The 101,312-nt window shown below is 41.2% G+C and overlaps 5 protein-coding genes across 12 annotated transcripts; all 5 read right to left on the reverse strand.

The window, feature by feature from the left end:
- Positions 1–677: 677 nt before the first annotated feature.
- On the reverse strand, positions 678–7,610 carry LOC101173271 (angiopoietin-4-like). The gene is made up of 7 exons (XM_004082985.5): positions 6,236–7,610; positions 5,980–6,054; positions 5,868–5,886; positions 5,693–5,790; positions 2,011–2,128; positions 1,655–1,840; positions 678–1,072 (listed from the first exon to the last, which is right to left on the reverse strand). Exons 2-7 carry the CDS (start codon positions 6,046–6,048, stop codon positions 774–776), a joined length of 789 nt encoding a protein of 262 aa, XP_004083033.1. The 5' UTR covers positions 6,049–6,054; positions 6,236–7,610; the 3' UTR covers positions 678–773.
- Positions 7,611–17,895: 10,285 nt separating this feature from the next.
- Positions 17,896–24,378, reverse strand: LOC101160208 (angiopoietin-4). Of its 2 annotated transcripts, none has more exons than XM_078941659.1 (7): positions 24,279–24,378; positions 24,003–24,077; positions 23,889–23,907; positions 23,703–23,800; positions 19,496–19,613; positions 19,150–19,335; positions 17,896–18,270 (listed from the first exon to the last, which is right to left on the reverse strand). In XM_078941659.1, the coding sequence occupies exons 2-7, from the start codon at positions 24,069–24,071 to the stop codon at positions 17,972–17,974; spliced, it is 789 nt and encodes a 262-aa protein (XP_078797785.1). In that variant the 5' UTR covers positions 24,072–24,077; positions 24,279–24,378; the 3' UTR covers positions 17,896–17,971. The 2 variants fall into 2 exon arrangements, with proteins under 2 accessions (XP_078797785.1, XP_078797786.1); XM_078941660.1 differs by having other exon boundaries at positions 24,003–24,098; positions 24,279–24,305.
- Positions 24,379–49,828: 25,450 nt separating this feature from the next.
- LOC144989361 (angiopoietin-related protein 5-like) lies at positions 49,829–52,761 on the reverse strand. 2 transcript variants are annotated; one of them, XM_078941663.1, is made up of 7 exons: positions 52,630–52,761; positions 52,365–52,439; positions 52,256–52,277; positions 52,078–52,175; positions 51,135–51,252; positions 50,346–50,531; positions 49,829–50,207 (listed from the first exon to the last, which is right to left on the reverse strand). In XM_078941663.1, the coding sequence occupies exons 2-7, from the start codon at positions 52,431–52,433 to the stop codon at positions 49,888–49,890; spliced, it is 813 nt and encodes a 270-aa protein (XP_078797789.1). In that variant the 5' UTR covers positions 52,434–52,439; positions 52,630–52,761; the 3' UTR covers positions 49,829–49,887. The 2 variants fall into 2 exon arrangements, with proteins under 2 accessions (XP_078797789.1, XP_078797788.1); XM_078941662.1 differs by lacking the exon at positions 52,630–52,761 and having other exon boundaries at positions 52,365–52,510.
- Positions 52,762–59,559: 6,798 nt separating this feature from the next.
- On the reverse strand, positions 59,560–70,846 carry LOC101173515 (angiopoietin-4). 2 transcript variants are annotated; one of them, XM_004082986.5, is made up of 7 exons: positions 70,737–70,846; positions 70,503–70,577; positions 70,389–70,407; positions 70,215–70,312; positions 60,450–60,567; positions 60,144–60,329; positions 59,560–60,005 (listed from the first exon to the last, which is right to left on the reverse strand). In XM_004082986.5, exons 2-7 carry the CDS (start codon positions 70,572–70,574, stop codon positions 59,701–59,703), a joined length of 798 nt encoding a protein of 265 aa, XP_004083034.1. In that variant the 5' UTR covers positions 70,575–70,577; positions 70,737–70,846; the 3' UTR covers positions 59,560–59,700. The 2 variants fall into 2 exon arrangements, with proteins under 2 accessions (XP_004083034.1, XP_011489314.1); XM_011491012.4 differs by lacking the exon at positions 70,737–70,846 and having other exon boundaries at positions 70,503–70,716.
- Positions 70,847–83,454: 12,608 nt separating this feature from the next.
- Positions 83,455–99,628, reverse strand: LOC101160452 (uncharacterized). Of its 5 annotated transcripts, none has more exons than XM_011491015.4 (3): positions 99,313–99,596; positions 85,270–85,574; positions 83,455–84,419 (listed from the first exon to the last, which is right to left on the reverse strand). In XM_011491015.4, the coding sequence occupies exons 1-3, from the start codon at positions 99,485–99,487 to the stop codon at positions 84,261–84,263; spliced, it is 639 nt and encodes a 212-aa protein (XP_011489317.1). In that variant the 5' UTR covers positions 99,488–99,596; the 3' UTR covers positions 83,455–84,260. The 5 variants fall into 5 exon arrangements, with proteins under 5 accessions (XP_011489317.1, XP_020569673.1, XP_078798268.1 ...); XM_020714014.3 differs by having other exon boundaries at positions 83,455–84,321; positions 85,258–85,574; XM_078942142.1 differs by having other exon boundaries at positions 85,258–85,574.
- Between the last annotated feature and the right edge of the window lie 1,684 nt (positions 99,629–101,312).

Raw genomic sequence — 101,312 nt, forward strand, 5'->3', positions numbered from 1 at the left:
AGAGAGACTGCCTGGTCGTCCCCAAACCAAGACCCCCGCTGAAGCAGCAGTGGTAGCCAGGATCCCCTAACACCTATATGGTATGGCACAGAGAGGCACAGTAACGGGAAACTACAGCCCCAGCGCAGGGCCCCGCCCCCGTAGAGCACCCCGAGCCCCAGACAAACAGCCTACCACCACCCAGTAGTTCTGAGCATCACCCACCCCAACCCCAGGCATGAGCCAGGGCCCCCACGGATGAAGCCATTTTGAGAAATTGTGGTTGGTGATTTTACAGAGGAGCTGTGGATCCAACAGTTCCACATGACATGCTCAACTTCTGATGAGCCCTCTGACGCTGTGGGACCTCTAGTGGCACCCTCTGTGCACTGCCCAAGGCAGCCAGTTCCTACCAAGAAGTGCATTGCCATCTGGTTGTTGCACACGTGACTCATTCAATTTGAAAAAAGTGTTTCCATTGTAGTTTGGCAAAACATTTGACTTTTAGACATATTGGGAGCAGAGAAGGACATTTCAACATGATTCTTAAGAAACTCATTACAACTAGAAAGGTGTTATGACTTTGTATTGTTGTATTTAAATTTATAAGAAAACTGCAAATTTAAAAATGTGTCTGATGGCATATAAGCGAAGAGCTTTCATCAAATAAAAAAACTCTCAAAGATTGAGGCACACAGTTATTCAGAAGTTTCAACTCGTTTATTGTTTTTCTGAAATATAACCATGTTTTAGAATAACAAAGTGTCTGGAAATACAGAAATACTTTAAAACCGTTACATGGGAGTGATCATCATTCTGGTAGCTTTGGCTGAGTAGGGGGCAGGTCCTTTCCAGGTGAGCCAGTGAAGACCTGAAGACCAACCAATGTTATCCCCCTTTGGATGCCAGTCACCATTCAGACTGGCAGAGCCGCACTTGCTGTACCACCAGCCGCCACTGTCAAAATCAGTGCATGCATTTATAGCAATATCACCAAAGATGCAAGGGTCGCAGCCGTCACTGTCATGGTCAGAGGTGCTGAAGCCATAGCCATTTTGGTCGACGCCGGGATAGGCTCCTCGGATAGCATCACCTTAAGACAGAAACATTGATCAGTGTTTAGTGTTCAAAAAACAGACAGACTTTGCTGCTGACCCACAGCAAACATGATCAATCAATCAATGGACTGGCGAAAAATAACCCCAACAAAACTCTAAAACTGGATCAAACTGCACAACAACTGTAGATCTTTTTTGCATTGTTCTCTTTTTTTCTGGTCACACAGCAAAAAAGAAATCTGAATAAATGATGTTTGTTTTTCTGGCTGCTCTCTTGCAGTTGTACAAACACAACAGTACCAAAAATACATGAAGAAAGCAAGTCAATTAATACAAAGAACCCTTTTTTTAACAGAACATGGCTTTACTCATTTGTCTCTGCAGCTTTACTCAAATCTTATAATGTTTTATTGGTGTAACACAAGGTGTGTAGCATTTCATAGACTGTAACCAAAAAAGACATCTAAGAGGCATGGAGAAGAACATGATGGTAGAGGCTATAAATAAAGTGTGGGAATGGCAAGAATTTAAATTTTGAGGCTTGAAATGTATGTGAGATAATGTTATTACATCAGAATATGTTTTTCTATGATCTTCATGTAAGATTGCATCAGTACCTGCGGTTCCACTGTATCTGCCAACACTCAGTCTGTAGTTTGTGCTCTCATCTCCCACCCTGAAGTCTTCATACTCAGCATAAGCACTGCCACCTTCAAAGTCCCACAGGTCCACTCTCAGTTTCCACCTCTTGGATTTGTCTTTGGTCATAGCAGAAATCTTCTCCAGACCGAGCCATTGATCCCCTGAAGGAATCAGGACAAGCAAAGTTTATGCTGATTATTTTAAACTTTTTACTGAGAGATGAATGATGAATGAACCCTGTTGTTCACTTTACACAACACCCAATTAGTTCTGAATTTAAAACATTGTAGCTGAGATAGTTTGAGAACCAAAGATCCCTTTTTTTACATACATGAAGGAAATCCAAATCCATTCTTATATGCTGCCCATTCCCTGTCGAAGGCCACTGCCCCTCCAGTACGCTTCTGGATCACTGTCCAGATTCCATTTTCACCAATCTCACAGTAAGCCTGTACAGGAACAGATGAAGAGATTTAAAGTTAGTTCCCATTTGTTTTCATGCACCTTGGTGTGTGAAATGTGTTTTCCACATTTGATCCTTCCCAAGGAGCGGTGAGCAACAGACACACTATTCCAAAGCTCACAGCTATAGATATGCATAATGCATCTGATATACATCAATTCATAGAGGTCTAATCCTCTTTAGATCTCTTGCAGACACAGCTGATTGCGTCACAGTCTAATCATGCTTTGTGCGTTGTTTACAAATTCAAATTAATTTATTTACTTATAAATATACAACGCACAAGGCTTGTGTCACACTGGACACAAGATGTCTGTTTGATAACATCTACAACAGATGTATTAGTTATCTAATGGACATGGATGTCTATTCTCAATTATGTTCCTCTATTAGAATTCTACCATTAGTGTTCTGCATTTAGGGGTTTCATACGTATCTACTTCTAAACTTCTATTTTTTAAATATTTTTATATGTCTATTAGAAAACTTTTTAAAACATTCAATAGATATAAAATACAAAAGCCAAGTCAAACATGTTCCTATCGTTGTAATCCTGGTACACTGTCATCCTTTTTCTCCTTTTACTATCAAAAATAAACATGACAACATTAGTGTAAAATCCACCTCTTTCCTCATCTTTACATGTAAATGCAGGTCTTTGGTTTAAGAATTTCACATTTGAACTGCAACTAAACTCTGTTGTTCAGCAGAAGGTAAGAAATGTTTTTTAAACTCATTCTGATAACAATCCACTCTGACTATAGATTAAACTTTTAACCATTATTTTTTTCAACTGTATGACAAGTTAAAAATCTAAGCAGAATTAGAAATGTTGGAATGTTGTTTTGATAGAGGTTTCTGTGACCTTCAACCCCGGATACATTTCAATAGAAATGTCTGCTGCTTCTTGGAATGTAGAACTTTGTGAAGACTAGTTGTCTGTCAACAAAAAGGCTGCACAGTGACATAATGGTTAGCTGTCATAGTTAACTGATGTCTGCTAATTGCCTGTGTGTGTTTCTGTGGCCCTGTGACAAACTGGTGACCTGTGTACTGTGTACTCCACCTTCAACAGAAGCTGTGTTGGAACCAACAAACTTGTGACCCCAAAAGTGATTCAGTGGGGTCTGAAGATGAATGAATGGTAGTAAAGTTGCAGTAAATATTCTTTAATTAGTCAATGTTTAAACAAGTTATATAGACATCTCAAAATATCCCAAGATGAAATTTCTACAGGTAAATGTGTAGGATTCCTCCATGTGCAGAGATCTGTTAGAACACTATCTAATAGATTAACAAAATAGAGTAGTCAGAGATGTTCTGTAAACATCAACAGTAGATGTACATTAGACATCCTGTGCCTAGTTGGCAGCTGCGCTCGATAACCATTTGGTGGTTTAACACCCAAATCCAACCACTTTATGTTGAGTGTCAAGCAGGGAGGCACTGGGTCCCAATTTGAGTATTTGGTATGACTCGGCCTGGATTTAAACTCACGACCTTCCAGTCTCAGGATAGATACTCTACCAGAAGGCCACTGAGATGGATTTATTCAAGCTTTTATCAAAAGATATCTTACAACAGGAATGAAGCTGGTTTTAAATGTGACTTCAACATTTACTGTTGACAGGATCTCAGTTTTCCACATATGTAAACCAACTCTTTTTTTTTTTAACTAAGTCTGTCCAACAACTGAGCAAACAGATTAGAGATGTGGGCCTTTTGTGTTGGACAGATTTTACTATCACAAAAAGAGGTTATCGAACTTCGAAAAACCAGAGTGTAAATTTGTATGAACCCCTTTTTGTTCTTTTTATTATTTTTTTATGTATTTGTTACATTTAGTGTGTGTGGGGAGGGACAGGGGAAGAATGTAAGGGGGGGGGGGGGGGGGGGGGTGGAAGAGAATAAAACGAAGAGAGCTGGAGAATGAGGGGGATACAAGCGCTGATTCGAATAAGTTATTATTTTAAACTGTTTAACAATTATACCAGATCTGCTGTAAAGACAAATATAACATCCAAAGGTGATATTCTGATATGAAGATGAGCGGAAGACATCTGTCCATTTATTCAATGTAGGTTAGGAGGAGGGATGAAGCAGACAGGGAGCAGTGTGGCAGTGTGCACGTGCACATGGGGGTGGAGATACATGCACGCTGCCGAAGTGAACCGTGTGTTCATATGGGGATCCAGAGCCTTCCCAGCCAGACCAGGAGAGGGGGGGGGGACCCCCCAGGCCAGGAACGCCCCAGGCGACGGAACCCAAGCAGCCCGGGAGGGGGGGAGGAGGGGACTGCCCACCCACCCAGCCAGGCGCAGAGGGGGCCCCCCTAAGGGGGACCCCCCAGCGCCGAGAGGCATAGGCAACCCGGTCTGGAACCCCAGGCCACAGGACAGGCGTGCTTGGCCGTACCAGGCAGCAGCCATGGGGACCACCGGGTGCAGAACACGGTGAAGCGGGCCAAGGACGAAGCCAGGGCCCCCGAGAACCCATGAGCCGCCCACCACCCAGCCGGCGCCCCGTCTCCGCAAGCCAGCCCAGGCACCAGACCCAAGCAACCCAGAGATCACCGCGCAACCACAACTCCACCCCCCCTCTACCCTCTACAGCCCTCCTCACCCCCCATATTATCCGACCTCTCCTCCCATACCCCCCCTTGATGCCCTCCCCACTCTGCGATGGGGAGAGAGAGCCCCAGAGGATCCCGGTGAGCCAGCCCCCAGGTCTGCCCCACCCATGCACTCTCGCACAAATGCTCACAATCTTCTGGATGCCCACCTACCCCCGTCGCCATGCAGTAACCCCTTCTAGCCAATCCAACCCCCAGCGCCGCATGCCCGACCACCACTGCAGCTGACAGGATACCCACAAGCCTGGCCGCTCTGAGAGGACCAGGCAGGTGAAGATTTGTTAACCAACTTCTAATTAGCAAACTAGAATGAGCCTCAGATGGAGAAAACTAATGTATGCCAGAAGAAAAAGTTAAGAACTATGCCGTTTCATTGCTGCCATAAAGTGAAAGAGCGTAAAGACAACTGAGCGGGCGTATTCAGGAACTGAGTGAGCGAACATTACAAACGCGCAGCCGCAATTCTAACCGAGCAACCCTGCATTTTACAACTGCACGCCTGCAATCCTAACTAAGCGGTTAGGAGGGGGGTTTTCAAAATTCAGGGATGAAAAAAACCCAGTTCCATAAATATGATGCATCTTCCTTGATGGTCTTTAAAGACTCAGCAGTTAACTTTTAATACACTGCACTGCTGAATATGAGGCATAACATGTTTTTTTTTATCTGAAACAGGAACCAGATTAAAAGTGGGCTGTGAGATTTTTTTTCTTCTTAAAACCAATTTACTTCTGCATTTACAAACTGATTTAGTTGGCATATCCATGACAGACTTATTATTTTAAAAGTTTGACACTGTTGCCTCATTATCATTTCATTTTGTCTTGTCTCTAAACTCTAAAATATTTCATACATTATTTTAGCAGATTATTGGAAAAGAAAAAATCACAAACTGCAATAAGAAGTCATGTTTGATACCTTAAAGCTGTACCCGAATCCTACAGGTTGGATGCTGTAAACCCCACTGGCTCCATTTGGTGAAACAGTCCGAATGTTTGAACAATCAGTTGGTCCAACTAACAAGGGAAAAAGAAACTATATTTACAGTTTCTGGGTGTTAAAGTTAAAAATTCCTTAACAACATGTTCTTTACCTGCATTTACTGATCCACTCTGTATTATTAGAAATAAAAAAACAAGACAGGATGAGACTTAATCTATGCATCAACAGTTATTTACACAACATAAGTTTTTAGCTTTCTTTACCCCAGTCTGCATGGAGAAGATCAAGAGGAGAGCTAACATGAGTTCAGACCAGCCGAGGAGACCTCCCATCTTGACCTGAGTTCAGGAGAAACACATCTGTCTCACATGTTGCAGAGCAAACTTTTGCTCAGAGAACGTTTAAAACAGTTATAATGAAATTGGAAAATTTGAACATTATGGAAACCCATGCATTTTACTAAGTTGTCTAATGAAAACCTGTTGGCTATAACCTCACAGTTTCACAGTCAACACATACCTGTTTGCTGTGTGAAGCTCGAGTCGCAGCTGAAAGTCTTGGAACAAACAGCGTCTTTTAAACTCTATCTGGACTGCCACACCTCCTTCTTCATCACTGTGAATGTCCTCATTCCCGTTAGGTTAGGGTGAGTGTGAGGCAAGTGTGAGCATATGAAGCCTCCACCTATCCTCTGAGGAAACACTGACTTTTTTTAGCCTGTGGCAAAAAGATAAGTTTCTCCATGTTTGGGTCATGACTGCCCAGGAGGACATTTCTGCTTCTCGGACATCGCCCACCTGGCTACACCTGCCTGACTAAACAACATTCCAGGAAAAACCAAAAGAAAGACTCATGTTTTGTTTTCAGTCTAACTCTGAAGTTTTGGGTTGACGGCCAACAGAGGGTCAAATTAACCCTTTAACAGTGGCGCTTTATCTCTGGTGTTGATGCTCTTTGAATCATTATGATTGATCAACTGTTTACGCAATTATTGTAACTGCAACGGACTCTGAAGCAGAGAAAAACAGCTTTTCACTGCTCTGAATCCAATAGAATTTAAATAAATGCACAAATGATCAATTAATGTTGCTCAAAGAGAGACTGTTATTTCCTGTCGTTGGCTATAGCTCCTGTATTAATGGGCTGCTTGACTGCCTTTATTTTAAACAACCTAGGCAGTTTCCTGAGATTCTAGTTTCGAGCTGTGTTTGCTCTCAAGCCCTTGTGAGTCTTCTGAATTGACCAAGAGAAACAACAAGTTCATCCAACACAACTCGATGGTGCGTGCATCTTTAGCATACGTTATTGCATTGAGTCTATATATCCATAAGGGTTCTTCAGGAATGGAAGGAAAACACCTTCAACTTGCAGCGTCTTTTTTGTGAGCTCTTGCTGTGAAGGACTAGGGTTGTCAGGAAATGACATTATTTGGCATTGGACCTACAAAGTTGGATTTGAACATAGAAACACATGCAAAGCTAACCTTATGAGTTGCACAAGAGTGTGTACACATTTGTTAGAGTGCATATACAGTGAAGGAAATCAGTATTTGATTCCCCCGGAAGCCCTACGATTTCTGGTTAACAGACTCCCCTGATCAACCTATCACCTGACATCTGTTTGAACAAATCCCCTATAGAAAAGACACCTGTTCACAGAATCAATCCATTAGTCAGATTCCAAACTTTCCAACATAGGAAAGACTAAAGAACGTTCAGTGGATTTAAGGGAGACAATTGTAGACCTGAACAAGACCAGAATGGACTACTTGGAAAACTTGGAGTTCTTTGGCATCAACTCCACCTGTCGTTTTTGGACGAAGAGAAAATGTTGTCTATGACCCAAAGAACATCATCCACACTGTCAAGCATGGAAGTGGAAGCATTCCACTTCCTTGCTTTGGTGTTTTTCTACACAGGGCTGCTTCACGTGTGGATGGGAGGATAGGCGGAGCCATGTACCGTCAAATGCTGAGTGATAACCTCCTTCCCTCCTTAAGCCCGGAGGCTTGAAACAAATAATGGATGAGTCTTCCAACAGGATAGTGACCTACAACATAAAGCTAAGGAATGCGATTAAGAAGATGCATATCAAGGTCATTGAGTGTTCCTGCCAGTATCTGGTAATCCTTATTCGAACCTATGGAAAGAGCTGAAGATACAGCCACCAAACCTGAATGATTTAGAAGTTATTTGTAAAGAAGAGTCGACCAACATTCCTCCTGATATGTAAAGAAACCTGCTCATCAACTACGAGAAACATCTGACCTCTGGTGCTAATAAGGGTTTTGACACAAATTACTAAGATTAACTGACAAGAGGATTCAAACACTTATGTTCCTCAATGTAATGCAGACAAATTTATACCCAAAAAATACAGAGCAATGTTGAAACTATGCAATCGTACATGGGTCTACGGCAGGGGTGCTCACACCTTTTTGGCATGTGAGCTACTTTTAAAGATCTACCTATATATATATATATATATATATGTATATATATATATGTGTATATATATATGTGTATATATATATATATGTATATATATATATATGTGTATATATGTATATATATACATATATATGTATATATATATGTATATATATATATGTGTGTGTATATATATGTGTATATATATATATGTGTGTGTATATATATGTGTATATATATATATGTATATATATATATATATATGTGTATATATGTATATATATATATATATATATATGTATATATATATGTATATATATATGTATATATATATGTGTGTGTATACATATATATATATATATATATATATATATATATATATATATATATATATATATATATATATATATATATGTATGTGTGTGCATATATACATATATGTGTATATATCTATATATATATACCTTATTGTGTACCTTATTGTGTTTTTCATGGAACTTACTATTAATGAGAACAGAATATGTACACAGGAAGTACTATTTATTGTATGTGAATTTTACATGTTAAGTTATAGGGTGTTTTGTGGCACTTACCATTTAAGAGGAGATAGTAGTTACACAGAAACTACCCCTTAAGTACAATGAAACTGGACTGTAAAAGAAAGTCAATCCTATTTCCACTCTATTACATGGTACTTTTAGGAATAAATGCTGGGTATGTTCACATATTACCTTCCCGTGCAGTGTACATACACATTTGGACTTCAGACCTTACCAAATGAGACAATGCAAACTTTTTGGTAAGGGTGAAGTAACTGCAATGTAAAAACATACAAAGTGTCATCATAGTAAAAATTTGTTTTAGAAAATTTCTCAACAAAACAGTAAGAAGGAGCATTCCAAAGAACAGATATTTTTCCATAAATGTATCTTTACTTGCAGAGTTTTGTGTTGATCCCAGAATGATTTGCACTCTTTTGCATAGCTCACGAGTTTGTCACCCACCATGAAAACAGGAAATGGCCCCAGATCACCTTTTCCAGCCAAGGTAATTTCTGCAATAATTGCAGTCAAAGCTATTGTATTTCTGTCTATGGGACTAAATGTGCCCCTGTTTTTATTTAAGGAGAAGTGGTCGTTTGACAACATCAAACTCCTGGGCATTTACATTTCCTCTGACCTTTCCTAGACAGTAAACATCTCACACCTGGTAAAAAAAATAAAAAGGCTCAGGAAGTTGAAATTGACTCGACCGTCTTTTCAGATTCTTGCAAACCTTTACAAAGCCTCAATTCAGAGCGTCTCATGTCTTAGTATGAAAGTGAGTTATGGAAGCTCCACAACCCAGAACAGGAGATCCGGGTGGTGAAGACGGCACAGGGGATAGTGGGATGTTGACTACCTGATCTGGACTCACTTCATACCACAAAAATCCAGAAAAAGCTTCGACCCAGGCAATGCACTTTTTATCCCATTACCATCAGGAAGATAGTTCAGGAGCATCAGGTGTAAAACAAGCAGACTGAGGAACCCACAAACATTGACAGGTCAGTTCTGCCTAGTGTTGTCCCTGTAGCCTGCCACTTTATTTTTTATTTCATACCAAAGATTTATTTTCCTTACATCTAAACCATGAGTCAGTCCTCAGCTGTTGTGTATCCTGCCCAAAGTAGAAGAGAGTTACTATAGTTCAATTACTGTTTATTGTGTAACTTGTTCACAATGTGTTATTGTGGGAAAGAAAGGAAAAGTATTGTACAGTTTTTTTGAACCAAAGTGGTTCTGGATCATAAGTGGGCCTAATTTAACACACAGCTCATCAACAAGTTTGTATAACTACAGGACAACAATCACTATGAGTAAAATGGGAAAAAGGGGCGTTCAAGGATTGTCATAGATCAGGGGTGTCAAACTAATTTCTTCCGAGGGCCACATCAGCATAGTGGTTGTCCTCAAAGGGCCAGATATAACTTACACATGTAACTAAATGTAATGAAAAATAAACGTAACTACTCCTTAATGTTAAATAACTCATTATTTATTTATTATAACCTTTTAATTTGACAATTAAAGTTGCATAGAAAACATATGTTTGCTTGTTACTCTAGCATAAATCCTCTTAAATTTGATTCTGTCAGGTTAGTCCATATGGACAGTGTTTAAGTCCTAATGTCTAGTTTCCCAATCCGATATTTCAAGTCCAATTCCCCCTAGATATGAATAAATACACACCAACTTTTATTTTTTATTTTAAGAAATTAAAAACTTTTATGCTCTTGCGGGCCACATAAATTGATATGGCGGTCCACATTTGGCCCGCGGGCCTTGAGTTTGACACATGTGTCATAGATGGTGTAATTCATGGTTGATTGACAACAAAGTCCCAAATACATAAAGTTGCATGAAAGCGGCAACTCCAAGTAAAACATGCTAACAAAATGTTAATTGAATTCAGTTCTTACTGTTCCAGACCAGTTTATCTTTTTGTATACATAAACTCTCATTGAAATCTATGTTTTGATGCAGGATTTTCAAGGACAGTTAAACTGGTAATCTCACTTCTAAACGTCTTCTAAACAGTATCCACTAGATAAATTACGTCAAAGAAGGTCAAATAATACCTTTTGAAAGATTTTAAGGTTTATGCGTTTTTATTTTGACAGTATAGGTCACATAACGTGCAACAAATCTGTCATTTTTAATGATGTTTGACGAGGGATTTCATTTTCAGACAGATGAATAATAAGAAAAACCAAATTCTTCACATTATGCTTCAGCGGCTTTGGTCAAAAACGAAAAGTGCTTTAAACAAGCTCCATTAGGTGACCCTATACTATTTGGAACTGTTAGTTACATTGATTTCAAATGTTAAGGGGATTTCCAATACGTGTTTGTTTTCAATTGTTTTGCTTTTTCTATTTGCCTCACCACCCCTCAGATCTGAACGTTTCTAAACCAGAAACCCTGGTTCAGCTCCTCCCTGCCCTGGTGCCGTACAGAGGAGCTTCCAGACATGCTGGAGGAAACTAGAACAGAGACATGAAAACAGCAAATTCTCACTGGAATTCTCCACTCAAAAGGCTTCCACAGTCAAAGGGCTGCATGATTTGAGGCCTAACTCAACATTTACTTATGACACGACCTATGTGGGGCTACATAGCCATACATTTCTGAATGCTGAGGACCACGCTAAGGCTGGGACAGCTATGGAGAAAGGATTGATTTCGAGGAGATGTACTCCTGCTGATGTCTACAAAAAGCCAGAAAAAATTTCCTCCGCTAAAAACCTGGGCCACAGCTTCTCTCCCATAGTCACAAGATAGTTGCTGTGAGAACAATGACCACTAACCAAGTTTTTTATTTTTTATTTTTATTTTTCTATAACTTGTCCTGTCCAACAGGTGGGCAAACAGATGAGACCTGAAGGCCTCTTGTGTTGGCCATAATTTATTTTAACAACAGGCGTTATGAATATTCTTACAAACCACAGGTATGTCTGAATAAACCCCTTTTTGTATTCGAGGCCAAACTTTATTAATTTTATTCATATTTAAAAATCTTTTGTGTTGGATCGGACGGAAAGGAAAGGAGGGAAGAAGAGAGAGGGATATGAGAGAGGGGGGGGATAGGAGGGTGATTATAGAAAGGGGGGGGGGGGTGTAAAACCAGGAAGCAACACAAAACAACAATGCTTGATGGTTATACTCATTACGGTGATGTTCAGATGTAATACATGTCTATAAGGGCAGGGCCTGTCCACACACACTCACTCAAATGTTATAAACATACCTGTTGGCTCCAAAAATGTTCACATGTCAACATGTACACAATACAAATAATGTTCACACACGCATATCTATGCCTTCAAACCAACTAGTGTGAAACATTTCATTCAATCACGCAAACTATTTGTGCAAAGGTGAGCTAACACCTGTGCTCAAGTGAGTGTTTATGTTCCTCTAAAATGGATAATGGAATGTAAAAAGAAGGAGGGAAAGTTCCCAGTCATCCCCACACCAAGACCCCCGCCGCAGCAGCAGCAGCTAGAACCCCCCAACATCCGCACGGTAGCAGATAGAGAACAACCGTCCCCCGGGTGATCCCAACCGCCACCCAGGCCAAGGCCAGAGAACATCGAGGCATGGGGGGACAAAGAGTGCAGCTCCATCCCAACAAGAAGAGCAGCCCCCCCCGCCGTGCAGGGATGGCCTAATGCGAGTACCCGCCCCAGAAGACCGCCCACAGCTGAAGACAAGCACTCCACCACCACCCTGGACTTCCGGGCACCCCCCACCCCAACCCCAGGTACGAGCCAGGGACCCCCGAGGGAGACCCTCCCCGGATCTGCCCAGAGCAGATCAGAGCAGAAGTGAGGCACTTTTTCTGCGGACTACCTGGCGCTCCCTTTTTCAAAAGGTTTGAAAATTCATACTGACTTTTGATTTTTCCTTTTTCCCATTTGCACATCTTGGTTTTGATATCGTTAACCATCTAAACTTGGGAGGGCCGCAATAACTTGAAGGCCCCACTGGGATGGAAAGGGCTGATTGGCGGAGGAGTTCGGCCTGGTTGAAGGGTTTCTCACTAGTGGACTAACGATATCGGTACACCCAAGTGAGAGGTAAACAGAAACCTGTTGAATCGAATTCGGCATTGGACGTAACCAAATCAAGTGACTGATGTCCACGAAGTGAGTAATTAAGTAAATTGTAGAATTGTGCATTTGGGAACATTACTACAGTGAAGTTTAAGTTTACAGAATAAAAGTGAAGTTAAAGTTTTATGGACTGAAATAAAGAAATCAGTGACTAATTGTTCTAGAGGTGGTGCTCCAACGGGAGGCTGGTTTACTGGGTTCGAACGATTCCCGGGGAGGTCAGACCCCCCGATTCAGTCCTTGAGGTATTGGCTCCAACAGTTCTCTGACGGGAGGGAGGTTTACTGGGTTCGTTTCCCAGGCAGGTGAAGACCCCCGAAGTACAAAATTGGATAGTCTCAATAAACAAAGAAAGGTGAGAGACCAAAATCTCAAGAAATCAGAAGATTGAGTGAAAAAATAAATTGGCCAGTCCCGAGACACTACAGAAAAAGTTGAGGGACCAAACTCACAAGAAATAAAAAAATTGAGCACTTTAGGTTAACCATGGTGTATTAAATAATCTGTTACCATAGAACAGGCTCTGCAGTGTTGTACATTTTGTTTTGGTGTGGATGAAGTGCATGGCTGTATATGTGTGTGTCGACGGCAGAGGTCTGTTGAAGTAGGAGCACTGTTATGTACCACTTATGTGTGTTTCTCTTTAAGAAGACATGTTGTCATTGTTAATGAAGTTAGTTCAAGTTAGTGAGGTCACTTCCTGTAGAAGTCAGAAAGGGAAAGAAAAGAAAGCCTCAGGGATCACAGTCTCTCTTCAACCAATGCCATCTGCAGTTAAGATTGACATACAAATGGTGTGATTTATTTATTTATTTATTTTTAACTTCCTGTCCAACAGCTGGGCAAACTGATGAAAGCTGAAGGCCTCTTGTGTGGAAATATTTTAATTTAACAACAGGGGTTAAGAATCTTCAGACAAACCAGAGTTATGTTTGAATAAACCCCTTTTGGAATCAAGGCTAAACTTTATTCATTTTAATCGTATTTGAAGATCTTTTGTGTTGGATCGGATGGAAAAGGAAAGGAGGGAAGAAGAGGGGAGGATAGAAGGGTGATTATAAGGGGGGGGGGGGTGTAAAACCATGAAGCAGCATAAGACAACAAGTTTCTGGATGGCTATACTCATTACGGTGAGGTTCAGATGTTTTACAAGTCTATAAGGGCGGGGCCTGTCCACACACACACTCAAATGGTATGAACACGCCTGTTGGCTCCAAAAAATGTTCACATGTCAACATGTACACAATACAAATAATGTTCACACACGCATATCTATGCCTTCAAACCAACTAGTGTGAAATATTTAATTCAATCACGCAAAATGTGATTAAATGAAAAGTGTGATTTATTGTTTAATTACATGTTAATTTGAAGTATTGTTCATTATTTCAAGGAAGTCTGAATCTGTACATTGAATTGTGTTGTTTCCTTTGTACGGTATTTTAGTTTTTACTTCCTGTTCACTGAAAGAGTTCAGTAAAATGTCGAAACATTACTACAACGACTCATCTGATTCTTTGAAAGGAGTTAAGCTTGGTGTTAAGTCTACGGATTTGCATGTCCTGACGAGAGCACTACAATCACAAACCTCTGGATTAGGATATAGTATTAATTAACACATAAATATTTTAGTTTAATAATAAATCTTAGACCATATTGGCATTTTAAGCTTGTCATACTAGATATAGATTACATAAAATGGAGGGATGACAATAGGAAGGGCCCTGGGGGGCAATGGAGATGCATAAGGGTGCGCTTGTATAATAGACAATAATAATAGATGTTTAGTTAAAGTTTGGTATTATCTATTGAATTCTATGCATTTATGATTACTTTTGATTGTATGTTTACCTTACAAGTACCGGTAAAAAGCACATTGAGATGACTGTTGTTGTGAATTTGGGCTATACAAATAAAATTGAATTGAATTAATTCCTCATTACATATTAAGCATACTGGTAATGTTGCTGAAAGAAAACAAATCTGCCCAGTTGCCATTAAACATACTGTTTTCTTCAGGAACTTCAATGTCCTCAAAATTATCCATCGTTGTCCTACCTGGGTCAGAACATTGTTGGGATTACACACCCGCGGGAGTCGTGTCTGTGACGCAGGTTGATAGTCACAAAGCTTTACTTAGAAAATGTCTAAATGTAGATTTATTTATAACCTAATATTCAGCCTGTGGGTTTAGCATACACATGAAAAACAACACAGTTATGCAGGGTTACTGCATGGCGACGGGGGGTGGGGGCAATCAGAAGATTGTGAGTATGTGAGCGAGAGTGCATGGGTGGGACGGACCTGGCGGCTGGCTCGGTGGGATCCTCTGGGGCTCTCCCTCCCTATCACAGAGTGGGGAGGGCAGTGGTTTGGGAGGAGGGGCTAGATAATTTGGCGCGGGAGGAGGGTTGTAGACGATAGGGTTATGGGAGGGGCTGTGGGTGCGGGGCATTCTCTGGGTTGCTCGGGTCGGGTGCCGGGCCTGGCTTGCAGAGACAGGGCGCCGGTTGGGTGGTGAGCGGCTCATGGGTTCTCTCGGGGCCCTGGCCTCGTCCTTGGCCCTTGTCTCGGCGTCTGGCGCCCGGTGGCCCCCATGGCTGCCGCCTGGTACGGCTAAGAGCTCCTCCCCTCTGGGCCCGGACGCCAGGTTCGCCTATGCCTCTGGGCGCCGGGGGAGCCCCTGTAGGGGGGCCTTCCCTGCACCTGGATGGGGGGGTGGGCGGTCCCCTCCTCCCCCTCTCCCTCTCCAAACAGACTTTTGTGTAACATTGCTGAAATCAGTCATTTTAGTCTTTGAAAAACAATGCCTACCAGTATTTTAGCTCAGTCTGTTTAGTTCTGTTTAGTTATTAACCTATTGAATTATATGACTTCATGCTTTTCATGATTTCATGTTTATTAAAAAGCCCATTGAGATAACTATTGTTGTGATATTGGGCTATTTACATTTTTTTAATTGAATTATTGCGATTCATGCATTGCCCAGGTTTGAAGGACATCCAACTTCCTTTCCCAGTCCTTGTTAATAAAAATGCACTGTGAACGTCACGTAGGACTCTGTGGCCCTGGGGGTTCAGCCGTCATACGTGAGCCCCACTTTTTCTCCTGTAACCATAGCTCTGGTCTGGGCGTACAGTGCAGGGATAATTCTTTCAGTATTTCCGAGAGGGAATGTCAAAGCGTGGCTCTAATGCCATCAATAAAAACCCGAGTCTCCACCTCGCTGCAGGGAGCAATCCTGTTTGTTATTGCCTCTGCTCTCGCAGAAGACGGTGGTAGCTTCGCCTGGAAAAAGGTATCCACGCCGGGCTGTGTCGGCTTCAGGCCAGCTACAACCACGGCTTTCTCACACAATTCCAGGTGATGCAGCTTAAATGCTCCAGGCGCGTCTTTTAACTTACTGCTCTTGGTGTTTTCCTTGTTTTTCCCCTCTGCCATTTTTGTTTGAACGTGTATTCTTCTTCGTCCGCCCACGACAGCCAATCTCCCAACGAGCGCCCCCTATCTAGCCTCCGAAGAATCGTCTCACCAAAGGATGATTAATATAACATTTTACGAGGTTTTCAAACGTAAATAAAAGATTGATACTTGATTAAAACGCATCGAGAATCAATTACAGGACTGAATATTGAGGTATATTACCAAATCGATATTTTAGCACATCCCTTTTGTGAACGTGGCCAGGCTGATCGCAGTAGAGGCAGAAATCCTCCCGGAATCGACTCCCATGGAGATAGCTGGGTGGAGCCGAGCTGCATGGGCTCGTGATCTGAGCCAGCAGCCCCAGGGGAAAGCAATGCGACGGACGTGATGTTCGCTGAGGCTGGATTGCGTGACCGCCTGGTTCTCAGCAGATTACCCAGTTTGATGGTAAGAGCTATGAGTTGATCCAAGGATAATTTCTCCTCGTGGCACGCCAGTTCCTGTTGCAGCTTTGCGGTGAGTCCCTCACGAAAAGCTGTCATCGGCGAGCTGACTGTCCAGTCTGTGCATGCCACTAGAACTGCGTCCAGAACTGCGTCAAGTAAGTGGCTGTGGTCTGCTTGATCCCATATAACTGTTCGCTTGGGTCTTTGCCGTCCGCGCAATGGTTAAACACCACCCAAAGCTGCTTTGTGAGTGTGGCTTATGAGTGGAAGGGTAACGCACCTCCAGTCCAGAGGATAGCTATCCACTCACACTTTTCCAGTCAGGAGATACCACACCAGCGACACTTTAGCGTCTTCCGTGGGATAGAGGCTTCATTGTTGGCGCAGAAACAGATCAAACTGCATGATGAAGCCCACGCATTTCTCGGAGTCCCCGTTGAATTTGTCCGAAAGCACCATTCTCGTTGCGTGTGCGAGCCTTGCTCCAAGCGCTGCTCCGATGGTCGCTGATGACTGAGTGCACGGAGGAGTCACGACAGATGTGTCCCTGACAAGTGGGTTGATTTGTAGCCGTGACATTATGGCTTCGGTCACACAGGTTAGACGATGGAGCTGGCGGCCGTGCCCCAAAAACAAAGACGCATACCCCGCCGGGTTCGGCTGCTGGATCCATGTTTGGCGAAGTAGTCTGTCACAAGAACAGGCAGACGGCTGGATCTCAATTTCTGATGAGCTGTGGCACCCTCTGTGCAGAGCCCAAGCCAGTCAGTTCCTACCAAGAAGTGCATTGCCATCCAGTTGTTGGTCACGAAACTCATTTAATTTGAAAAAAGTGTTTCCATTGCAGTTTACCCTTCTCTACCTCTGTGCCGGTCCCAAGCCCGGTTTGAGAAGGTTGCGTCAGGAAGGGCATCCGGCGTAAAAACATTGCCAAATTTACCATGCGACTTGTTCGCTGTGGCGACCCCTGATGGGAGAAGCCGAAAGAGGAAGGAAGGTTTCCATTGCAGTTTAGCAATACATTTTGAATTTTAGACATATTGGGAGCTGAGAAGGACAGGTCAACATAATGCTCAAGAAATGCATTACAACTAGAAAGGTATTATGACTTTTGAATTGTTGTATTTTCATTTATCAGGAATTTAAAAATGGGTCTGACAGCATTTAAGTAAAGAGCTTTCATCAATATAAAAAAAACTCAAAGATTGAGGCACACACTTAATTAGAAGTTTCACATTGTTTATCACCATGTCTGAAAATAACAAAGCATCTGAAAATACAGAAACACTTTGAAACCGTTACATGGGAGTGATCATCATTCTGGTGGCTTTGGCTGAGTAGGGGGCAGGTCCTTTCCAGGTGAGCCAGTGAAGACCTGAAGACCAACCAATGTTATCCCCCTTTGGATGCCAGTTACCATTCAGATTGGCAGAGCCGCACTTGCTGTACCACCAGCCACCACTGTTGAAATCAGTGCATCTATTTGTAGCAATATCACCAAAGAGGCAAGGGTTGCAGCCGTCACTGTCATGGTCAAAGGTGCTGAAGCCATAGCCATTTTGGTCGACGCCGGGATAGGCTCCTCGGATAGCATCACCTTAAGACAGAAACATTGATCAGTGTTCAGTGTTCAAAAAACAGACTGACTGTGCTGCTGACCCAAAGCAAACATGGTCAGTTAATGGTGCCATTCCAGTTGTGAAAAAATGGGCAACTAGGATCTGTCTTTGCTCCTACAATGGACTGCACCATGAAATCCCACCCTTTTGTAACCATACTTTAGTTGGCTATTCCATAGCAAAGCCGCAGTGTACATGTTCTTACCTGTTTACATAGTCACCAAGGACAAAAAGTTGTAATATATCTTCTCTTCCGTAACACTTTTTCAATTATTAGTTGTGTGGTATACTTGAAAGAAGAGACGAAGGACTAGGAAAATTGACACTTTACAGACCTAAACATAAGATGTGTGTCTAGGCTTGTTGTGGCAAAAAACAAAACCAACAAAATTCTAAAACTGGATGAAACTACATGCACCACAAGACAACGTCTGTAGATCTTTTTCGCATTGTTCTTTGTTTTTTTGGTCACACAGTAGAAAAAACTGCTGAATAAATTATATTTGTTTTTCTAACCTGCTCTCTTGCACAAACACAACAGTAACAAAACTGCATAAAGAAATATGCTAAATTCAACGAAAGAACCCTTTTTTTACCGAACAAGGCTTTACTCTTCTTTCTCTGCAGTTTTACTTACAATGATACCCTTTCATGGGTGAGATGGAGCAACGTAACAAAAGTGTGTTATGTTTTTTAGAGTATAAACAAAAAAGACGGCTAAAAAGCGTAAAGAAGACCATCATGGTCTACACATGTGGTGTGTGTGAATGGCAAGAATTTTAATTTTGAGGTTTTTGTATTCAAAAAATATATCAGAATATTTTTTCTATGATCTTCATGTAAGGATGCATCCGTACCTGCGGTTCCACTGTATCTGCCAACACTCAGTCTGTAGTTTGTGCTCTCATCTCCCACCCTGAAGTCTTCATACTCAGCATAAGCACTACCCCCTTCAAAGTCCCACAGGTCCACTCTCAGTTTCCACCTCTTGGATTTGTCTTTGGTCATAGCAGAAATCTTCTCCAGACCGAGCCAGTGATCCCCTGAAGGAATCAGGACAAGCAAAGTTTATGTAGATTATTTTACACTTTACTGAGAAATGATCGTACCCTGTTGTTCATTTTACACAACATCCAATTAGATCTGAATTTGACACATTGTAGCTGAGATAGTTTAACATAATAAAGTTTTTTTTTTACATACATGAAGCAAATCCAAATCCATTTTTATATGCTGCCCATTCCCTGTCGAAAGTCACAGCTCCTCCAGTACGCTTCTGGATCACTGTCCAGATTCCATTTGTACCCATCTCACAGTAAGCCTGTACAGGAACAGATGAAGAGATTTAAAATTGGTGTCCCATTTGTTTTCATGGACCTGTGTGTGTGAAATGTGTTTTCCACATTTGATCTTTCCCAAGGAGCGGTGTGCAACACACACACCCACTAGGCACAGACACATCTATTACATATCTAAATCATGGCTATTTCAAAGCTCACAGCTATAGATATGCATCATGCATCTGATAGACATCAATTCATAGAGGTCTAATGCATGTCGCTGTTTAGAACTCTAGCAACTTTGCCACAGCTGATTGCTTCTATCATGCCTTGTGCGTTGCTTGTGTCCCACTGGACAGAAGATGTCTGTTTGATAACTAGACATTTACAAAATATGTCTACTAGTTATCTAATAGACATGAATGGCGATTCTTGATTATATTACTCTATTAGAATTCTACCATTAGTGTTCAGCATATAGAGGTCTCCTACATATCTACTTGTAAACTTCTATTTTTAAAATATTTTTATATGTCTAGTAGAAAACTCTTTAAAAATACAATAGATATAAATACAAAAGCGAAGTCAATAATGTTTTTATCATTGTGATTTTAGTCCACCTTCATCCTTTTTCTCCTTTTACTATCAAACATAGACATGTCAGAGAAGTCCTGTAGACAATCAACAGTAGATGTTCATTAGACATCCTGTGCCTAGCGGGCAGCTGCGCTCGATAACCATTTGGTGGTTGAACCCCCCCAATCCAACCACTTTATGTTGAGTGTCAAGCAGGGAGGCACTGGGTCCCATTTTGAGTCTTTGGTATGACTCGACCTGGATTTAAACTCACGACCTTCCAGTCTCAGGATGGACACTCTACCAGCAGGCCACTGAGATGGATTTATTCAAGCTTTTATCAAAAGATATCTTACAACAGGAATGAAGCTGATTTTAACTGTAGCTTCAACATTTACTGTTGACAGGATCTCAGTTTTCCTCATTTTGATTTGTTAAGCAACTTCTAATTAGCAAACTAGATGGAGCCATAGATGGAGAAAACCAATGCAGAAGAAGAAGTTAAGAACCTTCAGCTTTTTTGTTTTCTGCTGGGTTTTCAAAATCCAGGAATGAAAAAAAAACCAGTCCTATAAATATGAAGCATCTTCCTTGATGGTCTTTAAGGACTTAGCAGTTAACTTTTACTACACTGCATTGCTGAATAGGAGGCATAACGTGTTTTACCTGAAACAGGAACCAGATTAAAGGTGGCTGAGAGATTTTTTCCTTTTTAAAATCAATTACCTTCTGCATTTACAAACTGATTTAGCTGGTATATCCATGACAGACTTACTATTTTAAATGTTTGACACTGTTAGTGGGGCAGGTTATCTCAGTATTTCATAAGAATCTTTCACTTGGTGATACAAGCACCAAACTTGGCACAAATGACATTCAGAACATACATTTTGAGAAAAGAACGTTAGCCATCAGAAAATTCGAGATGGCTGCCAGTTTTCAAGATGGCTGCTGAAGCAAACCTGACAAATCTCAATTTTTGAAGAGGACTCTGATTAACACAATTTCTTTATGGTCCAAAAATGAAATGAATGTTTTCTCATATTATAAAGCCAATTATGCCTTGAAAATGTCAATGTGGCCAACATTTTTCAAAATGGCGGCTCATAGATTACTGTATATAGTGATGTTTTTAAATATGACCTTGCATGTTTCTATGCTCTGTGGTGAAAAAGTTTACATGTCCACTGCCAATTATTTGTTACATCAATTTAGTTTAAAATTAAAGCTTTTGGCTTTTGATACCTTAAGAGAGTGATGTCAAAGCACGACCAGGGCACACTGGTGACATCACTGCTGTGAAACTCAGCATGGGGTTCAGCGTCAGCTTGTAGTGTACTAACTGTAGATGTAGTTACTAACTGTTGCAGTGGTAAACTAACTTAAGACAGTAGTATCCATAAGAGTCCCAAATGCTATCTAATTAGCCACTTATGCATCTCAACTAGAATTGTAGTTAATTGTAGTGTAGTTGTTAGATAGCCGCACTTGAATTGACAGGGTGTGCCAGCGCGGGAGAGCTGAGCCAAGGGTAACGGGGCTTTAGTTACCTGGAAGGTGTACAGATCGCACAGGATCTAAATGGCGTTGGATGAACAATCTGGCTAGGTGTAGAGCAACAAAGGCCTGAATCTAGTTGTATCCTATACTTCAATGTGCTTTTATTTTTTTTACAGTTAAGCGGTAAAAGGATAGCCCCTTGGCCTTCAACTGTATAAGCAAGATGTCTGCGAATGACCCATTGAGTAGTGGAGCCAAGACTGCCTGGGGGAAGTTTTGCCTTTGTCAGACAGACACAAAAGAGGAGTTGAAGTCTCCTCCAACACGATATAAGTGTAGTTCTTCAGAGCTTCAGAACTGCGGCAAGCCATGACCATGCAACTGAATGAGAGGCTCAATGAATGTGCCCGTAACCTCAATGATGGTAGACGACTGGCTCTGTTGAGTGGTGGAGACGTGGTGGCCTTAGAACTGAAATACCATTGCTCTTGCTTGACTGCTCTGTATAACAGAGAGAGGGCATTGCTCAAAAGAACAAAGAAACACTCGAGTCATCCCAAGAAAAAGATGTTTTTCCTTTGGTCCTTTCTGAACTCCTGACCTATGTCATTGAGAAAAGATACAGCACTAGAGCGACTAGAGCAGTTTGGGACAGACATACCTGATGTGAACTCTACCAGGCAGAAAGAAAGGCTGAAGTCAGAGATACCTGGACTTGTAGCATACAAGAAGATGTACTCCTAGCATTTGACAAAGACATTGGCCCAGTGTTGTCAGAAGCATCTCCCTACACTGATGCAATCATCCTCGCCAAAGCTGCTAAGATATTGCGTAAGCACATGGTGGAACACAAGTGTATGAGAATTCAGTGTACAATTCCTTTCCCTCAGCTTTGTTTCAGTTCGTCTGTATGATTGAGCATGGGGCTGACATAAAGTCTCAGATCAGATTTGGGGCAACTACAACTGATCTGGCAATGGCTTAACTCCTTCAGTACAACTGCTTTGCCAAGTACAAAGAAGGTGCTACCACACAAAGGTATTCTAATGAAAGGGAGACTCCACTTCCAGTCTACATTGGGATGTCTGTTCATGCTAAGACCAGAAAAAGACATCTCGTGGAAATGCTGCATACCCATGGTCTAAGTATCCCATATGATCGAGTGCTCGACATATCAGCCCAGCTAGGAGATGCAGTTGTAAGTAAATATGTTGAGGAAGGTGTGGTTTGTCCCCTCAAGTTGAGGAAAGACCCTATGACTCACTTCCACCAACTAGTGCATCTCTGGGTCAGTATGTGAGACGATCTGCATTCCAAGCTGCTTGCATATGGGACCACTCAACACTATGTACAATGTAATCTGAAAGCCCTGGCAACTGAGTCTGGCAAAAAAAAAGGTGAAGCCTGGGAAGTTCTTCGGTCAACCCTCCCACCCATTGCTCAGTCCTGCCAGCAGCTGACAAAATGTCGTTGCACAGGTGAATGTCAGGGACCATGCAAATGTTATCGCTACACCCTGAAGTGCACACAACTGTGTAGCTGTAAATGCAAAGAGTAAAACAATGATTCAGGCTACATTCAAGCAAGTCAGTTAAGTTTGTCATAGTAACTTGTGCTTCTGTCACGACAATTTGAGATACCACATCGGTAACATCACTGAGACAGTGCTAGTTCAAATAATTGTCATCATATCACTGAAACGGTTAATGATATTGAAATTTTGATTGCAGAACTTGATTCTTCGTGTCAAAAAACATATATTTTGATGTATTGTCAGTGCAAATACTGTTTCATACTGGTACGAATGGCGGCCATCTTGAAAAATAGTGGCCATTTTATTTTTGAAGTTGGCTAACGTGCTTTTCTGAAAGAGGAGGTTCTGAAGCACCTGTGTACCAATTTTGGTGCTTGTATCACCAAGTGAAATATTGTTTCAGCAATCTGCCCCACTATGTTGCCTCATTAACATTTCATCTTCTCTTGTCTCTAAACTCTGAAATCTGTCATACAAGGAAAAAAAATCACAAACTGCAATAAGAAGTCATATTTGTTACCTCAAAGCTGAACCTGAATCCTTCAGGTTGGATGCTGTAAACCCCACTGGCTCCATTTGATGAAAAGGTCCGAATGTAGGAACAATCGGGTGGTCCAACTAACAAGAGAAAAAGAAACGATATCATGAACAGTTACAGTTCATGATATCGTTACAGTTAAAAATTCTTTAACAACTTGTTCTTTACCTGCATTTACTGATCCACTCTTTATTGATATAAATGAAGAAAAACAAGAAAGGATTAGTGTTAATCTATGGATCAACAGTTATTTACACAACATACGTATTTAGCTTTCTTTACCCCAGTCTGCATGGAGAAGATCAAGAGGAGAGCTAACATGAGTTCAGACCAGCCGAGGAGACCTCCCATCTTGACCTGGGTTCAGGAGAAACACGTCTGTCTCACATGTTACAGAGCAAACTTTTCTCAGACGTTTAAAACAGTTATAATGAGATTGGAAAAGTCAAACTTATTTAAAAACACAACTTTTGAACATTATGGAAACCCATGCATTTTACTAAGTTGTCTCCTGAAAACCTGTTGGTTATAACCTCACAGTTCACAGTCAACACATACCTGTTTGCTGTGTAAAGCTTGAGTCGCAGCTCAAAGTCTCAGGACAAACAATGTCTTTTAAACTGTCTGGAGTGCCACACCTCCTTCCTCATCACTGTGAATGTCCTCATTCCTGTTAGGTCAGGCTGAGTTTGAGGGAAGTGTGAGCATCTGAAGCCTCCACCTATCCTCTGAGCAAAACACTGACTTTTCTTGACCTGTGGTGTGCAGATGAGTTTCTCCACGTTTAGGTTATGACTGCCCAGAAGGACATTTCTGCTTCTTGGACATCGCTTTCCTAGCTGCACCTGCCTGACTGAACGACATTCCAGGACAAACCCAAAGAAAGACTCATGTTTTGTTTTCAGTCTAACCCTGAAGTCAGACATTTTGGGGTGACGGCTAACAGAAAGTCAAATTAACCCTTTAACAGTGGCGCTTTATCTCTGGTGTTGATGCTCTTTGAATCATCATGATTAATCAACTGTTTACGCAATTATTGTAACTCCAATGGACTCTGAAGCAGTCACTTTTCACTGATATACAACACTTCTCACAACTTTCGACCAACTGGCCTGAGGTGGAGTCTTTAAAACAACAGAAAACAGGAATTTTCACAAAGCAGCCAAAGAAAGAATACTCCTGGCCTGGCTGTGGGGTAATCATCAGGCTTCACCTGCACCAAAAATGGGGGGGTTTAGGACTGACCAGCCAAACCCAACGCTGAACCAGAAAGACAAAAGAGACTGATTCATTCTTTAGACTCTATTGCCTGGAAGAAGAATCTCAACAGTTATTTGTCCTGAAGATTTTGTGTTACAAGAGAAAGGTTGGGCAAAGATGATTGTCTCTCAACAGGTCAAGCACCTGCTTCATCTAGAATGGTATGGCCTGGATCTCTTACCAACTGACCACATTAACATTACAAACCAACAGCATTCTGGCTGGAAGGCAGCTGACTTAAAAGCTTTAATATAACAATTTAGGAAACCTTTAAACACAATTAAATCCAGGAGAAGAACACCAACTAGCAAATGTTCATCTATACTGAAGCCAGTTCCTCCACTTTCAGTTTGCACAGAAAAGTGAGAAAGTTTTGACGCCCCCTGTAGAAAACCATGGCCATTGTGTTAAATACTTTAGAGCTACAAAATCTACAAAATGCAATCATGATCTAAAAAGGGATTCTCAGAAAGGCGTGTTACGCTTTGGGGACACGTTGTTCTTTAGTATATTTAACATATAAGATAATTTACATTTTTTATAGTTCTAAGTCTTTTTCTATAAAACATTTTTTCTAAAATCCCTTCATTACGTGAATTTTGTATGAAGTACCATTTCCCACTTTTTTTTGTACCCAAATGCCAGACTTTATTTCTACCAACTTGAATCTCCAACAGTGAAGTCACAATTTCTTTATCTGCAGAAATGTGAATCGACAACAACTTTAAGAAAAAAAATGTGGTAACGCTTTATAATAAGAGTCCTCAATAAACTATTTATAAGACATTAACAAGCACTAGAAATGTTTTAGTAAGCTGCTTATAAGTACAGTAATTTGCATTTGTGTATGTCTTACAACTGACTTACAAATTTAAATAAGCTGTTTATAGATGCATTAACATATTCCTTAATAAACTACTTATAAGACATTAACAAGCATGAGTAATGTGGTATTAAGCTGCTTATAAAGACATTTATTAGCATTTGTTAATCCTATTCACAAGCTATTTATAAATTGCTTGTATGGGATTAATAAATATATTAACAGTGTTCTTATTAACAGTTTATTTGAGTGTTTTGCAGCCCCTCAATCTAAAGAGTGACCAAATAGGGGGTGATCTTTACCATCCATTTATAAATTTCTTACAGAATTTACACAGCTAAAATATTTCTTTAAAATAGATTTAGATTAAACATTGATACACTCTGTAGTTTGTTTAGTTTAATTTGTTTAGTTCAAAAGGTTATGAGGCACTAAGGCACAATCTGTACAGGACTGTACGTGTGTCTCTTCTTTCACAATGTTGTTGTGCTGTGTTGAAGAGTTGTTATAATTTTGGGTAACTATATTTCGTCCTTCAAAAACTTCCCAAACTTCTACTATTTATTTTTCTTTTCTGAATGTTTCTACACTGCCAATCCTTATTAATTTTAATGTTATTTTAGCTCCAAATACTTTTTGACTCTCTGAAAAACCCTCCAAATTGCCTCCATGCATGAAATACACTTCACAGATAAAGCTGCATTGTTCCGGTTAGAGGTTTCATAGCCACAAAAAAAAATATGTCTTGTAAACGTAGATCAGTAGAAAAAGGTTTGTCCGACACAGTCAGAAAGGTAAAGGCTATGGATTACAGAGCCTCAATTGAGCCTCTGTTGAGAGCTTCTCATGTCTTAGTATGAAGGTGAGTTATTGAGCCAAGAACAGGAGATGCAGGTGGTAAGGACGGCAAAGGGGATAGTGGGATGTTGACTACCTGATCTGGACTCAGTTTATACCACAAGAGTCCAGAAAAAGCTTCGACCCAGGCAATGCACTTTTTATCCCATTACCATCAGGAAGATAGTTCAGGAGCATCAGGTGTAAAACAAGCAGACTGAGGAACCCACACCCATTGACATGTCAGTTCTAGCGTTGTCCCTGTAGCTTGCCTCTTTATTTCTTCTTTACCAAAGATCTTTTGATAAGAAATCTATTTCTTTTTCTTACATCTAAAGCATAAATCAGTCTTCAGATGTATTCTGAGCAAAGTAGAAGAGAGTTACTATAAGTACAGTTCAATTACTATTTATTGTGTAACTTGTTCACAATGTGTTAATGTGGGATACAAAGGAAAAGTATTGTACAGTTTTTTTTTGTCTGTACCAGAACAAAAGTGATTCTGGATCATAAGTGGATCTACTTTAACACACAGCTGATCAAAAAGTTTGTATAACTACAGGACAACAATCACTATGAGTAAAATGGGGAAAAGGGGCGTTCAAGGATTGTCATAGATGGTGTATTTCATGGCTGACATACAACAAAGTCCCAAATACATAAAAAAAGTTACATGAAAGCGGTAATGCCAAGTAAAACATGCTAACAAAATGTTAATTGAATTCAGTTCTTACTGTTCCAGACCAGTTTATCTTTTTGTATACATAAACTCTCATTGAAATCTATGTTTTGATGCAGGATTTCAAGGACAGTTACACTGGTAATCTCACTTCTAAACTTCTGGATCACAGTAACCACTAGATAAATTACGTTCAAGAACTTCTCCCACCAAAGAAAACTTTTTGAAAGATTTTAAGGTGTTAGTATTTTAATTTTGACAGTATAGGTCACATAACTTGATTTCACTTTCAGACAGATGAATTATAAAAATAAAAATAAAAAGTCTTAACATTATGTTTCAGCAGCAATGGCCAAAAACGAAAAGTGCTGTAATCCTTTTGCTATTCTAGGCAGTTTAACATTGGGAGTTGGGTCATCTAGACCAGTGTTTTTCAACCAGTGTGCCGTGGGAGATGGTCAAGTGTGCCGTGGAAAATTGCCCTCATTCACTGATCTAAAAACATTTCCCATCTCCAGGTAATCAGCTCTTTGTTCATCCAAACAGGTCCTGATAAAACACTGAGTAGTTAGGAATATGAAAGATCATAAAATACTTTTTTCTTTGTGTTTATTTGATTCTATTAAAGACATTTTTATAAGAATGACGGTAACGCGATTTAGCTGCAGCTATAACTGTTTTCTGAAAATAAGATCAAGTCAAATGAATTACACATTCACAAATCACAGATGTAGAAAGGGGATATTACTCGACTGGCTTTTTCACAGCTACCTGTCCAGTCTAAAAGCTCAATCATATCTATCTATCTATCTATCTATCTATCTATCTATCTATCTATCTATCTATCTATCTATCTATCTATCTATCTATCTATCTATCTATCTATCTATCTATCTATCTATCTATCTATCTATCTATCTATCTATCTATCTATCTATCTATCTATCTATCTATCTATCTATCTATCTATCTATCTATCTATTTATCTATCTATCTATCTATCCATCTATCTATCTATGGACTGATTAAGTACCCAATGCGGTGATTTTTCAAAATAAAACATTTCTCAAAATCAAAGATAGTTCAGACTATTAATAAAAGGAGTACAGTATTGAATATTTCTTCAGTGGACCGGCCTTCTTCCATTCATTTTCTTAACCCGCTATAACCTATGTATAACCTCTTCCATCCTCGTGCTGCGCTTGCGCCAAAGCGCCCCAACTACTACCGTGTCAACCTGCTGCTATGATGACCGTATTTAGCGCTCTCTGTGTTGGACACACTGGAGGAGCGCGGGGGAAAACAACTCTGAGCTACAGGGGATATGAACAGGTGAACAGGTAGAGAGGAAAAGCAGGTAGAGAGGCGGGGGAGGGGCTTTGGCTTTAAACTGTCAGAGAGATGGAAACACGGGCGTCAGATTCAGACGCAGCTTTCACTGCAGGAGTTGAAGCAGAGACTTTCCCTGGGATGATTTTATGAACCCAAACATGCAAACATGATTACCAAGTAGAACTCTTCAAAATAATAAACCTGATCTCTCCACATTCTCCGTGTCTACCATGCACTGATAAACACAGACATGCAGCGATCAGACCATAACGTTAGCTCGTAGCTCCGCCCACACGCGACCGCGGTGTCAGCTTTAAAGAACGCAACTTCTAAGAGGAGGGGCGGGGCGGCAAACCCCCAACAACAGGTTAGATGAAAGAACCCATTAAGCGTCTCTACCTGGTGCGTTCACGGAGCTTCAGAACATAAGACTTCAACAGCCACCCAGCCTAACGTAGTCCACTATTATATATTCATGAGGGGGAAAACCCGCCGAACAGACCCTAAAACCGCCCAAATTATGCATACCCGCCCAAAGCCATTTTTACCCGCAAATTTAGAACCAAAACCGCCCAATTGGGCGGAAAACCGCCCAATCTGGCAACACTGGCCTTTACCACTTGGCAAAGAAACTTTCCTAAGACGTTTGTTTTTTTTCTTTTCATTTTGCTAGTTCCTAGGTTTTATTTTAGCGGTATCATATCACGTGACCGAGACGAGCGAATTGGCCTGCGTCAAGAGTAACATAGACGGATGTAACAGAGAATCTGGCAATTTTTCAAAATAAAACATCTTTCGGATTAAATAAATAAAACAGAATTCATGTAAGTTATTTTATTTTTTCTGTGCGGCCCGGTACCAAATGACCCACGGACCGGTACCGGTCCCAGGGGTTTGGGACCACTGATCTAGACCCCACAAGACAAGTTGGACCTTTTATCTTCAATGATTTGTGATTTTCACTGGTGTCCATGGATTACATAAAATCCTCTTCACCTTTTTGTCTTCGTAGGTATAACAATTCAATGTAAGGGTGGGGTCATAGGATAGCACAAGGGTTAAACAAGCTCCATTAAGTGACCCTATACTGTATTTGGAACTGTTAGTTACCCTGATTTAGAATGTTAAATGGAATTCCAATACATGTTTGTTTTCAGTTGTTTTGCTTTTTCTATTTGCCTCACCACCCCTCCGATCTGAACATTTCTAAACCAGAAACCCTGGTTCAGCTCCTCCCTGCCCTGGAGCCGTACAGAGGAGCTTCCAGACATGCTGGAGGAAACTAGAATAGAGACATCAAAACAACAAATTCTCACTGGAATTCTCCACTCAAAAAGCTTCCACAGTCAAAGGCTGCATGATTTCAGGCCTAACTCAACATTTACTTATGACATGACCTTTGTGAGGCTGATCAGTAACAATAGCAAGGTGCCATACCAAGAGGAATGGTGCAACAACCACAACATTTACCTAAACACTGGGAATACCAAAAACATCGCCATACATTTCTGAATGCTGTGGACCACGCCAAGATGTACTTCAACTGATGTCTTCAAAAAGCCAGACAGATTATCCTCTGCTTAAAGCCTGGGCCACAGCTTCTCTCCCACAGTCACAAAAGAGCTGCTGTGAGAACAATAACCACTAACCAATTATAAAGTTTTCTTGTTTTCTCAGAAATCCCAATATTGTATAAACTAAGGAATAATGGATCCTTAGTTTAATGAAGTTAATTTTAGACGAATTACACTGATTTACAATCAAAGCTGTCTCAAGACAGTACAGAAAAAAGAAATCAATTTGAGCCAAGTTCAGTATTGTTATTATAATTCATCATTTTATTAGTTTTAGTCATTTAATTTATTCTTATCAGTCTTAGGAAAGCGCAGAACAGATTATGAGGTGTACTATTACTGGTCACTTGATAAACTCTCCTCAGTATAAGCCTGACATTTCTGATAAACCCTAAATTGGAATAGAAATGTTGTTTTGTTTTGGAATGTTACGTCATAACCCTTGTGCTATCCTAGCCAATTTGACATTGGGAGTGGGGTCAACTAGGCCCCACAAGACAGTGCGCTGGACCTTTTTTCTTCAATGATATGGGATCTTCACTGGTGTCCATGGATTACATGAAATCCTCTTCACCTTTATCATGGTAGGGATAACACGTCAATGTAAGGAACGGGTCATCTGGACCCCATAGGATAGCACAATGGTTAAAGGAGGACGAAGGAGGAGAAGTTAGGTGGCTGTCCTTGCCCGAGCAGAACTCTGCTGCCGGCACGCCAATGGAGACTGTGGGGGTGATTATGAGGGAGCGAAAGAGAGAAAAGAGAAGGAAAAAAGGAGGGTGAAACATGAAAGTTAATACTAGTTATATAGTAAAAGATTCATTTCAGTGAAATGGTTTATTTTGTTACGTGTTGAGGTACCTAAGTTGTTGTGTTATGTATTTTGGTTATGAGAAAACTGTTGAAAGTTATTGTCTGTGTTATCTTTCGATTTGTCTGTGTTTTAACAAACCTGTTGTGGTTCGGTGTGTGAATTGTGTTATTGTTTGAATAGGGCAAAGTGAAATGACTAAGGCAGAACAGGATGAAGAGAAGCAGGGCCTCTGGGGACTGCTTATCGAACAGGATAATAGACGTACAGCAAAAAAAAACAACCCACTATTTTGGATGAAAGGAAAGCTGCAGTTTTCAAAGCTCCTAAATCTCAAACTACAAAACGGGTGATGTAATTTCTGTAAAGCATGTATACCTGTCAGGAAACTTTTTTTGGAATCGGACTGTAAAGAAATGCTGTCAGTCCGCGCCCAGCTTTTCCAGACATAAAAAATAGTTTCGATAAGACTCAAGCAGAAATAAAAAAAGGACAACGTTTTTGAGGTTTTGCTTGCATGTAATGAATGGAGAGACAGTGTTAAATTAATTCTGTCCACTGAAGGTGCATTCGAAAATTGTGATCAGTTATACTGTTTGGACACACTTATGACAGTTCCAGGTCTCCTCACAGCTGCAGGTCTGCAGCCTCGAGTTTCCCAGGGAGATGAGGTCAGGGCGGTTTGTTTTGAAGTTGTTGCAAGTGGTGCAGAGGAGTGTCTATGCATGCCGGTGTCATTCAATAAAAACAGAGGATTTGGTGTATATTGCCAAAAGAATAGACCACAACTAGAAAATCAGTATGATATTTCCACTGTTTTATTTCGATTGTTAGGGAAAAGTGTCACATGGGAGTGAACATCATTCTAGTGGCCCTGGCTGAGTAAGACACAGGTCTTTTCCAGGTGAGCCAGTGAAGACCTGAAAGCCAGCCAGTGTTGGCTCCCTTTGGATGCCATTCTCCATTTAGACTGGCTGAGCCGCACTTGCTGTACCTCCAGCCACCTTGGTCAAAATCAGTGCATGACCTCGCAGCAATGTCACAGAAAAAGATGCAAGGGTCACAGCCATCATTATCACGGTCAAAGGTGCTGAAACCAAAGCCGTTTTGGTCTATGCCATGATAAGCTCCCTGGATAGCATCACCTTTAGACAGAAAACAGGTTTTCCTTCACTGCAAACATGGGCACCTTTGAAATAAAGGTGCAACTAAGATCCGTCTTTGATACTTGCTGTCACATTTGAACATTTATCAGAAGAGTTATTGTGAATCCTGCACTCTGATTGGTTTACTCCCCCCTCCTCTAACCCTAACTCCCCCCTAGTTCCATTATTGGACATAGATCAGTTTTGACACAAGTTTCTCGCAAGGAATTTGTCAGAATTCAGAGCGCCCTTGTAACGCATTTGTGATTTGCGCCAGCAAATTCGAGCACACGCAGAAGCACATTTGAGCAGTTGTAATCACAGATTTGAAGTTGTAACTCTAAATGAACACATGCAAATGGGAATTTGTCAGTTGTAATTTAGTTTGTCAAACTTTACAGCAGAAGATTTTTACACACAGATGCAGATTTAGTGTGCAAGTTCTCACATTCTATATTACAAGTTCTCACATCAAATCTACAAGTGCATTCTTTTTGGAACATATTTTACTTCATATAAAGCTGCAAAGTCATCAATGGCATCATTATATACTCATACATTATTTACTGCGTATCTTGTAATTAACACTGATTGCAGCCAAACCACTGGGAGGTTTTTGAGGCGCATCTGAATTATTATAATAATTTAAAAAAAATATTTAATGCTCCTACAGAACCATATAAATGATCCAAATAAAATAATGAATTTCCCAAGTCACTGACATCATCAGCACATGCACAGATAATTGACTTGAATCTTTGTAGTTTGGGAGTTGCAGAAATGTTTCATTATGATAATAATAGCAAACATTGTTTTTCCATTAAATAAAAAAAATCAAATTTGAACTCCACTCCTCAAGGTGACTTATAAAAAAGAGAATGAACTATCTGCAACCCATTACCTGATACTTACTTACTATTTAGCTTACTTCGCTGTTTTAAATATCAATACATAGTAACACATAGATGGTTTAGGGGGAAATTAAGATAACTGGAACACTTAACCACCTTTGTTCTGTTTGCATCTCTCTCTTTTTCTTCCTTTTGCCTTTTTTGGCTACACGTTTCTATACTAATACATACAGTGGGGCAAAAAAGTATTTGTCAGTCACAAATTCTGCATGTTGTTCCACTTTTAAAGGTGTGAGAAAACTCACATGTTTATCAGAGATTAACTTCAACTGTGGGAGACAGAATATAAAGAAAAAATATACATATTTTATATATTTTTTTATAATGGGGCAGAAAATACATATTTAGCACAATCCAGAATTTTCAGAGAGTTTCTGCTTCTTTAAGAAGCTCTTCTTTCCTCTACTCGTTACCTGTATTATTGTCACGTGAGACCAAAATGGAACTCGGTATAAACTCTACTCAGCACGTTTTAAGGGGCAAACAATGCTTAGTTTCATCCTAAGAACATAGTGAAAAAAATGGGTAAACATTTTAATATAAAGACTTACTTTTAGTTAAAAAATTAAACATTTTATAAACTCTTTTAATCATTTATAGAATCTACATGTAAGGATGCATCCGTACCTGCGGTTCCACTCTCCACTCTCAGTTTCCACCTCTTGGATCTGTCTTTGGTCATAGCAGAAATCTTCTCCAGACCGAGCCAGTGATCCCCTGAAGGAATCAGGACAAGCAAAGTTTATTTAGAATATTTTACACTCTTTACTGAGAGTGTATCGAACAATGTTGTTCACTTTATGCAACATCCAATTAGGTTGGAGTTTGACACATTGTAGCTGAGATAGTTTAACATGATAAAGTCTAATTTTTACATACATGAAACAAATCCAAATCCATTTTTATATGCTGCCCATTCCCTGTCGAAGGCCACAGCTCCTCCAGTACGCTTCTGGATCACTGTCCAGATTCCATTTGTACCCATCTCACAGTAAGCCTGAGCAGAAACAGATGAAGAGATTTATTTAAGCTTTTAGCAAAATATATCTCAAAACAGTTTAAATTGTGACTACAACATTCACTGTTGATGGAATCCCAGTTTTCCCATTTTGATTTGTTAAACTTGTATTCTGAGTTTCAGATTAGGCAATGAGAGGGAGCTGCTGGTAGCTAAAGGCTTAGTCACATGCACCTGTACGGGTCAACCACTGTATGGCTGCTGTGGGTTTTTGGGTCCTTAGAGGGTTGTGGCAAGAAGGGGCTGCATCTCAAAGGAGAGGTGCTGGTGTGTCTTTCAGTTGCCTTGAGGCTAATAAGACCACCTCATGAAGTTGCACGAAGGATTGTCGTGTGTGTGGTAAGTGTATTGTGAAACATTTGTCTAGATAATGTAAATTACACGCACTTGACGTACACCTACAGTCAGGACCATAAACATTTGGACAGAGACACTCTCTTTCTCATTTTGTTTCTGTACATTACCACAGTTAATTTTCTGTACATTACCACAGTGAATTTTAAATAAAACAACTCAGATTGTCATGGCTACAGAACATGTCATGGCTACCCATATCCTGGAACCCAGACGAAAACACAGGTGAGAACTGGCGTGGTGAGTAAGCGGATTTAATAATCATGTAAGTTAGAGAGTGAACAGGTTCCGTGAGGTCCACAACACGGGAGACTGGTTTCTGTGGCGTCACTGGTGGAATCGTTCGTAGGGTTTGGAGCCAGCAGCGTCGGTGGGGGTCCATGAGATTGGAAGATCGGCAAAGGCTCGTGGTGAGACCGGAGCAGACAGAGTGAGGTTTCCAGATAATGGCTGATTCAGGCGACCACTCGTGGCATGGGGTTTCCTGGAGACAAGTAAGACAGGATAAATTAGGCGCAGGCTTGGAACAAGGTAGCGTAACATGAACTAGACGTGAGGACCAAATAAGCACCATCAGGGGCAACGGACTGGCGAAGAATGCTGGTGCTGATGATGTACGTGGTCGCAGCTGGGTTGAATCAGGAAGCAAGCAGAGAGGTAATGGGGAAGAGTCTGACAGAGGCACCATGACACAGATGCCATTGAAGTGCAGACTTTCAGCTTTTATTCCATGGGTTGAACAAAAAGATTGCATAAAAATGTGAAAAACGAAAGCATTTTTTAAACACAATCCCTTCATTTCATGGGCTCGTAAGTAATTGGACAAATGAAATAACTGAATACAAAATGGTTATTACTAATTTTTGGTTGAAAACCCTTTGTTGGCAGTGACAGCCTGAATGCTCTGCCAGACCTTTACTGCAGCGGCTTTCAGTTGCTGTTTGTTTGTGGGCCTTTCTGTCTGAAGTTTAGTCTTCAACAAGTGAAATGCATGCTCAATTGTGTTAAGATCAGGTGACTGACTTGGCCATTCAAAAATATTCCACTTCTTTGCTTTAACAAACTCCTGAGTTTCTGTAGCTGTATGTTTTGGGTCGTTATCTATCTGTATTAGGAAACGCCGCCCAATCAGTTTGGCTGCATTCACCTGGATCTGCGCAGACAGTATGCCTCTGAACACCTCAGAATTCATTGGGCTGCTTCTGTCCTGTATCACGTCATCAATAAACACTAGTGTCCCAGTGCCACTAGCAGCCATGCACACCTAGGCCATCACACTGCCTCCACAGTGTTTTACTAATGATGTAGTGTGCTTTGGATCATGAGCTTCTCCACGCCTTTTCCATACTTTTCTCACGGCATCATTCTGGTAGAGGTTGATTTTGGTTTCATCTGTCCAAAGAATGTTTTTCTAGAACTTTGCTGGCTTTTTTAGATGCTTTTTAGCATCGTTCACCGTTGCGATCATCCAACACTGTTGTCTTCCGTGGACATCCAGGTCTTTTTGCGTTCCTGAGTTCACCAGTGCTTTCTTTCTTTCTCAGGATGTACCACACTGTTGATTTTGCCACTCCGAATACTGTAGCAATTTCCGGCATGGTTTTTTACTGTTTTCTCAGCTAAATGATGGTTCCTTTCACCTGCATGGAGAGGTCCTTTGACCGCATGTTGTATGTTCACAGCAAAATCTTCAAAATGCAAGCACGAGTCCTCTAATCAACTCCAGGCCTTTTATCTGCTTCACTCATAATGACATTACAAGGGAATTGCCCACACCTGCCCGTGCAATAGCATGGTAGTCAATTGTCCAATTACTTAGGAGCCCATGAAATGAAGGGATTGTGTTTCACATTTTTATGCTATCTTTTTGTTCAACCCATGGAATAAAAGCTGAAAGTCTGCACTTCAATGGCATCTGAGTTGTTTAATTTAAAATTCACTGTGGTAATGTCCAGAAAGAAAATTAGAAAGAATGTGTCTCTGTCCAAATATTTATGGTCCTGACTGTATGTCACCCTTACTGGTCCTTACGTGTATCTTAGGTATGCACTTCAACCATTGCCTGCAGCATGCCCGTAGAAACAAATGAGCAAGAACATTTTTGATTTACGAGCTCACCGGGTTGTCTATGATCTTATGAGTTCCTACTTCCTCTCTCCATACAGGGAGAGAAATACCTGAGTTCTCTGGCAAGACCAAGAGCCGGGGATCACATTACATCTGAGCCTAGGGGTGCCCGTGTCCCTGTGGTGTGGGTTCTGGTCCTTGCCCCTGAGCGCTGGGCCTCGTCATAATTCCAACTGTGGGCGATGGTTGGGCCATGTTTACAAAACTTCTTGTGGACCCCTCTCTTCTCCTGGGTGTCCTCCTCCTGGGCAGGGGTGGCTGATGTTCGTCTTGTTTAGTCAAAAGCCAAACTTACACCATTGGATCAGAAAGGAGACGCAACCAAAGCTGAACTCTGTGGGGCAGTTTTTGCAAGCAGACTAAGAAAATACTTTGAGAACCATGGAGGGGTGGAAGTTCAGCGATGGATTCATCTGATGGACAGTCAAACAGTCCTTGGAGCCATTAAAAGAGAAAGTTATGGATATCGAACATTTTTTGCTAGCCGTGTCGGTGAGATTCAGAAGGCTGTGCCAGTGGAGGACTGGTGGTGGATTCCTGGAGCATTAAATATTGCTGACATCATTACAAGAGGAGCATCTTCTGAGGGATTGAAAGAAAACTCTGCATGGCAAGATGGACCAGCGTTCCTAAAACGGCCTATAGAAGAGTGGCCCATGAAATCTGCTAATGAGGTTGCAGCTTCTGCCAGAGAAAGTGTGAACAAACTTCAGAGAAAAGTCTTCACAGCAGTGGTAACCAGAGTACAAGCAAGTCGAGATGACAGTAACCCAATTCCACAAGCAAATTTAAACGTGGCTCAAAAAGCTCTAGGCACAACTACCAGTTCATTAAAGCCATATACTAATTGGAGAATTAGGAGTGTTGTAACTGTAGAAAACTTTAGTGATCTTGGCAAGTTAGTTAGTGTTGTTGCCTGGGTGCGACGAGCTGTTGAAAAATGGCTTCGGGTGAAACAACAATGCAGACAGCCAGTGGTGTGTAAAGGAGTTGTTTTGACACCACAGAAGCGCAAAGATGCACTCATGAACCTTTTTCTTGATGCCCAAGGGAGCATAACTTTCCAGAGACTACTCTAAATAGATTAGTTGTGTATAAAGAAGCAGATTCTGGGCTTCTAATGTGTGGAGGAAGGATCCAGAGGTTTAACGAAGACAAAGCAGGTGTACCAGTTTTACCTTATAATGCATGGTTATCCACATTGGTAGCTCGGGATGCCCACCAAATGAACCATGACTACCAGGAACATTACTTAGGATGAGGGAAAAGGCTTGGGTGATAAGGGGTCAGAGGCTTGCAAAGAAATTTGCGGATGCCCTTTATCATTTGTCGGAAAGCTACAGCAAAGAAATGTCAGCAGATTATGAGTGATCTTCCCCCTTATAGAACACGTCAAGCCAAACCCTTTGAATTTACAACTTTGGACTTATTTGGGCCATTTAAAGTAAAAGATGATGTGAGGAAAAGAGTCACACTAAAAGTTTGGGGTAATGTATTCTGTTGCATGGCATCCAGAGCCATACATGCTGATATAGTCAGTGATGCGTCATCTGAGGGCTTTCTGCTTGCATATCAGAGATTTACGTCCCTTAGCACTAGAACGCCCAGGATTTTACACTCCCCCTGCAGCGTCCAGAGCACAGCCAAATGGCTGGGTGGCTCGAAATGACTAATTCAACAGCCTTCAATTAGCCACCTTTCATTTGTAAATGCAGCACCAACTACCTGATCATCTGGATGAAGACATGTCCTAACTAACCACATTCTTTACTCAGATCAGGGTGGGGGAGGTTTTTCTCCTTCAAAAGAGCCTCCAAGCTCTGACAAACTTTGACTCCCAGTTTGTCAACTGAAAAACCAAGATGCCTTATTTTTACTACCCTGAGCAGACATTGAAAATTATCCTGGAGCAATTCAACCCATTTGACTCTGAAGGAAAAGAGTCCTTTAGCTGGACTCAGACTGATATTTCTTTTGATAAGATTTCATGAACATCTTGTTCTCATTTGCTGATTCTAGCAGTTGTCTATCCATTTATTTTCTGTGCCTGCTCATCTTGGTCAGGATCACAGGGGTCTGCTGGAGCACATCCCAGCTAGTCACAAGCAACTGGGGAGGGGTACACCCTGGATGGGTCACCAGTCCATTTCAGGGCCACATAGATAAATAACCAGGCACACTCACATACACACCTATGAGAAATTTAGTCATTTAATTTAACCACATGTTTCTTGGACTGGGGAGGCAAAGGAGGCCCATTTGACATGTTTTGGAAGTTATAGTTTCAACTAGAATTCAACAAAAAACAAAAAAAATTAAAATAAACAAGTGAAACAACATATATCTTTACATTGCTGAAGGTTTTCATTGCTCAGATCTCAGAAATCAGATCACAGATGAGGAGATTTCATTGCCATCAGAAAAGAGAGGACGACAGAGAGGAGACGCACTGTGCCAACAGAAAAAGCAAAAGATGGCACGATGTGGCATTCAGAAAAGGTTGGGAGGCCTCTCCATCACAGCACAATTGAATGTTACACTGCTGAGGAAGAGCCTACTGCTCTGGTCAGAAGTACGGTGTCGACTCGCTTACAGAGTTTCCTGTGTTTCCTCACTCTGAACATGATTCAGACTATTCGGGACTGTGTTGTTCAGCATGAACGTCAGACAGAAGATGACAGCTGGTTCATGGCCCTCCCTGAACTAATGGGGTTCATTGCCATCCTCCTTGTGAGGGGGGGATAAAACTTCCATCCATGCAAAACGCAAGATGCAAGATGGTTGGCGAAAATGGGAAATCCACTGATCTAAAAAAAACTATGGTCAGAAACCACTTCAAAGATATCATGCGGCATTTACACTTTGATGTCAAGGGCACGCGCATGGAACGAGTTGGGACTGACAGGTTTCCTGCAATCTCCAATGTTTGTGGGTTTGTTGTTGCCAACTGCATCAAACTTTCAACCCAGGCAAAATTCACTGGGAGCTTCCAGAATCAGTAAAAAAACTTGCACAGGTACATGCGGGAGCTGAGAAGGCGAAAAAGGAATACTATGTTTGGTGACAAGCTCCCATACCTGGCAAAGGGAAACGGGCAATATGCCAGGTGAATAGTCAGTACAAGAACAATAATGCCAGAGTGCACTTTGTTGATTGCTACAAGTATAACATGTGGCAAATGCAGAAAGGAGATTTTGGGGCAGTACCAAGTATGCGCAGACAAGTAGTGGGTTGAAGATATGACTTTGACCACATGATTTCTTTGCTTGAACATTTCAGTATTATGTCGGTAAAGAGGTGTCTCTTGTGCATGAACGATAAATCTCAGCCAAAAAAGAAAAACCAAACTGTGGTGACCTCTCACTAGAAGTGACAGAGGTGAGGGGAAATAGTGAAAACTTGCGCAGCCACTTGGCTTGTCCTTTTTGCATGCCAAAAGAACAACCTAATGGCTGTGCTGTTCATGTGCAAAATATGTTGAAGGCTGCTCTTTGGGCATGCAAATTGTAACTAATCCAGCCACTTGGCTGTCCCTTGGACATTGTAGGTAGAAAAGCCAAATGGCTGCCCTACGGACGTTCTAGTGTTAGAGGGCATCCTACAAAACTGTAGTCAGACCCAGGGACAAATTTTGTTGGAGCAAAACCTTCACTTGAGGAGCTCCATAAATTCTTGAGTAAGTTAAAGAAGGATGAGATAGAAGAAACAGCCTCTAAAAGGGGAACAGAGAGGTCATGGAAGTTTCATCCTGCAGACTCTCCCCACAGAAATGTGTTAGAATAGATTTATACATAAGTTATCCCATATTTACTCTGTACTTTCTAGCTGTAAAAGTGTATTACCTTTCTGAGGAAAACAGCCCTGAGGAAGCGGGACAAATCTTTTGTCTGCATTGATCTGGGAACCAGGAGTTCCCTTCTAACCTTTGACCTACCAGCATGACCCTGAGGTCAGGAGAGCTGACCTTTTATCTGCAGAAGTCATCCTGATCTCCTGGGGTTAACTAAGGAATTTCCTGAGAATGGACGTTTCTTTGTGTTCTCATCATTATGAGCTGTGTGTGTATGTGTGTTTACAACCACCTCCTTGTATGCTGTATGTTAAGTAACGCCCTGATTTTGAATAAAAGAGAGGAGGCAGACCTTTGTAAACTCAGAGCACACGGAGAATGGCTTGAGTATGTTCTGTCTGCTCTCCTCGAGAAAAGATAAAATGAGTCTGTGTCCTTTCTTCCAGCTCAAATATAGTTGAGAAGTGTTGGTTTAGTTTTAGATCCAACAAAATGGATCAGCCGAAGCAGGAGTGAAGGTAGTCAAAAGAGCCCTTATCAACCGTGGTGGTAGTGGAATCTTTACATGAAGTGAATTTCAAACATTCCTCTTTATGGCAGCAAATCTGGTGAATGAGAGACCTATAGATGCTAGAGTGCAAAGCCAAGAGTAATGTGTTGAATACATCAGCCCCAATTCTCTTTTGCTAGGGAGAGTCAGCCCAAGAGGGGACATAGGAGATTTTCAGTTTGAAGGTTACCCTTACAAGAGACTCAAGATCATCCAAATCGAAGTAAATAAGTTTTGGAAAAACTGGTGCCAATTAGCTGGCCCTAACTTATTCATCAGGAACAAGTGGCATACTAAGCATAGAAATGTGAGTGTTGGAGATGTGATTTGGCTTGCTGACCAAAATGCATTGAGGAGTCATTATAAATTGGGCAGAGTAATCTAGGTTAATGCTGATGAAAAGGGAATTGTAAGAGATGTACTTGTGAAAACCTTCCCTAGCTATCCAGCCCCGCATAAGAAGCCAGTTTCAAATCAGCTGTCAAATACATCCAAAAAAGCTTCTTTCCCTGCTACAGTCTTGCATAGAGATGTTAGACGGGTGATAGTGTTGCTTCCTGTTGAAGAGCAGAAAGAGTTTGTAACCAGGACCTGAGATAGTTGTGACCTCCTTTGAGTTTAATAACTAGGAGGTCAAGTGGGAGTGTGGGGTGTTAAGATTTGTCCATTCTGCCTTTTTGTCTTCTATTTTATTTATTTTTGCTCCTGAACATTGATTTGGAGGATTGTTCCAGGTAGGATCAACTCCGTAGCTCCAGGGGGCAGTATAAGGAAAGTGTGAATCCTAATCTACCAGGTAGGTAGATGGGAAGAGGTATTTAACTAGGTGACAGTGGGTAGTAGGAGTCCTGATGCTGTAGTATCGCGAGACTCGACGAGACCGGTGTGGCAACTCAGCTTAGCGGTGCGTAAGTAGCAGAACAAACATTTCGGTATTATATCATTTTACCGCCATATCAAATTAGCTGTAAAACTAACATCTGTAAAAGTTGAATAAGCCTTTTGACAGCCTGGAGGACCTGGAGAATTATATAGACGGCTGCTACAATTCCGTCGTTATGGGGAAGACCAACACCACCACTCCTTCCTCCAAACGCGTCCGATCAGGAAGTTCTCCCAGAGCTGCCTCGTCTCCAGGCAGTGGAATCAGTGACGCTTTAGATTCCATCGATAAAAAGCTCTCCAGCCTTGATTGCCGCTTGAATCTGCTAGAAATCCTCCATAGAGAGTTCCAAGGCCTGCGAGAGTCTCTGGAGTTCAGCCAGCAGCAGGTGCGGGAGCTCGCAGCGGAGAATCAGGCCCTCAGAGAAAGTGTCAAGACCTTGAGCAGTGACACCGCTCACCTTTCTGAGGAAAACCGCTCGATCAAAGAAACCCTCCTAGATCTTCAGTCGAGGAGCATGAGGGACAATCTGGTGATCGCGGGGATTCCAGAGGAGGCATGAGAAGACCCGGAGGCGACGGTGAAGTCCTTCTTGGAAGCCCACCTGAAGCTCCCAAAGGAGGAGGTGCAGAAGATCGCGTTCCAGAGGGTGCACCGGCTCGGAGGAAGAAGGTCCGATAATCAGCGTCCGAGACCGATTGTAGCCAAGTTTGACCATCATAAGCAGAAGGAGCTGGTGAAGAGCCGCGGCCGGGAACTGAAGGGGACACATTTTAGTGTCAATGACCAGTTTCCGGTTGAGATCCTGCGGCGCCGAAAGATCCTTTTTCCTCTGAGGAAAAAACACCTTGCCAACGGGTCCAGAGCCGTGGTTTCTGTGGATAAACTCTTTGTGGATGGAAGGCTCTTCCGAGACCCGGAGATCATCCCCTGGCTCTGCTGAAGATCTGACATCCGTGCTGCGCTAAAAACAGCAAGGCTAAACGTGTTGAATGAATGAAACCGGCTCATCAATCATCCCACCTCCATCTCGTCGAAGCAGTTTAATTTTTCTCCCCTCTCATGTTTCTGTTGTTTTTCTTGTTATGTTTGTTTCTTTCTGTTTTTCTTTACCTCTTTCTTCTTTTTAGTTTCCCTGTCTCTCCCTCCCTCCTCATATGTAAATTATCCAAAGGCAACACGTCCCCCTTTTTTTTTCCCCGGGGTTCCCCCCTCCTGGGCGGGGGCGGCGGGCCCCTGCCTTGCTCCTCCCTGGACCAACCGTGGGCCGGTTGGGTGGCTGCCTGGAGTGCGGAGCGGGTCTCCCTTGGGGGGTCCTGGCTCGTACCTGGGGTTGGGGCGGGGGGATGCCCGGAACTCCTGGGTTGTGATGGGGTGCTCGTCTGGGGCTGTGGGCATCCTTCTCCGGTGGGGCCCTGCGTTGGGCTCTCCCGGCGCGGCGGGGGGCTGCTCTCCTGGTTGGGCTGGGGCGGCGCTCTCTTTCCCTCCGCGCCTCCCTGCTCTCTGGTTCTGGGGGCCTCGTGGCGGTCCTGCTTGCCCTGGCCTGGGTGGCGGTCTTGGTCGCCCGGGGGGCGGTTGTTCCCTGCCTGTTCCCGTGTGGCGTTGGGGGGATTCCGGCTGCCGCTGCTGCTGCGGCGGGAGTCTTGGGGTGGGGATGGCTGGGCACTCTCCCTCCTTCTTGTCACGTTCCACCATCCATTTTAGAAGAACATAAACACTCACCTGAGCACAGGTGTTAGCTCACCTTTGCACTAACAGTTTGCATGATTGAATGACTGAAATATTTCACACTAGTTGGTTTTAAGGCATAAGTATGCGTGTGAACACTATCTGTTTTGTGTGCATGTCGACATGTGGACATTTTTGCAGCTAACAGGTGTGTTGATAACATTCGAGTGTGTGTGTTGACAGGCCCCGCCCTTTTTGTACTACATTTGAACCTTACCGTAATGATAAACAACCAGTAAACTTGTTGCTTTATGCTGCTTCATGGTCTTATCCCCCCTCCCCTCCCATTATCACCCTCCTACCCCCATCTCTCTCTAACATCCCTCCCTTTTTCTTCCCTTCTTTCCTTTTCCGTCCGGTCCAACACCCAAAATTTTCAAACATGGTTGAAATTAATAAAGTTTGGCCTCAATTACAAAAGGGGTTTATTCAGACATACCTCTGGTTTGTCTGAAGATTAATAACCCCTATTGTTAAAGTAAAATATGTCCAACACAAGAAGCCCTCAGCTCTCATCTGCCTGCCCAGCTGTTGGACAGGACAACTTAAAAAAAAAAAGAAACTAGGTGACAGTGTGCAGGTGGGGGTTTTGTCTGGCAGTCATGGTTATCTGAACAACAAACATTTTAATGCTTGGATGACATCGGTGATGCCATCAGTATGTTTATTTCAATTTCATTTATATTCTGATATTTGTGGGAACATTATTCAACAAGTGAAATAGTTAAATGGCACAATATTTTCAAAAGTTTAAAATAACAGTACATTTCTGTTTTATTTCAAGGTTATCAAGCTCTCATCCATTCTTTGTTGAAAATAAAAAGAAGTTAAAATGAGTGGAGTTGTCCAGCGTCCTCCGTTGTCTCCTGAGCCATTCGAGTTGGGCAGCATTGGAAATGAAAAGAAATAACTCACCAGTGATGCTGTAATTTCGCATTGCCTCAGCCTCTCATTCATTTCCTCTCTCATTCCCCTTAGTTCTTCTGTTGATTGTTCTTCTGTGTTAGCATTTGTGCTAAGAAGTCTGTCCGGAGGGTCTGGTAATATGTTACCCCGCTGGGAGTGGCGTGTGTTTCAGCCTTTGCGGACGTATCAGCTGGAGGTTCTGGATCATTAGTTTGAAGAGCTTGGCTTATTTGGTCATTCAAAACTAATCTTTTCCAACTCACCTATTCCCCCGATAACTTCCTATTTCTGGCCTATTTATATGTATATTTTATTGTGCATTCGATTGCTTTTATTTTATCTTCACTTTTATGTACGGCAACCTTGGGTTCCTTGAAAGGCGCCTAACAAATAAAATTTATTATTATTATTATTCAACATGAGCAGGTGGGTCATCCCCTCATCCTCAAGGTCCAACAGAGTGTCTGATTGTACATAAGAGGTGATATAGTCCATGCAGCCTTCCTTGTCATGCTGACTGATTTGTGTGGAGTCACTATTGTCTGTAGCGCTGCTTCTTGCCAGTTCACAGAGATTTGTGGTAAAGAGTGTGAATAAGCGTCCTCTAATTTCCCACACCAGTTCTTTGCGTACTGTTGTCAATGTAGGGTTCTGTATTCTTCTTTGGTGCGCTCTGTTATAGTTTTCTGTGACTTATGTGCTTTACTTCCTTTCAGCAGTGCAGTTCCTTTCTGAGGTGAAGATCCTTTGCTCCCTGATCCCCCTCCTTGGACACTCACCGACTGACTTGACTTGAATGGTGTTCCGGTCTCGTAAGTCTCTTGGTTCAGTTTTCACTGGATCTGCTCCTCAATGACTGAAGAGGAGAGCTCCCGGACGAGCCCCCAGTTTGTTACGGCTCCCGGGTGCTGAACGAGTCTCAGAGCAGAAACGACACGAACACTCTCTTTCATTCTCCAAATTGCTTCTATTTAAATGTTTCAACTCATTTACAATTTCAATTCAGTGCATGTTGTCCAATATACAATTTGACAACCAAATTAAGTCTAAATTAAATATCTGACGAATATCTCACATCAGTAATTACTCTCTATATTTCAATACATTACATTTCAATTTCAAAACTAAACAAAAGAATCACATAAGTTTAATTTGCTTTAACTTCTGTAGTCAGCACAAACAAAGGAAATACTTCTTTGTGTTGTTACTTTGGCATATTGTTTTAGCTTATAAATGCTGGACATTCACATTGCACTTTTAGAAATATAATATAATAATAAAAGAAAAATAAATCTGTAAACTTTCATCCCTTTTACAACTGTTACGAAAATCATTGTTTCTGTTGCTTTTAAACATGTTTAAAGTCACGTCAGGAATCTTACAAAACTATTAAAACACGAACAGTCATGGATCCAACTAGTTAACATAGTTGCTATGGCAATACAGGCTCATTTAGCGTGAGCTAACAACATCCTGTCTTGTGAACACAAACTAACGCGATTATACCTGCTACTTCCGGTCCGGCTTTTCCCGCCGAAAATAAATTCAACTTCCCCAATTTACATCAAAATTACAAATCAAACAACACTGGCAATCATCTGGGAAGTAAACCAAAGCTTAGGGCTTTCATCAGTTAGGTTTAAACCACATACTAACCCGTGGAAATATAAAACAAGACGAAGAAACGACACGAACACTCTTTCATTCTCCAAATTACTTCTAACGGGAACAGGAAGTTGATCCGTCTTCAGCCACTTGGAGGCGCTGCCAGAGTGCCTAAAGTTCCGCCCACGAGACTGATAATATAGTTCCTTTTTATTTTCTTTTTTTCCACAGACTACTTTTAATAAATGCATTCAAAAATAAAAGGGGTTTATTCAGACAAACCTCTGGTTTGTCAGAAGATTCATAACCCCTGTTGTTAAAATAAAATATGTCCAAAAAATATGGCCTTCATCTCTCATCTGTTTGTTCAGCTGTTGGACAGGAGAAATTAAAAAAAATAAGTTCCTACATGCACAATACAGGTTTGGCCATTTTTCACCAGCAGACAGCCCGTATCCACCCATAAGGGCAGGTGTGACTGGTGTATGTAATCAGAAGTTAGGAAGCTTCAGCATATTTACCATCTTCAGTTTAACAACGGATTTCAAAATCCAGGGATTAAAAACTAAATCTGATCTATTAAAGTGACGCATCTTCCTTGGTGGTCTCCAAGGACTCAGCAGTTGACTTTTACGACACTGCACTGCTGAACAGGAGGCACTTCAGTACAAGACTCCAGACATGTTTTACCAGGAACAGGAACCAGATCAAAGGTGGGCCACGAGCATATTTTATTCTGTTATGGTCTGTTAGAGGGAATTGATAAAGTACTTAAGATGAAAAATAGATATAAAAATATTTTTTGAACAGTATTGAAACTCAACTGAATTAAAAAAAGCATTGTAACCCTTGTGCTATCCCACCCCTACATTGACGTGTTATCCCTACCATGACAAAGGTGGATAGAGGTGAAGAGGATTTCATGTAATCCATGGACACCAGTGAAGATCACAAATCATGAAGAAAAAAGGACCAGCGCACTGTCTAGTGGGTCTAGATGACCCAACTCCCAATGTTAAAGTGCCTAGGATAGCACAAGGGCTAACGGTGACAGCTGATGATACTTTAACTTTATTTGAGGCCAACGTGATTTTATTTCTGCAGAAATCTCTTCCATTCCACTTTGACTTTCATGGTGCTTGGTGCCAGCTCAGCTTCACAATCAAAGAGTTCAGGAACAGACACTGAGTAAGTTAGTGAGTAAAATCACTTTTGGTACACAGGTTGCAGACAGTCTTCCGGTGCAAGGCTGATCTGTAGGGTGGTGGCTCCTCCATCAGGAGGCAGAGGAAGCTGCTGCAGTCTTAAGCCTTGCAAGCACCTGAAGATACTCATGGAGCAAGAATGTAGAGCCATGAGTCAGCAGAAGAAAACTGTCAGAGATGACGTGGAGCAGCTGCTGGAAGCAGAAGACACCAGTGAAGAGGATTTGTTGGCTCTGCTCATGCAGAGTGCCAGAGCTGCCAGCTGTGATCCCCATCAGCATCCTGGCTGTCAGCAGAGGAAAAGCTGTGGCCTACAACACGATGTGCAGAGTTCTGCTTCTCTGTGAAGGTTGTGTCCTTATCTGGCCACAGACAATTTTCTTCTGATTGTGAGGAATGGTAGGTCTGCAGACACAACACAATAGTACAATTGTCACTTCCATCAGTTTTCTTCAAAGACAAAGTTCAAAGACTCCATAAAAGTGTTGTCTCTTACTTGTAAAAGTGGATAAATCTTTCTTTTCCTCGTGTTGGGAGAAAAGGTGCTCCTTTGTGCACACAGTGAGGAAGGTGGAGATGAAGCTGAGCTTTTCTGCTCCAACATGGAAGTCGGTGTCCTGCAGTCATAACATGTGCAAACGAAGGACTAGTTAGAAAAGGAAATGTCCTCCCTGTTTTGGTGTGGAGGTTTCAAGTGGAAACCAGCAAACATTCCTAAAATGTCCTAATATGAATGACAAGTAAAAAGGTGCTGTCTCCCTCTTGTGGCTTGTGTCGGTTGAGTGTTGGTTGAAAAGAAACAGAGAATTGCACTTTAAAGAGATGTGGGTTTTTTCTAATCTTAGTTTGTATTATATTGCTTCTTGTGTTGGAAAATATTTCATAACACTTGGTAGATTTTTTTGACTAAAATTGCCTTTCAATCAGAATAAATATTGTTATAAATATCCTGGTATCTGTTCAGCAAAAGTAGGGTACAGCCTTGACAGGTCGCCGGTCTGTTGCAGTTGCAGGGACAAATTGCAGCCAATCCGATGACAGGGCCATAGAAATAAGAGCAGAATCACGGAATGCCACTTAGTGAATGAACGCCCAGCTCAACATGCTGAGAAAGAGGCAGTTTGCAATCCAGATTTATAAAAGTTATAAACATATGTGTTTCAGTCATAAATATGATCATATTTATTTGCTCTTCTTTTTAACCCCCTTTGAGGTCAGTGTGGCTTTTCCCAGTATGCATTTTGAGGAAATTAGTGCAACATTATAAGTTGAATGTTCATCCAGCAGAGACCCACTGACCTTCGCTTCATTTCCACCAAATATCCTCCTGTGATGAAAATTGCATTTTTTTTCTTGAAACGATAAATTGTACAGCAGTAATTTTTACAAATTGTGTTCAAAAAGCCGATGTGAAGTTCTCTGTATGCCAATTTTAGTTGTAGCTGCTAAGTTGAACCACAACCAATTTCTTTGTCAAAGAAAAAGATTTGGACTTTTTTTTACCCAGCATGCAGCAGATATTTTTTGTTTCAGAACAACCTGGAAAAAAAAACAAATTAGTTTAGAAGTTTTTTAAATTTTTTATCATTTTTATTCATTTCCATTTTTACATTTTTGCAAAAAAAAAAAAAAAAAGTTTGAAAGATAATCATGTTCTTGGTTGTTTACTTATTTTTATTTCGTAACCAAGCATACCAATTGTCGCAATGTTGCAGGAGCACACTGGTTAAAGACTGCATTTCTTTTGATCTGCACTCTGTATATGAACATTTGGATGAAGGCAATCTCAAGCAAGGATCCTTGTTTTATAGACTATAGTTCTGTTTTTAACCTTTTTAGTTCCTGTGAAACAGATTCACAATTTGAAAACCTTTAGACTTGGTGATGCAATTTGCAAAGAGTTTTAATGTCCCACTCTGAACTGATCTTTTGATCTGTTATAAAAGCATACCCAGTGGTCTTTTCATTATGATTATACAGTTTTTTCCCCAAAATCAATAAACCTGTGTCGTTTTCGATGACATAGTTTCCGCAGAGCAGCAGTAGCTCATTGGAAATTTCACCTCTGGCATCTAATTTCATTTACGGAGGGGCCAACCGTTAAAAAGTTGATCATGCAGCAGTTTGTGCCCGGCTGGAATTACAAGACACAAAGTCTCACATATATCAAATTGGAGCTGTGAAAGAAAAAGCCTGGAGCGAGAATCACAAGATTTTTATCGTTTTGCAATTTCACACCAAGCCTCTTCCAACTGTAGGTGGTAGGCATGGGAAAGTAAACAGTAGCAACAGTTAAAAAAAGCTCCTCCCTGCTGTGTGTGTGTGTGGGTGTGGGTGTGTGTGTGTGTGTGTGCATGTGTGTGTGTGTGTGTGTGTTGGAATGACTACTGTTGTGGGGTAAGGGATGTTTGTAGTATAATGTTTAGTTAAAATAGGCAGGTAGGGCACTGGGGGGGACGCCTCCTGCTTGCTGGCAGTAAAGTCCATGAACAGTTCATTGATAACAGTCTATCTAGTCTCAGCATTTATAGACCTGATAAATCTCAAAGATTGATGCACACAACCAAGTAGGAGTTTTAAATAGTTTTTTATTGAGAATTCTTGACTGAAAAAAGATACTAAAAATCTTTCAAATCTTTTGATAAGGCAGCATGGGAGTGATCATCATTCTGGTGGCCCTGGCTGAGTAGGGCGCACGCCCTTTCCAGGTCGGCCAGTGAAGACCTGAAAACCAACCAATGTTATCCCCCTCTGGATGCCAGTCCCCATTTAGATTGGCAGAGGTGCACGTGTTGTACCACCAACCACCACGGTCATAATCAGTGCATGATGCCACATAAATGTCACCAAATAGAATGCAAGGGTCGCAGCCGTCATTGTCATGGTCGAGGGTGCTAAAGCCAAAGCCATTTTGGTCAATGCCGGGATACGCTCCTCTGATAGCATCACCTTTAGTCAGAAACAGAAAACAAAAGTAAACCTGATTATTCAATGACAAACAGTAGTGTGTATAATTATAATTATATTATCACACTGTATTATTTTTTGTTATTTTTCTATGATCTTCATGTAAGGATGCATCAGTACCTGCAGTTCCACTGTATCTGCCAACACTTAGTCTGTAGTTTGTGCTCTCATCTCCCACCCTGAAGTCTTCATACTCAGCATAAGCACTGCCACCTTCAAAGTCCCACAGGTCCACTCTCAGTTTCCACCTCTTGGATTTGTCTTTGGTCATAGCAGAAATCTTCTCCAGACCGAGCCAGTGATCCCCTGAAGGAATCAGAACAAGCAAAGTTTATTTAGAATATTTTACACTCTTTACTGACAGATAATTGAACCCATTTGTTCACTTTATGCAACATCCAATCAAATCTGAATTTCACACGCTGTTGTGAGGTCAGACATGAACATTTGTGAACTGCAGTTTGGTTTCATGCTGAGGAAGAGATCTGCTGATGCAATATTTGCTTTAAAGATGTTTCTGGAGAAGAACAGAGACAGTCAAAAAGAGCTTCATCTAGAGAAAATCTAGGACAGGATCCAGAGAGAGAAGCTGTGGTTTAGATGGAACTCAAAGAGCTTGTGCTGAATGTTTTGAAGATTAACCCGTTAACAATTGAGTTTTACTACCATTGTTGACTACATTGGTAAGAGGGTGCTGAGGTTGAAGCTACCAGGAAAACAGGATTGAAGAAGGCCAAAGGGAGGCTGATAGGGGTAGAGAAGTAGGAGATGAGGATAAGGATGCAGGGTATAGAGTTAAATGGAGGAAGGTGATTCATTGTTGAGGCCTCTAAATGGAGTAGCTAAAATGCTACACACTGTAGTTTAGACAGTTTAAGACAGGACACAAAGAACTAATTATTCACATACATGAAGCAAATCCAAATCCATTCTTATATGCTGCCCATTCCCTGTCAAAGGCCACTGCTCCTCCAGTACGCTTCTGGATCACTGTCCAGATTCCATTTCCACCCATCTCACAGTAAGCCTGAGCAGAAACAGATGAAGAGATTTATTCATGTTGATAAAGCTTTGATTACAATATATCTCAAAACAGAAATTAAGTTGTTTACACTGGTGTTATTTTTTACCGAATTCAATGGTTTCACACTGAGAAAAAGCTTGATTTAGTAAAACAAAGGAATCTGCTGATTAGAAAGTTGCATCCTCATTTTTGTTATCAACATTTTGATGTGTCCTTGGACCCAAGGTCTTTGCTTTGGTGTTCCATGCAGCAGTAGAATGTCTCACCTATAGTTGCATCAAACAACTCTAGTCTTTGAACAACTTCTAGCTCAGTGATCGGATTCTGAAACAGTCCATGGAAGACGTGAGACTAAAACTGAACAGGTGAAGAAGAGGATCAAACCTCATGTTCTGTTGAAGGGATCTCTGTTTTCTCCATGCTGCTTAATGATGCAACAGCTCACAGATGAAGACTTATTTATGCGAAGGAGCTTAGCCCAGGTCAGCTTAGCTTCTGGTAATGACTTCTTCTCAACAATCAAGTCAAGAAGCTCTAGATTATTTCAGCTCCTCTTCTGTATCTACTGGATTTACCCAAATCTCCATTAAACACACCGATGACCTTTTTCTACATTCTGCTGCTGAATAGGAGGCATTTTTCTAAAGTACTTTTGGATTCCACACTCAACAATATATATCACTTTTTATTGTTGATAAATATGTCAACAGAATTGATAGTTCATAGGAGTTTCAAACTGCTTCCTTCCTGAGATAACGGACTGATTATTTTGTCTAAATTCAAAGAAGAGAAAAAAGCACAAACTCCACAAAAATTCATGTTTGATACCTGAAAGCTGTACGTGAATCCTTCAGGTTGGATGTTGTAAACCCCACTGGCTCCAGTTGGTGAAAAAGTTCGAATGTATGAACAATCAGGTGGTCCACCTGACATGAGAAGAAGAAATGATGTTAAAAAACAATTTCTGGGTGTTAAAGGGACGAAGAATTACCAAAATATTTCCTACCTGTGTGTACTGGTCCACTCTTCTATCAGGAATAAAGAAAAACAAGACATGAGACTTCATATATGGATCAACAGTTATTTACAGAGCATAAGTATTTAGCTTTCTTTACCTGAGTCTGGACAGAGCAGATCAAGAGGAGAGCTAACATGAGTTCAGACCAGCCGGGGAGACCTTCCATCTTGACCTGAGTTTAGGAGAAACACGTCTGTCTCCCAAGTTACAGATCAAACTTATCTCAGAGAAAAAAACATCAGAACTCTTTTAGAGAAATTGAGTGAAAACATCTTTAAAAACACAAGAAACTGCTGCATATAAACTAAGTTCTTTCTAAAAAGCAAATGGTTATAACCTAACAGTTCACAGTGAAGACATACCTGTTTGCTGTGTGAACCTTGAGTTGTATCTCAAAGTCACACAGGAATCAGCGTCTTTTAAACTCTGTCTGGGCTGCCACACCTCCTTCCTCGTCACTGTGAATCTCCTCATTCCTTTTAGGTCAGGCTGAGTGTGAGCATTATTGAAATGTGCACTGCATGTTTTAGATTGGTCCCTAAAGCACAAAAATAGGAGTGGGAGGTGACTTTGCATTTTCTTGTCTGCAAGTTTTTTATTTTGCCAGAGACATACACACTGGGTTGGTAATTTCTGACAGCTCCCAGAAGGTTCTGCAATGAACAAATACATTTCATGTTGGAAAGTGAAGCTGACGGGAAATTTCTCCCTTTTGAAACCAGCCTCCAGTGGTCATTTCAGGCAAGGAAACTTTAGATTTTGTTGAGTTTGTCCATCTCAGGAACACTGTTTTGGGGCTTCCTTTTTTGATAAAAGATAACTCACTAGTGGGTAAACTAGCTTTTCCTTTAGGCAGTTTGTTGAGTTTGGGACATTTGAGAGCCACTAAAATATTCCAGACTTTGAACTGCTTGGCAATTTCTTTCACATCACATTTGTGAGTTCTGTTTCTTTCACAACTACACTAAGAATGTGTCTGGAAAACCCTTGAATGTACAGTTTCATAAGCAATCAAATTATCTAGAATTTGTTTTTCAAAAAGGTACTAACACAACAAGATTTAGAATATAGCTGAACGACATTTCAAATAGTGGTCATTTTAGACCACCTGTTTTCATTGAAGGAGAATAAATGCCTTCTATCATGGATTGGTGATGTAAATGAACCCATTGCAGAAACCAGCTCAAACATGGCAGCCTTTGACAATGAGACAAGTGGGACATGACAACCTGACATTAAATCAGAAAAAAACCCATTACAATTGGCGATGTGTCACCAATCATTCAGATAACCCTGATGCAGCGTTGTCAAAATGAAATTACATCACTCTGGACTTACAAATACAAAACATTATAAAAGAAAACCATGAAAACAGCAGCAGATTTGTTCAAAAGGAATGAATCTAAATAAACTGTTCTAGAAAAAACGTCTTAATTTATATTTTGGAAGAACATTATCTAGAAAGTTTTCAAGATACAGTGTCATGTTGATTTAAGAAGGCGATTCTTTCCAATGAGATTTTCTTTGCTATTATCTGACAAAAATAAACTTCATTATTAGTACAGATTATTGACTACAAAATCAGTGAGATGATGAAAAAAGGCTCCAAATGTCTTACAAGAGAAAGAATATCCCCACACTTAAAAATAAAACAGTGTTTGCATGATACATGCAGTGTAACAAATGAAATTAAAACTCTATTTTTTCAATTATAAATAAAGATTTTTGTAAAACAGGAATGACGCCTTTTTGCCAATGTAAAAAAATTGGTCCTGATGACATTTGGGTCTGTAATGTGAACAGAACCTGTCTTCTGCTTCTTTTTAATGTCGCTGAGAAACGATTTATTGTTTAAAACTGTTGTTTGGAGAAATGGGGTCATGGCAGGTCTGAACTATATCAGCTTGCTAGGGAAACTGCAACAACTTAACCCATAACATGTAATAATTCACAAATCAGCAAAGATTTCAGGCCACCAACTATGTTACATGCGTGTGTGGTCACAAACTAAGATAAGGTAGAATAAACAAAGCATGACAAGCCTCAGAAGAACAGGGAGATCATTTTATTATCATCAAATTATTACAGATATGATCTTTACTGAGAAGAAATCTTTATTTTCTTTCACTGTTGACTTTAAAAAAAAATAATGCTCAAATAGCAGACAAACTTTTTTAAAGTAATGCAATCAAATGCCACCATATTACGAAGTTTAATGGATATACGTAATTTAACTTTTGAGAATAAGAGGGAATAGGAAAATTATACAAAAATAACAACTGTTATACCATCATCAGCTGACCATGTTTCACGTTTTTTTACAAATTTAATCTCCTGGTACCAAACAGCAACATAACAGAGTTGTTTGTGTTCCTATTTAACAAATACATGGAAAAAGTTTTCCCAATTTAAACAGTTTGTGACAGAGAGTTTTGTTCAAGTGTGCCCAAAACCCTAAAAGAATGAAAGAAAACAATGTCAGTCCCTGTCAAGATCAGCAAAGCAAAAAATATCAAAAACAAGGCTGATGAGCCGTAAATTTGATGGGTCATCTGCAAATACACAAGATACCAGTGAGAAAAACCATCAGAAAGCAAGCTGTGATGGTAAGTAATGTAAACCTGGGGTGAAAATGATGAGGCCAAGAACAAAAGGTTAGATAAGTAAATATAAACTAAACTATATGCAAAACCAACCAAGTGAATAAAAGAACAAATAAATGAGATTACAGAAAACTGGAGTCTTGGATTAATCTTTTATATTTAGTGGCAGGAAAGCCCATAAAAAAGCAGCACCTTGATGACAGAAAAAATGCATACCTATTCCCTTTGTAAAAACGACTAAAACAGATCCCCACATGTGCATTTTTTTCTAGTTTTAGCCCCCAGTTTGATTTCAGTCGTCACCTGATTAATGGTTCAAATCCCAGCCCGGACAGTTTTCATTTTAAAAAATTTTCTAAGCTGCATTCACACCGGATGAGATTCGCGAGTCAAATTTGTACGGACACCTATGTTTTGACGCACATCAAATTCGCTGCTCTACACCTTTCCAAAACTGGGCTTGATGCCTTGATGCCCCAGACACGTGTGGGAGGAGCTACCGCCACTTGTTTTGGCTACATAGAGCGGCATCTGTAATATGTCATTACAATGACATTACGAAAAAAGAGGATGATTAGAGATCTGGTTTATTTATGTTAAAAAGGCCTACAAAAATATCGACAATCAGCTCTGCATGTCTGGGTTCATGAGATCATTCAGAGACTTTCCTAGTGCGGTCAGCTTCACTCCTGCAGCAGAAGCTAGGTCTGAATGACGCTTCACACCGCTACTTCTGTGTCTATGTGACCCAGTTTGAATGCTTGCTGTCCTGCATTTGTTTAAGAGGGAAAAAAGTAAAAACAGGAATCAGACTAGAGGATCTTTTTATTATTGTTTTGATAAAAAAAATAAGAAAAATATCATAAGGTTCAGATAACATGAGCAGGCTGTCAGATGCTGGAACCAGGAAGTAAAACACAGGTAAGTTGAGAGGTAAGTAAAGAATTTATTATCCGGTGTGGTTGGTGGTCTTCGCGAGAGATAGATCCAGGCTTTGAATGAGGCTCGAAGGTCTTGACGTGGACAGGTACGTGGTGTGGCTGGAGGTCTCAGCGCGATTTAGGATTTTCAGGATTCCTTCTGGAACGCCGAGGCTGCTCGTGGTAACATCCAACTTGGGTGACACTCGTGGAATGAAGTCCTGAGGCAGAAGAACAAGATAGGGAAGCACAAAACAACAAGAGAGCTAAACATGAGCTACATCGACCAGGCTTAGTCACCATAAGGGGTAACGAACTGGCGTTGAATGCTGGAGCTGGGTCTCCTTAAGAAGAGCAGAGGCTTGATGATGTGAGTGGTCACAGCTGGTGGAGTCAGGAGCAGAGAAAAGAGGGGAGGGGGAGGAAAACTGACAGAGGCACCATGACACAGGCTGCTTGCCAATGCCACAGCGGCTACTTGTTTGTCAGCTAGCTAGCCACCTGGAGGCCCAGGGCTCCACCCCTGCGACTGACTGGCGAGGCTGTCCAGGGTGTATCACGCCTTTTCCCAAGAGTAGCTGGGACCGTCCTGGCAACCCCACGGCCCCAGCGGGTTGAGAAAATGGATGGAAGTTTAGGACGAGAACCCTCACATCGATCAACCGTATTGGATTTGTATTCTACCTGCAGATGAAGTCACTGAAAACGTCATATGCCCAAAGCTCAGTCCATGATTCATGCTAACGTCACCTCACCAAAATTTAAGTCTTGACGAGTCGTGTCTGATGCTCAAATCAATCCGTGACGCTAAACATGCTTAATTTGCTTTAGTATCTAAGCTGACTAAAGGTACTACTAATGGGATGCAGAGCTGAAACTTGATGAAATTTGATGAACTCCTTCCATAGTATTTTATTTAATAGGTTCTGCAAATTCCCTTCACTAAATATGGTGGTTTTTTAAGTAAAAACAGGCAGGGGTGGACAAAAGGTGTTGCAGGTGTAGTGGCTCCAAGCTCTTTCTGTTAGATAGAGATCTTCATCCTCTAAAGGACTGCCCAGGCATCCTGTGGAATAAACTAAATTCAGTGTCCTTGTCGTACCTCCACCTTTCGGCTGACCCAGAGCCCATGAGCATATCCAATAGTGGGAACATATAGGCTGACCAATAAATCTAGAGCTTTGCCTTCTGGCTCACCTCCTTCTTCTCTACAAGAGATCACGACATCAGTCGCATTATGGCGGATAAAATCACAAGTTATTAAAATACCTTTACCTGATGCAGGACCGCTCCACATAGCCGGAAAAGGCAAAACCCCTTTTTCCAGTTGAGAACCACGGCCACCAACTTGGAGGTATTAATTTTCATTCCAAACTCTTTACAAATGGCTACAAACCACTCATTGAAGGACAACATCCTAAACTGTATCATCTACAAAGAGCAGAGGTTCAATGTCCTGTCCTCTTTCTTGAAGGGAGGGGTCACCACCCCAGTCCAGAGGCACTACCCCAAACTACCACGTGATGTCACAAAGGTGTGTCACCTGATACAGCCCTACACATGGTCTGGCTGTGAACGAGGTACTCAGGGGGTACCTCATACACAGCGGATGGACTGGCATCCAGCACTCAGCCTGTCTGCCTCCGAACTCCATCTACACAGCCCATCTAATTTTATTTTTTCACTGTGAGGGGCTGTGAGCTAGTGGGAGATTGTGCTGCTACAGCCTAACATTGACTTGGAGCCCAATGTCAAGTGCTCAAAGCCATCTAAACTCTTCCTCAAAATCAAACTCCTGGGACAGACAGTCTGTCCCAACTGAACATTTAATAAAGGGAAGTATTAAACTAAAAACAGAAACATAAATAAAGGGAAGTATTAAACTACAAACAGAAACATAAATAAAATAATTATTATTCCTCAGATATATCATCATATGTCATTTAGATATATCAGATAAATCATTTAGAGCTTAAACAAAAACAAGAGCAAAAGTTTCTCAATTTCCAAAGTCCGAATTCTCACCCTAACCCCTATAGAGTGCATTTGCCATTTTTTTAGTGGTGTTTGAATCTACAATTCCAAAATCCACTGACCTAGAAATTTCCCAGAAGTCTCTGCAAAAACCAGTGTGCATCGATGCTCGCTAGATCATCAAATATAGACCACAAAGCAAGTGGCGGTTCTACACTAACCTGGGCGAGTAACCCCACAAGCCCCGCACATATACAATTTGGCATTTCCCTAATTTTGTGCAACACCAACAGTAGGAATCCTCCAAAAACCTCAATACCTTCATAAACAAATGATCTATTGTTTATTTATCATCTCATAAAGTGCAGCTGTTTTACTGCATTACCTGCTGACTTTTTGTCAAATACTGACACCAACTAAACTACAGGAAAGACACACAATAAACATATCTACAATAGTTATTAAATAATGACATTATTAAAATGAGCTGCTTAGTGATCCAACAGCACGCAATGATCCAGGTGTTGCGTAATCGCTGCTGCACTCCACCACCCCTCCCCTTTTCCCTTTTCACACTGTGCGCTCCTTCTCTCAGACAGGACCGCCCGGCTGTGGCCTAGAGTCGATTGTTAGACTGAAAAATACTCCTAATTACCTGTGTTAGTGTGATTCACCCAGCCACCGGTGAGCCTACCGCAAAGAGGTGTGGGGGCAAGTGTCTTGCAGCAGAGGGCGCCTTGTAACATTCAAAATGAAACCTTCAGATGTAGTGGTGGTCACGTGCACGTTGGGTCTGCTATGTCGGAGCGGGAAATTGTGGGAAATAATCCCCTTTTACTGGTCGAAATTGGGTTGAGCACAGGTTTTTCTTCTGCCTTAGTGCCTTTTCATGTAGCCACAAGTCTTATGTTGTTTCACTATTAGTTATTTCATCCCGTTGTGTTTACTTCTTTTTTTTTTTTTGCACCATAAGTGTGAAGAGGGGAGAGGAGGAAGAGGTGGGTGCGATGTACAGTGTTAGGTGTGTCTAAGTAAAAGCTTAAAGCGCCTTTTCTGTCACTTACTTGTTTCCTTGAGTAGTCTCTGAGAATTCTATAGAAAGAGCGCCTCCTAAAGAATGCCGCCCCCTTGAAATTGCCGCCCTGGGCGACCTCCCACCTCGCCCATATCAAAAACTGCCTCTGCACAAGGCATTGTGTCAGAACAACCAATACTCATTTTGCAACAAAAATAATTGTCAATATAAACCAACTCATAACATTCCTAAAATGTACACAACCTACAGAAGCAGAATACTCACTAGCATTGCACCTGTCTGTGGTCAGGACATGAGAGGATGGTGGATGGCACATCCACATGTGGGAATGCCATGCTAAATATGCACTTTGAGTCACATCCTTTGCTGATGTCACACGGTGATATTAATCAGTGCCACTAGGGGGACAGTGGCTCAGGGCGTTGAGCAGGTCGTTCAATGATCGAAGGGTCGGCTGTTCAATACCCACTCCCCCCAGACACTTCACCTTCCCTGCCTCCAAGTGTGGCTGGTGTGTGAATGTACATCAATGTCCCGGTGCCTTGCACACCCATGTGTCAAAGTGTCCTTGCGCAAGACACTGAACCCCACCTTGCCTCTGGTGGAAGGTTGGCGCCAGTGTTTGGCAGCAGAGCCGCCAACAGTGTGTGACCGTGTGTGAGACTGGGTGAATGGGACTGTGACTGTAAAGCACTTTGGGCTTTGAAGAAGGTAGAAAAGTGCTATATAAGTATACGTCATTTACCATATAACTCCAAATTGCAGTTCATTGATAACAGACCTTTTATTCTCAGCATTTATAAACTTGATGAATTTAAGAGAATAAGTAGGAGTTTCAGATAGTTTCATGTTTATCAAATCAAATGAAAATACAGAATTAGACCTAATTTGAAACCATTCCTAAGGCAGCATGGGAGTGATCATCATTCTGGTGGCTCTGGCTGAGTAGGGGGCAGGTCCTTTCCAGGTGTGCCAGTGAAGACCTGAAGACCAACCAATGTTATCCCCCTCTGGCTGCCAGTTACCATTCAGATTGGCACAGCCACACTTGCTGTACCACCAGCCGCCACGCTCAAACCCAGTGCATGACACCACATAAATGTCACCAAAGAGGCAAGGGTCGCAGCCGTCATTGTCATGGTCGAGGGTGCTGAAGCCATAGCCATTTTGGTCAAAGGCAGGATACGGTCCTGTAATAGCATCACCTTTAGACAGAAACAGAAAACAAAAGCAAACTTGATTAATCAATGACAAACAGTAGTGTGTATAACTATAATTATATTATACCACTGTATTATTTTTTGTTATTTTTCTATGATCTTCCTATGAGGATGCATCCGTACCTGCGGTTCCACTATATCTGCCAACACTAAGTCTGTAGTTTGTACTCTCATTTCCCACCCTGAAGTCTTCATACTCAGCATAAGCACTGCCACCTTCAAAATCCCACAGATCCACTCTCAGTTTCCACCTCTTGGATTTGTCCTTGGTCAAAGCAGAAATCTTCTCCAGACCGAGCCAGTGATCCCCTGAAGGAATCGGGACAAGCAAAGTTTATTTAGATTTTTTACACTCTTCGCTGAGAGATGATTGAACCCTGTTGTTCAGACAGTTTAAGGCATGTCATAAAGATTTCATTTTTTACATACATGAAGCAAATCCAAATCCATTCTTATATGCTTTCCATTCCCTGTCGAATGCCACTGCTCCTCCGGTACGCCTCTGGATCACTGTCCAGATTCCATTTTCCCCCATCTCACAGTAAGCCTGCACAGGAACAGATGAAGAGATTTATTCAACCTTTTAGCAAAATATATCTTAAAACAGGAATGTCTTTATCCTATCTAAAGTAGTACAGTTTTTCTTTTCTTGCAGCAAGTCACTTTTATTTTTAACAGTGGAAGTGTATTGCATTCAATGAAAAAAAAGGGTAATCTTCATTCTAATTTTTTTCGTGTATTAAAATAAAAAAACAGTTGTTGTTTTTTAATTTTTTCAGTGATTTTTTCCCGGTTGTTTTCAAGAACTCAAAACAGACTGAGCATTAATCTCATCTGTTTATTAAAACTATAAGAGGAGCTGCAGTTAAAAGTTGAAAATATGTGTCCATGTCATAGACATGATCTGTTATGTTTGTGATCGTCACAAAAGTCTCTTTTGTTCTTCCTACATACTTTATCCACATTACAGGGCGAAATGCAATGGAAGTACCAATTAGTTATTAGTATAAACTGTTTGTGTTTGTTTGTGAGTTAATCCCACCGACAACATTTAGCAAAAAGCATCAAAATCTATGAGTGACCAGGACTTTTTTTAGCTTTTTCAATTCAATTCAATTCAATTTTATTTGTATAGCCCAAAATCACAACAACAGTCGTCTCGATGAGCTTTTAAGTGTGGGGGGGGGGGGGGGGGGGGGGCTGGGGGGGGGCTGTTTGACCACCGGGGGACAGTCTACCAGCTGTCTACCCCTTCCTCATATAACCTCATATTAGGGTGAGGGGTTGGGGGGTTTAGCCTGCGATCGCCTTGGGGGGGGGGGGGGGGGGTACTTGGCAGTGGCCCCCCTCCTATGGTTGCCGTATGGAGTGGGCCCCACCTCTTTCGGTTTCATTTGCACCTTAGACATGTAGGGTCCTTGGTAGGGGGGGTGCTTGGACGTCACTGCCAGCAAGCAGCAGATGTCCTCCTGGCACCCTACCCGCCAATTTTAACCGCACCTTAGACATTTAGGGCCCCTTGGTGGGGAGGGTGAGGGGACATCACTGTGAGTAATCAGGAAATGTCCCCTTAGTGCCCTACTCGCCAATTTTAACTGCACCCCCCTTAGTACACACACCCCTCCCCCTTCAATATATACATTCCAACATAAACACACACACATGCACACACACACCCTTTCAAACACACATACACGCACACACATTTTGCAAGGAAGGTGGGACCTGGGTCCATCTGTCCCCTACCCCTTCCCTGGTGGGGGGTGCGGGCCCCTTGGCGATGGCGGCCGTGTCCCTTGGGTGCTGGCTCCCTGGGCCCGGTGGTGCTCTCTCCGCACGGTGGGGGGGTTCATATTACACCTGAGCCGGGGGTGTTCGTGTCCCTGGGGGGTGGGTCCTGGTCCTTGCCCCTGAGCGCTGGGCCCAGCCAAACTTCCAACATGGCCGAGCCTGGTCGGGCCATATTTATAACACCCCTTGTGGGCCGCCCTTTTTTCCCCGGGGTTCCCCCTCCTGGGCGGGGGCGGCGGGCCCCTGCCTTGCTCCTCCCTGGACCAACCGTGGGCCGGGCGGATGGCTGCCTGGAGTGCGGAGCGGGTCCCCCTTGGGGGGTCCTGGCTCGTACCTGGAGTGGGGGCGGGGGGATGCCCGGAACTCCTGGGTGGTGGTGGGGTGCTCGTCTGGGGCTGTGGGTGTCCTTCTCCGGTGGGGCCCTGCGTTGGGCGCTCCCGGCGCGGCGGGGGGGCTGCTCTCCTGGTTGGGCTGGGGCGGCGCTCTCTTTCCCTCCGTGCCTCCCTGCTCTCTGGCTCTGGGGGCCTTGCGGCGGTCCTGCTGGCCCTGGCCTGGGTGGCGGGCTTGGTCGCCCGGGCGGCGGTTGTTCCCTGCCTGTTCCCGTATGGCGTTGGGGGGATTTCGGCTGCCGCTGCTGCTGCGGTGGGGGTCTTGGGGTGGGGATGGCTGGGCACTCTCCCTCCTTCTTGTCACGTTCCACCATCCATTTTAGAAGAACATAAACACTCACCTGAGCACAGGTGTTAGCTCACCTTTGCACTAACAGTTTGCATGATTGAATGACTGAAATATTTCACACTAGTTGGTTTTAAGGCATAAGTATGCGTGTGAACACTATCTGTTTTGTGTACATGTCGTCAGGTGGACATTTTTGCAGCTAGCAGGTGTGTTTATAACATTTGAGTGTGTGTGTGGATAGGCCCCGCCCTTTTTGTACTACATTTGAACCTTACCATAATGATAAACAACCAGTAAACTTGTTGCTTTTTGCTGCTTCATGGTCTTACCCCCCTTCCCCTCCTATTATCACCCTCCTACCCCCCCCCCCCCCCCCTCTCTCTAACGTCCCTCTCTCTTCTTCCCCTCTTTCCTTTTCCGTCCGGTCCAACACCAAAGATTTTCAAACATGATTGAAATTAATAAAGTTTGGCCTCAATTACAAAAGGAGTTTATTCAGACATACCTTTGGTTTGTCTGAAGATTAATAACCCCTCTTGTTAAAGTAAAATATGTCCAACACAAGAGGCCCTCAGCTCTCATCTGTCTGCCTAGCTGTTGGACAGGACAAGTTAAAAAAAAAAAAGTGTATTACCATGTTCATTCCTCAAAAAAATTAACCCCAAAGTGGTATTTTAATCCATTCACACATTTCTGAGAATTCCTCTAAATCAGGGGTCACCAACGCTGTGCCCGCGGGCGCACATGCGCCCCGGAGCACCCCTTGTGGCGCCCGCGGTTAATGCTCCAAAAATAGCACTATTCATATTGCAAATATGAATATATATGTGTGCGTGTGTGTGTGATACTTGGATTTACGGCAGATATTTCAACATTTCTGTCTGTCTCTTTAGAATGCATGGAAGACACGAGGATGTTTAGAGATCAGATTTACTTATTTTAAAAACCTCAACAAAAGCATCAGTAATCACGTCTCCATGTCTGGGTTCATTCACATCCCGGTACGCTCTCCCTCCTGCCGCTAGAGTCGCTTTCCACCGCTATTTCCATGTCTCTGTGACCCACATTAGTTTAACCCTTGTGCTATCTTAGATGACCCCACCCTTACTTTGATGTGTTATTCCTACCATGACAAAGGTGGATAAAGGTGGAAAGATTTCATGTAGTCCATGGAGACCAGTGAAGATCACAAATCATTGAAGAAAAAAGGTTCAGAGCACTGTCTAGTGGGTCTAGATTACCCAACTCCCAATGGTAAGGTGCGCAGGGTCTGCAGGAGAGCTGCCTCCATCATCAAGGACCCCACCCACCCGCAACGAGGACTGTTCACTCTCCTCCCCTCAGGACGGAGGTCCAGGAGTGTGAAGTGCAGGACCACCAGATTTAGGAACTCTTTCTTTCCCTCTGCCATCAGACTCCTTAACAGCTGACTGGAGTCTGGAAAAAACAAACTGCACCTTTGCTTATCCTAATTGTTGCTATTGTCATGGTCACTTTTGCACATTTGCACTTTTACAACTGCCACTCGACATCTTGTGTTTTTGTGTGTATGATGTGAGTGAATTGTTTTGTTTCCTCTATACGTTTGGCATTTGGAGCAGACAGCAAAGAAAGAATTTCATTGTGCAGGGAAACCCGTTTCTTTACTGTGCATATGATAATAAACCCTTTGAATCTTGAATCTTTGAATCTAGGATAGCACAAGGGTTAAGAGGGGGAAAATAAAAACAAGAATGATCTATTTATTATTGTCTCATTGAAAATAAGAAAAATATCATAAGATTTAGGATGCTTGCTACTTCCCCATACCGCAGCTGGCTGTCCGTCTGCCAGCCAGCCAGCTGCCTGAATGGTGGCATGAGATGCAAACAAGCTCCGGCCCGCCGCGGGGCTCTTGTGCTTGTCATGCCGGCATTCGGGGCATAATAATATTATAATTATTATTATAATAATATTCAGGACGTGCTGAGGTAACTTGTCTTTTATCAACATTGTCATTAGCAGTCACTTTACATCCAAAGGCTAAATACTATGTATCCCATCAAGCATCCCACCATCAAGCAATCCCTCGACCAATCTGTGTCCCTGTAACTGTGGTGCATTCAAATACAACAGGATAAATATATGTCAGAATATTATTTCGTTGGAACGCATTAATTTTACCCATTAAAATAAATATCATATCTCGGGTTTGTATTATATCGATTTTTTTAAATACGTTTGTGACAGTGTGGCACCGTCAGATGGCGAGGGGGCCCACACTGTTTTTATTTTATGAGTATTTGTGGATATTTTATGTTTAAAACTACTACCTGTGGTGCCACCTGGAAGATGATGAAGAGCCACGCCCAATGGGAGGGGCTCATCATTTAAAAGGGTGCATCACAGGTAGTGAGGAATGAGTGAGACGGAGGTGATATAACCTGTTGTGACCCTGCGTGGAGCTATTGGAGAGCTCATTGTTCTTGAAATAAAGAAAAAACCCACTCACCTTGGTGCCTCTGCATTATTCCCGGCGGGACCCCGCGACAACGTTACATACAAATGAAAAAATTAAATGGAAATATTTGATCTGGAACTCTCCTTTTTCTAAGTCAAATGTCATTCGTGCGAGGCCATGTTTTCATTTTTTCGCGGTCATTCAGGTCTTTCCTGACAGGCTGACCGAGTTAAGTGATGATGAGGAGTTAGCCTGCTTGCCGCAAAAAATATCCTCCTGAGACCCGGCCCAGTCATTTATGTCCTCTATAATGGACATTTTGTTTACCTGTATATTTCTAAGGAAATAAGAGATACGTTTCCAAACCTACTCTACTCTGTAGAGGACATCCTGGGCTTTCCAGTGATGTGTCATGTAATGAGTTTGTATGCTGGGAACTTTAAGTTTCACCTCTACCAAGATGGCTGAGATACCATTTACCTCATTTTATGGAAAGGTGAAAGGCAAGTCAAATATTTCTGGATCTATTCCTTTTTTTACCATGATAATTTTATATATTTTTGGTCATAAACATGTTAGGAACAATATTTTAAGATCTGAAAAAAGTTTCATATTTTCTATTTTAAAACAGCAGGCATTTAATGAATGTCAACTATAGTGGATGCCAGGACCATTTTAATGTATTTAATGGCTGCACATTATTTTAGGAGATAAAAGTGAAGTAGGGTGGAATCTATATCAAATAATTGAGGGAGATTCAGATTTGGAGCTTTCGGATGATAAAAAGGATGAGGATGAGATTCAGGAAAAAATAACTGTTATTTTTTAATTAACTTGATTTTTTTGTGTTTTTTAAACGTCCATCATAACAGGTTTACACCTGAGGTACCAGGGCGCCCTGCCTATCAAGATGACGTCAAAGTTTGTGAATACCGGAGTCCAATCTCGTACTTTTCTTAGTACATTAATAACATTTTCGAGGATCTGTTTTTGATTTAGCTGTGTTCCAACTGCCGGGGAATCACACTCCTCAGCCTCCCTGGGAAAGTCTAGGCCAGTGTTTTTCAACCAGTGTTGAAAACTAGTGTGCCGCGGGAGATGGTCAAGTGTGCCGTGGAAAATTGCCCTCATTAACTGATCTAAAAACATTAACCATCTCCAGGAAATCAGCTCTTTGTTCATCCAAACAGGTCCTGATAAAACACTGAGTAGTTAGGAATATAAACGATCATAAAATACTTTTTTCGTTGTGTTTATTTAATTCTATTAAAGACATTTTGATAAGAATGACGGTAACGCGAAATAGCTGCAGCTATAACTGTGTAAGGAAAAGTCCCGCAGCTTTTACTGTCTCCACGACTCCACCAATCATTCTTGAAGGCTTAATCACATGTCATCAGTCTGACCAATCAGAAGTGGTTAAAGTCTCCACTTCCTTGTTCCAATTTAGCTCATAACTCAGTCAGTTCCGACAAAAACACCAGCTAAAGCTCGTCTTTAGCGGTGAAGCTTTCCACAGAATCCGGTATCAGACCGTGGAACAAGTGAACAAAACCATGAAGCTCAGAGACGCGAGTCTTTCTGCCGTTTTCTCGCAGTTTTCACACTACATCTCCCATGATGCATTGGCTTAAAGGGACAGCGTCTTGAAAACACAACGAACATACAGTTTGTATGTAACTTAACTTTTATTACATATTTTAGAAAAACATCTGCAACTTCCTGCTTTTTCTGCCACAATTATCACAAAAATGCACGTCAGATTGCCGGGGGGGGGGGGGGGGGGGGGGCTGTAGATCAAAACAGACTATGAGTTTCTGCTTTTTTTTTTTTTTTTTGGGGATGCTGGTGTGCCGCGGGATTTTTGTCAAGGTTAAAGTGTGCCGTGGCTCAAAAAAGGTTGAAAAACACTGGTCTAGGCCACAGTGCTGGAGAAGACAGTCCGTCCGATAGTCGAACCTCAGAACCAGGAACAACAGTTCAGTTTCCGTCCTGGTCGTGGAACAGTATAACAGCTCTACACCCTCTTTAGGGTGTAGAGCCTTACTGAGGGCTGTCCGGTCTCTGCATGACCGGAGCAAGAGCTTGGTTCGCATAGCCAGCAGTAAGTCAAACCTGTTCCCGGTGCATGTTGGACTCCGACAGGGATGCTCTTTATCACCGGTTCTGTTCATAGTTTTTATGGACAGAATTTCTAGGCACAGGCAGGGGCCGTAGGGGGTCTGGTTTAGGGACCACAGGATTTCATCTCTGCCTTTTGCAGATGACTTTGTCCTGTTGGCTTCATCAAGCTGGGACCTCCGGCGTGCATTGGGGCAGTTTGTGGCCGAGTGTGAAGCGGCTGGGATGAGGGTCAGCACCGCTAAATCTGAGGCCCTGGTTCTCGACCGAAGAAAGCTAGTTTGCCCTCTCTTGGTGGGTGGAGTGTCCCTGCCCCAGGTGGAGAAGTTTAAATATCTTGGAGTTTTGTCCATGATTAGGGGAAGACAGGAACGTGAGATTGACAGGAGCAGCATCCATAGTTATGCGGTTGCTGTACCGGTCCGTTGTGGTGAGGAAAGAGCTGAGCCAAAAAGCAAAGCTTTCAATATACCGGTCGATCTTCCTCTGTAGCAGATGGTCCAACAAGTTACAAAGGAGTGATATAGAATTTTATTGTTTTAGAAAATAATTTAATGATTTCTGGGAGAAAATAACTTTAAAGATTTAATCTGCTCCTTTTTTCTGATTTTCCAAATTGACTTCTATTTTCACAGAAATATCGTCCTGTTGTCCTCTACAGTGGATGTGTTGGGAAATAAAAATAAAAAACATTTTTAGAAAAATTAAAATTGTAAGGTGTTTTTTTAGGCCCAAATAGATAGGAAATGACACAAAAACAGAAATTGTAAGACACTTTTTTCCTCGGTTCTCAGGAGGACATGACAGAAAAGCGAAAAAGGGCATACAATTTTCAAAATGATTGGGAGAGTTCTTTTTTACATCATTTAACGATAAATGTCTGTGCCTTATTTGTGGGACAGCTATTGCTGTAACTTTGATGTTAACTACCCGCCCGGCCGCCCATTATGGACAGAAAAAGCCCGTGGGTTAAAGGCAGCTTTAGACATACAACAGACTTTTTTCACGAGGCCGGCAAAAAAATCTCAGGACGCAACCGAAGCTTTGTTTAGAGATACTCATTTCTTGATAAAAAAACAAGAAACCTTTTTCGGATGGGGAGGTGTTAGAAGAAGCTATGATGCTTGTCGCTAACACATTATTCGAAGATGAGAAATATGGTCCCGATGTCATCTCTACACTCTCCAATGTCCAGCTTGGAGCTAGTGCAATTGCTAGGCGAGTGTCATCTTTGTCTGAGAACTTAACAGAGAAGCTGGGCCGGGATCTCGCTGCCTGCAGGTGGTTTAGTGTCCAATGTGATGAGTCGGTAGACAGCACCAGCACGGCTCAGCTAATGAGATTTAACCGAATGGTGTTTGAGGATATTTCTACAAGGGAAGAACTACGACAACGTTTCTGCATCTGCAGCTTTGGACGAAGCTGTAAAAAAGTACTCCCAAGTCATAAACAGGCTAGGACAGGAGTTTGAAGACAGGTTTTGTGACTTTAAGCAGCTTGAACCATGTGTGTCATTTGTTACAAATCCTTTCATGCAAGTAGATGTGACATCCACTGCTGAGCAGCTCAGTGCTTTGTTCACTTTGAACGCTGGTGAGGTAGAGATTGAAATCTTAACATCATAGAATGACCTCAACCTCAAAGCTCATTAGTCTGCACCAAACTTTTGGAGAAGTATAGTGATGTGTGCACAGCAGCTTTGAAAATAGCCTGCTTTTTTGGTTCAACCTATCTCCGCGAATCAGCCTTTTCCAACATGAACTTTATCAAGAACAAACACAGAACATGCCTGACTGATGCACATTTGCAAGACTCTCTGAGAATTGCAGTATCAAATTATTCACCAGATTATAATGCACTGGTGAGCAGCATGCAGTGCCAGACCTCCCACTAAACCAGCAGACGAACCACAGATACCTTTTTTCTGTTATTTACATCAGCAACATTTATCAAAAATTATTTCAGAAAACGTTAAATATTCAGAAAGAACTTGTTCAGTTTGATGTCAGTGTGTTTCCTGGGCCTAAAAATGTTCATTTATGATCAATTGTATTACAAATTCAGCAGGTGTTTCTCCTGACTTTCAAATGTTAGAACAAATAAACATAAATAAATGTTTCATGTCTAAACATGTTTTTCTGATTTTTATTGACATGTAAATCACTGATAATTGTTTAAAATATTTATTGACAATAATAAATAATTAATTATATAGTAATTATTTGTTATATAGTACATAATAATTTATGTATTATTGATTTGATTATTGATATTATTGAATCACTTCACATAGTGTTATAAGTGATATTAAAGAAGAAGTAGTTAGTATAACATTAGTTATCCATGCAGTTTTGTTACTTAGGAAGTTTTTAGTAAACAGGTCCTGTGGTGTCCTTCATACTACTCGGTGGCTATGAAATGGCCCTCAGTCTCAAAAAGGTTGGTGACCTCTGTTCTAAATCCTCTGAGCATCAGCCCCTCCCAACCCACAAAAACGAGTGGGTTCTCACATTGTGATGTCACAAAGTGAGGAACAGCCCTTTCCAGGAAGAGCCTGCTCTGCCAGCTCCGCCCCCAGGCTAACACACACACACTTTGCAGTGATCGGCTAAATGCTTTTCTTTTATATGCACTATATGCACATCCCTCTTTGCAAAAGTTTTGATGTTGTTTGTTTTTGTGGGCGAAACGCAGACAAGCTACCAAGGCCATGTTGTCGTCATGAAATGGGCGGCACCCACAAGGAGAGAAAGAGATTGAGAGTCGTCTTACTTCTGTGTAGGAAAATGAGCAGTGAAAATGACTAATATTAAATGACTAGTATTAAAATTAAATGACTTAAAATGTTTGTTCTAGTTATTGCATTAACAAAAGTTATTGTGAACATCCTGTTGCTCAGACAGTTTAACTGTTTTGCAGTTATTATGTAAATTGATTTTTGGAATTCAAATGATGCAATAAAATGCAATTAAGTTGAGCAGTCTGCAATAGAATCAATCACTCAAAAATGTAAAGTTCCTCAGACATCATCATTTTGAAAAGTATTAACAAGATTATTAAATAGTAGAGGTTTAATAATAACAAAACAGTTTATAATAATAATTTCCAAAAACTGCTTCTTTCCTGTGTTAAGACAAACTGCAAAAAGAAGTTATGTTTGTTACCTCAAAGCTGGAGTTGAATCCTCCAGGTTGGATGCTGTAAACCCCACTGGCTCCATTTGGTGAAACAGTCTGAATGTATGAACAATCAGGTGCTGCACCTAACAAAAGAAGACAAAACTATAGTGGGAACAGTTTCTAAACAATAAAGGGAAGAAGCATTAACATGTTCTTTACCTGCATTTACTGATCCACTCTTTATTAGTAGAAATACAGAAAAACAAGAAATGATGAGACTTAATCTATGGATCAACAGTTATTTACACAGCATTAGTATTTAGCTTTCTTTACCCCAGTCTGCAAGGAGAAGATAAAGAGGAGAGCTAACATGAGTTCAGACCAGCCGAGGAGACCTCCCATCATGACCTGAGTTTACAAGAAACATGTCTGTCTCACATGTTACAGATCAAACCTTACTCACTGACACTTGATAAATAACAAATCTCCTAACATAATCGTCTTCTATAAACCTAAAAATGTTTAGGTGTCGCCAATGAAGGCTGTTTCCTGGAACACATACGGTACCTGTTTGCTGCGTGAAGCTTCTGTCGCAGCTCAAAGTCTCAGGACAAACAGTGGCACACCTCCTTCCTCGTCACTGTGAATGTCGTCATTCCTGTTAGGTCAGGCTCAGAGTGAGCATTTGTTGTCATAGACCCGTGTGGGCTGAACTGATCATCTCAGACCCACTCCTGTAGGTATGAGTTTATTTTTGGTGAAAGCTGTGGAAAACAGAACTCAATGGTGATTGCGGCCTTTTAAAACCAGCCTCTAGTGGTCACTTGAGGAACTGAACCATTTGATTTTGTCGTGTGTCAAATTCATGAACAAAGGATTGAGGGGCTTAGTGTTTCATTATATAACATATTAGTTGGTGAACACAGACATTTAAAAAACCTACTCCAATAAAAATATTTTTTTTGCTCTTTTTAACATTTTATTGTAGCATTTTTCTCATGATGGAGGACATGTATAAAAGAATTTAAGATTAAAAATATGTTTCTGAGTTATTCTTTTTGAAATCATGTTGGATCAGGAGCAGATGAAAACCGGATGTTTTTTAAAAAGCTCGGACATACTGTATAATGCCGCTACAATTCTCAGCTAAAATTCTAAATCCTCCACCTGCAGACAAATAGATCCGTGTTTGTTTTCATTTCCTCGTCTGAGCTGGAATTTTAAGGAGTCCCAGACTGTTCATAATTAAATACATAAATATGACCTTGTTTCAATCACACCATCAACCAATAAATCTCTCATAAATATAAAAAACATCATGAAATTGTGAAAAACCTGCATCCAGATTTTAAATTAGCCATTATATTATTAAATATATTTCATTGTGCTTTAAAAACCTCTTCATTATTTTAAAACAACATTTTAAAATATTATTTTTAATCACATTGAATATTATTATAATTCTATGTTTTTTTTCAGAACCTCAGATTACAAAATCAATAACTTTCAAAGTAGCTTTGTTTGTATTTCACATTTGCTGGCAATCAGTCTGTCTGGCAATCAGTGAAAGTGGGCGGGATCTAAACGCACATTGGCTTATCCCTAGAAATCAACTCGTATTCCTAGACACCCGCTCTGTGGTGTGCCAGTTAGAAAGATGACGTATTTCTGCGACATCTGCACGGCTTTGCTGAGATTGGTGGATCAAATAGAGACAAACAATCTGTCTGCTGCAGAAGATGCAAACATCTACGACTCCACTTTTGCTAGTTTGAGGGTTCGTGTGGACCAAAGAGGAGCTTTCTTTGAGCGCCGGTCGTCCACGTCTTCAAGTTTCCGTTGAAATACTCCCAACTTTCGTTCTCTGTGCAGGATTGCTAGATAGTGTGCCAGTTTTCCAGCCCAAAAGTCATCTGAAAACCGTCAGACCCAACAAAAACCGCCCGATCCTCTATGACCGCAGACCATGGGGGGTGTCTGGAAAAGGCACAGGTTTATCCGTAAAGCCTCCACGCTATTCTCTCGGAGCTCTTCTCTAATCCAGCACAGCTCCGCTGTCTTTGCTCACAGATCCAGTCTGTCGTCACATCCGTTCGCCTTACACGGCATCACTGTGGTGGCTCCCGGGAGGCGAGCTGGCGGCCAGAAAGAGACCCGCTGCGGAAATGCGGAATCAGCTTACTTGGGACTACTGAACCTTACGATGTTTTTTTATTTTCATCGAGACGATATTTATAAATTAGGTCCTCTGGTTTTATTTTACCCTCTTGGGTTAACGTGGGACAGCAAGCTTTCAAACTCGGTCAGAGAAAGATGGAAAAGCCGGTGAAGCTGGGACTCTCTCTGGGAGAATCTCTGGGATGAACTCAAACATGGAAACAGGATTACCAAGTAGAACTCTTCAAAAGTAAAACCTGATCTCTCAGCATTTCTATTCTAAAAAAAAAAAAAAACTTTCATTTCACTGTATGCAACCCTAAACTGGCACATTATGCCTACCCGCCCAAAGCCATTTTTACACACAAATATAGAACCAAAACCTCCCAGTTTCTGGCAACACTGTCGATGTGTTGAGGTGCATACTCCCACCTAGTGTTGAGGCGTGTGCATTGTGTCGTCACGCTCGCTAAAGCGACTTCGATCGTTGTAGTTTGGGTGAACTGCATATGTCTGAATAAAAGACTAGCCAATCACCAAAGTGTCTCCGCCTTATTTAGTTTGATATACAGATAGCTAAATTAAAAAAATTAAGACTTCCTTTAAAAACATGAACAGTCTCTGCGGCCCTGAGGTCCTCTGGGAGGCTGTTCCACAGGCGAGGACCATAAAAACTGAATGAGGCCTCGCCGAATGTTTAAGTTCTAACTTTTGGGATAACCAAAAGGCCTTTATCAGAGGACCTCAGAGTCCGCGAGGGTTCATACTTTATTTATTTATTCAATATGATTATAAATATGATATACTGTAACTTGACATAAAAATGTTCTATAAAGTGTAATTTTAAAATAATGTAATGTCTGCTTATGTTTACATTTAGACACTTCACACTTAAGACGAGGATCTGGTAGATTCCACAAAAAAGTGTCTCAATGATGCGATTTTAGCCCAAGGAGCAAAAATAAGCGACCTTGTGAGCATTTCGGGGCAGGCAACTCTGGCACTTTGGTTACTCCCCTAGGGCGGTTCAGTTAATCAACTCACCTGTGCAGCGTCCTATTTAAGTCCAGGTGTGTAAGCTGTACATCCTTCTTTACTGAATTGCTGCGTTTGTCAACCCACCCTCCCACCCGGCTTCCATCTATGAGCTCCGTTTGGGTAGTTATTACCCAAAAGTTTATGGAAATTTGTCTCGTGGAATTGCATGGAGTCTTATGCCAAAAATAAAGGAATGTGAAATGCCAACTAGAGGAATGTGAAAGCAAATCAAAGTATGTGAAAGTAAAACAAAGTATGTGAAAGCAAAACTAAAAGATGTGAAAATAAATATCATTACTACTGCATGAGCTGTCTGACTGAAATAGCTAATATGAGGCAGGAGGTCCAAACTTTGACCTCCAATAAAATATGAAAGTTTTTTTTTTTCTAGTAATGTTTTTGTCTGCTTTTTATGTCTTTTTTTTTTAGAAATTTTTCAAAAAAGGATTGGAAATTGATTTATGAATGTTTTTTAAGATAGAGCTGATAATCTAATGAGGGTGTCTCTGTGTGTTTCTTCACATGACCGTATGCCATCAGTTATAAATTTGATCACCAACAGTCCTCCTGATCATAGTTGTCATTCCAATTCAAAAGCTCCTGCAGACAGAGCAACAACACAAAAGAAACAGAAGCACAATCTATAGTTGGTACTTTTAAAATCAGAAAGGGGACCCATGTGGACTCACTCATCGTCTGTTGTGAATGATTCCAAAAAGAGGAGTGTTCTGGAGAAACCCCAGGACTTTGACAAACAGATTTTCAGCTCAGTGTACTAATAGAAATGTATGTGTATGGAGGGGCCAGCTGAGACGATGCAGCTGAAGCTGAAGCTCACGAACAGTAACATTTTTGAATATCAAACTACCAAAACAGTTCTTCTACATCCATTAATTTTCCTCTGAAAAAGTATGAAGGTATGAGTTTCCAAAATCTTTTTCTGTAACATGCTTTCAGACAGATACAACTTACCTGTGTGCTAACTTTAGACATAGATACACTGAACTGATCGTCTCTGACATTACCCAAAGGAGTCTGAACAGGTAATAGACCTTTTTCACAAAAACCGGAAATACGTAGTCAGCGTGTAAACCTAGTTCCGGTTTGTGCTTCGCTGGCGGAGGAATGGCAGAGCCTAGAGTGTTTTCGAAGAGCCTGAGTTGTGTTCCGAAGTTCACCAGCACCGATGTGATGAAGAGTGTGAAGATGCATTCGTCCACTAAAGGAAACAAATTGGACAAGGGACATAAATTCGTCCACGAAGAGTTTATCCACCATTACCAAGGTAAGCTTCAGCTAGCTTAGCCATAGCCGCATCACCGGTAACTGTCTACGTCAACTGTAAATCCTGGTGTTATTAATTTGTAATAAGGTATAACACATCGCAGTGAATATGTTGTGTGTATGTTTAAGTGAAAAGGCATGAGATTAACATAACACCCAAAAATTTGGCGAAGCTGTAAATAAGAAATGTTGAGGTGCCCGTATGCGTGTTCATTCTTTTTGCTGCGGTTGCGGCACTTTCTTCACTTACTATTAGTATTATTTTTCTCAAACTAGGGTGACCAGACGTCCTCTTTTCCTGGACATGTCCTCTTTTTTGATACTTATATAATAAAATAACATTGAACATAGATGAAATGTAATCATATTTGCTTTATGTATGCAGCTCTGCACACCAATTACTCTTGATGAAATGTCTCACAAACTCACTTCACTCCTCTTTTTTAGAAACTCAAATCTGGTCACCCTACGGAAAGTTATAGTTTCGTGTTACATTGATGTAGCAACATAAGTATGTCTTAATTTTAACCTATTTAATTTATTGTTTCCAGATATCACTGGATGCAGAAAGTGCCAACCTGAAAGCTTTCTCCTGCAGTTGTGTGGCTGGTAAAGGATTTTGCAATGACATAGTTGCCATCCTGTTCCAGACCGCACATTATTCACAGCTGGTCTGTAGGCTGCTCCACCCCCCCCCCCCCCCCCCGGCCTGCACGAGTGGCTTGATGGCACAGACCAAGAGCACAGGTGGGTTTGTCATCAAATTGTCATTATGATTTAAGAACGGATGTGTATCCATAACAACTCTAAATTATTATAAAAACACCCCCAGTAGTGACTAAAGACTGTAATTGCTTTTTGCCTTTTATTTATAAGGGAATCCATCCTGAACCGGTTAGTGAGCTGGTGGTGCAAAAGCCCAAAACAGTTGGCAGGGACGGTCTGAGCTCCACACTGTACAAGGCATATGCAGGTGATTAATTTAACTTTTTGTTGCTTTGTGACAGCAAATTAAGTTGTTTTTTCTAATCTTATGACTAACCAAATTATGGTTACAGCAGATATAATTAATTAAATTTAAATGTAGTTATGCACTTATGTCTAACTTTTGTGTGTTGTTTCTTTTGTGTAGGACCACAGCCAGATCCATATCTGATGGCATCTGGAAGCAGATTATTCCAGGTGCAGCCTCAACCTCTCATGGTGGTGTTGGATGGGGTTTCTGAGATGGAATGAAAGAGAACTTGGATATATTATTATTGCAAATGCATGAATGCATACCTTAAATTACACTTATCTTGTCTTTAACAATCAGTTCAGCCTTCTGTCTTACTGTTGATCTGTAATGTTGTTTTTTATTGTAAATGTTTGTTATTTGTGTTGTGATTAATCAGTTGATGTTACGCATACCAAAAAATTAAATGAGGCACAATTTTGACCAAAATTGTTTTATTTGTTCATCTAATTTTTGTGTGAAGTCAAAGTCACATTTCAACAGAAAAATATTAAGAATATAACAATTATATTTAATTAGAATTTAAGAATATGTGGGAACACTACATTTTTCCATACTATTTGCACATTATACATTATTTACATACCAAACATTAATTCACTCTTCAAAACAAAAAAGTCCATGATCATTTGCCAAAACACAGCAGTTAAGCCAGATCTGATTCCCACTGCCCATCAGTGTGAGCGGCACGGGAGAGTCCCAGATGTGTAAGGACTTTATCCTATCAATCACTCTTTCCACCATAATTCTGAGGCGGGGCATGACTGCGTTTGTTCCGTTTCCTCCTTGCTGATGGAGCTGAACGCTTAAAAGGTGGAATGATGACCTTAGATCCAATGTCAGTAAGTAAGTCATGGATGTAATCCAAAGCCTCATACAGAGCACCTGTGAAGATAACGAAATTAAAAATCAGTATTAAAACATTTGCTACATTTCACCACAACACAGTAATCATGATTTGAAAAGTATGTTAAGTATTTAATTACAAAACCGTTTCATTTATTTTTAAGGAAAATAAAAAATGACAAAATACTCTAAATTAGTTAAATACATGTAATTAAAATAGGTGAGAGCATGAACAGCTTTTATTCTAAACATTCATTTGTTCAGGTACAAATGCATTTATCCAATAACGGTACACATAGTTGACTAACGTTAACACATTATGAACAACCTTACCTGCAGGTGGGCGTGTCACGTAGTCGTGATCCATTTACTGCCTTAGCTTAGCCACCATCATGTTGCTATCTTCACAGCATAGCTGCATAGCCTGACGTTTGAGGTTCTGTCATATACTGACTCCCTTCTCAAAGGAGCAGTAAAGTATTTCCAAGGGAAAAGGCTCGGGACGACACCACTCTTCAGCCGACGAACGACGCAGCCGCACCACAATCCGGAGCGAAGTGCCGGCAGCAGAGGGTGCCACCTGTGTTTACATTAAACTATGCCCTTCCTCTCTTCGGATCGCCTATATCCATTTGGGTTTCAGGTTTGGATCCATAGGAAAATAATGAAATTAAAGGCCGGGTTGTTTTTGGTTGGAAGACGAACAGCCTGGAACACAACAGAAACTGCAACTCTTCCACTCTGCCATTCTTCATATGTGCCGCTATGCTAACAGGAAGTTGTTTTACACGTCATTGACGTATTTCCGGTCGAAAAATGCGGAAGTGTGAAAAAGATCTATACTGGAGGGTAGACTAAACTGTGTTCCAGCTTTCCTTCTGGTTCTGACTGTACTGTATGCGTATAATGTGTTTGTATTAATCACTATATATTTATGTCTGGTGTAAATTTAAACATTTTACAGTTATTCTCCATTGGTTTGGTTCCTGTCTTGAAACAGAAATTACATTCTCAAAACTCTAAGATCATTTGGCAGAACAGTCTTACAGTTTAGCACAACACAATAGCTAACTTGCAAAATCTAATATATCTCCCAAAACTGTTCACTCATGCTTCAAAACTAAATTCCTTTCCCATGTAAAGAGTCAGTGCCACCAAAATGGCAAAGATCCTTCTCAATTGCTTTGGCTCATTTCTTGATCAGACCGGACGTTCTCAACACTCATGGTGCTTTTGTCAAAATAATGTGGAGGGTTTGGCACACCATGGTTCACCTGCAAAAGCCATATCTCTCCCAAAGCAATTCACTCGTGTCAAAACTAAATTTCCTTCTCATTTAGTGTAAACAGTCAGTGCCTCCAAAATACTTTGGCCCTTTCGCATTGTGTAGGCACTGCAAGTCAAAATGATTAGATGTTTTGTCACTATAGCAGAGGACCATTGAAATATCCCTCATGTCCACCTTTCAGTCTTAGCTCAGACATTTATTGACAATGGTTACTGTACTGTTTTTGTATAGCTAACAGAATACAATTTTGTACAAAACTGAAAAAAAAAATGATTTTAGGGTAAGAGTAACCTCATAGGCTCATACTGGCAAGGAAATTGTAACCATTATCATTCACACACATAAAGTAACTTTCATACATCAGAGTAAAAAGAAAATGTATACAGCATAAAATACTTTATAATTCAAACACAAACAAAAAACAATGAAAATGATGTGCAGCCTACAGTGCTGTATATGATGCTTGAGTTTCACAACTAACAGTTCTTCACTGGTCACTGTCCTCACCCTCCCTCTCCTGGCCATCGTCCTCACCCTGCTGGCCATCCACACGCTGCTGTTTGTCTGGCCACAGATTCTCGTCCACATCACAGCATATATTCTCCCTTGTGATGCAACGAGGGAAGAAACGGCGTGCATGTGGCAACCATCCCCTACACTGATCTTCTGTAACATCCTCACACGCAGCATCCATTCCATGGAGCAGGGACTTCTGATCTTGAGCCCGATGATCATACACTCTCCACCTCCAAGCGGAAAAGAACTCCTCAATAGGATTGAGGAAAGGAGAGTAAGGTGGTAGGAACACTATGACACTCCTTGGATGACTAGTGAACCAGGCCCTGATGAGCAGGCCACCCTGGAAATTCACATTGTCTTATACAATAACATATAGTGGTAGGTGATGCCCTAAGAGACCTATCTCAGTTTCAGGGATCAAATCAAAATGAAGGCAGTCCAAGAAGACGAGGAGCTTCTGTGTATTGTATGGGCCAAGACTGGGGATGTGAGTGGCCACACCATTCTCAGATATGGCAGCACACATAGTTATATTGCCCCCTCGCTGGCCTGGGACATCCTCCTTCGTTAGTCAAGTTCTAGTTTCACCTGACTGTCAATTGCTGTAATAAATGTATCAAATGTTCCAAGGGATTCATATATCATATTCATGTATTATGTTCTTGACTAATTTTAACAATTGAACAGACTATTGTGCATCTGATGACTTACAAAATGAAATGATGCTGACTCATTTTGGAGCGAACAACCATTAGACTGAGAATCAACAATCAGTTTAGATCAACAAGATCTATTCACTTGGAAATTGTGCTAAATGAAGGCTACCTGTACTTAATCACTTGCTAAGATGTACTGAGACATTAAAACATGTACTAAAACATTTGAAATTTGATGAAACCAATGACAAATGCCATTCTGATGGTTTGGAGGTTTGTCCATGTTGTTTTGAGAATGTAATTTCTGTTTCAAGAAATGAGCCAAACCAATGGAGAAAAACTGTAACATTAGTGTTAATTCAAAATTGCTCCCTATTGCCACCAGCCTCTAGTGGCCATTTGAGAAACTGTAACATTTGGTATTTTCAGGATTGTGTCCAATTCAGGAACATATGGGGGGCAGCAAATTCTACACACCTGACACTTCCTCAGGTTTGTATAATTTGCATTTTAGGATAAATGGACCTGGTGATGTAAATGAACGCAATGCAGAAACCAGCTCAAACATGATAGACTGTGACAATGAGACAAGTAGGACATGACAGCCTGACATTAAATCACTAAAAACTCATTACAATTGGCAATGTGTCACGAATCATTCAGAAAATACTGATGCAGTGTTGTTGAGATATTATGCTGTTATCTGTTCACATTTTAACTTCATTAATGTTTCATATTGATAAACTAGAATAAAGTGTTTAGTTTATCTAATTTCATGCAAGAATGCACTAACCTAACTTGTGAAGTTGGGAAACTAAGGATTAGACTCTAAAAAATAAATTATGACAAAGAAATAATAAAACTGAATATCAAGAGTTAAAAATGTTTTTTGAGAACGACTTGAATTAAAAATACTCACTTTCATTGAGACGAAGCAAAAAAGCTCTCAATGTCTCAGAAGACAAAAAAAAATGGTGGAAAAAAAAAACACAAATGTGCACTGTGCTTAGAAAATTGGTGTCTACAAGATACGGGTATAGTTCAGAAGTGAAGCCTTTTTTCCAATTTACATCCTTTTCTAATTGATTTCTCAGTTAAATTTAGAATTTGAAAAGAACCTGTTTAGATGTGCTGTAACCACCTGTAATGTGAGCAGAACATACAAGGACTTTGTTAGGAGAAACTTTAATACAGTCAACCCCAAATCCAAAAGGTGTCCTTTAGTAATATTCATGGAGCCTTTAGTGGGAAAAGAGCATGAACAATGTTGAATGCAGGAACTGACAATGTCCTCAAAAAGCTGTGTAATGCCACTGAGAAAATATGTAAGAGTATGAACAAAACTGTTGTTTTATAACAAGATTTGGGAGAGAAATCAGGTCATGGCAGATCTACGGAGCTAAATCTGCTTTTTTGTGAAACTGCAACAACTTAATACATAACGTGATAATTCCCAAATCAGCAAAGATTTCAGGCCACCAACTATTTCTAGTCTGTGGTGACATATTAAGATAATGCAGGATAAACAAAGCATGACAAGGCCCTGTATAAAGAACATCCTCAAGAACAGAGAGATAATTTTATCATCATTGAATATTACAGATATTTGCATGTTCTTCCCATGCATGCATGGGCTTTCTCCGGGCACTCCGGCTTTTTCTCACAGTCCAGAACATGATTTGTGGGTTAATTGATCTAAAGCAGGGGTGGATAACATTTTTGACTCGTGGGCCACAAGTGTTCCAAAATAAAAAATAAAAAAGGCCAGACCAGGAGAAGATAGATTGAGTGTTTTGGTAATCCACAAAAAATAGAAAAAAAGAAATAATATGGAATCAGAACAAAAACATAGTTTAACTTTGAATGCACATTAATATATGTATTTCAAAACAGAACATTTTTGGAGTTTTTTTGTTTTATTGCCAGTTGTACCAATTAGTTGATGTCCCCTCAGAGAAACACGCATATTTAGAAAAATGCTGTGTTCATGTGGTGTTCGAATGATCGGAAAAATCCCTGTCTGACTCAAAAACCAACACATTTTTCAACACCACATAAATGCAGAATAGTTTTGTGCCCCCTAAACAAAGGTTAATGTATTTGTTATGCACCATCTATGGGGAGACACTGCATTTACATGGAAAATGAAACATTAATGAGGATTATCAATATAAATTATTCTAGTTTGGCGGGCCAGATTAAATAGTTTAAACGGCCCCCGGGACGTAGTTTGCCCAGCCTTGTTCTGAAGTGTCCCTAGGAGTGCATGTGTGAGTGTGTGTACCCTAAAACAGCCAGGCGACCTGTTCAGGGTGTACCCCACGTTCCCCCTACATTATAGGGATAGGCTCCGGCAACCTTGTGAGGATGTAGCTCACGTGTCAAACTCAGGCCCACAGGCCAAATTTGGCCCGCAATGTAATTATAACTGGCTCACATCAAAGATCACATCAAATGAGCATTAAAGCTGGTCCACGGTATATACTGTACCACTAATACTACAAATCCCACAATGCTTTGCTAGTATGTGGGTGCGAAGTCGAAACCGGCAGGCGCTCCTTTTTTTCTGTTGACAGTCATTGACAGCCATGCTCCAGTCACATCTGACAAATTAATTTAACCCTCCACAAAAATGGTAAAACGAAAGATGGACAACAGGAGCTTTCAAGACAGCTAGGAGGCAGATTATTAGTTCACGATCATGAAGGACAGACCTGTTTGTCTTGTGTCCAGAGTTAACGTGGCTGTAATGAAAGAATAAAACATAAGAAGTCACTGTATGAAACAAAACATTATGAAAAGTACAAAGATCTGGACGTAAAGCAGAAGCTGCAAAAGGTGGAGGAGATGAAAAGAATTCGGGTTTGCCGTCAGACTGTGTTCATGAAAGCATAATCACAAAGTAAAGCTGCTTTAACCCTTGTGCTATCAGTTTCATTGTGCTAGCAGAGATAGAAAAATTAGCCCGGCCCTTTAACCCTTGTGGTATCCTAGGCACTTTAACATTGGGAGCTGGGTCATCTAGACCCAATAGACAGTGCGCAGAACCTTTTTTCTTCAATGATTTGTGATCTTCACTGGTGTCCATGGATTACATGAAATCTTTCCACCTTTATCCACCTTTGTCATGGTAGGGAGAACACGTCAATGTAAGGGTGGGGTCATCTAAGATAGCACAAGGGTTAAGGAGGGAGAGTTTGTCAAAAAGTGCATGAACAAAGTTTGCGACATCGTGTGCCCAGATAAAAAGCAAGAACATGTCTGATACTGCCCAACTGTCAACTTGCCTAGCCTTATGGATTCATTTGTTCAGCCGGGAAATGGTGCTGCATAGAGGAGGGCACTTCCTACCACAGACTGATAAAACATGCAGCAGTTTGGAGCAGATGTTAAATGAGCGCAGCCTACAAAGGAAGAACAGCCTGGACTACCTCTTCTTGTAAATGTGGTCTATATTTGGTAGTCCAGTCCAGCTTGTTATTCAACATGACCTCCAGGTACTTGTAGGACTGTACCATCTCCACGCTGTCACCCTGAATGTGTATGGGCTGAGGTGTTGGAACCTTTCTTCTGAAGTCCAGAAGCATTTCTTTGGTCCTCTGTACATTCAGTTGTAGCTGATTCTTCCTGTTCCAGGCCACAAAGTCCTCCACAAGCCGCCTGTACTCCCCCTCCTCTCCCCCTTTCACTGTCAACTCTGTATTGGTTTTTGAGAAAAAAATTGTTCTTATTGATAGATCAATATAGAAACAGTTGTTTTTTGAATGTATATATATATTCATAGTTTTTGGGAGGATTTTTTGTTGGTGCTGTTCAAAGTTTTCAAAGTATTCTCATTCAATTACAAAATCACATCATATTATTTGGAGTGATTTCTGGTGATAAATTATTTGATTTGGCATTTAATACTTTATTAATACTCGGGAAATGTTTCATTCACAAGAGCAGATTCTTAAAAAGCAAACCATTATTTAATACATAAAAAGATCTGTTTATATTTTAAATCACAAACAATCAAGTTTATGAAATACAAAAATGCAAGAAAACTGTTATGACACTTGTATTAGATTACATTTCTAATTTTATTTTATTTTTTCATCTTTATTATTCTTTCATCTTTTGCCTCTTTTCATGTGGAAATCTGTGTAATCTTTAGAATTTCTTAAAAAACAAATAAAAACAAAAAAGTTCTCTTTGACAAACGAAATGTTTTTAAAGCTACTGCCACCTTTAGATGGAGGTTGGAATTACTGCTTACAAATAATCCCACCCTTCATTTATTGCTAGTGGGAAGCACAGCTGTATTTTCATAAATGTGGAATTAATTTCCAATTAAACTAATTTCTATATTTAGTCTTCACTTTTATACTTTGTGTGTGTACATTTCTTTTTTATTCCATTGTTTTTCTTAAAGTTACAAATTGATTCCATGCTTTGTTTTCTACTTTGGAGACCACAGAGTGCTTTCATAAAGACACACCATTTATTTTGTGTAGTTCACTTTACAGATTTATTTCTGACCAAAAAAACATCAAAGGGTGGGACCAGCCAGCAGAAGCATCCATCACTGTGCACGTGCAATTTATCAACACCCTTAATGTAAAAGGGAACGTTTGTTGCTGAAATTGGGGAAGAACCCCACGGGGGGAGGGTTTATGTTGACACATCATGAACATCACACATCATTGAAAGAGATCATCATTTTTGAAGATTTTTTTTACCAAGTTACTGGAATTTTAGACAAATCAACCACTATCACTAAAACTGAAATAGGTTTTGTCTTTGATTAGTCAGACAGAAAACATCTTCCTGGGACGAACCCCCAGGGAGCTCTGACCCAGGCTTCAGTCACGCTGGGCTGACGTTTCCCACACATCCTACATCCATGAAGCACTTGAGGCTTCACTTTCTGAGCTTCTCTGAACCAATCAGTGGAGACCTCCACGCCATCCCAGACTGCTTCGACTACAGAGGATCACTTCAGTGATCTACACTTTAGTGACACCTTCATTATTCACATCTGTCATAGTGTTTGCTTTCTTAAAACAGATGTCACGTCTTTAGTGAGTTAAAGTGGCAGAACCTTCTTTAAGAAATTACTAAAATCTTGCAATAAAACTTATTGAAAAGCAAAGTTGGTTTCGATGAATCTCTTTCTGTCAAATGAAGCTTTAGTTCTGTCAGAGGTGCAACCTGGAACATGAAATCATGGATGACAGCGGCTACTTCAGACACGTCGGGAGCAGCTCTGATTTCCCAGTACGCCGTCTGTACTACACAGCTGGAGGTCAGCCCCCCGCCGCCCCTCCTGCCCAGACGCAGCATCCTGTCCTATGTCTGGTCTTCCAGCTGCAGAGCAGATGACAGGAAAGTGGTGAAAACGGTAAAGGATTGTGGGTGTTATGTGCACGAAGAGCCTTCAAACGCCATGCACCACCTGGACACACCTGTGGAGGGGCAAAACCGCTTCATTACAACTGCCACAGATAAAAAAACAGCTTCAGAGACCCCACTATTGACAGACTTTCTGTTTCTCTCCAGACCTAAAACAAAATGTGAAGATTTAAAAAAATATATCTATTTTCTTCCTTTCCTTGAAATGTGTGTGTGTGTTTTGTATCCTCTTCTGATGTTGTTTTAGTGTTGCCATGGTTACATGCTGTTGTTTCCTAAATGAAGCTGAACTGAAAGCCGTCAGCCGAGACGATAACAGGAAGTGTCTTATTTTCGTAAGGCGCCATTCAGTCGAGTTCAGAGCTAACTTCCTGGCAGAGCCCCCCCTCTGCTGTGGGTCTTCATGTGGCGGGTGAGGTTGGAACTCTGAGTGAAGCTCTTATCACATTCCGAGCAGGAGAACGGCCTCGACCCCGTGTGAATCACCCGGTGACTGCTCAGATGAGTGCTTCGACTGAAACCTTTACTGCAGAACTCACAAAAGAACAGCTTCTCTCCCATGTGGGTGGTCATGTGACCTGTGAGGTGCGACCTTTGGCTGAAAGTCTGACCACATTCCTCGCAGGAAAAGGGCTTCTCACCGCTGTGGGTTCTCATGTGAGACCCCAGGTGATGACTTTGACTAAACCTTTTACCGCAGAGCCTGCAGGAGAACATCTTTGCCCCTGTGTGGGTGATCATGTGGGTGGTGAGGTGAGAACTTTGACTGAAACTTTTGCAGCATTCTTTACAGGAATAAGGCCGTTCTCCAGTGTGGACTCTCATGTGACACTTCAAGCTGTGCGCAGCCGTGTAACTTTTCCTACACACTTTGCAGGAATGTATCCTTACTGTTTTTCTCACATGATTTCTGTCATTTATGATCCGTGGCTCTGCAGTTGATGACGATGCTGCTTCTTCTTCATCCTGACCATCATTAAAGCTCTGAGTCTGGAGCTGCTGATTGTTAAGATCTTCTTCTCTGCTGAACTCATTTTCCTCAAGCAGAGTCACCATCAAGATATCAGCCTCCTGCTTCAGACCAAGCGGATCTTCGTCCTGGCGGATGCAGATCTCCTCCTCTTGCTCTTTGATCTGACGAGCGTCTGATTCCTCCTGCTTCCCGCTGAACTTCCAGTCCTGGTTCCTCAGATCACTCTGAGGGAGAACTGCAGGAAAAAAAACATCATTATTGTTTTATAATTTGTCAAAAAAATATTTTAAAAAGTGCAGAAGAAAAGACAACATTAGAGAAAACACGATCTATGTTAGCAATAAATACGTCGGTTTCTCTGTAAATTCTTCAGAAATTTCAGGATTGAAGCCTTTAATTTGAACAAATGCCCCAAAAGCCGCAGAAACCTAGTGACCTGACGCAACATTTAACACAACACAGATTAGTCCTTAAAATAATGCAGCTTCCAGGCCACATTAGAGCTGCACCATCTGAGGAAAACTTGCAATATTAGTGATCAATATTGCGATAAGGGTATGACTTGTGATACATGATCAAATAGCAAAAGAACTAACACATCCTCTCCATTTCACTGCAGCACTTTTATTTAAAGAGAAGTCAACATGAATTAGACGGGGAAACACAAAGAACAATCATCTAGCTTTCTGCTGGTACTGACCAAAACTAATGTGGACAACAAATCAGAACAATGTAGGTAGTTTGTGTTTGGGATTATTCATTTTCATTCATCTTCAAATCCGTTTTGTCCCTTTTGGGGGGTCACAGGGCTGCCGGAGCCTATCCCAGCCACTTGTGGGGGAAGGCTGGGGACATCCTGGACAGGTGGCCAGTCTGTTGGAAGTGTTTGGGTTTATTCAAAATCTAGAAATGTTTACACACATGCATAAACAGAGAAACAGTTGTGTTTTTTTGTGTGTTTGGGTTTATTAAAAAAACAGTCTCTCTGTCTATGCATGTATGTAAACATTTCAGGTAACCATTTATCGCTGTCTATGTTGTTATTTTGCGATCTGCGTATTGTACAAGCTGCACGGCGGGGCAGTGGTTAGCCCTCACAGCGAGAAGGCCCTGGTTCCAATCCCAGCTGGGACCTTTCTGTGTGGAGATTGCATGTTCTCCCAGTGCATGTGTGGGTTTTCCCCAGGGATTCCGGAGGTCCAAAAACACGCTTGGTTGATTGGTGGTTCTACATTCCCCCTGGGTGTGAAAGTGAATATATGATCATGTGGTCCAGCAGCAGACTGGCAACCTGTCCAGGCTATACCCAATCTCTGCCCAACAGGAGCCGAGGCGGGCTCTGACGACCTGACGTGACCCGGAAGGGGCAATAGCAGGGTCAGAAAATGGTTGGGTGGATGTCACACTGACAATACAATTCACATCATTTATGAACTACACCACCAGGGGGCAGAGTTCTGACCCATGAACAAGCTTCAACAGGCTGCACATCCAGAAACTATGAAGCACCCTTTCCTTTACCAATAGAAGGAGGAGCATCTTTCTATGGTCCAGACTGGTGAGCTTCATCAAGTCATCATCACGTTTGTCATTTAACTCAGATCTGATTGTCAGTTTGTAAGTTAGCTACTCAGTTAGCGGCTGAGTAGCTCGGTTGGTAAGGTGAGCGGCTACCATGCAGGAATCCAGGGTTCGATTCCCGGAGGGGAAGAAACAATGGTACTGGGGGCAATTACCATATCAATGACGAGCAGTTAACATCACTCAGTGAGGGTCCTGCCTAAGGCAGTAGCCGTAACGCTACTGCGCTACTAAAGCTACTGCCTCCCGAGCGCAGTTCAGTTGCAGCTCACCACTCCCCCAGGGGAAGGGTCAAATGCGGAGAAGAATTTCCCCATTGAAGGATAAATAAAGTATACGAAAAAAATAAAAAAAATAAAGACCCACTCCAATGGAAGTTGTGATTTTGTTTAGATTTTTTTATCGTTGTTCTTGTGGTATTTTTCTAATAATAGGAGACATAGAAATTGGAAATTAAAATTAAAATCCCTGTTCTTGTGGTATTTTTCTAATAATAGGAGACATAGAAATTGGAAATTAAAATTAAAGCCGCAAGCGGCGTTGTATGGCCCGCAGACGCAACCCGCCTTCCACGCCCAACTCTACGCACCACCGCTGACCTCACCGCCCTCACAGCCCGCAAATTAAAAGCTAGTCAAGGCTGGATTTGCTAATTATGCTAACAATGCTAACTATGCTAATGTGGCTAAAAGTGCTAGCATTGCGATCAGCATCATCAACTAACTCAGAAAAACACATTACCTAAAATGCTAATTATGCTAACTATGCTTGCTATGCTAATGTGGCTAAAAGTACTAGCATAGCGATCAGCATCATCAACTGACTCAGAAAAACCCATTACCTAAAATGCTAATTATGCTAACTATGCTAGCTATGCTAATGTGGCTAAAAGTACTAGCATAGCGATCAGCATCATCAACTGATTCAGAAAAACCCATTACCTAAAATGCTAATTATGCTAACTATGCTAGCTATGCTAATGTCGCTAAAATTGCTAGCATAGCGATCAGCATCATCAACTGACTCAGAAAAACACAATACCTGAAATGCTAATTATGCTAACTATGCTAGTTATGCTAACATAGCTAAAAGTGCTAGCATAGCGATTAGCATCATCAACTGACTCAGAAAAAAACATTCCTCCATTGGCGAGAGCTACATGTCATAAGTTGATCAAAAACCCACTTTTTCCAAAATGGCGGCTTTTCTGTTGATTTTATCTCCATAGCAACCATTTTATGTTTTGGTCCCCTCTGGAGGACGAACAGATTGACGTCAGTTTCGGACAAATCGGTAAAAGTAAACGTTTTGTTGTCCTTAGCAACAGTGGTTTTATGCTAACCACGCCCACATTCCTTATATGTCCATATCCAGTGTTTTTCAATGTATTCTGTTTGAGGCATTAATGCATGCATTCAATTTTCACTGTATTGTATTGAAATGCATGGGAGTTATAACAGTGCGCCACTTTGCTAGCTCGCCACGCGCACGCCGTTCAAAATCTACAACTTCTAATTCCAACATTTTTTCCACAGTAGCTTGCCATTGATGCCCAAAAAGTTTCGACCCAATCGATGAAAATTCCAACGACAAGTTTACGTTTGAATCTGGTGGTAAAGGTGTTTTTTATAAAAAATTCAAGATGGCCGCCTTTTCCCGAGGTCAAAGGTCGACGAAACTCCAGAGGTGATTGTAGACTTACGCTAGGGACATGCGCGTCAAATTTCGTGAAAATCGCTCGAAAAAAAGTTTATTTTTCCATATTGTGTAAAAACGCGAAAAACTCAAAATGGCAGATTTCGGCAAAAAATGGCCGCCAAATCGTAGGTCGTGTTGCCATCACGTAATGATTTCAAAACTTTCTTTGGATATACCCGACAAAGTTATCTGGGTTTCGTTAGCTGTTTCTTAAAAATAAAATCCGAAAAAATCTTTTTTTGCCGAGTCAGCACTTTTTTTTGCGATAGTTTTTTGTTTACCACGGCCACATTCCTTTATCGATTTTGTCGTATGTGACATTGTTTTGTTCAGTGTGGGCCAGGGTATCGCATATTTCAGTTTCAGGCTATTCCGATAAAATATGTGCGAGCTAGCTAAAATGGCGACGGTTGCGAATTCGCCACGCGCACGTGTTTCAAATTCTACAACTTCTAATTCCAACATTTGTCCACAGAAGCTTGCCATTGATGCCCGAGAAGTTTCAAAAAGATCGCTAAAAATCCCTAGGACGAGTTTTCGTTTGTATCCGTTACTAAAGGTGCTTTTTTATGAAAATTCAAGATGGCCGCCTCTTGCCAAGGTCAAAGGTCAACGAAACTTCTTTAGTTATTGTAGAATCATGGTTTTGGCATGTGTGTGCAATTTCGTGAAAATCGCTTAAACAAAAGTGTCATTTCCCATATTGTCAAAAAACACGAAAATCGCCATTTCTCTGAGTTCGCCACAAAATGGCCGCCAAGCCGTAGGTCGTGTGGCCATCCCATAATGATTTCATAACTTCTTTGGGATATCTCCAACAAGCCTGTTTAGGTTTCGTAACTGTATCTTGAAAAAAAAAAAATCGGCTCCATTTGAGATTTCGGCCCCATTCATTTTTTTTACGGTTTTGCCGACTGTGAGGTCATCGGGTTTGGGGGGGGGGGGCGTTCACTTCGCCGAAAATTCATTTTGAATTTATCCTAGGTGTGTGCCAATTTTGGTGAGTTTTCGAGTATGTGGCGGGGGTCAAATTTGAGCTCAAAGACGCAGTAAGAAAGAAGAAACGTAATAATAATTAAAGCCGCAAGCGGCGTTGTATGGCCCGCAGACGCAACCCGCCTTCCACGCCCAACTCTACGCACCACCGCTGACCTCACCGCCCTCACAGCCCTGCAAATTAAAAGCTAGTCAAGGCTGGATTTGCAAATTATGCTAACAATGCTAACTATGCTAATGTGGCTAAAAGTGCTAGCATAGCGATCCGCATCATCAACTGACTCAGAAAAACACATTACCTAAAATGCTAATTATGCTAACTATGCTAGCTATGCTAATGTGGCTAAAAGTGCTAGCATAGCGATCAGCATCATCAACTGACTCAGAAAAACACATTACCTAAAATGCTAATTATGCTAACTATGCTAACTATGCTAATGTGGCTAAAATTGCTAGCATAGTGATCAGCATCATCAACTGACTCAGAAAAACACATTACCTAAAATGCTAATTATGCTAACTATGCTAGCTATGCTAATGTGGCTAAAATTGCTAGCATAGTGATCAGCATCATTAACTGACTCAGAAAAACACATTACCTACAATGCTAATCATGCTAACTATGCTAGCTATGCTAACATAGCTAAAAGTGCTAGCATAGCGATCAGCACCATCAAACCACTCAGTAAAACGGCTTTTCTGTTGAATTTATCTCCATAGCAACCATTTTATGTTTTTGTCCCCTCCGGAGGACGAACAGATTGACGTCAGTTTCGGACAAATCGGTAAAAGTAAACTTTTTGTCGTCCTTAGCAACAGGGGTTTTATGCTAACCACGCCCACATTCCTTATATGTCCATATCCAGTGTTTTTCAATGTATTCTGTTTCAGGCATTAATGCATGCATTCAATTGTCACTGTATTGTATTGAAATGCATGGGAGTTATAACACTGCGCCACTTTGCTAGCTTGCCACGCGCACGCCGTTCAAAATCTACAACTTCTAATTCCAACATTTTTTACACAGTAGCTTGCCATTGATGCCCAAAAAGTTTTGAGACGATCGAAGAAAATTCCAACGACAAGTTTACGTTTGAATCTGGTGGTTAAGGTGTTTTTTATAGAAAATTCAAGATGGCCGCCTTTTCCCGAGGTCAAAGGTCGACGAAACTCCAGAGGTGATTGTAGACTTACGCTAAGGACATGTGCGTCAAATTTCGTGAAAATCGCTCGAAAAAAAGTTCATTTTTCCATATCGTGTAAAAACGCGAAAAACGCAAAATGGCATATTTTGGCACAAAATGGCCGCCAAACCGTAGGTCGTGTCGCCATCACGTAATGATTCCAAAACTTTCTTTGGATATACCCGACAAAGTTATCTGGGTTTCGTTAGCCGATTCTTAAAAATAAAATCCGAAAAAAAATTTTTTTGCCGAGTCAGCACTTTTTTTTGCGACGGTTTTCTGTTTACCACGGCCACATTCCTTTATCGATTTTGTCGTATGTGACATCGTTTTGTTCAGTGTGGGCCAGGGTATCGCATATTTCAGTTTCAGGCTATTCCGATAAAATATGTGCGAGCTAGCTAAAATGGCGACGGTTGCGAATTCGCCACGCGCACGCGTTTCAAATTCTACAACTTCTAATTCCAACATTTTGTCCACAGTAGCTTGCCATTGATGCCCGAGAAGTTTCAAAAAGATCGATAAAAATCCCTAGGACGAGTTTTTGTTTGTATACGTTACTAAAGGTGCTTTTTTAAGAAAATTCAACATGGCCGCCCCTTCCCAAGGTCAAAGGTCAACGAAACTTCTTTGGTTATTGTAGAATCAGGGTCTTGGCATGTGTGTGCAATTTCGTGACAATCGCTTAAACAAAAGTGTCATTTTCCCATATTGTCAAAAAACACGAAAATCGCCATTTCTCTGAGTTCGCCACAAAATGGCCGCCAAGCCGCAGGTCGTGTGGCCATCCCATAATAATTTCATAACTTCTTTGGGATATCTCCAACACGCCTGTTTTGGTTTCGTAACTGTATTTTGAAATATTTTTTTTTGGCCCCATAAGCGATTTTCGGCCCATTCATTTTTTTGACGGGATTGCTCGCCGTGATGTCATCATCGTGGGGGGGGTGACGTTTTCTTTGCCGAAAATTCATTTTCAATTTATCCTAGGTGTGTGCCAATTTTGGTGAGTTTTCGGGTATGTGGTGGGGGTCAAATTTTGGCTCAAAGTGGAAGAAAGAAAGAAGAAGAATAATTAAAGCCGCAAGCGGCGTTGTATGGCCCGCAGACGCAACCCGACTTCCACGCCGAACTCTACGCACCAACGCCGCCTTCACCGCCCTCACCGCCCTCACCGCCCACAGATTAAGGGCTAGTCAAAACTGCATTTGCTAATTATGCTAACTATGGTAGTTATGCTAATGTGGCTAAAAGTGCTAGCATTGCGATCAGCATCATCAACTCTCTCAGAAAAACATTACTTAAAATTCTAATAATGCTAGCTATGCTAATGTGGCTAAAATTGCTAGCATTGCGATCAGCATCATCAACTGACTCAGAAAAACACATTACCTAAAATGGTAATTATGCTAACTATGCTAGTTATGCTAACATAGCTAAAAGTGCTAGCATAGCGATCAGCATCATCAACTGATTCAGAAAAACACATTCCTCCATTGGTGAGAGTTATATGTCATAAGTTGCTAAAAAACCCACTTTTTCCAAAATGGCGGCTTTTCTGTTGATTTTATCTCCATAGCAACAATTTTATGTTTTGGTCCCCTCGGGAGGACGAACAGATTGACGTCAGTTTCGGACAAATCGGTAAAAGTAAACTTTTTGTCGTGGTTTTATGCTAACCACGCCCACATTCCTTATATGTCCATATCCAGTGTTTTTCAATGTAATCTGTTTCAGGTATGAATGCATGCATTCAATTATCACTGTATTGTATTGAAATGCATGGTAGTTATAACAGTGCGCGACTTTGCGAGCTCGCCACGCGGACGTTTTCAAAATCTACAACTTCTAATTGCAACATTTTTTTCACAGTAGCTTGCCGTTGATGCCCAAAAAGTTTCGAGACGATCGATAAAAATTCCAACGACAAGTTTACGTTTGAATCAGGTGGTAAAGGTGTTTTTTATATAAAATTCAAGATGGCGACCTTTTCCCGAGGTCAAAGGTCGACGAAACTCCAAAGGTGATTGTAGACTTAGGCTAGGGACATGCGAGTCAAATTTCGTGAAAATCGCTCGAAAAAAAGTTCATTTTTCCATAATGTGTAAAATCGTGAAAAACTCAAAATGGCAGATTGGCCGTCCCATAATGATTTCAGAACATCTTTGGGATATCCCCGACACGTGTGTCTTGGTTTCGCGGCTGTATTTTGAAGTACATTTTGTTCGGCCCCATACGCGATTTTCGGCCCATTCATTTTTTTGACGGGATCGATGGCCGTGATGTCATCGTCTTCGGAGGGGTGACGTTGACTTTGTGGAAAATTCATTTGCAATTTATCCCAAGTGTGTGCACGTTTTGGTGACTTTTCGAGCATGCGGCGGGGGTCAAATTCTCGCTGAAAGGCGGCGAAGTCGTCGTTCCAACTGCGAAAACAATATGGTCCTTGCAGTCAGTGACTGCTGCTGCGGGCCATAATAAGGTATGAGGAATAGCAGTGCGCGAATTTGCGAGCTCGCCACGCGGACGCCGTTCAAAATCTACAACTTCTAATTGCAACATTTTTTTCACACTAGCTTGCCGTTGATGCCCAAAAAGTTTCGAGACGATCGCGGAAAATTCCAACGACAAGTTTACGATTGAATCCAGGGGTAAAGGCGTTTTTTATAGAGAATTCAAGATGGCGGCCTTTTCCCGAGGTCAAAGGTGGACGAAACTCCAGAGGTAGTTGTGGACTGGCTCTAGCAACATGTGAGTCAAATTTCGTGAAAATCGCTCGAAAAAAAGTTCATTTTTCCATATTGTGTAAAAACGCGAAAAACGCAAAATGGCAGATTTTGGCACAAAATGGCCGCCAAACCGTAGGTCGTGTCACCATCCCGTAATGATTTCAAAATGTCCTTTGGATATCGCGGACAAGGGTATATTGGTTTCGTTAGTCGATTCTCAAAAAAAAAGTTCCGAATTTTTTCGTTTTTGCCGAGTCGGCACATTTTTTTGCGACGGTTTTTTGCTTACCACGCCCACATTCCTTTATCGATCTTGTCGTGCGTAGCATCGTTTTGTTCAGCGCGGGCCAAGGAATTGCATATTTCCTCTTCACGACATTCCGATGAAAAATGTGCGAGCTAGCAAAGATGGCAACAGTTGCTAGCTCGCCACGCGCACGCCGTTCAAAATCTACAACTTCTAATTCCAACATTTTGTCCAGAGTAGCTGGCCGTTGGTGCCCGAAAAGTTACGCGACGATTGATGAAAATTCCAACGACGAGTTTTCGTTTGTATCTGGTGCTAAAGGTGCTTTTTTGAGAAAATTCCAGATGGCGGCCTTTTCCCAAGGTCAAAGGTCAACGACACTTCTGGGGTGTTTGTAGACTGGAGCTGGCAGCAAGTGTGTGCAATTGCGTGAAAATCGTTCAAACAAAAGTGTCTTTTCCCCATATTGTGGGAAAACACGAAAATCGCCAATTCTCAGAGTTCGCCACAAAATGGCCGCCAAGCCTTAGGTCGTGTGGCCGTCCCATAATGATTTCAGAACATCTTTGGGATATCCCCGACACGTGTGTCTTGGTTTCGCGGCTGTATTTTGAAGTACATTTTGTTCGGCCCCATACGCGATTTTCGGCCCATTCATTTTTTTGACGGGATCGATGGCCGTGATGTCATCGTCTTCGGAGGGGTGACGTTGACTTTGTGGAAAATTCATTTGCAATTTATCCCAAGTGTGTGCACGTTTTGGTGACTTTTCGAGCATGCGGCGGGGGTCAAATTCTCGCTGAAAGGCGGCGAAGTCGTCGTTCCAACTGCGAAAACAATATGGTCCTTGCAGTCAGTGACTGCTGCTGCGGGCCATAATAAGGTATGAGGAATAGCAGTGCGCGAATTTGCGAGCTCGCCACGCGGACGCCGTTCAAAATCTACAACTTCTAATTGCAACATTTTTTTCACACTAGCTTGCCGTTGATGCCCAAAAAGTTTCGAGACGATCGCGGAAAATTCCAACGACAAGTTTACGATTGAATCCAGGGGTAAAGGCGTTTTTTATAGAGAATTCAAGATGGCGGCCATAATAATGAAACGAAGCAGAAACAATATAGAAGTTTTTGCAGTCAGGTGGCCTATGTATTTCAATGCGGCCTGTCTTTTACTATAGGCTGGGCATGTCTTTTTGGCTTTAAACCCGTCTTTTGAGGGCTTTTTGGGGCTTTTTTGTGTTTTTGTCGTCATTTTTGCGACTACAATTTTGTCGTTTGTGCGGGGGTGTTGTGCGTGTGTGTGTTTATTTTTGTTCCGTTACACAATTGTCGTGTCGTTGTGTGCTTTGGGCGACTTTTGACTCCATTTTTTGGCGTTTTGACGCGTTTTTTCGACGTTTTGGTCTTTTTGAGTGTTCGACCCTCGTACCAGTTACAATATGGTCCTTGCAGTCTATGACTGCTGCGGGCCATAATAATAATAATAATGAAACGAAGCAGAAACAATATAGAAGTTTTTGCAGTCAGGTGGCCTATGTATTTCAATGCGGCCTGTCTTTTACTATAGGCTGGGCATGTCTTTTTGGCTTTAAACCCGTTCTTTGAGGGCTTTTTTGGGCTTTTTTGGTTTTTTGTCGTCATTTTTGCGACTACAATTTTGACGTTTGTGCGTTGGTGTTGTGCGTGTGTGTGTGTATTTTTGTTGTGTTACACAATTGTCGTGTCGTTTTGTGCTTTGGGCGACTTTTGACCCCATTTTTTGGCGTTTTGACGCGTTTTTTTGACGTTTTGGACTTTTTGAGTGTTCGACCCTCGTACCAGTTACAATATGGTCCTTGCAGTCTATGACTGCTGCGGGCCATAATAATAATAATAATAATGAAACGAAGCAGAAACAATATAGAAGTTTTTGCAGTCAGGTGGCCTATGTATTTCAATGCGGCCTGTCTTTTACTATAGGCTGGGCATGTCTTTTTGGCTTTAAACCCGTTCTTTGAGGGCCTTTTGGGGCTTTTTTGGTTTTTTGTCGTCATTTTTGCGACTACAATTTTGACGTTTGTGCGTTGGTGTTGTGCGTGTGTGTGTGTATTTTTGTTGTGTTACACAATTGTCGTGTCGTTTTGTGCTTTGGGCGACTTTTAACCCCATTTTTTGGCGTTTTGACGCGTTTTTTTGACGTTTTGGACTTTTTGAGTGTTCGACCCTCGTACCAGTTACAATATGGTCCTTGCAGTCTATGACTGCTGCGGGCCATAATGAAACGAAGCAGAAACAATATAGAAGTTTTTGCAGTCAGGTGGCCTATGTATTTCAATGCGGCCTGTCTTTTACTATAGGCTGGGCATGTCTTTTTGGCTTTAAACCCGTTCTTTGAGGGCCTTTTGGGGCTTTTTTGGTTTTTTGTCGTCATTTTTGCGACTACAATTTTGACGTTTGTGCGTTGGTGTTGTGCGTGTGTGTGTGTATTTTTGTTGTGTTACACAATTGTCGTGTCGTTTTGTGCTTTGGGCGACTTTTAACCCCATTTTTTGGCGTTTTGACGCGTTTTTTTGACGTTTTGGACTTTTTGAGTGTTCGACCCTCGTACCAGTTACAATATGGTCCTTGCAGTCTATGACTGCTGCGGGCCATAATAATAATAATAATGAAACAAAGCAGAAACAATATAGAAGTTTTTGCAGTCAGGTGGCCTATGTATTTCAATGCGGCCTGTCTTTTACTATAGGCTGGGCATGTCTATTTGGCTTTAAAGCCGTCTTTTGAGGGCTTTTTGAGGCTTTTTTGTGTTTTTGTCGTCATTTTTGCGACTACAATTTTTACGTTTTTGCGTTGGTGTTGTGCGTGTGTGTGTCTATTTTTGTTGCGTTACACAATTGTCGTGTTGTTTTGTGTTTTGGGCGACTTTTGACCCCATTTTTTGGCGTTTTGACGCGTTTTTTTGACGTTTTGGACTTTTTGAGTGTTCGACCCTCGTAGCAGTTACAATATGGTCCTTGCAGTCTATGACTGCTGCGGGCCATAATAAATAATGAAACAAAGCAGAAACAATATAGAAGTTTTTGCAGTCAGGTGGCCTATGTATTTCAATGCGGCCTGTCTTTTACTATAGGCTGGGCATGTCTTTTTGGCTTTAAACCCGTCTTTTGAGGGCTTTTTTGTGCTTTTGTCGTCATTTTTGCGACTACAATTTTTACGTTTTTGCGTTGGTGTTGTGCGTGTGTGTGTGTATTTTTGTTGCGTTACACAATTGTCGTGTTGTTTTGTGCTTTGGGCGACTTTTGACCCCATTTTTTGGCGTTTTGACGCGTTTTTTTGACGTTTTGGACTTTTTGAGTGTTCGACCCTCGTACCAGTTACAATATGGTCCTTGCAGTCTATGACTGCTGCGGGCCATAATAATAATAAACATTCGAAAAACAATATAGAAGTTTTTGCAGTCAGGTGGCCTATGTATTTCAATGCGGCCTGTTTTTTACTATAGGCTGGGCATGTCTTTTTGGCTTTAAACCCGTCTTTTGAGGGCTTTTTGGGGCTTTTTCGGGTTTTTGTCGTCATTTTTGCGACTACAATTTTGACGTTTGTGCGTTGGTGTTGTGCGTGTGTGTGTGTATTTTTGTTGCGTTACACAATTGTCGTGTCGTTTTGTGCTTTGGGCGACTTTTGACCCCATTTTTTGGCGTTTTGACGCGTTTTTTTTGACGTTTTGGACCTTTTTGAGTGTTCGACCCTCGTAGCAGTTACAATATGGTCCTTGCAGTCTATGACTGCTGCGGGCCATAATAATAATGAAACGAAGCAGAAACAATATAGAAGTTTTTGCAGTCAGGTGGCCTATGTATTTCAATGCGGCCTGTCTTTTACTATAGGCTGGGCCAGTCTTTTTGACTTTAAACCCGTCTTTTGAGGGCTTTTTGGGGCTTTTTTGTGTTTTTGTCGTCATTTTTGCGACTACAATTTTGACGTTTGTGCGTTGGTGTTGTGCGTGTGTGTGTGTATTTTTGTTGCGTTACACAATTGTCGTGTCGTTTTGTGCTTTGGGCGACTTTTGACCCCATTTTTTGGCGTTTTGACGCGTTTTTTTGACGTTTTGGACCTTTTTGAGTGTTCGACCCTCGTACCAGTTACAATATGGTCCTTGCAGTCTATGACTGCTGCGGGCCATAATTAAAATTGCATTTCTGAGAATTTATTTATTCAAATCGTTGTGAATCAGGAGCAGACCAAAAAACTGTTGGAAAAAGAGCTTATTTTTAATGTAGAAAATACGCTAGCCAAGCCTCAGCCTCCCTGCTCCGATCTCTCAGTAAAAGGGAAGGGAAGTGGGGGCGGGCTTTCTCAGTGCCAACAGTCCTCCTGCCACTCTGCAGAAACTATGTCCTACAAAACAACACAGGTTTTCAGATTTTTTCAGCAAACAACAGCATAATCATAATTAAAAGACCACTAAGAACACTTTGACCAAATATTAAAAGATGATCGAAGTAGAACTTTTAGTTTCCGCTGAGAATTCGGCCCCTGCACTCTGAGAAAACGCTCCAAACACCCTAAAGAGAAGCTGTTTAACCTGTTTTAGCTGGAAGATCAACCAGCTGTGCTTATAATTTAGGTCAATAGCTGAATTACTACTGAGTGTTATAATATGATAATGGAAATTTGTAAATAAAACAATAATAATAGCAGTAAATTTTACTTTGTATGTGTGCTAAGGAAACGTTCTAGTACAATATTCAAAGAGCAGTACAATATACTGTAGTAGACATTTATGTAAAGACATTATCCCCAAACAAATACAAATAAAACAGTTTGATGTCTCATAACAGAATAAAAACACAAAAACAAACATTAAATAGAAGAGAATGTTATAATTAATGTAATACATTATTATTAAAAGTAATACATTCAAAACTTCAATTTGTCTCATCGTTAATTATTTTCTTACTATATGTATTTTTTTTAAAAGGCCAAAACTATTTCTTTAAAATTCTTTAGTAAGCGGACTTTTCCTGACTGTTTTCTCTTCAAATTATGCCAAAATGACGATTATGTTTCTTAAATATGTTTTACAGGAAAGGAAAATTGAGCGATTAAGGTAAATAATATCTTGTACTTAAGTAACATAATATTTTCCCTAAACATATGTGTGACATTAGTTTATAGATCAATCTAACAGATAGAGACTAAAACAGGGAATCCTCAAAAAGACATTTTCTCGACTCCATCTCCTTGACAGAAGCCCTCAAACAGAATAATACTTTACTGGACAATATCTATGTATAGTTTTAAAAATAACTTGTTTGACTCTAATTGTAATAAAATACTTATAGGTTAATCAAAAGATTCTATTCCATTGACTTTTTCTCAAGTAAGGCCACATATTTACATACAGAGATTGAATAGTTATCTGAGTTCTAATAAATAAACCTGTTTTTAATATCCCTATCAATTATGCCGATTTCCCCAACTGAAATCATAGTTTTTGTTACATTTAGACGATCACATTTTAAATTTTGTGCTGTTAATGTAGCTGGAGTGAAGATACCTGTGGGTTTCTGCTGAACATGTGGCTTCATGATCATAACATCCAGCAGTCTGCGCTGCCGGCTGAGCTCCCCCTCCAGCTTACAGATGGTTTGCTCCACGTGAGTGAAGATTTCTTCCGCAGCGGCGGTTAACCGCTCACCGATAAACTCTCGGAGAGACTGAACTGAAGACATTTTCACTGCAGCTGCTCAGATGTTCACATCGAACTCCGCCGTCCTCTGCAGAGAAGCTAACGCTGCTAATACCGTTCTGTTTACACTCCCGTGATGCATTGCTCCGGTCAAGGAAAGCAGCCATTGGCTGAGGCGGTCTGTAAACTTCCGGGTGACTCCGATCTCTCGTTTTTTATATTTTTATTGAAATATAATCATTACAAAGTCTCGTAGACACAACCACACAAGGATGCAAGGCACCGCTCTCCACAAAAACATATAAAAATATAGAAATCTTTCAGCAGAAATTAAATTTAAAGGCAATCAACAATCTGGACCCTATCAGTAACCATTCTGCAGCAGACTTCCAATTGTCATCAATAACAGGATTAGAGTTCTAAATACATTATATATAGTATACATACAGTCTGACTTCATTTGTAAAGAACAGGAAATTCGACCGTTCTTTTTTCCATTTTTTAAAAAGAATATGATATTTTCCCAATTTGACAACATACTGTTATAAAGCAAAACATCGTCTTCTGTGAATTGTAGGTTAATTTTCTGACTAAGCCAGTTGTGAAAATCTTGCCAGAAGCTTTGGATCACTGGACATGACAAAAATAGCTGTCTGATGTTTCTGGGCCTGTAAGATAGAAAATACACGGATCGACCTCAAGGCCAAATCTACCCCTAAACGTTTCTGCCGCTGGATAATATAATTGTTTATAATTTTGAATTGCATTTCTTTAATCTTGGGGACTACGGGCCATTTTGTGAATTTAAACCATTGAGCACCCGATGTGACAGGTGCCTCAGCTATTTTATATTTACCTTACCGGGGCGCAGTGGTTAGTGCTCTTGCCTCACAGTAAGAAGGTCCCTGGTTCTGAAATTGAACACCAGTGGAGGACCTTTCTGTGTGGACTTTGCATGTTCTCCGCATGCATGCGTGGCTTCCTCCCACTGCCCAAAAACATGCTTCATAGGTTCAATGGTTACTCTGAATTGTCTCTTGTTGTGAATGTGAGTGTGCATGGGTGTGTGATTGTGGCCCTGCGACAGACTGGCGACCTGTCCAGGATGTCCCCTGCCTTCAAACACCAGGATAGCCCCCAGCAGCCCCATGAACCCGAAAGGGATAAAACGGGCTTAGGAGATAAATGAATGAATAAAATGAATATAAAAGATGTAAAAGCATAGACTATACTAAGGGGGAGAGGTATATTAAAACTCATTCCAATGATAAGGACAACCTTGACTTCCTGTTCTTGTTAATCCTCACCACAGCGCAGCGTTTGCCTTCATCTCAGAGGCCGAACCCCGCCTCCGGCTGATCTCACTGACAATCCAGGCAGGTGCTGGTTCATCTCAAATACGCCTAATATGTATTGCATCATAATTTGCCATATTAGAATTTTATTGGCTCATTTATTTGAATGTTTTGTTGTATTTTTGTTGTAGGGGGCGGGAGTGGTGCAGCGGTAGGGCAGTCATCCCATGATTGTAAGATTGCAGGTTCAATTCCCGCCTTGCATGCCCATTAGTTGAAGTGTCCTTGGGCAAGACACTGAACCCCACCTTGCCTTTGGTGGTAGGCGGGTGCCTTTGTTTGGCAGCGGAGCCGCCACCAGTGTGTGAATGTGTGTGTGACTGGGTGAATGGGTCCATGACTGTAAAGCACTTTTTCCTTGTAGGAAGAAAGGCGCTATATAAGTATACACCATTTACCATATTATTTCTTTTGACTCCTGTATTTATACAATTTTATAAATGTTTACCTGCAAATCTCTGTTAGTCTCCGTTAGACCTCTGATCTAAGCACATGTGACCTGACCTCTTCTGG

This window comes from Oryzias latipes, chromosome 23 (assembly GCF_053564925.1).
Source record: "Oryzias latipes strain Hd-rR chromosome 23, Olatipes_Hd-rR_3.1".
Taxonomy (NCBI): Eukaryota; Metazoa; Chordata; class Actinopteri; order Beloniformes; family Adrianichthyidae; genus Oryzias; species Oryzias latipes.

Bases quoted from the DNA above. Each gene is read 5' to 3' on its own strand.
- LOC101173271 (XM_004082985.5), bottom strand. From the start codon at position 6,048: ATGGGAGGTCTCCTCGGCTGGTCTGAACTCATGTTAGCTCTCCTCTTG. The intron at 1,841-2,010 runs GTATGTAAAAAA...TGATTCCTTCAG, and splicing joins TGGATTTGGATTTCCTTCAT to GGGATCAATGGCTCGGTCTG. The intron at 1,073-1,654 runs GTACTGATGCAA...TTCTGTCTTAAG, and splicing joins CAGATACAGTGGAACCGCAG to GTGATGCTATCCGAGGAGCC.
- LOC101160208 (XM_078941659.1), bottom strand. From the start codon at position 24,071: ATGGGAGGTCTCCTCGGCTGGTCTGAACTCATGTTAGCTCTCCTCTTG. The intron at 19,614-23,702 runs GTAACAAATATG...GTTCCTGTACAG, and splicing joins GATTCAGGTTCAGCTTTGAG to GCTTACTGTGAGATGGGTAC. The intron at 18,271-19,149 runs GTACGGATGCAT...TTCTGTCTTAAG, and splicing joins CAGATACAGTGGAACCGCAG to GTGATGCTATCCGAGGAGCC.
- LOC144989361 (XM_078941663.1), bottom strand. From the start codon at position 52,433: ATGGAAGGTCTCCCCGGCTGGTCTGAACTCATGTTAGCTCTCCTCTTG. The intron at 52,176-52,255 runs GTAGGAAATATT...TTCTCATGTCAG, and splicing joins GAGTGGACCAGTACACACAG to GTGGACCACCTGATTGTTCA. The intron at 51,253-52,077 runs GTATCAAACATG...GTTTCTGCTCAG, and splicing joins GATTCACGTACAGCTTTCAG to GCTTACTGTGAGATGGGTGG.
- LOC101173515 (XM_004082986.5), bottom strand. From the start codon at position 70,574: ATGATGGGAGGTCTCCTCGGCTGGTCTGAACTCATGTTAGCTCTCCTC. The intron at 60,330-60,449 runs GTATGTAAAAAA...CGATTCCTTCAG, and splicing joins TGGATTTGGATTTGCTTCAT to GGGATCACTGGCTCGGTCTG. The intron at 60,006-60,143 runs GTACGGATGCAT...TTCTGTCTAAAG, and splicing joins CAGATATAGTGGAACCGCAG to GTGATGCTATTACAGGACCG.
- LOC101160452 (XM_011491014.4), bottom strand. From the start codon at position 99,487: ATGTCTTCAGTTCAGTCTCTCCGAGAGTTTATCGGTGAGCGGTTAACC. The intron at 85,575-99,312 runs GTATCTTCACTC...TTTTTCCTGCAG, and splicing joins TGTTCAGCAGAAACCCACAG to TTCTCCCTCAGAGTGATCTG.